At 45.3% G+C, this 144179-nt stretch overlaps 1 protein-coding gene, 1 long non-coding RNA gene and 1 pseudogene across 2 annotated transcripts; 1 reads left to right on the top strand and 2 right to left on the bottom strand.

Moving 5' to 3' along the window:
* Positions 1-30583: 30583 nt before the first annotated feature.
* PRR20G (proline rich 20G) lies at positions 30584-33832 on the bottom strand. The gene is made up of 2 exons (XM_039477135.2): positions 33781-33832; positions 30584-31152 (listed from the first exon to the last, which is right to left on the bottom strand). Exons 1-2 carry the CDS (start codon positions 33830-33832, stop codon positions 30584-30586), a joined length of 621 nt encoding a protein of 206 aa, XP_039333069.1.
* A 28482-nt stretch (positions 33833-62314) lies between these two features.
* On the bottom strand, positions 62315-128674 carry LOC104650267 (uncharacterized). Its single transcript, XR_743934.3, has 6 exons — positions 128584-128674; positions 96088-96120; positions 95728-95778; positions 68167-68172; positions 64461-64673; positions 62315-62710 (listed from the first exon to the last, which is right to left on the bottom strand). It is a non-coding gene; the product is annotated as an uncharacterized LOC104650267 (long non-coding RNA).
* Positions 107206-107337, top strand: LOC120367307 (U4 spliceosomal RNA; annotated as a pseudogene).
* Positions 128675-144179: the final 15505 nt, after the last annotated feature.

Below are 144179 nucleotides of genomic sequence, written 5' to 3'. Positions count from 1 at the left end.
ATTCACATAAAGACATTAGAAAATGAGAATCAAGGCAAACCTAAAGCAAGAAGGTAAGGGGCAGAAATCAGTGGAAGTGAGAACAGTGAGACCAGTGACACCAAAGCACAGTGAAATGGGAGAGGAAGAGAGAGTGGAAAAACATATACTAATGGGACAAAAGAGGGATTTGCTTTGGACAGTAGTAAAAGATTACAATAACTACTTGTGGATAAATCGGCAAGCCTAAATAATGTGGATGAAGTTCTAAGAAAATAGAAAATGCAAAAATTGGCACAAAAAGAAATAGAAAATTTGAATAAGCCAATGATTGCTAGATAAATTGCAATCTAATAATTCTCCTTCCAATGAGCCCCCTGTCTAGACAGTTTTGTGGGAGATTTGCAACCAACTCTTAAGGGGTTATTAAATCAGTGTCAAAAAAAGTAAAGATTGCTCAGCTCATATTAGGAAGCTGGTGTAACCTTGATCCCTAAACTAAATCTAAAAAGGAAAGAAGCTCATATTACTTACAAGTGTAAATGCAAAAGCTTAAGTAAAATATTAGCTAACATAATGTAAATGTATTAAAATATAAGTTGTAACCAGGTAGGGTTTATCTCAAGAATGCAAGGATGGTTCAAAATTAGAAAATATATTACCATTATTTATGATTTATTAAATAAGAAAATGTATATGATTATAGATACAGATAAATTATTGATAAAATTCACCTATTTACAGTGATAATAATTACAATGGCAGCAACAATAATAACTTTATAACAATCGAGGAATAAAAAAGAACTTCCTTATCTTTTGTAAAGATTACATGTCAAAACACTATAATAAAGAGGAAACTTCAGACACACCCTCTTAAAGAAGGGTCCCAAGGCAGGGATGTAGTTATCATTGCTAGGGTTTATCACAGTGCAGGACGGCTGGTGAATGCTAGGAGGAAAAAGGCAGATATAAGAAGAGTGAGGATTGTAAAGAGAAGACCTAAAATTGTATTTATAGCTGTGTAAATAAACATATGTCATTTTATTTAGAGACATTTTATTACATGTCATTTATGACATTATTTATATAAATCTATAAAAAACCAAAATCGTCAAAATACAAGCCTTGACACCTATTAAGAATTCAACAAGGCTGATGGATACAAAACTTAATAAAACTCAATGGCATTTCTCCATACCAGTTAGAAAATATAATAAATTAGATATTATTCATGACAGCAATAAAATATGTAGTGTCTAGGAATTGCCTTAGCAAAGAGTATATAAAATTCTAGGGGAAAATTTTAAGTGAGGCTTTCTTTTAAAGACCTAAAAAACAGAGACATTTAGTGTTCTTCAGTGTACGTAACTTAACAGTATAAGGAAGTCAAGTGTCCCCAAATTAATAATATAAATAAAATGCTATCTATAAATAAAAATGCTATCACTTTGTAGATGGTGGTAGTGTATGTACAGTTTCATTTTTCTCCATATTCACCATACACAGGGGTAGCTTCTAGAAGGATTAAAAACCTCAAAGTAAAAAATAAAACCATAAGTGAATGAAAAATGATGTGGGAGAATTATGGCTTAGAGGTAAGGAAGGACTTCGTAAAACCCAGAAAGTAAAAATCACCAGGCCAAAGGGATGAATTTGTTTACATCAAAATCAAGGATTTCTGCTTGACAAAGGACACTTGAGACAAACTTAAGAGGCAGGTAATGGACAGGAGCAAGATATATTCAATGTCTGAAATGGAAAAGGGACTGCTATCTAGTGTAATATACACAGATACCGATATATCTCTGTAAATTACCAAGCAGAAGACTACAACTGTTTTAGAAAAGCAGACAAAGGATGAAAATAGGCAAAAACAGAAAGAAACTCCAAGTGCTTCCAAACGTGAAGAGAATACATGATTTATTGGAAAATGCAAATTAACACAGATGTGGGTCACTTTAGCCCATCAGAATAACAAAACACTGGGTATGCCAAGTGTTGGCATTGCTTCTTGGCGCGGGTGCTGAGAGGCTGATATGTTGCAGCCACTGTCAACAAATGGGGGCCTCTATAAATTAAGTGCATGCACACACCCTGGACAAGCTCTCCTGCAGCCAGTGGGGGACACCATGCAGATGCTGCCCTCAGCACTGCTGTGTAAGGAGCTGAAAGCAGCCAGGGTCCATTCAAAAATGACTGAATCAGAGAACTGGGGAGTGCACACCATGGAATAGATCATTTACCCATCAGAAGCCATGCAAGATGAAAAGATCTTAAAAACAACACAGAGTGAAAAAAGTGAGAAGCAGAATGAGCTCTAGAGCTCATTACCTCAGATCAGGACCAGCAGCAACTACATCATCCAGGAGCCTCTTAGGGGCTCAGGATCACAAAGCCCACCCAGACCTGCCTGTCAGAATCTGCCTTTTAACAAGAGCCCAGGTCAGCAAAAATGTGAGAAGCACTTTTCTGACTAGATGTCACACCTTTCTAGAAAGCCACTGTAATCAGAACACAATGAGTTCAGCTTAGGAGTCAATTAATACCACAGTAGGTAGAGACCAGAGCACCTATGTTGGAACTCCTGTAAGTCAAAGCCCATGTGCATTCAGCAAAAAAAGGGATGTTGCTGGAAAACTGACTACCTATCAGAACAGGACCTTGGAAAGACATCTCCCACTGCATCCTACAGATATGTTGGATGTATTAAAAGTCACCTTTTCTTGCCTGGACCTGAGACATTTGTGTCTGCCATCCGTGGTGCATGGAACTCTAGTGCTGATTAAACGCCCTGCTGGGTGGAGGCAGGGAGTAGAGCCAAGAAAAGAGGGTCATTTCTCTTTGTTTATCACTGTCTTTCTCTTTCACTGGGGCAACGGATGCGTTCCTAATTGTGAGTGATCCCAAAAGTGGTTGGCCCTCTTTTCTGGACCCAGGCAACAGCTGAGTTCACCACACTTCTCCGTCCCAGGCACACCACCCACATGGAGCCTCTCATTTTAACGACTCCCTTTACCCTCCTATAACCGGCTCAAGTCTGGCTACTCACCACTCTGAAGTCGAAGCATGAGAAGTGAGGTGTGGTAGAAGGAAAGCGGCTTTTATTGGTCAAATGTTTGCAAATGTGAGAACAGCTGGGCTTACGCCTCAAAGGAGCCATCTCATCCTGCTGGGATGAGTGAGGGATTTAAGAAGAAAAACGTGTGAGAAACATGTGGGAGTGGTGAAAAGGAGAGCTACACCTCTCGTTCTAGAAGCTCTCTTGAGTAATCACCCGTCAAGAGATCCAGTTTGCAACATCCTGACTTTGGCCTCGTTGTAGTGAGCTCACTGTTTCTAACTCCCCTTGACTGGGAAGATTCCACACTGGGGTCTCTCTGCCTGATTTGTTTCAAAATTGGCCCCTGGAATTTTTAAGCAAGCACATAATTAGGTAAGTGAACAGTTGTTCACAGAAGTGCCTTGTGGAAAAGAGAGAAACAAAGAGTTTCAAATTATGTTTCAAGATGGAAGGCAAGAAAGAAAAAAAAGTTTTAAAATGCATTCGAGACTGGGATACTCAGTTAAAATTCCCCACTGTCAAATTCCATTCCATTTCTATGGAAAGTGGGGACACAGTCAATCTGTCCACTTCCCTATAGTAGGGGTATTAGAATGGAATTATTTTACCTGGCCTTGGAAATAGCCTCCAGCTACCAGACTCACAACAGGAACTTGCTGAGCATTATGCTGTGAGGATCTAGGAGCTTCTGAGAAAGTCTGCCCTGCATCCCCATGCGAAGTGCATAATAGTAATAAAGTCCACAGCAGCCAAAGAGGACAATGAGCAGAATACCAATTGTACTGTACGTGAAAGTCCTTCATGCATTAGGAAGTTGACTAAATCATGCTTTTATGGGGTCCCGGGAGAGAACATTAATAGTAGAAATATGATTGTCCAATGCATGCATAGCTTGTGTTGTGATGAGCATAATCTGGTATACACACACAACATTTACTCTCTTCAGTGCACAAGTGCTGCCTCGGGCTGCAGTCAGGATACCTAAGGCCATACAATTCTATAGGGCCACTTGTCTAATCTGTGAGGTTTCTTTTGTGAGAAGGGTGATGGCATGATGGGTGTTTATAAAGGCAGTTGTTACATGTTTAGCCAGGGCCTCTATTAATAATGCTATATATTTGGCTACTGCCTGGGAGGAAAAGATGGCTAATGAATAGAACCACTGGGAATGATCATTTTTTATGGCAGTGTCTAGTCTCTATGCTTTCCCAGTTGGCAGGGAGAGTCTAGATGGGACAGGATACATCCTGGTAGGTAAGAGTGCCTACAGGTGCATCTGCCAGTCTGGTTATAAGGTAAGGCCAACTATGAGGGCTTCAGGCCCACAGCCAAACCCAGGGGGAAGTACACATCCTGCTACAAAGAATACTCTGATTTTGCCATCCTAGCCACATATTATGTCAGTTGAAGAGTTTTGTCACCTTGTTGAAGAAGTAACCATCTCATATCATGGATTGTCTTGCTGTTGGGGGTTTTGATGCATAGAGGGACTTGACCCCATTATCTGGATTTGCATCACTGTCACCCATCCTATGCCATCGTGAGGTCCTATCCACTCCTTGGTTAGCTATTGGTCTGGCCCTTCATTTTCCCAGGAATTTAGCAGTATCTTATCTCCTGGGTGAAAAAGATGAAGGAGCTCACCCATGGGGTAGGAGGACCTGGAAAGAGCAAATCATTTGTAGACTTCCTGAGAGAAGAGTTCCTCCTTTACTTCCTTGGGGGTGAGTGACCAGTATCTGCAGCCACAGTGCCTGATCCAGTGAGACCTGCAAGCACAATTGCTGCTTCTCTGGAGGAGAAGTCACTTGAGCATTCAGCATGCAAAGCACATTTCATCGGAACAGACATTCCAGCATAGACAAAAAAGCTGTCTTAATTCCCAGTCCCCCAGACAACATTCCAAACATTCCAATGTTTTGCATTCCAAAGGCTGTAAGACAAAAACCAAAAAACAGCCTTTGCCTCTAATCTTCCTGTACCCCCCATCATAGGTACAATCATTTTAATATTTTGCTTTTGTGGGTGTCAAGGACCAAATAAGTAGTCCCAGTATCAACTAAGAAATCAATTATTTTGCTCCCCATTGTCAACAGTACCTGATGCTCCTGTAGGGATATGATGATAGGTTAACTAAACATGCATATTTAATAGGTCATAGGAGGAGCTATGAACATACATGCATATTGAATAAATATGAATGCAACATACGACTCTGCTTTGGTTTGGAAACAACACTTGCCTGGTATGGTCTTAGGTCTTGTTTATAATTTAGCATTTTATTGCCATAAAGAGTCTGTTCTGCCACTCTTATAATATCTGTTTTAATGTTAATGCTAGTAAGTTGTGCCTAAATTCCAAAGTGTATGTGTCAGGGGGAAGGTATAGTGAGGTGTGTCTGACTCCTGCTTCCTATGGCCTGCACTAGTGTTTTTGGGTATATTTGAAATCTCTTTGGCCAAGAGGGGGGAGTCCATCCATCCTGTTGGAGGGCTTAGGATTTTTTGTTTATATTCCCCCTTTTTTGTCAATGTATGCCAGAGGCAGCATAGATGACCCAGCTTTTATTTTGTCCTATATTAATGCTGGGGTGGTATGGTACCTGCCCCAGGTCTATCATGTCTCTTGATAGGATCCTTATGGCCAATGAACTTAGAGCCAAAAGACTTACAGCCAATTAAACAGTCTAGACCAGAGGAGAATGGAGGTGGGCAAGCACTCATTAACCTTAAAACCCCTCATAAGCAACGTAAGAGCCAAAAACAAAAAACTAAAAGGCAAGGTTACAAAATTGACTTATTCTATGCATTGAGATACTGTAATCTTGGCTTGTAGCAATCAACTATCCGAAACAAAAGCATTTTGTTCAACTATTTGAGCATCTGTGTGCTCATGTTTTATTTGGAGGGTCTGAACTTGTTTTATCCCTCAAAACTGGTCCTTACAATCTCATATGATAGTTTCTGGGCCTAGTTTCAAACTCTGGAGGTAAGACAAAACATAAATAATTAGCAATGTTTTAAATAAAAAGGTAATAAGCCCTGCGTACTTCTGAGAATGACAGTAAAGGAAGCTCATAGGTAACTAAATGTTTAAATTATTTAGTATCAAGACATACAATAAATTATGTTATTCCACATAGAGGCAAAATTATTTAATGAATCTTAATGTTTTGAATACATGTCTTATGAAAGTGGTTTACTTTGATTGTTGCCTTTGCCTGGGTCTAAAGATGAGATTCCGGTTAACTTGACTTTGGTGTCTGATGCTGGCAGGAGTCCGTGCCTTCTTTAGATGATGTATGTGCACCCAGAAGTCAAAGCCATGAAACTTAACAGCATAACAATCAGTTAACACACCTGATAAGGACTTTTTTAAGGGGTTGGCGGTGGTATTACGGGAGAACATAACCTTATTGGAAGCTCTAGAAAGATTTTTCAACTTTGTGGTGATTAATTTTTAGCTTTGATAAACCCCAGCAAGAGGAAAGAGACTTAATTTTGGATTTGATTTTGAGGACATTTGTCAAAGATGTTAAAAGACTGAAAACATTTTATCAAAACAGAATAATAGTTATTGTAAAATAATAGTTACTCATTTAATCAAAGTGATAATTAAAAGACTTTAAAGGCAAAACAGAAGGTTAAATGGATGTAAAAGCCTCAACCCTTTTAAATCTCAGTTTTTTAAGCAATCAAAAACCTAATAAAGACAGCATAGGAATTATCTCAATAAAAGGTAAAATCATGTTTCTTAAGCCAGTTACCAAAAAGGCGAAGAAAAACCTTCTGCAGTGTGACTGCTTCTACTTATGGGAAGCCCATTTAATACACTGGAAGTCAAACTTGATGAAAAGTGTACTTGAATTAAGTCAGGCACAAGAAGAGTGTGTTCAAGGTTATGAGTATAGCAAGGGAATATATGACTCTGAGTAACCGCATGAGAAATTTCCAGATTACATTGAAAATTTAGACATATCATAAAAAAGCCAGCCAGGATGGGTGTGGTGGCTCATGCTTGCAAACCCAACACTTTGGAAGGCCAAGACAGGTAGATTACCTGAGGTCAGGATCTGGAGATCAGCCTGGCCAACATGGTGAAATATCATCTCCACTAAAAATACAAAATTAGCCAGGCATGGTGACAGGTGCCTATAGTCTCAGCTACTTGGGAGGCTGAGGCAGGAGAATTGCTTGAACCCAGGAGGCAGAAGTTGCAGTGAGCTGAGATCGTGCCATTTCACTCCAACCTGGGAAACAGAGTGAGACTCTGTCTCCAAAAAAAAAGAAAAAAAGAGAGAGAAAGAAAAGCCAAGACTAGAGAATCAAGTTTTACTGAGGGAAAATATTGTTTTTATAGACCTACAGGATAATGCATTTCAGCATCAGTCCACAACAGTTAGAACTGTAGGGGAAATAATTACAGGAGCTGATGGAAAAAATTGAAGGAGAGTTACAATCTCAGGCCTTTTCAAAGGGAGAAAAAGCTGAAAGCAGCAAGACACAACAAAAGGTGAACTTTTGAGATATGAATCTGAGATGTTTTCAAAAGAAACAGGTTATAGAATTAAAAAGCAAAATATCTTGTGATTTCATTAAGAGGAAATCAGCACCTTTAGAAAACTTTGTTTTAACATAAGGAACCATTTTATATCAAATATCTTCTATCTGTTTCATTTCCCTGCATGGGGTGTACATGTGGAAGAGTGACAAGGACCCTTTTGAACAGGGCACCGGCTGGTGCACAGAACCAGCCCCACTCAGGGCTCCAGACTTTTACAAAGACTAGACCTGGGCTTTGAAGAGTTTGTCATGCACACCATTGTCTCATCTCCTGAACAAATATAGGAGGCACTGGTCTTTAGAGTGAGGAGGTAAAGCAGTTATTATTTGCCAGTGAATCATGGCAGACACAGCTAAATGTCTGCTGATATCCCTTTTCTCCTTCTTTCATAGTAATCAAATACTGTGTTTAGCATGGCCACCTGGAGGAAAATGACATTTCCTCCCTTACAGTTGTATGGCCGTGTGGCAGCTTCCAGAAGCCTTCCTAAAGTCACACTCCACTCTTCCCGCTCCTACTTCTCCTTGGTCCTGCACTTGCTTGATGGCTGCAGCTGCCCACCTTGCACTACACAGGCGCGGGCCACACCCTGGAAGGGAGGACGATGAGCTGGAGGGGAAGTGGCGACATTGTGGAGAGCCTGCCGTGCTGACCTTGGGTCACTCCTTTGGGCTTTTGTGTAAGTTGTTCACATTTTGGGCCTGTCTAGTTGCTGTGTAATCTAATTATTATACAGAGAATTAAGTGATAAGCTAATTATAATTAATTTGAAGGTCTTCAGTTAAGTGACTGAACACAATAGAAATATAGTCAAAATCAATAGTTTTCCTACAGAACACAGATCACCAGTTAGATGGCATCTTTGAAGAAGACCACATCTACATTTGCTATAAAAGTAGAACAAAAACAGGACGGATTCTGACAAGTGACATTACAAGCCATGGAGTCACTTCCCATCCTGCGTGATGGGCTGGGAACATGGCGCCATCTCCTCTCCCACACTGAATCTGCAAAGTGGCTTTTCAAAAATGTGAAAACAATCTAACAAATACACTCTCCAAAACAAGGACAGCCACATTTGGTGGGCCAGATAATGTGCAAATTCCTTGAAAATAAGACAAGAGTTGGGTCAAGTTAAAAAAGAAAACCACCCCCTGGATGGGCAGGGCCTGGGAAGTTTGCAGTGAAGATGCAGCCACTGAGAGGGCCACGGAAGAAAACGATGCATCAGACTAATAGAAGGGCTTTACCCAAAGAGCCAGCTTTAACAGAGCAAGCAGAGCAGGAATTACTTTATGAAATTGGAAATTGCCGTCCTCTGAGATAAGGAAGGATCTCACTGTCTAAATAATAATTAGCAGTTATATATAAAAGAACTAATTAGACATTTTGGAAATTTTAATATTTTAAAATTTGAAAAAAAAAGGGGGCGGCTCCCCTGTGGGCTGCACAGCAGCACGGAGGGCACAGGGGAGCAAAGCAGGCAGACACGTCATCCAGGGAAGGCCGGGCCAGCTGCCTCTACCCTGCCTTTGGTTTTGTGCTCCGGATCAGTCAGGGAATTTGTTGGCCTGCAACAGAAGGCAGCTCTGGCAGAGGGAGGCAGAACAGGGGTTTGGTGAAATTCTTGGAGTGGTGGCTGGGCCTGGGAAGAAGGCTTGTCCAGTCAGTGTCTCCCTGAGCTCTGGGAGGACAGGTCCTCACCCCATACTTTCTTACAGGGAGGTATTCCTCTTCTGGACAAAGCAATTCCTGCTGCCTCCCTCTCTCTGCCTAGGAGTCGGAGGAGTGAATAAACCCTCCTGCTCCCCCTGCTCTTGCTAGCTTCTTCTCAGTGATAGAAACGTGCCCAAGCCCTGCTCCGTGGAAACACCAGCCTGCCTCCGTCTCCTTCCCCTGTGACTTCCAGGGCTCCCTCTCCTCCTGGCAGCCATCAGCAGGAAGCATCAACTGTGCCTGTTGGGGATGCCAACGCCCTCTCAGACTGCTCTCTGACCTCCTTCTCCAGAGCTGGCCTTGCTGGCAGCTGAGAGTGTATTAGAAGCCCAGCCTAACCTGCTGTGGTGGCTCCTGGAGACCCACACAGAGGAAAATAGCCCCCATGGGTCCCAGAACCCACAGTGCTGACACGCCGCATGCTAAATCTGCCTCACTTAACAGACTATCTTGCCTACAAAAAAGGGACTGTCGGGGCACACTATGCAAGTTTTAATCTGACAGACTTGGCTTCCCCAAAGGTTATACTAACTGATGTTCACCACCTCAACACGAGTGTCTGCAGAGAGCAGTACCCACTCTTTTTACACTTTGCACACCAAGATGGTGAAAGTCTCAGGCCAACCTTTTTCCATCGGCCTTTTGTTATTAGTGCAGTGGAAAAGGCCATCATGTGTTTGGTGGTAATGTTTTCCTGTTATTCTGTGCATACAAGTTGAAGATTTTAATGTCTTCCCAGTGAATTGTTCCTTTTTTAACATGCATTGACAGTGGTTAATCCTAATAGGACTTTGTCGGCTCATAGTCCACTGTGCATGGCATAAACCCAGTTACACATGTGGCAGATTCTCTAGAACCTGCCTGCTCAGGTCCAGCTGCCCACCCCCCACCCAGCACACCTAGCATGAGCCCTCCAACTCCTGGCCTCTGGCTCTGCCCCAGGCCCCCAGACACAGCTGTCCGCCCTCCACAGCTGTCTGTCTCCAAGCCCTGCACCTCTCTGAGCCCTTTCTCCACCAGCAACACGAGGAGTGATCCCTTCAGCCTCACAAAATTATGCCAGAGCCAGAGTGTCTGGGGCTAGTTCTAGAGCAGCTCAGACCTTGTGGCTCTCAGAGCCCCTCCAAGTGGTTCCACAGTACATCCAGATAGAACCCGGGTACCTGCCGGCTGTGACCTCTGCTGCCAAGGTCGTTTGTTGCACTACCCGGTACCTTCTGTGTATAGCACTTGCCGCATGGATATGAGGCAGGAGAAATAGGAAAAGATGCACAGAGACCAGGCTAGGCCAGCCTGGGTCCCATCTTTTACCAGATCTTACAGCCAAGGAGCTGAAGCTACCCCCAGCCACTGAGAGGTGGCCCTCCCTAAGGACACTGCTAGGTGCTGGGCCCTCACAGTCTTTAAGTAAATGTGTGCTGATCCACAGGAAGGGCTCCATCCTTGTCTGCTTCCTCCTTCACCCCAATTCCAGCCACCCATGCTTCCCTCCCTGCTCTCCCCTCCTCAGTGCAAGCTTGGTTTCTGGGATGAACTCAGGTGGCCTTTCTTCAAGTGCCACACCATCCTGTCTGCGCGTCTCTGCTCAGTCCACCCTCCAATCAATCACTAGGATGCTCATATAATTGACAAATTATAGTGTCCACCCCTAATGTGCTCTGTACAGGACGGAGCATTTTGAAAGCATTGCTCATGTGAATTGTACCTTTGGAGATGAGTTTTATCCTTGCTTATAGATAAGGCAACTGAGACCCAAATGGTAAGTTGTCAAAGTCCCCGTATGCAGCTTGGAAAGGGACATCCCCTTCTGGGATTCAGGCTCAGGCCCCTCCAGGTCTGATATGACCTCCCCAACCCCTGCCTCTCAGCTGGTAGGCCCTCTCAAAAGGGGACCCCAGCAGAGGGGCACAGGAAACAACCGTGTGTGTGTGTGTGTGTGTGTGTGTGTGTGTGTGTGTGTGTTTACAGACCGTGCGGCTTCAACAACATGTTCATTTATCACAGTTCTGGAGGTTGGAAGTCCAAGATCAAGGTGCTGACAGGGACGGTGTCTGGTGAGGTCTCTCCCCTCTGCTTGCAGACGGCCACATTCTCACTGTGTGCTCACAGGGCATCTTTTTTGTGAATGTGTGGGGACAGCATGCTCCCTGGCAGCTCTTCATATGGGGACACTGATCTTCTCAGAAAAGGGCCCCACCCTCATGGCCTCATTTAACCTTCATTACTTCCTTAGAAGGTGCACTGGGGGTTAGGGCTCCAACAAGTGGATTAGGGGGACACCATTCTATGTGTGTGTTTGGAGTAGAAAGACCTGTTTGTCATTCCCAGGGTAACATCTAGCAGGTGGCCACAGCTGCCCAAACACCAAAGGAGTTCTTAGTTCCCATGACAACTGTAAGTTTCAGGCCCGGGTGACAGAGGCATTTAAACAGTGGCTGGGTGCCACCTGGGCAGGGCAGGCAGGACATGGGTCACCTGGTGTCAGGCCTTGGTCCTATGAGCCTAACATCCTTTGGCCTCTGCGAGCCCTGGGGGCTCTGGTGCCCACCTGCCCTAGGCTCCAGCCTCAGTGTCCCTGTCCAGCCTCTAGGTTGCAATGGCGAGCATGCGGCCGTGGCCCCATCTCCCACCTGGTCCAGGTGCAACGACCTGGAATCTCTGACCTGCTTAGGTACAGCTGTCCACTCCCCAACCCAGCACACCTGGCATGAGCCTCCACTCCCAGCCTCTGGCTTTGCCCCAGGTCCCCAGACACAGCTATGCTCCCTCCATACCTGTGTGTCTCCAAGCCCTGCATCTCTCCGAGCCCTGCTTTCTCCACCAGCAACACTGGCAGTGACCCCTTCAGCCCCACAGAATTATGCCAGAGCCAGAGTGCCTGGGGCTACACAGACCTTTGCTTCCTGTCCTTACCTGATGGGCTCCAACCCCAGGTCCCCCTCATCTCCTGTGAAGGTCCCCAGGGGCCACTGGGTTTGTGCTTCATGGCAGCAGCAGCACAGGTGGCTCTGGATGAGAGGAGGGTGCTTGCCAAGGAAGCAGGAGCAGGCTGGAGCAGGCGCTACCGAGGGAACTGATGACTCCAGCCAGGCAATTATTTTTAATGAGTCCAACTCTCCCACAGACTGTGAGGCCCAGGGAGGACAAGCCACGGCCACAGGAAACCAGACTCTCAGGGCTTCCCAGCAAACGGGCGGCACCCACTCCGACCTCTCATGGCATTTAAAAAGGACATTTTACAGGACTGTTATTCAGAGAGAAGCAACATCAAATGCCACCAGTGAAAAAGAGAAAGGAGCTCTAAAAACAATAGGAATACCATGACAACAAAGCCACACATGCAGGGTGGGCCTTGCCCAGGCAGTTCATGGGGCTGAAGTCTGGCTGCCTGGACTTGGAACTCTTAGGGCTGGGTTCCTCAGAGCAGCACCTCCATCTCACTGGCTCTCAGCCCACCCTTTCCTCTCTTTCTTTAGACAGAGTGACTCACAACTGTGAGGAAGGCAGGACCACACAGCGGTGGCCCTAAACTTTTCTCTGAGATGTGGCACAAAAGAACTTTCTCCTAAAGAGGGATGCACTGCTCCCTAATGCAGGCCTGTAACCTTGTCTCAAGTATCCTCAAGGCTCCAGTCCGCACAGATGAGACAGTGTGAGCAGCCCAGGAAGCCAATGTGGAGGGGAGTTAGGTGTGGGAGCTGGGCTTTGAGGAATGAAGAGGGTTTCCACATTGGGGCAGGGAAGTGCCCTGCTGGGGAGAGCAGCAGGGGCATAAGCGTAGGAGGGAAGAAGGGAAAGGCAGGCATTCTCGTTGGTGCCCCATGGAGGTCTCGGGCCCTGGCCATGTTGTATTCAGCAAGGGTGATGGGAGCTTTGGTTCCACGGGAAGGGCAACCACCCCAAGAACAGCCCCCATGGGTACAGCTGGAGCAGAGTGACTTGGTCCTGTCGGCCCCTGGAGAAGCCCTATAGATGGCAGGTACAGGGGTGAGGCTGGAGCTGCAGAGGGAGCAGCAGGGCTGGGGCACAGAGGGAGGGGCAGGATGGATGCCTTAGAGCCCCCTGTTCCTCCCACTCCAAGTCTTCCCTGCTCCAGGACCAGCCCTGGGGCTCCCTGGGCAGTCCTGCTGTGAGCCAGCTTCCCACCAGACTGGCCTTCAGTTCCTCACTCTATGCTCCTTCCTGCACTTTCCTTCACAAATGGGGCCACAGGGGAGGCTGGGTGGAGCCAATGGCCAGGAAAAAGGTCTAGGAGGAGTGCAGCTTCCTGAGGGTAATTGGCCACACCTATTTACTCTTGACCCCAGCTCCACATTGACCCTTGACTCAGCCACAGACTGACTCCTGAACCCAGGCATGTACTGACCCCTACTTCTGACTACACCTTGACTTTGACCCCAGCCATACACTGGCTTCTGGCAGCCATGGTCTTAACCCTTGACCTCAGCCCACGTTGACCTTTTAACTAACCATACTGACCCCTGGCACTAGGGAAGCCCCGATGGCCAACCCTGGCCCCAGACCAAGCCACACTCTGATCATTGCCTGAACTTGGCCTTGCCATAGCCTTGGGCTGATCCCAACTACATATGCCACAGCCATGGACCCTTCTCAGAGGGCCCAGGGTAGGCCCAGGGCCTGGTAGAAGGAGCAGGCACAGCAGGGTAAGGAGCCAGGGGACACGGCTCCCTGGGTGCAGTCTCCGGCACAGCGCCAGGCACAGTGAGAGGCACTTGGCAGCTTTCTCGGAAGCAGGAGTGGCTGTGCCCATTGCACAGAATGCTTCTCACTACCAAGTTGCCAGGTGACCTTGGGCCAGCAGCGTGTTCTCTCTGGAGTTCTATTTGCTCAAGAGTGAAAACCAGAGTATCATGAATTCTAAAGACTCTTACAAGAAAATGAGTGCTACGGCAGCTTGCGGGGCACGAAGCAATTGAGATGATGCATTTAAGGTGCTCAGCACTGAGCCAAGTACACCATAAGTGTTCAATAAATGTGGGTTATTAATGTTACTATTAATAATCCAGCCTGCCCACTTCACTGAGCAGACAGGGACAAGCAGCTTAAGAGTGCAGGAAGGGGCTGCCCGTGGGCAGGAGGATGTTTTAATGAGAGGAAGCGGTAACGGCAGCTGAGAGAAGGCAGGCGGGGCCCTGCGTAGGAACAGGGAAATAACACTGCCCTTCGAAGTGCCAGAAAAGACCTCCCTCCCCTGTGCGGGGGATGAGGCTTAAGACAAAGAGAGGGCTCCTCTTCTGCCCTAAAGGTGGCCCCATCACAGTAGCTGTCGGTGGGACAAGGAGGCTGAGCATGGCTGTGTTTAGCAATGCACTGACTGCATGACCAGCTCAGGGCAGGGCTGGGATGCAGACCCAGGTCTTTAGGACATTGAAGGCCATGCCCACGCCAGGACGATGTCGGCAGTTAGGGATGCCAGTGGGGGAGGAGAGAGACAGAGCACTGGGAGAGGGAGCAAGCTCTCCTGGCCCCTGTCCCTGAGTGGGTCAGCGAGGGGCCTGTAGCTGTCTCCCAGCCCCCTCCCCAGCCCCTTGTGGCAGGGAGAATGATGGCATTCCCACCTTCCCACATGTGAAATATCACTCCACAGTGGGAACCACCTGCCCCTGCCTGTTCCTGCTTCCCAGTTATCCCTGAAACCCAGTGGCCTCAGTTTAGACTGCTGAAAATAAAAAAGGGTAACCTCACTTGGGATTCTTGTGAGGAATGCTTGTGGCCACTATTTACAGATGCCAGGCAATGTGTTAAGCATCTTCTCCTGCCATTGGTGCCTTCTGTCAGTCTTTTCTGAGGAGTAGGAGAGCAGGTGAGTTCATGTTACATGGTCACAGGCCAGGGCTTAAGTAATAGACCAGAGCAGTAAGGTTGCAGGGTGCATGCCTCAGTGACAGCCCCTAGGGAGGGGTCCATGGAGAAAGAGGGGGCAGAGAAGCTAGCAGACGGCTTGAGAAGTTCCTTTGCAGACATTTCAAGAGGGGCAACAGCAATTAAAGGCTTTTGGGCAGGGGAGAGGTTTGCTATTCTATGTATTTTAGAAAGCATTCTTCAACCAAAAGGTGGGGAAGAAATTGGGAGAGGCAAAGTGATGGCAAGGAGACAAGTTGGAGGGATGTAGCTTTGACCCAGGAGGAAGCTGCTGGCATTTGATGCAGGGAAGGTATGGCGAATTCACAGTAGGAAGAGGGAGAAGTGGATATCTTTAAAATCTCTTTTCAGAGGTAGACTGTATGGGATGTTGGTGAGTAAAGAGAGGGAAGGAGGGCAATGGCAAGGTTTCTGGGTAGGTGGGGGATGTATTATAAATAAAAACCCTTTTTCTGCTCACAATACTTCTTACTTAAATATGTGGGCTTTTCACAGCAAGCAATTCTCCAGTTTTCTGCAGACATCAACTAGGTGTCTTATATTGTTTGGCTCTGTGTCACCATCCAAATCTCATATTGAATTATAATCTCCAGTGGTGGTGGAGGGACCTGGTGGGAGGTGATTGGATCATGGGGGCAGATTTTCCCATTACTGTTCTTGTGATAGTGAGTGAGTATCCACAGGATCTGGTTGTTTAAAAGTATGTAGCAGTTAGTCCTTCAAGTTCTCCTGGTCCACCATGGTTGGCATTCTTGCTTTCCCTTCACCTTCCACCATGATTGTAAGTTTCCTGAGTCCTCCCAACCATGCTTCCAGTACAGCTTGTGGAACTGTGCATGAATTAAACCTCTTTTCTTCATAAATTAACCAGTCTCAGGTAGTTCTTTATAGAAATGTGAGAACAGATTAATACAGTGTCATACAATGTAATTTCATTCTGATACTGACTACTGGAAGTTAGTGCAGACCCACCAGGTGAAGGGCTCAGTCCCGTAAGACTGCTTCTATTTCAGACATCCATTGCAAGTCACCCAACTGGGTTGCAAATTGGAGGTTCCCATGACTCCCTCCTCAGGTTCAACAATTTGCTAGGATGGCTCACAGAACTCTGAAACATTTTACTTACTATTATCTATAAAGGATAGAAATGAACATCTGGAGGAAGAGGTACATAGGGCTAGGCTGAGAAGAGTCCCAAGCACAGGAGCTTCTGTCCCCTTGGAGTCTGAGGTGCACCATGCTTCTGTCATGTGGATGCATTCACCCACCTGGAAGCTCTTTGAATTCCATTTAGGGTTTTTGTGGAGTTTCCATTACATGGATGTAATCGATTAAATTACTAGCCGTTCATGATTAAGTCAATCTCTAGCCTTCTCTCCTTGGAGATCTACAGATGAATCTGAAAGTTCCAACCTTCTAATCACAGGCTTGGTTCCCCTGGCAACCAGTCCCTCTACATCCTGAGGTGATTCATGTCAGCATAAACTCAAATAAGTTTGAAAGTGGCTTGCTATGAATAATGAGAGACACTCCTATCAACTCTATAACTTAGGAAACCCCAAGGTCCTAGAAGCTCTGTGGCAGGAACTGGGGACAAAAAAACAAAATGTTAATTTATTGTATCATGTTAGGAACTCAGTGTCAGAAACTGGGATCAAAGCCAAAATATTATATTTATCACACATCGACAGATACAGAGAATGCTGCAGGAACAGTAGTACTGTGGGAACAATAATGCACTTGTCTTTGAACATGGTGAATAATGTGATGTCCAAAGGGGGTCTTCAGTCATCCATAAGATACATGACTTGGGGCCATGGGGACCACTGGATGAAAGCAGCTTGAGGAGTCATCATTCTCATTATAAGGGTTCACATGAATGAGATCATCAGGGAAAATCCCACCAGGGGCGGCTGGAAAAGATAACTTTATTTATGGAGCCTCTTTAAAATCAAGCAAAGATAAGCATGCTCAATGCTGCCATTTTGACTCTGTATTATATTAGAGATCCTAGACAGTGAAATAAGATAAGAAAATTGAAGACATATGGATTGAAAAGGAAAACTAAAGCAGTTATCTTTTAGTTTTTTGCAGATTATATGATTTTCTTTTTTAGAAAATCATAAAGAATTTGGACACAAATTAATAGCAATATTAGGAGAGCTTAGAATGTAGCTGGATGTAAGATCCATATGCAAAAGTCAATTGCATTTCTGTACAGCATCAAGACACTGAGAGATATTGTACTATTTATGTAGCAACACAAATTACAAACATAACTGGAAATAAGTATGACAAAAATTGTAAAGGATTTTAAAAAGGAATTTGTAAAATTTCCCTGACATATCCCTTGTGTCCCATTTAAATATGCCCCATTTATTTTTACAGACCTAAATAAATGAAGAGGTATCCTATGTTTATGAACTGGAAGATTTGATATCATAATATAATCTCCTCCAATTTATGTAATGGTTTGACACCACTCCAATAAAAACTTAACAGACTCTTTTACAGAACTTGATAATTTCCTGCTAAAATTAAAATCGAAGAACAAAAGACCAAGAATATCTAAGATAATTCTAAAGAAGAAAGGTAAGCATACTCTGCCAGGTTTGATTTTTAGAGTTTTAGTAATTAATACTGTGTAGTATTAGCACAGGAGTAAACAAATTGGCCAGTGGAACAAATAGAGCATCCCCAAGCAGATCCATGCACTTATGTATGATGCAGTTTGTCAAAATGAATGACAAACCAGTGGGGAAAGAAGTGACTTTTCAATAAATGAACCTGGAATAATTGGTTACCCATACAGAAAAAGTTAAATTATGTTTCCATCTCACATTATACCTGCACACTGAAATCCATGCCAGATAGATTAAGAACTATGTCAAAGCAAATGTCAAAAGCAAAACTTAAAAATCTTTAGAAGAAAATATAGGTGAGAATTTCTGATCTCAAGATAGGAAAGGATTTCTTCAAGTACAAAAAGTACTAACATAAAAGAAAAAGACTGATATATTTGAAAACATTGTGATTAAGAACTTCCATAAATCGAAAGACAATTAAGATCAAGTAAAAAGGTAAGTCAAGGTGTGAGAATATACTTGAAAAACATATTGCTGACAAAGAATCTGTATTAAGATGAAACAGAAAACACCTCAAGTCAGTAAGAACAGAAAGGAAAAAACCAAATGGTTAAAAATTAAAACAGCTGCTGCACAGAACAGTCAATGCCTGCAGATCTCAAGTGCCAATAGTCATTCATATATGCAGGTACAAACTCCAGAATTCCACTTTATTACTCTACTGGCAAAAAAGATATCTGATGATACTGAGTATTTAAGGGAATATGCATCAACAGGATCTTTCAAACATGGCCAACAGATATGTAATTTGTTATCATCACTTTGATGTAATCTTACACATTTGAGCATTTGCAAGCCCTGAAACCCAGCAGTTTTACTTCGTGATATATACCAAGGAAAAAAATGCGCACATGTCCACCAGAAGTTATATACCAAAATGATTGTGGCAGCACTGTTTATAATGGAAAAGAAACTGGAAACATCCCAAGCCCATCTACAGGAGAATAGATAAGCAAATTGAGGAGTATTCAGATACTGGATATTATACAGCAGTGAAAATTAATGACCTATAGCTACTCTTGTAATCAATGAATCTTGAAAGCACACGAGTGCAGAAGCTGTCTTGGTGGTGGATCAGCAGTCCTAGCCACCTAGCTGGTGCTGCGTGAGTGCAGATGAACCACCCAGCAGAGCCTTCCCTCAGTTCCTGCCATACGGAACTGTGAGTGGAATAGAGTGCTGCTTCTGAGACACTAAGTTTTGGGGCAGTTGTTGCGCAGCACTAGGTAACGAGCACTTTATATGATTTTTGCCCTGTACACAAACATCCACTTATTTTTTTCCTCCTGCATTTGTATTCCATTCCTCCAATAAAGTAGTTTGGCACCCAGCCCCCACAAAATAAAGCCAGAGCCCTGAAATACTGGGAGCATACAGTCTATGCCTTAAGCAATAAGCATTAAAGATTAAGTGTGGACAAAAAGAAGTACTAAGCAGCACTTAGGAAGTTGAGTAAAACAGAACTATCCTCCACTCCACTTTTGAAATAAGAGTAGGTAATTTCTACTGAGTGCTCACTGTGTTCTAGGCATAATTCCAAATGCCTACATCTTATTAGCTCGTTGATGGTCCATGAGGTTGGCACCTTTTTACACCAGTGTCATCATTGGGAAGCTGAGACACAGAGAAGTGAAGGAAGTTGCATGTAGCTGCCCAGCTTGTAAGTGGTGGAGCCAGAATTGGAAGCCCAGTCTGGCCTCCAGAGGCTGCACCTTTAGCTCCTCTTCTATGCTGCCCATGCAGGACTGTGCAAAGAAAGAGAGGAACGTGGCTAAGTGGTCAGGGCAAGGAGGGAGGGCGGAGTGGGAGCATGGAGCCTCACACAGCATCTCTGGCTGGTTATGGACCCCACAGATCTAGAGGCTTGAGCTTTCCTGTCCATGCAAGAAAGGAGATAAGGCATTTGGCCCACAGGAGGTGAAGAGTTGAAACCAAGATGCCCCTGAGAAGCCAGGCCTCTGGGGGTCCTACAACCACAGTGGGGGCAAAGGAGCACATTTTAACCGCCCATCACCTTCCACCCAGGAGAAGAAGGTCTAATTCTGCTGTGAGTCTATGTGGAAGATGATCTTCAGTAAGAAACCAAAACCCTAGGCCTCCCCTCCTGGGGACCTGGAGTCTGGCTTTTACTTTGCCTCTTGGTGTGGGGACCATAAGCCAAGAAGCTCACACAAGATGGGTTCATGGGACACCCATCACATCCCCAGCAACTAGTATAAACTCAAATAAAGCCACAATGCAAGGGTGCTTTAACAACATAGCCACCATAAAATTCCCACAGTAAATACAAAGCTTGCGCACACACAGACACCTATAAAGAAACTATCCCATCAGGAGGGACATTTTGCTCATTTGGGAAAGATTTGTTGCCTGAAAACTTTAGTTAATTAAATAACCTGAGAGAAATTATTAAACAAGAATATTCAAAATGATTAAAGAAATGAAAGAAGGCTTACAAATTAGAAGTAAAGAGCAAATGACACCCTATGACAGTCTATTTAGAAAATAACAAAATAGATTACGTTAGAGCCCTTTACCCACAGGGGTTGCATTCTAAGACCTGCACTGTATTCCTGAAACTTTGGACAAGACTAAGCCTGTCTACAATGTGTTTTTTTCCTGTTCATGCATACCTATGATAAACTTTAATTTATAAATTAAGCACAGTAAGAAATTAGGAACAATACTCCTAATAAAATAGAACAATTTTGACAACATGCTATAATAAAAGTTATGCGCATGTGGTCTCTCAAAATATCTTACTGCACTGTGCCATGGGTAACTGAAACCATGTACATGAAACTGCAGGTGAGGAAGACTACTGTGTTAAGACTCTGAAATCTAAATTAAAGAGCTTATTGGGTAGTAGAAAACAAATATGAGAAAATTAACCAGAATAGAAGGCAGAACACAGAACAGATTGAAAGGATAAGATCCAAACATATCCATGAGGGCTCCAGAAGGGGAAAAGAGACAAAATGGAAGTGACGAGGGTTTCAAATTTTTCACTTTTTATTGCATGTATTTGTAGATAAAAGATTTTCAGTGAATCCAGAGAAGGATTTGAAAAACATCTACATATGGACTTCTCACAGAGAAATTTCAGAACACTAAAGACAAAAAGAAATTACAAAAGAACCCATAGAGGAACAAAAGTTTGCCTCCAAAGAACAAAGCTTGAACTATCAAGACGTTTCTGAACAGCAAAAACTGTGGCCTAAAACAACAGAAAAATATCTTCAAAGCACTGAAAGAAAACAGATGCCAAACTAGAACTTACATCCAGCTAAATAATTATTCAAGAATGACAGTGAAATAAAGACATTTTCAGACAGGCCGAAAGAGTTTACTGCTAAAAGTTCTTTGCTAAAAATCTCTAGAGTGTACTTCAGGAAGGAAGAAATTGAGCTCCAAACAAAAGAGTAATGCATGACAAGACAGCAAATGAATTGGTAGAACACAGACATATAGTGAAGTAAGTATTAACAGTAATGTCAATGGTATTAATAAGGATTATGTTGGTGATGAAGAAATAAAACTAAAATATTACATTATAATGCCATGTAAAATGGAAAAGATGGTGATCAGAGTAAACATATTCTGAGGTCCTTATAGCATTCAAGAGAAGAAAGAGATTCACTGACTCTTGACTTCATTGAGTCAAGTATGCATGTTAAAAAAAAGGATAATCATTAAAAGAATAGAAGTAATGGATTGAACCATGTGAAATTGCTAATATCTGACCAATTTTGACCAACATAATGGCAATGTTATATCGTTCTACCTAATATACTGGGGAACTCTGAAACCAGAAAAGCTGAAATGGAGAAAGAAAAAAATCTAATCATACCAGTGGAAGGCAGGAAAAGTAGTGGGAGAGGCACAAAGGAAAGCCATGGTAAAGCCTCAAAAGGAGAAGACAGAAGTAAATGCAAGTACTAAAGCCTCGAATTAAAGACAAACTCTCAGGGGAGATAAAGCTAAGTTTTTAAATGTGCTAATTATAAGAACCACACTCACAAAAAATTAGTCCGAACTTTAGTAGTAAAGGGATGAAAAAAATAAATTAAGTAACTGTTAATAAATTTCAAACATAGCTATAGCTATATTAATATGAATCAATTGTAAACTTGAAAAAGTATTTAGCACATAAGTTTAAATAAAGAATTTTTGAGAAGAAAAGATAGTGATTATATAAAGATTACAGGAAAACTTCCCTAGGAATTTACCAGAAAGATATAAAAACTGAACTTGTATGCCTCAACAATTAGCCTTTAAATTGCTAAAAAGTAAAAATTGGAAAAAAAAAAAACTAGAAAAAATAAACAAATTTCTACTCATAGTGGGAGATTATAGTATTTGTCTCTCAGAAATTGATAGATAAGAAAAATAAGAAGTAAGAAGTTAATTAAGGATATAGAACATATAAATAATGTAAATAAAACCTTGATATAATGTATGCATATCTGTGTCACAGTACAAACATACAGAATACTTAGCACCCATAGCAAGGGGCACAGACTCATTCCAAACACTTGACTTCATGGCCTCATTTAATCAATAGCACCTGCTAGGCAAATGATGTCATTATTGCCAATTTAAAATTGGTGACGTGGTAGCCTAAGTACAAGAGGGGAATTTCAGAAAGAACAAAAATGGACAAGAATCATTAGACAAGCTGCTCAATATCACTGCTCATCAGGGAAATGCAAAATCATGTATAAAGTTAGAAGCCTAGCTGTACCAAGCATTGACAAACAACAGGGATATGTAAACTGTTGCTAGCTGGGGTCAGTGGGCATGGCCCATCTGGAAGGGTAGTTGGGAGGTACTTAGAAAAGTTGAAGATGCACTTGTGTTGCTATCCAGAAACTCAAGTTTTAGGTACTCACTCTAGAGAGATTCCCATTCATGTGCACCCAGTGAATCCGTGAATTGGCCATGTTTATCATAACTATGATCAAATCATGAAACGACTGAGAGTGATCTTGAAATGGCTAGAAAATCATTTCCCACACTGCTGTGTAAGGTAGGCCATCTGTGTGGCAGATATAGCCCTCTGGCCCTCAGGTGGCAGGAGCAGAGCCCAGGCCAGGAGCCGAAAAATGAACCCAGGGGGCAGGGCCAAAGGGAGGGGTTTGCTATGAGCTGAGGCTGGGCACACAAGCAGGCCACAGACAGCCCAAGCCATGCCAAAAGAAGAAGGTTGGAATGGGAAACATACCCATAGCACTTATACATTTCTGACATGTGTTCATACCAATTGATACACAAAAGATATAAAATCCAACAATGAAAGTGTAAAAAAGATATATTAGCAATTAAGAGAGAAAGATACAAAAGCGGCCAATAAATGCATACAAAGATACTAAGTCTTATAAGTAAAGAAAATTCAAATTAGAATGATAATAAAATAACATATTTTATCCAAGAGATTGGCAAAAGTTAGAGTCCCGACATTTATTTCTGGGAAGATAGTCATGGGAAGAGGTGCCCTTATCACTGCTGGTTGGAATTGGCATTGATGCGACCTAATTTGAATACAATTTCTTGGTATCTATTAAAATAAAATATGGTTCAATCCAGCAATTTCATTACTGGTATATACCCAAAGGGATATAAATTGTTCTGTTATAAAAACATGCATTTGTGTTTTCATTGCAGCACTATTCACAATAGCAAAGACATGGAATCAATTTAAATGCCCATAAATGATAGACTGAATAAAGGAAATGTGGTACATAGGCACCACGGAATACTATGAAGCCATGACAAAAAAAAATAAGATCATGTCCTTTGCTAGGACACAGATGGAGCTGGAGGCCATTATCCTTGGCAAACTAACACAGGAACAGAAAACCAAATACCCCATGTTCTCACTTATAAGTGGGAGCTAACTGATGAGAACACATGGACACATAGAAGGGAACAACATACACGGGATCTAATTTAACTTGAAAGTCAAACTAAAAAATAAATAAATACAATAAAATATGGCCATACTGATTGGTATAGGAATCTCACTTTTATAATTTATTTTACAAAGTTAAAAAGTGCAAGACCAGGTGCAGTGGCTCACACCTGTAATCCCAGCACTTCAGGAGGCTGACATGGGTGGATTGCTTGAGTTGGTGATTTCAAGACCAGTCTGCACAGGACAAAACCCTGTCCCTACAAAAAATATAAATTACCCAGGCATGGTGGTGCAGTCCTGTGGTCCCAGCTACTGAGGAGGCTGAGGTGGAAGGATCACCTGAGCCCGAGAGGTGGAGGCTGTGGTGAATCATGATTGCACCACTGCATTTCAGCCTTGGCAACAGAATGAGACCCTGTCTTACACCATGTACAAATATTTAGTGAGGTATTTTGGTGGCAGAAACACCTTGAAAGCATCCTATTAGCAGACCATTGCCTGCACAACCTAAAGCCTGTGTATCTTGCAGACAGATATCCAGCATGGAGATAGTGGCACATTAGCGTAGGATGACTGGGAGGGTGCTTGTTGGCTTATGCATGACAGACCCCAATGGCAAGCCAAGAAGCAGCTCCCCCTGTAGAATGCTCAATGAGGTTCATGCTGTGCTTCAATACTAAGTCGCCTCTGCCCACTTTAGAGGGGGCGGGGCTCAAGAAAGGCGCTGGTCCCAACCACACCTGGGTTACCTGCCTGGACCCTGTAGTCACTTCAGCATGACCCCTAGTGGATGGCATGATGGGTGTTTGTAAAATCAAACCACAAATGATGTTTTTAATATACACATTTGCTTGTATAGACTTGTGCGATTATGGGGAAAGATACAATAGGAATGAAGAATAGAGATAGCAGACATTCTTTTTCTACCTTTTGTCTTTTTTTCTGGTTTCGGTAAAGACATTTTATATTCATAATTTGTGAAATTTTAGTAAAAGAGGTATAGTACAAAAAAGTCAAAGAGGAGTGTTTATTTAAGAGGACTGAATAAACAGGACAAAAATTTTTTATGGAAAAAATTTTCTTCATTTTATTGGGCATTTTCTTTTACAAGTGACTCAAAATCAGCCAATCAAAGCCTACTTAATAAAATACAAAGTCCAATTTGTAATACACCTTTCTATCAAACTAAAAAGATGGTAACTACCTCAACTTGATCAAACATCTATGAGATACCTACAGTAAATATCTTGCTTAATGATGAAACATTTAAAATATTCCCACTGAAGCCAGGAGGAAGCCAAGGACAAAGCATTAAATTACTGGTTCCTTATTTAGTACTGTAAGTATGTCACACTCTCTCCTTGTTTCTATTAACCCCCGTGCCTTTTGTTTGATTCAGCAGATTTTCCTTGATCCCCTTTTTTTCTTAATCTGTTTGAAATTTTACATTCTATTCCAATTCATGTCGTAGTTCCCAGTGGGTACCTACACTTCAACTTATAAATGTGTCAGAGTCGAGAATTTCATTATTCTCTTATATTCAGCCTCTATTATCATCTGCAGGAACTAGATAAGAACTTGAGTAACATCTAGCTCCTTTTGAACTCCCCCATGTCCCAAATGTCTATGTCAACATCTTCTGGAATTTTAATTCTAGGTCATCCATCTTTCCTCCACAATCATACTTACCTAGACTTAATAATATAGCTTAATAATTTCCTGGCTTACTGATTCTTCTTGCATCTCACTTCTAGGTTTTTGTCTGTTTTTCTCCCTGGCTGAAAAACATTATTTGTACTTTCACTGTAGATAACAGCTGAATTCAAACCGCCTTGAACAGAAAGAGGGTTTAGTAGCTTGCACATTGTAAGTTGTGTACTCTAGGTTCAGGGAAAGCTCAGGCTTCAGGCCCAGTCTGAGTGGGAGTCTGGCTTTTTTTCCTTTTTCTGTAGGCCCTTTCTCTCTTCATGTGGCCTTGCCCTTGAGCTTAACACTTCTTGCCTCTTCCTCTCCCCAAACATTTTTTTTGATTGATCATAGAATTATATATTCAGAGTCACTTCCCCCTTGAAGTTCTAAGGATGTTGCACCATTGCTTTCCACAGTCATTGATGCTGCCATGCAAAGTCTACTGTCAGCCTAATTCTGCTTTCCATGCAGGTCTCAGCTCTCAGGGAGCTTTTGGAATGATCTCCCTACCATACTTCATACTCCCAGTGGGTGTTATTATTGTAGCCTTCTCAGGATTCACATCTTTTTTTCATTGGGAGAATTCATTAGCCATAATTTCCTCATATTTTTCTGTCACCCAAATATTCTGGCTCTCCAGGAAGAGCTCCATGTTAGATGACCCTTGGATCCTCCAGATGATGGATCCTGTGAATCCTCAGAATGACAGATCCTGGGAGAGCTTCATGTCACATGATGTGTGAATCCTCGAGATGACGGATCCTGGGGGAGGATCATCCATGTTAGATGACCACTGGATCCTCAGGATAACGGATCCCAGAAGAACTCCACATTAGATGTCCACTGATCCTCAGGACAACAGATCGTGAGGGAGCTCCATGTCACATGACGTGTGGATCCTCAGGATAATGAATCCCAGTGGAGTTCCATACTAGATGATCTCTGGATACTCAGGATGATGGATCCCGAGAGAGCTCCATGTTAGGTGACCTCTGATCCTCAGGATGACAGATCGTGAGGGAGCTTCACATCACATGACAAGTGGATCCTCAGGACGACGAATCCCAGGGGAGCTTCATGTTGGATGACCTCTGGATACTCAGGATGATGGATTCTGGGGGAGCTCCACGTTAGGTGACCTCTGATCCTCAGGATGATGGTTCCCAGGGGAGCTCCATATTAGATGACCTCTCATCCTCAAGACGACGGATCCTGTGGGATCTCCATGTTAGATGACCTGTGGATACTCAGGATGACAGATCCTGGGAGAGCTCCACATTAGATGACCTGTGGATCCTCAAGAAGAAAGATTCTGGGGGAGCTTCACATTATGTGATCTGTGGATCCTCAGGACAACAGATCCCAGGAGAGCTCCAAGTTAGATGACCTGTGGATCCTCAGGAAGACCAGCCCATGTTACATGACTTCCGATCCTCAGGATGATGGATCCTGGGAGAAGTCCAAGTTAGGTGACCTCTGATCCTCAGGATCCCAGAGCAGCTCCACATTAGATCCTCAGGATGACAAATACCAGGGGAACTCCAAGTTACACAACCTGTGTATCCACAGGATGAGGAATCTCAGGGGAGCTCCATATTAGATGACCTCTGGATCCTCAGGACCAGGTATCTAGGGGAAACTTCATGTTAAATGAATTCCAATCCTCAGGATGACGGATGCCGGGGCGCCTTCACATTAGATGACCTCTGATCCTCAGGACAATGGATCCTGGGGGAACTCCATGTTACATGACCTGTGGAACCTCAGGACATCAGATTCCAGGGCAACTCCACATTAGATGACCTCTGATCCTCATGATGACATATCCCAAGGGAACTCTGCATTAGATAACCTCTCATCATCAGAACAACAAATTCTGGGGGCACTCCATGCTAGATGACCTCTGGATCCTAAGTACAATAGATCCCAGGGTAGCTCTACATTAGATGAGGACGATGAATTCCAGGGAAGTTCCCATGTTAGATGACCTGTAGGTCCTCAGGATGGTGGATTCCTGGGGAGTTCCATGTTAGATGACCTCTGATTCTCTGAATGACAGATCCTGGGGGAGCTCCATGTTACATGATCTGTGGATCCACAGAATGACAGATCCTGGGGAAGCTCCACATTAGATGACCTCTGATCCTCAAGATGAGGGATTTTGGAGGAGTTCCACATTAGATAACCTCTGATACTCCAGATGGTGGATCCTAGGGTAGCTCATTAGATGACCTCTGATCATCAGGATGACAGATCCTGGGGGAGCTCCACATTACATGATCTCTGGATCCGCAGGATGATGGATCCCAGGGGAGGTCCACATTAGATGACCTTTGGATCCTCAACATGACTGATTCTGGGAGAGCCCATGTTAGATGACCTGTGGATCCTCAAAATGAAAAATCCCATTAGAGCTTCACAATAGATGACCTCCAATCCTCAGGATGATGTATCCCAGGAGAGCTCCATGTTAGATGACCTGTAGATTCTCAGGATGACAGATCCCAGGAGAGCTCCATGATAGATGACCTCTGATCCTCAGGGCAACGGATCTTGGTGGAGCTCCACATTAGATGACCTCTGGATACTTAGGATGACAGATTCCACAAAAGCTCCATCTTAGATGACCTGTGGATCCTCAGAACAACAGATCTTGGGGGAGCTCCATATTAGATGATCTGTGGAACTTCAGGACAATGATCCCGGGGCAGCTCCATATTAGATCCTCTGGATCCACAGTATCATGGATCCCAGGGCAGCTCCATGATTGATGAGCTGTGGATCCTCAGGATGATGTATCCCAGGTGAGCTCCAGCTTAGATGACCTGTGGATCCTCAGGACAGTGAATCCTGGGGGAGCTCCAAGTTAGGTGACCTGTGGATCCTCACAATGATGGATTACAGGAGAGCTCCATGTTACATAATCTGAAGAGCCTCAAAATGATAGATCCTGGGGGAGCATCACATTGGATGACCTCTGGATGCCATAATAATGGATCCCAGGGCAGCTCCATGTTGTATGACCTCTGGATCCTCAGGATAATGGATCCTGGGAGAGCTCCAAGTTAGATGACCTGTGGATCCTCAGGACGACTGATCTCAGGAGAATTCTATATTAGATGACCTCTAGATCCTCAGGAAAAGGGATCTGGTGGTAGCTCCACGATAGATGACTTCTAATCCTCAGGACCATGGATATGAGGGCAGCTCCCTGAGAGATGGCTTCTGATCATCAGATGACAGATCCTAGGGCAGCTCTGCATTAGATGACCTCTCACCCTCAGAACAACAGATCCCAGGGGAGCTTCACGTTAGAGGACCTCTCATCCTCAGGACAATGGATCCCAGGGGGAGCACCACCTAAGATGACCTCTGGATCCTCAGGATTATGGATCCTGAGGGAACTCCACATTAGATGACCTCTTATTCTCAAGATGACAGATCCTGGGAGAGCTTTACATTAGAGGACCTCTGGATCCTCAGGATGATGGATCCTGGTAGAACTCCATGTTAGATAACCTGTGGGTCTTCAGGACGATGGATCCTGGGGGAGCCCCAGATTAAATGACCTCTGGATTTTCAGGGCAATGGATCCTGGGGAGCTCCACGTTAGATGACCTTTGATCCTCAGGATGATGCATCCTGGGGCAAATCCACCTTTCATTCTCAAGAGGACAGATCCCAGGGGAGCTCCATGTTGCATGACCTGTGGATCCTCTGAATGACAGATCCTGGGGGAGCACCATGTTAGATTACCTCTGATCCTCAGGACAATGGATCCCAGGGGAGCTCCATGTTAGATGATCCACATCTGATCCCCAGGACAACAGATCCCAGAAGAGTTCCATGTTAGATCATCTCTGGATCCTTGGGACAACAGATCCTGGCAGAGCTCCATGTTAGACCACCTCTGGATGATGGATCTCAGGGAAGCTCCACATCAAATGACCTCTGATCCTCAGGATGACAGATCCCAGGGAGCTCCATGTTAGATGACCTGTGCATCCTCAGGACAACAGATTGCAGGGAAGCTCCACATCACGTGACCTGTGGATCCTCAGGATGAAGGATCCCTGGGAGCTCCACATTACATGACCAGTGGATCCTCAGGATGATGGATCCTGGGAGAGCTCCACATTAGATAACCTGTGGATCCTCAGGACAACAGATCCTTGGGAAGCTGCAGATTAGATGACCTCTGATCCTCAGGACAATGGGTCCCAGGGGAGCTCCATGTCAGATGACCTCTGATCTTTAGGACAACAGATCTTGGGGAAGCTCCATGTTAGATTACCTGTGGATCCTCAAGAGGATGGATCCTGGAGGAACTCCATGGTAGATGACCTGTGGATCCTCAGGATGATAGATCCTGGGTGAGCTCCAAATTAGATGACCTGTGGATCCTTAGGACAATGGATTGCAGGAGAGCTCCATTTTTGATGACCTGTGGATCCTCAGGATGATAGATCCCAGGAGAACTCCATGATCTGTGGATCCTCAGAACAATGGATCCTGGAAGAGCTCCACATTACATGACCTGTGGATCCTCAGGACAATGGATCCCAGGAGAAGTCCATGTTATATGACCTCTGATCCTCAGGACAATGGATCCCTGGGGAACTCCATGTTAGCTAACCTGTGGATCCTAAGGAAGGCAGATCCCAGGAGAGCTCCACAGACGACTGTTCTGTCACACTATCCATCTCTCTTTTGCCCAAATATCTAGTTTTTACTGATTTATTCCTCATTCCTACCCATTCTATCATTTAAACCATCAACATAACAGAATTCCAACAACCCTGTTTTTTATTCCAAGTATCTTTAATTGGCTTTTAATATAAGAACATTAAAAGGACTTGGGGAGCTGCTTGTTTATTTGAACAAGCATTGAGGAACTTCATGCATGCATATCTTTGACAGAACATACAAAGCAAAGGCAAGAGGGGCATTGGAAGCAGATGGACTACTGTCAAGATCCTGGGAGGAGGGCTTGGAGGCTCCTGACAACACAAAGTGAGGGCTCTGGCTGGGATGGGTGGGGAGGAATGGAACAGAAATGGGGATGGAGTTTGGGGCTGGGGAAAGTCCAGGTGGAAGAAAGGGAGGCTGGCAGCAATATGGGTGACAGAGGTCAGCGTGTAACATGGGCAAGGAACACCGGGACCCCATGCACATAGGTGCCACTGGAGGTCTGCATGACACGCAAAAGACCAGAGCCACCCAGAGGCCTGAACCCAATACAGGGACAGAGGGCCAACATGGGCTGCCTGGCCACAGCTGCAGGCCCAGGGGCAGGAGGTGGCTCCTGAAGCCCCACCTCAGGCTGAGCTGCCTGAGAGCCAGGGCCTTCCTGCACAGTTCCAGGCATAGGAGCTGCTTCGATAAAAGAAAGGGATAGGGTCTGCCTGACTTCTGGTTCCCCCTGGTGGCCTGGGTCTCCACGGTAGTTTAGCTGGATGTACACATCTGGCCCCCCTCTCTGGCGGGGGACCCTGCGGAGCCCGACCCCAGTGCCATGGCCTCGACCTGCCTGCCAGCTTCCTCCCCTGCGCCGGCCTCTTCCTGCAGGCTCTGTGCGAGCTGGGGGCTCCCGTCTCATAGGTATCACATAAGCAATGGGTTTTGCAGGTTGGACTGGCTCGGGAGCATCTTCACGGTCCACGCCAGAGCAGCCTGGCTCCATAAGAGGCCCACCTGAAGCTAAAAGAGAAGCAGAGTGTGAGGAGATGGGGCAGGGGCTTCCCAGGAAGCCTTCGGGAAGGGAGACCAGGAGAGGGGTTCAAGGAGCGCCCAGGGGACCCCTGGCAACGAGTGAGGGTCAGGAGATGCCTGCAGGGTGAGCCCTCAGGAGCTCTGTCTGTCTAAGGGCCTAGCCTGGGCTCAGCACCTTCCAAAAGCTTCTCAAGTCCTTGCAATGACCTTGTAAGTTGGATATTATAATCATCATTTTATTAATAAGTAAATGAGTCTACAGTTCCCTAGAAAGGCTGAGTTTGAATAAAAATGACAGGCTGCCTGAGCTTAAACTTCAGTAGGAGAGACAAACAAAACACCTAAAATTGAATGATGCTAATGAGTGACCAGCTGGGAGGTGAAAGGTATCATGAGGGAGGTGCCACTGGATCCAGAATGCTGGGGCTGTTTTCCCAGGCAGTTTCACTTATCTGGGCATCAGTTCCCCTTTTCATGAATTGGTATAACATACCAACTCCTGGGTCCTTACAAGAACTGAGTTACTACAAGAGAAATGTTTAGATTAGTGTCTGGCTCAAGTAAGCATTTTAACATGTATTGGGAAGGAGATGATCAGAAAGTCTTGCTGGAGAAGTTAACATAAGCCGGGGACATCAAGGATGGGTGGGATTTAGCAAGGTATAGACGGGAGAGGATTAGTAGGAAGTAGAGGATTCTAGGTGACAGAGGGGCCTGGGGTGGTTGCATGGCTTCCAGGGGTGGAAAAAAGCCTGGGGGGGCTATAGGCTAGCTTGGCAGGGAAGGGAAGTGTTCACACAGATAAATGATTGAGCAATGAAACAGAACAGGAAGCCCAGGACTAGACAAAACATCTACAGAAATTTTATCAATGACAGAGCAGGCACTGAAGATCATCTGAAGCCTCTTCACTAGGAAACCTGTGTAGCCTAAGAAAATGTCCCAAGAAACTGACATCTAGGGTTGCCCACTTTCATAGCTCAACAATATATATTCTGTGGAACCCAATCAACAAGCCCCATCCATGGGCTTGGAGCTCCCATCAGCTTATTCTGGGTCCCATTTTAAAAACATAAGCAATAATCGGAGATTACCAAACATCAGAGGAAAGGCTCTAACATGAGACAAAACAATAACACAAGAAAAGCCAACTTGGAGGAAACAGTTTATGCCACAGATGAGACTTTCTAAAAACATCTATAATTAATATTCTCGAAGAGATAGAAGAAATTATGCCCATGAATCAATTATAGGGTACTTTTTAAAAGAAATATTCAGAAAAACTACAGCTTTTTGAAATTAAAATATGAGCACAGAAATGAAAATCTCCATGGAAACTTTGGAAAATAAAGTTGAGAAGATCTCCCAGAAAAGAGAGCAAAAATCCAAAATGATGGAAAAGAAGGAAGATAACATATAAGAAAATTAGAAGCATATGGTCACTGAGACATATCCCCATAAAATTCCAGAGTGCTGGTGACGAAGATCCTAAAAGCTTCCAGAGAGGGAGAAAGAGAAAGAGAGGAAAGGCCTTATAGAAAGGGTCAGGATTCAGCATGTCTCAAAAATCAGACAGCTGGAAACCAGCAATTAAATAGGGAAGATAACATAAAATGTCTTCAAAATGTTAAGGGAAATGGGCTTCCCACCCAAAATTTGATATCCAACCAAAGTATCCCTTACGAATCAAAATGAAGATGTTTGCAGACAAGCAAGATCTTCAATAACTTCCCTTTAACCCATGCTTTATTGTAATGTGTCTATCAAACTAGACAAGATTAAAAGATTTAGAAGGGAAATGTTTTAGAGAATAATTTGGCAACAGCCATCAAGTTGTAATAACTCCAGGAAAGAACAAGGTGAGAGTACCTGGTTTATCATACATAAATCAAGCAGTGTGAGGACTCCCTTTTCCAAAGAGAAAAAGTAAAATAAGAAAGAAAAAGACACCAGATATAGGAAATGGGATAAACTTCAATAGAGGAAAAGATATTTCCCAGATTATATGGAAGGGAGATCCCGGGGTGGCAGTTGGGAGCAGACTCAGAACAGTCAGTCTCAGCTGGAGCAGGCTAGGAGAAGGTGAAACGGAGAGAAAGCTTGATTGAGTTTGAATTTAAGCAATTAGGGAAGAATTGGGGAATGGACTTGTGATAAGTAAAGACATAATAACCCAAGAGAAGTATTAAGTCCTGGAAAACTTAAGTTATGAAAGAGGCGGAAAGTAATCCTCGTGTCCTCCTGGTTCCTGGGCAATGGGGGAGGGGCAGAGGGCCTGTGTCCTGGGATGGGTGTGGCTGGGTGAGTGGTAGGAATGTGTGAACTACAGCTAAAAAACTCCTCTATCTTAAAGAGAAGACCATAAACAAAGTCCAAACGGAAAAAGAAATAGCAGTAAGGTACATACGTTATTTAAAGAACGAGAGGGAGTGCTGGAAGAAATGGCTACCCAGATGGACATGGCGGTCCCAAAGGTGTGGGAGACTGAGAAGGAGCAGAGGCTGCTGCATTTCATAACATGTCACATTTGCATATCTAAGTTCTATAAGTCAATGCCAAAGGTAAAGTACAAATCTGGAAAAAACTAAAAGGAGAGTGGCAGGCATTTGACGGTACCTTGGTTAAGGGCGGTGGAGCGAAGTCGTTTGGAACGCCTTGGTTCCTCCATGAGGAATCTGCGGGAGGGGGTGAGGAGAAAAATGCATCAGCGGGGTGGCGGGGGGCGGGGGCGTTAAACCACAGCCTCATTTCCCAAGCACCACCCAGCAATGCGGATCCTACCTCACCCCGTCTTCCCGGGCCATTGCCGCTTGCGGGCCTCAGAACATTTGCACCAAGCCCGCGGGGCGCCGCGCAAGGGGATCACGTGAAGGTGTGGGCAGGGATGGGGGTTGGGGTGGGGGGGAGACTTCGACGCTGTAAGGGATTTCCAAGGAGGAGCCAGTAGCTAGCAGGGATTGGCCTAGAGGCGGCCTGACTAGCTTATCCCAGTTTCTTCAGACAGAGCTGGGACTGGGGAGACTAACAGGCCTCCTGGAGAAATGATCCCTACTTAGCGGAAGACGGAAAGAAAATGGAGGATGGGGAACAGAGCTGCGAAGAAGGCAAGGCTGACAAGGGAGGTGGCCTCGGCCTTTCTAGGGCACTGAGGATTCTGTCCCCACCTATACCCGCACAAACTCTACCCACCCCTCAAGGACACCCAGACACACACCTGATCTCCCTTCGGTTGGCTGTCTTCTACTAACAGAGGCCCGAGGAGCTGGAGGCGTCCACGGGGTCACGGCTGTGGCTCCGACGTCGCCTTCAAATGCGCCCCCTACCAGGCAGGCAGGCGGGAGGGAGCACGCAGCGACCCCGCCTCAGAGCCCGGCAGAAAGCAGAATGCTCACCGCCCGCGCGCGCTTTCTTATAAGGCGGTGAGGCTGTCACGTGACGGGTGTGGTCAGGGGCGGGGCCATCTGGGGCAGGCCTGACTAGACTTGGAACGTCATTGGCCCAGCCCTTTGTCTGTCAAATGGGCCCGCCAAGATGCCCCCCTCCCCCCGTTCATAGAAGTCAGTGGTTGATTGATCAATCTAATCATTGAGAAAACATGAACTATTACAATAAGTGCCAGCAAAAGGGAGGCGTAGTGCCGTGAGAGTAGTGAATATCAAGGTTTAATCTGATTAGATATGAGCATGGTGAAGGAAAGCATTGCGGGGAATATTTGGACTGAAATATGGAATTTGGAATTTGAATTAATCGATGTGGCTGGGAGGGGAAGCGAGGGAGGCAGGCGAGTGAAGAACAGTGCTGAGGCCCAGACTGGAAGGGAGCTGGGCCCATTCCGAGAATGGAGGGGGAGGTCAGGCCCAGGTCCCGGGTGTGTGGAGTGGGGGCGGGGGCCTCAGGAGCTGGTCTTGTTCCAGGAAACCACAGAACAGTGTGTTGAGTGGGTGAACATTTCAAAAACGGTCAGGCTGGCTTCGAAGGAGGGAACCCAGGGTGCCAGGTTAACTCAGGAGCGGCAAGAGGGCTACGCAGCCCTAGGGGCTGGGCGCAGGGTCGTGTTAGGCTAGGACTGTGGGCGGCAGAGGCAGAGAACGAGACCTGGCAGGAGAGAAGTCTGCCAGGGACAGTGAGCCGAGTGCAGACGGCCCTTGGAGGGAAGGAGCCTGCAGCCTTGGCGGCCTGTTCCTTCAGACAGGGTCAGGACACTGCGCTGAGTGAAAGACGGGGAGCTTGGGCTCTGTCCGTTGGGTCGAAGGAGATTTTGAGCCGCCAAGTGAGGCCGTCAAGTGGACTTTGGTGAAAAGGTTCTGGAGCTCAGACAGATAGCAGTGGGGCTGGAAATACGCATAAGACACACGCCACGGGCGTTTACTGCTGTGGGTACACACACGGGAGGAGAAAGAGAGCAGGAAACACACCAGGACACACGAGAGCGCCCGCAGCGGGTTGGTTGGTTGGTTGGTTTGCTTGTTTGTTTCTTAAAGAGCCAGCGTCTCCCTCTGTCGCCCAGGCTGGAGTGCAGTGGTGCCATCTTGGCTCACCGCAATCTCCGCCTCCCGGATTGAAGTGATTCTCCTGTCTCAGCCTCCAGAGTAGCTGGGACGACAGGTGCGCACCACCGTGCCTGGCTAATTTTTGTATTTTTTGTAGAAATGAAGTTTCGCCATATGACCGACGTGGTCTTGAACGCCTAAGTTCAAGCCATCCTTTTACCTCAGCCTCCTGAGTAGCTGAGACCACAGGCTAACGCCACCACGCCTGGCTAATTGGGTGGTGGTGTTGTCGAGACAAGGTTTTCTGCTATGTTGCCTCGGCGAATCTCCAACTCCTGGCCTCAAACAGTCCTCCCGCCTAGGCCTCCCAAATCACTGATGCTACAGGCATAAGCCACCACACTCTGTTCCCATAACGTTGTTTTAAAAATTCTGGCCAGCCACGGTGGCTCATGCCTGTAATCCCAGAACTTGGGGAAATGGAGAGGATTACTTGAGTGCAGGAGTTTGAGACCAGCCTGGGCAACATAGCAAGGCCCCATCTCTACCAAAAAAATAAAACAATAATTACCCATGTCTGGTGGTGCCTGCCTGCCTGCCTGTGGTCCCAGCCACTAGGAAAGCTGAGATGAGAGGATTGCTTGAGCCTGGGAAGTCAAGGCTACAGTGAGCCAAGATGGTGCCACTGCATTTTGCCTGAGACAGAGTGAGACCCTGTCTCAAAAAAGAGGGGGGGGTATAAATAATGCAATACCTATTAGACTCTCAATATTATTTTTTGTTGCTTTTGTTTTTAAAAAATCAACTTTATTGAGGTACAATTTACACACAGTAAAATCCATCCATTTCAAATACCCAATTTGATGAGTTGTGATAAACTTGTAGACTTGAGTAACTACCTCCACAATTAAAATACAGAATAATTTAATCACTGGGCGAGCTCCCTTTTGTCCCTTTGCAGTCAGTTCCTTTCCCCCATCCTCTGCCCCAGCAACCACTGATCTGCTTTTTATCTCTACAGATTATTTTTGCCTGTTCTAGAATTTCACATAAATGGAAGCATACAGTACATCTTGCTTAATATAATGTTGTTGATGCACCTGTGTTGTAGAATACATGAGTCATTCATTCCTTTTCATTGCTGAGTGGTGTCTCATTGCATGAATAGACTACGGTTTGTTTATCCAGTCACTAGTAGCTGACAGACATTGATTGGGTTGTTTCCAGTTTGGTTCTATAATGAATAGAACACTCATATACAAGATTTTGGTTTGACATATGCTTTCATTTTACTTAGGTAAATATCTACACGTGAAATTTCTGGGTCAAGTGCAAATGGTTTTTTTTAGATTTATAAAAAATTATCAAATTGTTTTCTGAATTGGTTGTGGAATTTTACATTGCCTCCCAAAGTGTATGAGGGTTTTAGGCACTGCACTTCCCTCCCAACATTTGGTGTTGCTGATCCTTGTCTTTTATGCCACTCAAGTGCCTATGAAGTGGTGTCTCATTGTGGATCTAGCTTACATTCCCTTGATGACTAATAATATGCTTAATGAATTTTATAAAATAAACATTTTTATTTTAGTATAGTTTTAGACTCACAGAAAAGTTGGAAAAAATACAAAGAGCTCTCATACAACCCACACAAAATTTATTGTTTCTAGCATCTTACATTAGCATGGTATATTTGTCATAATTAATTGTTATGGCAATAACAATTATTGACACATTAACCAATACTGATACATCGTTATTAACTAAAGTCTATGTTTGGTGTATCCTCGGCTTTGACCTAAAATACCTTTTTTGTCTCAAAACCCCATCCAGGGTGCTACATTACAATTAGTCATGGCTCTTCTTGGTTGCGACAGTTTCTCAGGCTTGCCTTGTTTTTGATGGCATTGACATTTTGATTACTGGTCAGGTATATTGTAAGATGTCCTCTCCTGAAATTCATCTGATGTGTTCCTCATGATCCTGCTGGAATGGTATGTTTTTGTAAGGAAGATTGCAGAGGGAAAGTGCTATTCCCATCCCATCCTGACTGGGGTACATACTATCAACACAGCTTATCACTGATGGTATTAGTCCTGGCCACCTGGCTGGGGCAGTGCTGGTTAGGCTTCTCCACCATAAAGTGATTTTCCCCTCTCTTTCTCTGTTGTATTTTTTGGAAGTCACCATCTGTAGGCTACACTTTAAAAAAGGAAGGCATGCTTTATCTCCTTGCAGGAGAATGGCTACCTAAATTATTTGGAGATCTCCTGTGAGGGGAATTTGTCTATTTTTCCCCATGTATTTATTTATATAATCATTTATTTATATCAGTATGGACTCATGGATATCTGTTGCATACTTTGGATTATAATCCAATCTTCATGGGATTATTTAATAATTTAGCTAATTATGTGTTAAATATTTTCATTACATAACTAATTATTAATTATTTAGTTATTTTGTTACTCAAAGTTTCCAGCTTTGGCCATTGGGAGCTCTTTCGTTGGCTTCTGGGTCCTTTCGTCACCCCCTGATATCGTTTGGCCATTTCCCCATCTAAATCTCATCTTGATTGTAGCTCCCATAATTCCCACACGTTGTGGGAGGGACCCTGTGGGAGATAATTGAATCACAGGGGCTGTCTCTCCCATACTGTTCTCATGGTAGTAAATAAGTCTCATGAGATCTAATGATTTCATTGGAGTTTCCCCTTTCACTTGGTTTTTATTCTCTCTTGTTTGCCTCCATGTAAGACGTGCCTTTTGCCTTCTGCCATGATTGTAAGGCCTCCCCAGCCTCATGGAACTGTGAGTCCATTAAACCTCTTTTTCTTTATAAATTACCCAGTCTTGGGTATGTCTTTATCAGCAGCATGAGAACTGACTAACACAAGACCTCCGTTTCACTCTCACTGTCATTTCATTGGTCAGCTCCAGGTACCTGGCCTCAATCTAAGTTCAGGTGAGGCTGGGAGTGCAGAGGAGCACCTGGATACCGGGTGTGGGCCAACTTTCTATCCTACAGGAGATTTGTACTAGAAGACTGTTCTGGAGCATTTAGCCACTTCAATAAAATACAGAAAAATGTATTTTTTTTTTCCACAACAAATGTATGATAATCATTTAGGGAGAAGCCATGGAGTAGGCATTAACTCTGCAGACTCAGAGTGGCTGTACCCGAGCTGCAAACCCCATATCCTACTCACTGGACATGACCTTGGGCAAGTCACCTGACAGCTCCAAGCCTTCAGTCCTCCACCTGCAGAGTGGAGACTCGTAATGGCACAGAGATTTATCTGAGGATAATTTGAAATAATAGGTGAAATAATGAAACAATGATGGATAATATTGTTTATAGGCAAACAATAATTTTTTTTTTTTTTTTGAGACAGAGTTTCGCTCTTGTTACCCAGGCTGGAGTGCAATGGCACGATCTTGGTTCACCGCAACCTCCACCTCCTGGGTTCAGGCAATTCTCCTGCCTCAGCCTCCTGAGTAGCTGGGATTATAGGCACACACCACCATGCTCAGCTAATTTTTTTGTATTTTTAGTAGAGACGGAGTTTCACTATGTTGACCAGGATGGTCTCGATCTCTTGACCCCGTGATCCACCCGCCTCGGCCTCCCAAAGTGCTGGGATTACAGGCTTGAGCCACCGCACCCGGCAACAATAAATTTTTATTATTTTTATAAACACATTAAAGTGATGTTGTCTATCTGAGAAATTCAAGGATAGGGCAATTAAGAAAGTTCTTGATTACAAATTTAAATGCAAAAAGCTAAGTTATTTCCTATATACAATAAAAAACCAACAGCATGGCAGAACTCAGACTACAAACACATACATAAAAATGCTGGAAAATGTATGAATATAGAACTGACCTTGAAAGACAAAAATAACTGATATCATGGTGACCTCATAAACATTGGCTCAGAACAGAGATTTCCCTTGTACACTCACTTTTGAGAGCCAGAAGTAAGACTTCAATTACAAACTGGGACCCTGAAAAAACTGCCTGCTGGTGAAAAAGGGAATTAAATTGAATCTGCCCAGCAGCCCAGAGAAGCAACAAAGAGGCTGAGGTTTACTTAAGCTCTGGGTAAAAGAATCCTAAGTTCTTAAGCAGGGTGTGGAATCCCAATTTATACTAACCATATGTGCCAAAATCTCAAAGACAAGATATCAATTTTTAAATATCTTATCCAGCATCTGTTAAATTTATGAAGATAAGTAGCTGAGGAAAACAAAAAATTTCTCTCTACCAATACTTTCACAACACAGAACACAAGAATTTCCAAAAGAAAAAGTCCTCAGTGAAGATGAGTTCATCAGTAAAAACTACAAATCCCAAAACCAATATTGCTTTATCTAAACCCCACCCGCTACCTCAACACCCAATCCTTTTGAAGCAAACCCTAGGCATTATGCCATTTCAATAATAAATATTTTAATACACATCTCCAAAAGACGAGGATTTCCATATGAACGATAACAAAGTGAGTCTCTGAGTGGAAGAGTCAGCTAAAAAAGGAAGAGAAGGATTAGCATATCAAGAAATTTAAATAACAAGTATAAAACTAATATGCTTAAAATTATTAACACAATAAAATAAGGAATAAAATTCATAAGCAAAAACAAGAAAATACAAAAACAAAATACGTAGATTTTGAAATGAAGCAAATACAATTTCTTGAGGTAAATATAAACATCAAAATCTAAATTTTAAGTGGGCTAGCACTTTGGAAGGCCGGGGTGGCAGAATCATTTGAGTCTAGGAGTTTGAGACCAGCCTGGGAAACATAGTGAGACCCCATCTCTATTTTTAAAAAATAAAATTATTTGGGCATGGTGGCACATGCCTGTAGTCTCAGCTACCTGGGAGGCTGAGGTGGGAGAATTGCTTGAGCCCAGGAGTTTGAGTCTGCAGTGAGCTATGATTGTGCCATTGCACTCCAGCCTGGGCAACAGAACAAGACCCCGTCTTTAAAAATATTTTAATTAAACTAAATTAATATAACATAACTTAAAGGTAAATAATTCAAACATAGTGCAGATGGATAGACAATGAGATGAAAAGTATGAAAGAGAGGTTAGGAGACAAACATGGGGAAGGTTCTAAAAGCATTTAGCATACACTTAAGAGGATGGAGAAGAGAGGGCGTAGCTGAACATGCTCTGGAATTGACCTAAGAGTTGAATGCTAAGATGGAAGAGTAAAAAATTGCAAGCAGGCTAAGAATAAATAACTTGACACCCAAACATTGTGTGAGTGCAACTGCCAAAAACAAAAGGCAAAGAGAGAAAGCATAAAAGCAACTGGACAAAAAAAAAAAGACATTATCTAAAACACCTATCAGCCTCGCAGAGCCCTCTCACTGGCAGCCCTTAAGGAAAGAAGGCAATGGAACAATGCCCTCAGAGTGGGAGAGCCCATCAAGGCAGAATTCCATACTCAGCCAAACCGTCAGTACAGAAGATTAAAAAAAAAAGATTTCCTAAAACCTGTGCAGAAAATGTATAACTCCATCCAGACTCCTGCTAAAAGAACTAAAGAAAGCTGTTGTGTAGGGAAAAAGGAATACCAAAGAAAGCATGAGATACAAAAAGCAATTGTGAATAAACAACTGATAAACGTGAAAAATCCCAAGCAAGCCTTCAGGACAAAAAAATAAATAAGTAGCCGCTATTGGAGTGGGACACTCACAAATCAGATGGAATGAAACCAAACAACACTGTGGTGTGAGACGTGTTGGGGAAAGGAACTTTCACTCTCAAAAGCCAAGATTCTTCAACCTTGCTGCACGTTAGAATCACTTGAGCAGCATTAGAAATCCCAGTGCCCAGGCTGTATCCCATAGCAGTTAAATCGGAACCTCTGGGAGTGGGAGTCGGGAAGCAGGATCCTCTCGTGCAGTACAATGTGCAGCTGGGTTTAAAAACCAGTCGTCTAGGTTGGCACTGGCTTTCAACCTTGGCTGTCCTTGAAGTCACCTGAAGAGTTTTTAAAAACAAGGATGCCTGGGCCCCACCCCTGGAGATTATTCTGATAGAGTATGGCCATAGAAAAAAAACTCACAAGGAAAACACCAGCTCTGCCTCCTTTTATAGATTTCTTCACAAAAATAATGAACCACAGGCCATCCAGCACACAAGAGCTACAGTTTTCGTTATTCCTGAACCATTCAGATTTCAGTCTTTTGCTCCCACAACCCGTGGTGCAGAAGCGCTCGAGCTATTGCCATGACCCTGCCTTCTGTTTAACGCTTCAGGCCTTGTGCGAGGTCTGCCACCAACCAAGAAAATGATAAGGACTTGGAGAAAACAAGAAGAGCAGCTTTCAACCACTAGATGTGACAAACACAATAATCATATGTTTTTCCTTAAAAACCCCACTTTAATATACTTTCAATTTACAATGTGAAAAGTACTTAAATGTTTTGCTCCTAAATCTTTTTCCCTGTAGAACTGGTGTGTGGCACACTGTCTTCTGGCTCTAGGTAAAATGTCAAATTAGCACTGGGTCACTGTTCCCAAAGATAGTCTCAGAGATACACCAACGCCAGAGGAAGGTCGATGGATTTATCAAACCAACACTAAAAGCAGTAAGACTCCCGGGACCACCAGCTGTGGCTGGTGCTTGGAGAACTGGCAGGAGATGGAGCACTGGCACTTTTGAGTAGAAGAGAGGGCAGGGCCCTTTCCACAGGACATAGGTGAAGAAGGTGTAATTTGGTGGTAACTCTGATTTCCCCCTGTTGCCTTGAGGAAGCCATAGACTGCTGATCTCCACAGTAAACCAGAGAGACAGCCATCAGCCAGAGGGGCGAATCTGGAATATACCAAGGACTCATACAAATCAATGAGAAAAAGGCAAGACATTTGTTGTTTATAAGTGGGAGCTAAATAACATGTACACATGGGCATAGTGAGTGAAGTAATAGACACTGGAGACTCAGAAAAGTGAGAGGGTGAACTGGGGGTGGAGGTGAAAAACTGTCCAGTGGATACAATGTGATCGTTCAGGTGATGGCTACACTCAAAGTCCACCTGCACTCTATGCAATATAGCTATGTAACAAACTATACTTGTGCCCTCTAAATCTATAAAAAATAAATAAATAAGATAATATAACATGATGGCCAAAAAAGGCAGGAAATTCAATAGAACAATAAGCAAAATATATCAATAGGCTGTCCGTTGAAGAAGCTGGACTAGAGAAGTAGAGGAGCAGTGCTCAGCCTCTTCAGTAAATGAAAACATTGCATCCACAGGATGCAACATATTCCTGTTAGATGAGCAAAATTAGGAAATTGGGTAATATACATGTTGTGAAGAATGTAGGTCGTGGAAGCCCTGTGCACAGCTGGCTGTAATGTGCACTGTGCATTTATTTTGAAGAGCAGGCTGGTAGCACTCAGGAAATTAAGTATGAGTGGCACTATGACTCAGCACCCACCCTTCTGAGTCAATCCTGGTGAAAGTCGCACATACACGAGAAACGTGAACCAGAAAGTTCTTTCATCGTAATGTCATGCGTGTTACTGGAAAGGGCGAGGCAACCTCCGTGCTGGGTGCTAGAAGAAGGGAGGGATCCACATGGCGGGCGAATTCTATGTGACACCGTGCAGCGGCCCAAAGCCTTACACTAGAGCACATGCAGCAACGTGGCTCCATCTGAAGATATGTATTGGGCTAAAAAGGGAAGAAATACTATTAGACCTACTGGATATTACCATTTATGTAAGCTGAACATATATACATAAAACAATACTACCATTTTCAGAATTACTTGCTTTTCTAAAGACATGAACCAGACACACTGGATTGGGTGTTGCTGAGGAGGTAAGGTCAGGATGAAGGATAAAGGGGAAACAAAAAAGAACCAGAACGAGTCTTGCATGGAGTGAGGATGAGAGCCGACCATGATCTGAGGAGTGCGACCAACAGCCTGCTGCACCTCAGGTCACATTTAAAAATAAAACGAGATGCTTTTTGGATGAGCCTATGCCTGATACATCTGCAAATATGGCAATTCCTTCTTTTTATAGTCCTTTTTTCACCAGAGCAGCTACCTTTATAAAGGCAAGCTGTCAAGCCTGCAAGCTTTCAAGCCTGTTTCGGGGTCAAGCATCCTGTTTCCTTGCTCTGCTTTTGCATCAGAACTACATTGCTGTAAGGCTGCCACTTTATGTGTTTTAAAATCACTTATAGAAATTCACCCCACAGCTTTGCTAATGCAATATTTATTTAGCTATTCTTCCTCTTTTGAAAATAATCTGCATTATTTTGTGATCTATTTTCCATTTTAGAAAAAAATTTACTGGGGATTTTGAATTACATTAAAATTAGTAAATTGGCTAAGAGAGTTGACATATAATTTTAAGTAACTTTTAAACTTAATAATAGTTTCACATTTACAGAAAAATTATAGAGATGTTAAAGATGTTCCCATACACTCAGCACCCAGTTTCCCATTACTAACATCTGACGTTAGTTACGGTTACCTTATATGTGTTACAATTAATGAACCAATGTTGATATTGTTATTGGCTACAGCCCATACTCCATTCAGATTGTCTTCGTTTTTATATGATGGCTTTCTTGCTGTCTCAGGATCCTATCAGGGTGCCACATTACAACAAGTCATCACGCCTCCTCTGGCTCCTCGCGGCTGTGACAGTTTTTCAGATGCGCTTTGCTTGTGATGACCTTAACAGTTTTGAGGTGTGCTGGTCAGATACTTTGCAGGATGTCCTGCTATTGAGATTTGTCTGGTGTTTTTCTCATGATTAGACTGAGATGAGGTGTGCTGGGGAGGAAGATCAAAGAGGTAAAGTGCCCTTCTCAACATGTCTATGAAGGTCACCTGCTCTCAACATGACTAAACCACTACTAACAGTGACTGTGGTCACCTGGCTGAGGTAGAGTTTGTCAGGTTTCTCCACTGAAATTTCTCCTTTTTCCCCATTTCTACCGTAATCTTTAGAAGGAAGTCACTATGTGTAGCCCACACTTAAGGGGTGGGGATTATGTCCTACCTCCCTGAGGGCAGAGTATTTAAATTATTTGGAATTCTTCTCTATAGATTTGTCTTTTTCCCTTCCCCAAACCCACTAATTTCTTTATTCAATCATTTGTCTATATCAGTATGAACTTATGGGCGTTTATTTTGCAACCCATTGCAGGTGGGCGGTTTATAACTTGATGCTACACTATTTTGCTGTTCAACTTCTTCACGTAGTACCTGCATCCTTTAGATATTCCCATCATCATAGGTGTTTTGGTTTTAGATTAGGTTTTAGCACTTCTGTACTTCCCAGCATTACATGATCTAAACTCATCTTCTATAGTTCCTGTCCTAGTCCTAAAACCAGTCATTTTTTCAAGGAGCTTTGGTTCCTTTCATTGGAGAGTATTAGAAACCAATACCTGGGCCCCAGCTGTACTTGTTGCTGCTGGAGTGTCATTGCTTCGAGGTTTGCTCAGCTGACAGAACAAGGAAATAGGTGTGTATACAAATCACACACATATATCTATCGATCTATTAACCATCTATCTACATGTGTGTATCTCTCTATATAACCAACTACATCTATATTAAGCTAAACCTAAATTCATACTGATGTCTCCAATTATAATCCATTACCACATGGGTCATTCTAACCTACTCCCTTGCTTAACTGGAACTTCCCACTCCAACAGTGAGAAACTTGGTTCCCATCATCCAATCCATTAACTTGGAATTGTTATACAGAACACTAATGGGAAACGACTTTATCAACAGTCCTATGATGTTGTAAAGTTTCTTTTGCCTATAACCAATTACAGAAATCCACCTCCCAGCTTTGCTGATCCAATATTTACTTAGCTATTCCTCCTCTTTTAAAAATAATCTGCATTATCTTTGTGATCAGTTTTTCATTTGGAAAAAACAGTTTTACTGGGGACTTTGAATTACATTAAATCAGTAAATTGGCTAAAGTTGATATATATTTTTAATGACATATATTTATTATATTTTCAATTTCCACTCACTTCTAAAGTTACTTAGGTCAGCACCATTTTCTTCCATCCCATTCTGAGAGGTGGTTTCATATGTTTGTAATAGTTAGATTGTTTTGTCATATCCTGCATTCTACATTGGGATCCTTCCACCTCCTAAATGACTGTTTCTTTAATTTGAATAAATTAAGGTTCATTCTTTGTGCTGTAAAGTTCTATGGGCTTCAACAATGCATAGCGTCACACTTACCACTACAGTATCATGCAGAATAGTTTCACCACAACGAAAAATCTCCTGAGCTCCCCCTACTCAACCAAACCCCAACCCCTTATATTTTAATTGTCTCTATAGTTTTTCCTTTTCTAGAATGTCATAGAATTGGAATTATACAATATGTAGATTTTTCAGACTGGCTTATTTCAGTTAGCAATAAATATTTATTTATGCTTTTTAGTAGCTGGATTTTTTATTTTAATTAATAGCTTTTATTTTTTTAGAGCTGTTTTAGGTTTACAGAAAAATTAAACAGAAAGTATAGAGTTCTCTTATACCTGCCTCCCCAGTTTCCTCTATTGTTAATACCTTGCACTAGTGGGGTACACTTCTTACAATTGATGAATGAACATTCGTATTTTATGATTACCTACCCTTTACATTAGGGTTCACTCTTGTGGAGTACATTTTGTGGGTTTTGACAAATATATAATATCATGTATCCACCATTAAACTGTCAGGCAAAATAGCTTCATCGTCCTAAATATTTTCTGTGTTCTATGTATTTATCCTTCCCTTTCTGTGACCCAATGGCAACCACTCATCGTTTTATTGTCCTCATAGTTTTACCTTTTTCCAGGATATCATATAGTTGGAATTATACAGTGTGTAGCCTTTTCAGACTGGCTTCTTTCACTTCATAATATGTATTTAAGCCCTTAAGACATTTCTCCATATTTTCTCATGGTGTGATAGCTCACTTATTTTTATGGCTGAATAGCATTTCATTGTATGGATGTACCACCATTTATCCATTCGCCTATTGAAGGACACCTTGGTTGCTTCCAAGATTTGACAATTATGCATGAAGCTGCTATCAACATTCATGTGCAATTTTTTGTGGGCCTAAGTTTTTAAATAATTTGAGTAAATACCTAAGAGTCCAAAATTGCTAAATTATATAGTAACACTATGTTTAGCTTTGTCAGAAACAGCCAAAGTATCTTCCAAGGTATCTTCCAATGGCTGTACCATTTTGCATTCCCATCAGCAATGAATGAGAGTCCCTTCTGCCTCACTTTTTCACCAGAATTTGGTGTTGTAGTGTTCTGGATTTTGGCCATTCTAATAGGTGTACAGTGGTATCTCATTATTTCAATTTGAATTTCCCTGGTGGCATATGATGATGAAAATTTTATAAATATGCTTCGTTGCCACAACATATTTGAAAATATATTAAGTGTTCTTATACAGAAATATAGTTCTACATTGATTTTCTTTACAGCAAAATATAGTAAATTTTTTTATAGCAGTCTTAAAATGTTTTGGTAAATGTAACTTTCAAACACTTAAATACTTTGTCCCTATGTAAATGATCTCTTTTTCAGTGGTACTGGTTACTTATGTTATACAGAAAACCCACTCACTTGAGTAAAGTTGTATTTAGACTGAAGCCTCTTAATTAATTCCAGTTATTTTTTCTTTGATACTCTTGGGAAGCATAGATATATAAACATATCATTTGCAAATAATTATAGTTTTGTTTCTTCACATAAGAATTCTACCTCTTATTTATGGTTCACACGTAATTGAAGTAGCTAGAAACTGCAGGAAAATGTTAAATAAAAATAATAGAAACCAATATCCACATTTTAGCCCTAATTTCTATTAGACTTTAGTGTGATGGCTGATGTGAAATTGAGTTTCTAGGCTGAATAAAAATGACCCTTCCAAATACCCAATTTCTTTTAGGGAATTAAATAAATTAGTCAATTAGGCACTGACAATGAAGCTATAGAAGTTTATCTACATGGAAAAACGCTCACAATACATTGTTGGGTTAAATGCAAGATCCCAAACACTATTATTCCTTTATTGTATAAGGAAAAGTCACATGACGCCCAGAAGTATGCGGACCTGCACCCTCCTGGGTAGGTACAGTGCACACAGCTCGGCCCCGCCCTCTCTCTAGTACAATACACACAGCTCTGCCCCACCCCCTCCCGGGTACAATACACACAGCTCTGCCCCACCCCCTCCCGGGTACAATACACACAGCTCTGCCCCACCCCCTCCCGGGTACAGTACACGCAGCTCTGCCCCACCCCCTCCCGGGTACAGTACACACAGCTCTGCCCCACCCCCTCCCGGGTACAGTACACACAGCTCTACCCCACCCCCTACCGGGTACAATACACACAGCTCTGCCCCACCCCCTCCCGGGTACAATACAGACAGCTCTGCCCCACCCCCTCGCGAGTACAGTACACACAGCTCTGCCCCACCCCCTCCCGGGTACAGTACACACAGCTCTGCCCCACCCCCTCCCGGGTACAGTACACACTGCTCTGCCCCACCCCCTCCTGGGTACAATACACACAGCTCTGCCCCACCCCCTCCCGGGTACAGTACACACAGCTCTGCCCCACCCCCTCCCCGGTACGGTACACACAGCTCTGCCCCACCCCCTACCGGGTACAGTACACACAGCTCTGCCCCACCCCCTCCGGGGTACAATACACACAGCTCTGCCCCACCCCCTTCCGGGTACAATACACACAGCTCTGCCCCACCCCCTCCCGGGTACAATACAGACAGCTCTGCCCCACCCCCTCCCGAGTACAGTACACACAGCTCTGCCCCACCCCCTCCCGAGTACAGTACACACAGCTCTGCCCCACCCCCTCCCGGGTACAGTACACACAGCTCTGCCCCACCCTCTCTCTCGTGCAGTACACACAGCTCTGCCCCACTCCCTGGCTAGTATATTACACACAGCTCAGTGCTGCCCCCTCCTGGGTACAATACACATAGCTCTGTTCCGCCCCCTCCTGGGTACAGTACACACAGCTCTGCCCTGTTAGGTACAGTGGCACACAGGTCTGTCCACCCCCTCCCATGTACAGTACACACAGCTCTGCTCCACCTCTTCCCAGGTACAATACATACAGCTCTACCCCGACCCCCTCCTTGGTACAACACACACAACTCTGCCTGCCCCCTCCTGGGCACAATACATACAGCCCTGCGGTCTCTCAGATACAATGGCATACAGCTCCAACTCCTCCCAGGTACAGTGGCACACAGTGCTGTTCCCCTCCCATCATGGCCTTCCAGATGACCCTCAGGTCTCCGTTCCCCAGGCCTGGGCATGGTGCTTGGCCCAGGACCAGTGCAGGGCAGAGAGAGGACACAGTCTGCACTTCTGCCCTCTGTGCTCTGGATCCTCTAGACTATGAGGAAAAGGAGCAAAGGGCTTTCCATTTTTGGGTGCTATGGGTCTAGAGCCACGCCCCAGGGACCTCCACTGTGCCATGCCCTGACCCCACAACGAGCACTCCTCTCCTCACCTCTGCTCTCTGCTCCTTTCCCCCAGGGGAATGTCTGAATTCCCTTTGGCAGGGGACACATCTGCCTGGCAGGCAGGCTTTGGGCTGGGATCCTTCTGGGGTGACTCATGACCAGACCTCCACCCTAGTGTCCACTGACATGAAGACATCAAATGTCCTTGCCCTGACTGGCGGTTCCTGCAGGAAGCTTTCCTGCTTTCTGTTTCTGGTTTTCCTGGAGAGCACTGCCACCAGTCTCCTGGAAGAGTCGAGCTCCTGTCCTCATGCTCATAAGCCGCTAATCCCCTAGGGACACAAGTTTCTTCCAAGAACCAAACGATACTTCCATCCAAGCATAGCACAAGCAGCTCCTCCAGCCATGGGCTCCTCTATTGCATGCCACCCTAAATTTTATAGTGACTCTCTTGGGGCACCCTCACATCTGACCCAAAGGAGGAACACACTCTCCTTGACTACAGGTATTGAAAGGACAATCAATGGCCAAGCCGTCTACGTCTGAAAGTTTCTTGCAAATAATCTTTTCCTCTGCTGAGCAACTCACCTCTTGTCGAAGCTACAGGCAGTGGGTGATGAAGATGGATCCTGTTGGCTATTGTTAAATCCTGCAGGGATGTGTCTAGCATGAGTTTTTCAGAGACACTTCTCTGAGACAACAGAAAGTGCCATTGCTGTCCAGTTATCAAATTTGAAAGACCAGACACAAAAATGTTATCTGTGAGAAGCAGAATACAGTCGACTTTTATTTTACTCTTTTTGTGTGTCTGTTATCTAATGGTGTGCCAAAATTGGGAATGCCTTCCTTCTCTGACAGCAAAGTGCTTTGATTCCTTTGCTTCCAACGAAATAGAAACCGCAGGACACCAAGAGGCAGCCACCAGCTAGAGGAGTTCACCCCCCTTTCGTTCCCCTTTAAATTTCCAGGCATGCCACTAAACAAGCGTGGCTCGGAAAGGGGCAGGTAGAAAGCAGCCTCCGTCTTTGACACCACCGCCTTTTCTCCCGGTGGTGTTAAATCTTTCTTCCCCACCTCAGTGAAATCTCGGGCAGGCTTCACAGCATTTCTGATCCCTGACAAAGAAGAGAAAGTCTGGTCTGGTCCGATATCAAAACTCCAGGCTTTTATCTCATTAAAAACTTTTGCTCCTCCAGCCCTTATCTCAATGAGGCCTTCAGCTGGGAAAGGAAGAGTGGTTACTTTCTCTTCTCCTTGTCCCCCACTCCTCCTCTGCCTCGCAGACCCTTGGCATCAGGCAGCCTTCCATTTCATGGTGTTGCCGAGACTCCCATGTTTCGAACCCAGATGCTGCCTCCTATGGAGTGAATGTTGTTGCCCCTCAATCCACATGTTGAAATTGTAGCCCCTAACAGGATGGTATTAGGAGTGAGGCTGTTGTGTGTGGCATTAATGATCGGGTCATGAGGATGGGGGCCCCACGGATGGGATAAGGGCCCTTATGAAAGAGGCCCCAGAGAGCTCCCGCCTCTCTCCACTGTGTGAGGACAGCAAGAAGGGCCAGCTGCAGCCTGCAAGGGAGCAGCCCCGAGCCCAGCCCTGCAGACACCCACCTCAGACTCCAGCCTGCAGCCCAGTGAGGAGTAAATGTCTGCCGCCTCCAAGCCGCTGACTGAGGGCTCCATCACAGCAGCCACAGGTCCCTCCGATGCTGGCTTGTCCCTTCCATGGGACTCCCAGCTTCTTGACTTAGGAGTAGGACTGAGACTGTCTGCAGGGTCACACCCTCGTTCCTCTGTCCCTGTCCCTCCACCCCGAGCAGACTTCTAGGCCACCCCTCTGCAGGCGCCTTTTAGGAGCAGACTCTCATTGAAGGTGGCCCAGTCTGCCTTCTCTTTATGGGACCCACATGGAGCCTGCAGGACAGCTGTGGTGGGAGCAGGGTCAGTGCCAAGGAGCCAGCAGCCCAGCAGTCGTCCCCCTCACCCCGCCGTCCCAGTTTCTCTCTTGGAGGTGGCTCAGGGGAGTCAGAAGCTTGGGAAGGGGTGCTTGCCAGTCTCAGAGTTGGCCCCCAAGGCCCTTCACCTGGCGAAGGGGAGAAAGCAGTAGAGTATGCCAGCAACCCTCCCCTCCAGTCTCCCTCCCACGATTCTCAGCCCTCCCTTCTACGGCCTTTGCAAATCCAGCACCAGGTCACATTTCAGTGTCCAAGCCAGGAATTGTGCTTAGCTATACTTGCAGAGCTTCCCAAAGAGTGGCCTGAGTGCACCACAGAGACGAAACCTGGAGGTGGGGTTCACACTGGTATGAGGCCGTGCCCTGAGGGTCTCATTCTGCCTTTCACAACAGCTGAGCCACTGTTGAGTCCTCAGGATGGTTGCAGAACTCTCGTTTTCCTCTTTGTATTTCAAGCAGGAAAACGGGGAAAGAAGAGGGACAGGCTCCAGGGGTCAGCCCTCCTTCCTCTCCCTTATGTTTTGAGGTATCACAGGACCGAACTCCACGGAAAACCAGGGAAGAAAAGAGAATGGTTATCGGGAAGGGCAGGAGTCTCTACCACAGATAAGCCGGCATCTGGCCCCAGGATGTGAAAGCCCACACTGGGGTCTCAGGGTTGGGGCCTCAGCCAAACTCCAGATGTCAGTGAAAGTCCCATTTTCACATCCCGTTTTCCCAGCATGCCAGATATTTTCATGCACTCCTCTAGACCTGCTTTCTGAAAGGTGGAATTCTTCAAAGATCTGAACCCATGCAACTCACTTGGGTGAGTAAGAAACATCAGATATCTGAGGTTCCACAACTGTAGCCAAGGCTTCCTAAGCTCCACCAAGGGGCTGAGGGGCCGACATCTTCCGGGAAAGGGGAACAGGGTTGGTGTGTTCTATTCCTTTTTATGTGGGTTTTCTCTTGAGGCATAAAATGAGGACCCAAGCTAACGTGCAATCAAAATATTTGTTTTACCTTAGCTAGAATACCTATTTAAAAAATCCCATAATTTTTATATGCATCAAAAGGAAATGCAAACAAAATAAGATAAAGACAATTTTGATATAGTATAATTACAAAATGAGGACATAAACTCTGCAAAAAGGACCTTTGATCTCTGCAGGAAGCCATGAAGATCTCGACTGACCCTGTTAAAGAATGTGGCTCTCACCCATTAATTCTACCGACTGCCCATGAGGAGGAAAATGTCTTGGAATAAAGAAGATTGCCTCCAGGGACTTTCTTTCTTTCTTTTCACCCACTGAAAAAAAAAATCAAGCTTTATTTTGATTTTTAGGCACATATCTTTTACATTTCCGAAGTAAAAACACTTTTTTATTTAAAATAAAGTTATTTCCTTGAGTACAAGTATTCAATAAGGGATTTATTTTTAAAGCCTTCATGAACTTTAATATTCTTTTTTTGTCATGGTAAGAACACTTCACACGAAATCTACCCTCTTAAATTTTTAAGTGTACAATACAGTATTGTTAACTATAAGTACAGTGTTGTACAGCAGAGCTCTGGAACCAGGGACTTAGGCAATAGGTGTTTTCATCCTGATTTTCCTCATAATGATAACACATTCCTGGTTTATTTACACGTTTTAAAAGAAACTGATTCCTAAGGATTTTCTTATGAAATGCCTGCACTTGAGCTGGGGCGGGAGTACTTGTCAGTCTCTTCTCCAGGGAAACATGGGGCCTCAACAGAGAGAAGTAACCAGCCAAGAAGAAAATCAATACGGTGTGAACAACAAAAGATAATAAATCCAGACTAAACGAGGAAAGAAGTAACTCCTGTAGCTATCCTCAGTGAGGGATATCACAAAACTTTTGTATAGTCAGGAATTTACCCATTCCCTCAAAGGTTGAAAAAAAAAATCCTACCAAGCAAAACAGTGCAATCATTGAAAGTCATTTTTGCTTTTGCATACCTTTATTCTTTCATAGTTCCTGATATATCCCCTTTCTACCTTTTCTTGAATCAATTTTGATTATTTTCATTTTTTTTTCAAGGTTTCAAAATGATCAGCACAGAGCTGTCTTCTGCTGTAAACACAGTATCTTCCTCATTTTTACATTGTAAAACGTTTTCTTCCTATGGCTAAATTTTCTATACTGCTGACAGGCTGTGGTCAATAAATTAGGGTGCTCCATGTTTATTGTATCGATCACTTGCCTGTAAAGGAAAAAACAGGGTTTTTTCTCCTACTGTATTATCACCCGACACCCTCAATACTTCACTTCTGACATCAGATGTGTGTGGGTTTTCCCCACACACTAAACAATCCTCTAGGGGACACCAGCTGGGTGTCTCACAATTTAACTCAATTTCGACACCACCTACCTGGAGATTCTGTTAGACCCCGCAGGTTGAGGGCTCAGCACCACAAGTCTGCTCCCACTTCAGATGCCAGTCACCAGCCCCACGTTTTTCCTGTGCTTCCAACTGACCTGCTGTGAATCAGGGTTCCCATGACCTTGCTCCTCATATTTAATAATTTGCCAGGACAAATCAAAGAACTCAGAGAAACAGTTTACTTAACTATTGCCAATTTATTACAAAAAGACCTAAGTATTTATTACAAAAGGTAAGACATAAAAAGGATAAAAGCAATGGGATGAAAAGATATACCATGAAAATATTAACTGAAAGCTGCAGACAAACACAGGCACCACAAGAGATAAAAGGAAATATTATGCGTGGAAAAAGGGATATTGCACAATGATGAAAGAGTCAATTCTGCAAGAAGACATTAATAATCCTAAACATATATGCACCTAGCAACAGAGTTTTAAAACACATGGAGCAGAAACTGACAGGTCTGAAAGAAGAAACAGACAAATCCATTAATACATCTAGAGACTAAATAAGTGGACCTTGGATTTATTCATGAGTTCTTCTAATTTTCTTGTTTTCAAAATTCTGCTTGTAAGGCTATCATTTCCTTTCTCTTGCTTTCTTTAGCTCTGCTTTTAAAAATTAAAAGACTTTAAAAATTGAATTCTTAGTTTATTTTCAGGTTTTTTTTATGTACAATTGAAAGTACTTAAGGCTTTGAATAATTCTCTGAATATAGTTTTAGTTGTCCCCATTTGTTTAAATATGTAGTGTTTTCACAATTGTTGCTTTTTAAACCAATTTTAATTGAAGTCTTATTTTCCTTCAGCCAAGAACATTTTTTCTCCAAGAAGACTGCAGGTACTAGTCAAAGGAAAAAAAATTAGGTAATAATAGACATTAAAGAAGTCTGTTAGATCCACGTCCCTGAATGGAAAACCTAAATAGTTCCAATATGTTATTTCTTTCTAAATAATTGTGATGTCTAATTCAAACTTCACAGGGTAGTTCCAAAGATAACGTGAAAGAATACACTTAGAAAAATGATGGGCATGATCTTATGTTACTAGATAATAATATTATTAAAAGGCATAATATGATGGTGTGATCCTGGCACTAGAATAGCTGAGCAGATAAATGGAAACTGACCTTGTATGTAAGACAAACTTACATGTGATAGAGGTAACACAGAATGCAGGAGCAAGGAAAATAGGAAGAAAGTCTAAGACATCAGAAGAAGAGTCTAGATTGTGCAGTAAATGCTACTGGGATGTTGGCTAACTACTCTAAAAAAAACATAGATGATCACCTTACACCAAAGTTAATTACAGATGGATTAAAGGTTTCCAAGTAAGAAGTGAACCAATAAAATAAATAAAAGAAAATAAATGTGATTACATGAATATAGAAAAGGACTTCTAAGATAAATTTTATTGTTTTTTTCCAAGTAATACATATTCTATGTAAAATCGTAATGTGGCTATTACTAAAATAAAAATTACCCTCAATTCCATAACCCAAAGAGTTCTCTACTAACATTTTAATATAAATCTTTCCAGAGATTATGTATGATTATGTATATAATGCTGTTATAGAGCCTGTCTTAGTCCATTTATATTGCTATAAAGAAATACCTGAGGCTGGGTAATTTATAAAGAAGTGATGTTTATTTGGCGCATGGTTCTGCAGGCTGTATAGCAGGTGTGACTCCAGCACTTGCTCTTGGCGAGGCCTCAGGAAGCTTCCACTCATGATGGAGGTGGGGGGAAGCTGGCATGTCACTTGGTGATAGCATGAGCAAGAAAGAGAGAGAGGAGAGGGAGGTGCCAGGCTCTTCTGAATGATCAGTTCTCATGGAATTCATAGAGCAAGAACTCATTTATTTCCTTGAAGAGAGCACCAAGCCCTTCATGAGGGACTCCTCCCATGACCCAAACCCTCCCACCAGGCCCTCCTTTGCCTCCCTGCATGGCCAGGTGTGGAATCCTGAGGAAGGCTAGGCCGCAGAGGAGCCTTGGACCACTCACTGTCTTCCAGTGCCCTACAGGGCAGCAGGCATTAGAGTTTCTCCCATCCAGATTCCCAAACCCATCTGAGATTCTACCCATCCTGCCTCAGAGGCCTCAGCCCTGAAGCTTCCCCAACCCCACCCAGGCTGCAAATGCCATGCCAGCCATGCAGGAGGTGGAGATCTAACTTCATTCTGATTTTTCTTTCTCCATTCCTTGTTCTTCCCTGCCTGGGCAGACCCCATAACTTCTCTGGTCCTGTAGATGGCAGGGGCAGTGATAGTTACAGTCATCATGGTGCCAATACAGCGTACCAGGGCCACATTAAATCACTAGCCTCTGTTTCAATTCAGTGATCCAGACATCCTCATGCAGGAAGCAATCAGACAGGATTTAGAGCCAGGTCTCCTTCCCCTGCCCTGGGGCCTGCTGCAGACCAGGAAGAACTGAGCGCTCAGCTTCTTTCACTCCTCCATCATGCTAAACTACATTACCTGCTGTGGGGAGCAGGGGACAGAAAGGATTTTCCTTGACTGGGACCATGGTCGTTCTCTGGTTTCTGGAATGTTCCAGGTATTTTGAGCTGACACTTCCTCTTACAGGGCCTTCCGGGGGCTGTTCATCCTAGGGCATGCCTCATATTAACAGCCCCCTTGCTATGACCACTCCCAATTCCTTCTGCAGCCTCGGATCTCTGTGTCTCCTCAAGTTCGGGGCAGCCAGGAGGCTCCCTCAGGCATGTGTCTACCTCCAGTTCAGGGGACATGCTCACTGAATCCTTAGCCCAGCAAATCTTGGAAGCAGAGTGATTTTCCAAACCAGAGCCTTTTCGCTTCGTCTCTACAGGTCACTCAGCCAGCCCTCACCCTCTGTACTTTAATGTGTGATTCAGACAGCGTGCCATGGCATTCCCCAGACTGCAAGGGCAGACGGCAAGCTCTCAGCAGTTTCTTTGATACGATGACAAGATCACACCCCTGCCACACCCCTTGGGCAAGGTGGAAATCACAGCACAGCTCTCTCCGAAGTAATCCTATTCCATATATTTCTCAAAGGTCGATTACTGGTCCTCTTATATCATCAATATGGATGAGAGGTTAAGAGCTGTATAAATGGTTTTTATGACTTTTATTATTTTTCATATAAATTCCTCACACTTTAATGTGTATTTAAGCCACCTGAAGACCTTGCAAAGGTGCAGACTCTGAGGGGGCAGGTCTGAGGTGGGACCAAGATTCCACAGTTTAACAGCCCCTAGATGGTATCTATTGATTGGACCACACATGCACAGCAGAAGACCAGTAGCACTGGCTGCTGCACACTGGAATCGTCTGGAGAGATATAAAAAGCACTGAAGCCTGGAGCCATCCATGGAATCTGATGTCCTTCAACTGGGGCATGGCCCGGTTTCAGGAGTTTGGAAGGCTCCCAGGGGATGGTGCCATGCAGCTGGGGAGAAGTACAGACCCAGGCAGGTACCAGGGACCTGCACTCTGCTGTCTTCGGGCATCAGGCCCCCACTCCTTTTGACTTGCTGTTGCACAGCTTTATTCTACCTGGGCTGATAGGAAAACTGACTGTGGTTGGTGGTATTGACTTCGTGTCCTGAGGCTTTTCGGGTTTTGCTTTGGAAAAACAGAAAAAAATGAACTTTAAATGCCAATCTAGAAAAGAGGAAAAAGGAGAGAAGCAGAAATGATCTGATTTTAAATCTCAAGTGACTGACTTTACCTGGAAATGACCAGATCAGAGTTGCCGCTGTCTGAAGAAAGGGTGTGAGGTGAAATTGAGTACAGATGTAGACAAGGGCAACATGCTGCAAATGTTTGTTATCTGAGGACAAGACTCAAAAATATCACATCTACCAGAATTACATCACTGGAATTATATAAGCATGTTGCACCCATAAGATAAAATGCTTTGTAGGCATAAAAAGGTGCTTTCAAAGAATATGTAATGAGATGAGAAAATGTTAAGTAAAAATTATATATTAAGAACTTCATATACAATATAATTTCAAGTTTTTTAAATAATGTATGTATGTTTATTTGCAGAAAGAAAACGTAAAGGAAATATTCCAAAATATGGACAACAGCGATAAACTTATTAATGATTTTAGCTTTGTTTTTTTCCATTTTTCTGCATGTTTAGGGATTTTCATCTTTTTTTAAAAAAAATGAACATATGTTAATGTTGTAATCAGATAATAGTATAATTAAAAAACAAAATAAGCCAAAGAGGTGAAGGAAGCACCAAGACTGCTGGGGCTGCCTCAAAGCTGAGATCCAAAACTCACGGCGCACAGATGAGAGAAGTTCTCATAAAGAAGATGGGAAGGAGATGCAGAGGGGGGCCAACGAGAAATGATCACCACCAGGACCATTGTATTGGTAGCAGTACTTGCCAGGAGAGGCAGCCATGACCAGCTTGCTCAGCCCCTGCTCAGTCTCATGAGGTTGTGCCTGGAGCCATCCCTTCCCTGGAAATAATGAGCTCAAAAAACACAGCCTGTGTTGGACTCACCACCATGCTTGAGAACACCTTCCTCTGTGGTTTCCTTTTATGTACTTCTTTGGTCTGCTTCAGCGTGTCCGTCATATGGCACCTGGCCAATCTTACTGCCATATCTGTTGCCAGGAGGAAGGAAATGAGGTTATTCACCTGCAGCCTGAGAGGGGCACGTGCAGACCACCTCCCTGCATCGGCTGCAGGACAAGACACCCTGGTCATGGGGAACCAGCACTCCCTAGTGAAATTTCTCAATGTAAGTATTGTTCCATCCAGTGCCTGTGTGAGTTGTGTCTTTCTTGGAGACCCTGACACCTACAAACTGTGCAGTGGGTTGACATCCTGTTCCTGGTGGTAGGCAGCAGGTGTCACCTGTTTTAAATACTAATGGCTATGTGAGCACTTCCTTGGTGCCAGATGCAGTGCTTGGTATCTAACCATCTCTGTGCCATGATGAGGCTGTACTCTTGTTTATCCCTCCCTATTTCACAGTTGGGAAAATTGAGGCAGTAAGCATTGAGTGACCTGGCCGAGGCCATACAGTTCATAGTGCAATGCTGAGACTCAATCTCAAATCTGTCTAGCTTTAGATCCCCAAGCAGGAGAATCTCGAACGGTCTTGCTGCCTCTCCCTCCCTCAAGAGAAAATGGAAATCTCCAGGGTCAACTGAACAAACTCCTCCTTCACATTGTCCAAGTTTGGGCTGAGTTGCACACTGAGCAGCCTCTGGGGCCAGGTAAGGCTGTGTAAGCTTTTGCTTTAATCAGCTCCCAATAGATTGCCTCCCTCGTGCCCCTTCAGTGCTAGTGATTTGTCTCTTGAATTTAAATGGTTTGCTCTCCTAGGAAGCCTCATTCATTCATTCATTCATTGCTTTGTTCATCAATTCATCAAACAACAAGTAAGTCTTATTTTGTGCTGAGTATTGTGAAGGTTCACAATCTACATTATTACCTAACTAGTTAACAAGCCAGGAGTAAAAAATGGAACTTGTAGGTCAAATGACAGAGCAGGAACATATAAAATCCCCCCCAACGTGTACCCCAAAAGTGTGGAGTTACTTGCTATGGTCTAAAGAGTTGTGTCCCCCACCAGAATTCATATGTTGAAACCTAATCTAGTGCAATAGTGTTGAGAGGTGAGACATCTGGGAGGCAATTAGATCATAAGGGCAGAGCCCTCATGAATGGATTAGTGCCCTTATAAAAGAGGCCAGGGAGAACTTTTTTGTTCCTTCTGCCATGTGAAGACACAAAAAAGGCATCAGCTATGAGGAATGGGCCTCCAGCAGACACTGAACCTGCTGGTGTCTTGATCTCGGACTTCCCAGACTCCAGCACTCCAAGAATACGTTTATATTGCTTGTAAACTACTCAATCTGAGGTGTTTTGTTACAGCAGCCCAAATGAACTGAAACAGCATCTAGCTACCTACTTAAGTTTTAAGACCTTAGCTAAGCTCAAAAGCAATAACTGAAATTTCCAGGTGGCAGACACAAACTCAGTACAAGTGAATAAAATTAGAAACACATGACACACAGGCCAGATGCAGTGGCTCATACCTGTAATCCCAGTACTTTGGGAGGCTAAGGTGGGTGGATCACTCGAGGTCTGGGGTTCCAATCCATTCTGGTCAACATGGTGAAACCCTGTCTCCACTAAAAATACAAAAATTAATTGGGCATGGTGGTGGGCATGTGCCTGTAATCTCAGCTACTCAGGAGGCTAAGGCACGAGAATTGCTTGAATGCAGTAGGCAGAGGTTGCATTAAGCAGAGATCACACCATTGCACTCCAGCCTGGGTAACAAAGCAAGACTCCATCTCAAAAAAAAATGAAAAACAACAACTAAAAACACATGACGCACAGGAGCAAGGGCTCCAAGGAAGGGCGCTTAGTGCACCAGCAGAGTCAGAGAGAGGCAGCAGCCCCAGGATGGGGCAGGTTCAGATATGTGATTTCTTGGAGCCTGGAGCCAGATACACCTGACCCTCTGTGGACAAAGATTATGCTTTGGGTTTTAAAGTTAGTATGTTAGAGTAATTTTGTTGTACTTGCAGATATATTTTACATGAAAATGTGCATCTTACTATATTTCTAATATTAAGGAACTCAGCACTTATACAGCTTGGGTTGGTTGTATCTTGCTGGATTAGTGAGGGAAATAGCGGGTTATCAAGGTAAATAAACAACTTTGCATGAACACTTGCCTACTACAAATATTTTAACAAATGTGTTTTCTTATAATAAACATTTTTAATCTCAATGTTACAAGTCAACACTTTTTGAAACTGTTATGACAAAAATTTTAATATTACAGGAAAATGAATATTCTTAGCAAACAGATGTACATAGAAACTCAACTTTCTTAAGGCAAGTCATAAAATAAGTATAGATTGAACTCAAATTTTATGGTAATTGGTATGCAAATATTCCTCAGTATTCTCCTAATCCATCTAACAAGACGTAATGGCTAGCTTATTGCTTGTCTTTTCAAAGCATCTGTGTCCACAGACTCCCATTTTTTTTCCAGGTTCTTCATTAGCTGTTAGGCAAAGCCCATGGCTTCTGCTTCAGTAATATTTCCTAGCCGAGGCTGAACATGGCCTTATTTATTTCTGTTTCTACAACGGGGATCCGAATGTTTTTGCCCAGGAGCTATGGGGAGGCACCAGAACCTACGGGAGCTCTCCGTGGTGCTGGCCATGACTGTAGCTGTGGGCCAAGCTGCCCTTCCTCTAGCCTTGATCTCATCTTGGATACCCTTCATGATTCTAAGGCCAGCATTGATAGTAACTCAGATTCTGGCTTAATCGTCATGGCCTTGACTCCTATCCTGGCATTTGCTCTGTCCTGAACGCTTCCTGTCCTTCTTTACTCTGAAGAACACTGATTGCCACTGTGCTCCTCCTGGACCCATTTAGCCAGTACCTCCCTTTCTGCTCACTCTTGTAGCCCCTCCCTGAAGGTTCACCAGAATTTTCAGGGCTCCTCTATGGCAAGTTCCCTCCAAGGGCTATTTTCTTTCCTTCTTTTTCAGACCTTTCCATCTTTTCATATCGCATCAGCAAGTCGCTCCATTCTTCCATGTCCTAGACCAGAGCCAAAGGCTGAGCTAATATTGTTCTGTGTCAGTTCTGAGTCCCATATCTGAGTCTCACCTCTCCAAATAAACTGGGTTTTTGGGACAGGGCACCTCTCCTCCCCACATCCTCTTGCTGTGGTTGGCACAGAGCTGGACACACTGGGGGCTCTGGCTGCACAGACTGATTAGATCGTTGATAACTAATTGCTAATGGCTAATTCTAACCTGGCATGAGGGGCTGAGCAGAGGCTGCAGTCTTCTCCACCTCCCTCCACCTGCAGGAGTCTCTGTCTGTCTTGGGCATGGATACTGTGCTGCCCAAGTGTGTAAATTAAGCAATAATAGAGCTACAGAAGCATAAGCCCTCAATGATGGGGAATGTGTTTGTCTGCTAAGAAGCAATTTCAGCGAAAATTAACTCCATTTCAACGGAAAGAGTGAGGCTTGGCATAAGCTGGCCAGTCCCAGAGGACAATAAAATTACTTTGTCAAAGCTCTGCTTGCTTAAATTAACCAAGCAAGCACTCCAGGATCCTGGCTAGATACAGCAAGTAACTAGGTTTTAATGAACAAAAATAGCTTCTTGGATAAATGAGAAAAATAAACCACAGCCTACCTCCAGCACAAGTACACACGGTGGCTGTCTCAAGGACACTCCCCCAAGGTTATGCATGGCCACAGCATAGCATCCTGTGCAGTGTAGTACCATCTACACTGTTGGCATTGGCTGTGCATCCTTGGGACTTGTTCTTGGTCAGTGATGTCCTATCTGCTCTATCTATGCTGGCTTTGCCCTTGAGGAATACATTGGCCATAGTGTCCTGGGCAGCGAATCCTTTTTGGTTTTAGCCTCATGACTATGGACTGGCCACCCAAGTCCTGGGAAACACTGGCCATTTCCCCCGTGACTGTCTTTTTGGACAGCTACATCCAGAACAGTTGCCCATCTTCATCTTATCTTCTATACTGTGTCCTTAATCCAGCTTGCCCGGTCAGCTGTGTTCTGAACAACTTCTGTACTGATCATGCCATCTAGATCTATGACACTAGCTGGCTGTGCTTTGGCCTTAGATGTCTAGGTCCACCTGATTAGGCTATTGATGACTGTGTTCTGACTGACCACATATTGGAAAGTTGTCTATATAGATTAGTAAAACATCTGGTCAAGCCCCTCTCCATGTTAAATTTTTTCTGATTACTCATCATGTACATCTATATGAGTCAGAGTTCCATAGAGAAGTAGAATTAGTAAGATGTGTATGTGTGAGAGAGAGAGAGAGAAAGAGAGAGAGAGAGAAAGAGAGAGAGAGAGAGAGAGAGAGAGAGATTTATTAGTACTAGGATATATTATTTATATGTATATTATTAAAGGATCATTAACTAGGAAATTTATTGTGAGGAATTGGCTTATATGGCTATGAGGACTGCTGGCAAATCTGGAATCCACAGGGCAGGCCCTCAGGAAGGGCCAGCTGGAAACTGCAGCAAGCACTGAAGCTGCTGTCCACAGGTAGACTTTTCCTGTTCCTCAGAGAAACTTTGGCTCTGTTCTCAAAGTTTTCCACTGATTTGATGAGGCCTATGCAGCTCATTCAGGATTATCTCCTGTACATAAAGTCAACAGATTGCAGACGTTAACCACATCTACAAAAGGCCTCCCAGCAGCACTGGGGCCTGCGTGTGACTGAATTACTGGGCATTTCATGCTACCGCTGGTCCCCTTGTTACAAAGATGGGTCTCCTTATTGTTCAACTGGATAAGGTAGAGTCTTCTGATGCTTGATAAGGACAATTTTGTCAGCCATGGATGGAGGAGGGACCTGGGGTTTTGATCAGCCCCTCTCCCTCCCTGACACACCCACTAAGCATTGTCCATATGTATATGACTTTAGGGATGTTTGGTGTCATTGTTGGTGAGCACCCTGGTCTCCAAGTCGAATTTTCTGTCTGAACTTTCCTTCCAGGTATATCATGTGGCTGTGTCCTGCCCACACTTCTGGGAACAATTTAGAAAGAAGGTGGACTATGTTCTTAGCACACCTCTGACACAGAGAGCCAAGCTTGCCTTCACAGCATGGCGACGTTTGTATTTGTGGCTCTGGTGCAGTGAATACCACAGCCATAGAGGAATCTGAGTCTGTCCACTGCCTGCAGTTCCCTCCTCTCCTCCACCTCCATTCACTCATTTATTTGTTCATTCACTCATACAGTGAACACTGTCATGTGGCCACCACAAGCCAGGCCCTGCTCTAAGCCCTGGAGACCCAGCAGTGAACAGAGTACAGAAACGCCTGCCCTCAGGCTTCCATTCTCCCAGGGAAAGGGAGTTCATGAATGAATGAGATCTGCCTGGAGGTGAGAAATGCTGTGGAAAATCGTAAAGCACCATTTGAAGGACAGAGGATACCTGTGGAATGATCCCCCCATTAAGCAGGGTGGTTAGAGTATGTCTCTTGAGAAAGGAACATTTCAACAAGAAGGGGAAGACAAGAACCAAGCCATGCTGTTATGAGGTAGGCTGGGGACATTCCAGCCAGAGTCTAAGGCTGGTGAATGTTTGGCACAGTTCAGGGACAGTGGGGCTGGGCCAGTTTAGACTGCATGAAGGAGAGAGAGAGGGACAGCTGGGGAAGAGGAGGTCAGAGAGACAGAGCAGACAGGGTTTGACAGCCACTGTGAGCCTGGCTCTGCTCTGAAGGAGACGGGAGCTATAAGAGTGTGCAGACACTGGGATGTGTTCCCTTCGGACAGAGCTGCTTAGTACCTGGTCAGGATTGTTGTCTGCCAAGAACCCCAGCCAATCTGTCCCCAGGCATCACACTCTGCTGAAAGGAGCTGCCTCTGCCAAGGCTCCCTATCCCCTGGAAAGTGCAGGGCTGAAAGGCTCAGCCCCTTCCCCTCAATATGGGACATGTTCTAAGCCCACTCCAGCCCCAGAGCTTGGTGAGTCTCTCAGAGGCCTTCAGTGAAACCACACTGCAACCAGCCTCCTCTGCCCAGTTCTCTGGCCTCCTGAGGAGGCTCCCCTACTCCCTGTGCTGCCTTCCATACCAGGGGCACAGCACCCTGTGCTCTTAGGAATGCATTGATTTGGTCTTTAGTGTTTCCTGCACACCACTCCACCTGCACTCTGTTCAGCACACATCTCTGAGTGACAGTGTGTGATTACTCCTTTTCTTAGGGTAAGGACCAACAGTGATCTCCCTGCTACGGTGTATTTCTGGGTGTTCATGCTGGATTTCCCCACTCACAGAAGCAGACTCTTACTGTAAGGGAATTGGGATAACTCCCCCACAGAGATTCCATTTAACAGGTGGTATTGAGAACAGGAAATGACTGTACCACAAGGACTTACCACCTCTCCCACCTTCACTATGACCATAGCTTGCATGCTACCCACTTCTTGGTGGAGAAAGTGCAGCTGGCAATAAAAAAAAAAAAAGAAAAGAAAAAAGAAAGAGGCAGGTTCTGATTAGAGACATGCCTGCAGCCCCACACAGCCACTCCTGTGAACTGTCCTGGCAGGCCTCCAATATGCTGCTCCCACAGAGAAGTCTATCCTGAAGTGCTTACAATATACAAACAATAGATCACATTAATAAGAAAAGATAAGCAATCAAATAGGAAAATGGCCAAAGGATATGAATTTCCTGAAGAGGCAGTAGATAGGCCAACTGCCATAAGAAAAGATGCTCAACCTTACGAGTAACCAAATTAAATGCAAAATTAAATTAACCACAAGATTTTTTTTTAGTTTATTTATTTTACTTTAGGTGCGTACTCTATCTGGCATTTCTCCCCATGTTATTCTTCCCCAGCCTCCTCTCCCTCCCTACCCTCCGCTGTCTCTTAATTCATCTATGTAACTGGCAAAAAATAGTTTGATAATCTCATTGCTGTCAAGGTGAAAGGAAATGGTTTGTTCTTGTGCCCTGCGAAAATGCATGTGTCTCAGGGCCCAGCAACTTATGTTCTTAACATCTTATGCTCATGCAATAGACTATTGTATAATTTAAAAATTGAACTTAAATCTACATCTAACCATATCAACATGGAAGAATGTTTTTGAGGTCTGGAAGGACACCATCAACTTCATAAGAGTAATTGCTTTGAGGAATGCACGAGAGTAAGCGTTGGTCAAAGAGAATTTGGGATTTATCTGGAATCTTTTGATTGCCTTAAAAGAACATCTGATGTATTTCTTGTATAATAAGAAGGTAACATTTGAAGTCTGTCTTGGGCATACGTTTTCCTCCCCCACTGTCTTGTCTTCTGACCTCAAGCAGGAAGCTTCTCTGCATTCAGCACCAGTTAAGGTACAGTATCCTCATACCCACCATCTATTTTATGAGACACTCAAGGCTCTTCAGATCATGCCCATTTTTGCCCTGCCAACCACCCCACAGACCAGCATGGAGCACATCTAAAAATACTTCAGACCATGCCACTAGCTATTGCTGGGGAACAAACTGCCCCAAAACTTCATGACTTAAAACAATCACCAATTATTTTTGCCACACACACTGGGGATTTGTCTGGGAAATGCTTGTGGTTTGGGCCAGGTCTGTCTGAACCTGGCTGACTCTCTCTGTGCCTGTAGTCAGTGAGTGGGGGACCAGGCAGCTGGCTGGCTTGCAGTGGCCTCACTTCCATCAGCTGGAGCAGCAGGAGTAGCAGGCCCTGGCTGGCTCACTCTCTGGTGGGCTGGCCCAGGGTTGTCCAAGCGACAGGCACAGGCATCCAAGAGCAAGTGGAGTGAGTATAGCCTCTTGAAACCTAGCTCAGAGGTGGCACTCTATAGTTCCCATCACATTATGTTGGCCAAGTCTTGGCTCACAGGATAGGAAAATAGACTCACCTCTTCATGGGAGGTGCTGCAAAGTCACAAGCAAAAGGCAAGGCTTCAGGCAGGAGTGAAGAGTAGTAACCATTTGTTTCAACCAACACTAAGAAGGCCACGCTCCTTGACCATGTTGTTGGCCCGCATCCCTCATGACCTCCCAGTGAGCACACACCCATGCATTTATTAATCTAGAATACACCCTGTGACAGCTGCTATGGCTTCCACCCCTGCAGTGTCCTGGGCTGGTAGGCCTAAAGGTGTTAAAAAACCACTTAAGAAAGACCAACCAGGACATTCTCAAGGGGAGCAAGAAAAATGTAATATTTTTTTGCAGACCTCACACCAGGTCGTTGCAGCAGATGTCAGGAGCCTCCATCCTGCTCACCCTACCTCCCCATACACAAACCTTCTCAGGAGAAGCAAGAGAGCTCTCCAGAGTGGATGGAGGGACTCTCCTTTAATGCCATGGCATATGACCTCTGCACTCCCTCTACCATCTGTGTGCACCCTGTCTCCTACTCTTGCTGTACCTGGCTGCCCTCTATCCAGGAGCCAAGTGGGGAAGCTGCATGTGCTTTCCTAGCAGGCCTGTCACATCACCTTGGCCAGCGGCTGCTCCAGAAGGACCTCGACTGAATTGCAGCTAGCTAGGGTAACCCCCAACCAGCCTTGAAGTTCATCCCAGTTCTCAGGGCCGGCCAGCAGAGAAGCCCATACTGCAGATCCAGGGAAGGCAGCCCCCAAAGGAGTCCATGCCCAGTTCCAGTCTTATTGCTCTGGGCAGCCCCTCCTGCCATACATTTCAATTGACTGTTCTCTGCCATTTACAGATCAATTTCTCCCCACTTGGCCCACTCAGTGCTGCCATGGAATTGACTAGGATGGCTAAAAGTACACCTTAGTGAGAAACACCAAATGCTACCCTCCAGCCTTTCTAGAACAAGTTCCTTCAGTCACTCCATGGTTAAGATTTGACCTTATGAGTCAGATTTGAAAGGAACTCGCAAGGCCCTCTGGACTGGCCAGGGAGGATGCCTGGATCTAGAAGCCCTGCCTGCCGTTATCTCTGCCACCCATTCCTCATGTGTCCTGAGTTGACGCTTGCACATGGGAGGCACTTTGGGCCTTGCATGGACCTTCCACTCATGGCCCAGGAAGCAATCTTGGGTGTAAAAGACTGGAGTCATGTGCCAAAAACCAGGACTTGGGTTCAAATCCCAGCTCTACTGCTTATTTGCTGTGTGACCTGTAACAACTGTCTTTATCTCTCTGGGTAAAAAATTGGTGTGAGAGGAAAGTGCCCAATAAGTATTTGTGACCTCTAGATATAACTGTAAAGTCTCCATCTGCCATGAATTTCCTTTAAATCAAGGTTCCATGACTTCCAAAAGTTTGGGAATCCCTGGTGTAAACCCACAGTTTCTTTTTATAAGTTTTTATAACAGCAAGTCCTGCTTGCTGTTCAAAACATGAATTGCAGAAAGGAAAGGTGAAAAGAGAAATAGCCCAGAGGGAAAAAAAATCTGCAGCATTAGGGCAAATTGCTGGGTGACAGCTTTGAAATGAAGCCACAGGGCTGTTAATTGCATTCACTTTGCCCCAGGGCCTGTGCTCTTCTCTCTTCTCTGGTTTGGGATCAATGTGAGGGATGGCGAATGGGATTAAGGAAGGCAGACTTTGATTAGGCCATCAGACAGGTAAAAAGGTATTGAGCTGACTCCAAGTGACTTGTCACTAGATACAATTAACTAGTGCAATTCTGTATGTGTGTGTGCATGGGTGTGTATGCGTGTGTTCTTTGCTTATTTGTCTCTCTCCTCTCTCCCTCTTTCTTTTGGCTTCTACTTTATACCATTTGATAAAGCACGTGAATTCACACAAAAAACTTACTAGGGACTACCTCTCAGAATCCAATGTTGAACATGTAACCAAATTTCCATAATGGTGGACTTTGGGGCCTCTGTTCTTTCATATATGTTTACTGAAAATCTACTCTGTGCTGAGCAAATCTTACAGATGATAGAGATAGAGCAGGGAACAAAACAGATGGTGCTGCTGTCCTTATGGTGCTTCTGTACCCTGAGACCCAAACAGGCAATTGACAAAGAGTAAACATCTCACATCAAGTAGTCATGAGCAATATGAAGAAAGTATTTAGGGCAAGAGGATGGAGAGTGAAAGGGAAACTATTCCAGATAAGGTGGTCATGGTAGCTCACAGTGCACTCAGTCAGTGAGCATTTCCCAAGCACCTACAGCGTGTTTATCTCTGGATGGGAGCTCTGGGGAATTCTAGAGAAGAGACACGAGCCCTACTCTACAGCTTTGTTGGGGAAGCAAAGCTCGTGTACCCAAGAGTGAGAGAAGTCTGAGAGAGAACACCTGGTCAGACTGTGTGGGTTAAATGTAAGACTACACACAGGAGAGGAAAGCCAACAGTGCATTTTTTAAGTTTGGAAATTGGAGGAAAGAGGGTAACACTGATGAAACAGAGCAGCTGGAAAAAGAGAGTCCTTTTTTTCTCCTGTACAGAGGGTAAAGGAGAACTTAGATTTAAATGTATTGAGCCAGAAGTGAAGGTGGTTAGCAATTGCTGACATAGCCCTAGCTATGGATGAGCAGCTGCAATTCTGGCACAGACTTAGAGATTTATAAGCATCTTATCATGTTAGGGTTGCTCAAGTTTGTGAGAAAACTGGGATTAAATCAAGCAATAATTATTGGCAAACAATCTAAGTTAATGAATGATGCACATAAGTGTGCCTGAGGGTTTCATTTCTTTAAATCTTGTTCTAAATGGTGATTTTGATATGGGCCAAGCCCTGCATCAGGCACTTCACATGCATAATCTCTTAATCCCTGTTACAAAAGCTGAAGTAGTACTATTATTATTCTTATTTTGTAGAGAAAGAATTTGAGGTTTGGAGCGATGACGTAACTTGCCAATGCTCTTTTCCTTAATTGAGTAAGAACCCATTGAATACTTAACAGACACAGTTAGCAAAACACAGGACCAGGATTCAGACCTAGCTCTGTCTGATTCTAAAAACATTGTTCTGATCCATTGCACTAAACCTGTTTTTCATTAATAAGCTTCATTTAAAAAAATACAGTAAACACTTATGCTGAGCTAAACTCACATAATTCTGCTTTGTTTTGTAACAAGCAAGAATTATAGAAGAATGTCCTATAATTCAGGGTGAATGTGGCATGGTGATCTATTGCCCCCAGTAGCAGGCCTGGTGCTGGTAAAGAAACTGCAGCTTCTGGATTTTTTACTTTTAAGATGCAAAGCTGAAGCGTGATAGCAGATATACCTCTGCTTTGCTTGAGATAGGCACCTTTCTCATAGAGTTTGTGACAAAGTGGCTTGCTCAGGAAGGAGGGCTACAGAGGCTGGCCAAGTGGAAATTTGGGTAAATACAATAAAATGTAGCAGGATCACAGAATCTCCTACCCCAATACCTAGTGAAACAAATTAAAATAGTAAAAACAAAAGGGAAAAATCTATTTAAAAAGTAAAAATTGATTAGCAGAAAATACAGAAACCATGTCATGAAATCACTTTTACTTGCCCATGCCCTTGTAGGTAGACTCACCAAGCCCAGTGTCACTGCAGATCTTGAAACAATCTTGTAACGGCTCCAGTTCCTCTCCACTGTTGTCTCAAAGCACTGTTCATCAGCCCAAGGGCCAGAGGGAGACCTGCTTGTCTGTACCACCAGAGACAAGCCCACAGACCTTAATCTCAGCTGTGGACTCTTAAACATGTTTATAACTCAGTTCCAGCCCTTCTCAGCCATGACCTGAGGCCAGTACTGCCTGCAGACTCCACTGCAGACCCAACAGCATCCACATGACTCAGGTGAAATCCCACTTGGCGACAACCCTAGAAGCAGTCTCATGAGGTCAGGGACCCAGTGGGAGGTCTTCATCTGCCAACACTAGTCTATAAAGACTAAAGAGGTGTTTCCTCTTTCAAATTCCTAGACACCAACACAAGGCTACACAGATGACAAAGAATGAAGCAAGTATGACACCACCAAAGAAACTAATAAAGCTTTAGTAGTTGGCCCCAAAGAAATGAACATCTATAAACTGCCTGAAAAATAATTCAAAATAAACATCTTACAGAAGCTCAGTGAAAGGCAAGACAATACAGACAACTAAATGAAATAAGAAAAACAATGCATAAACAAAATGAGAAGTTTAATAAAGAAATAGGAGTCATTAAAAAGAACCAAACAGAAATACTGGTGCTAAAGAATATAATGAAAGAACTAAAAAATACCAGAGAGTTTCAACACCAGACTCAATCATGCAGAATAAATAATTTGTGAACCCAAAGACAGGTCATTTGAAAATAGCCAACAAGAGAAACAGAAAGAAAAATGAAGAAAAAAGAGTGAAGCATAAGAGTCCTATGGGACACTATCAAAAGGATAAATATACAAATTATGGGAATTTCAGGAAAAGAGAGAGAGAAAGGGACAGAAAGCTTATTTAAATAAATACTGGCTTTAAAAGAAAAAAATTTCCAAATCTTGAGAGAGACATCCAGATCCATGAAGCTCAAAGAATCCCAACAAAAATCAACCCAAAGAAGAATATCCCAAGGTACATTCTAATCAAATTGTCAAAAGACAAAGAGAATCCCAAAAGCAGCATAAGAAAAGAGATTAATCAATTACAAGGAAACCTGCATAAGGCTGTCAGTGGACTCCTCAGCAGAAAACTTGGAAGCTAGCTGGGAATTAGATAATATCCTTAAAGTATTGAAGAAAAAAACCTGCCAACCAAGAACACTACACTCAGCAAAGCTTTCATTTCTGAAGAATAGAGTCCCTCTATTCTTTCAATGTTCATATCTAAAGGATAAAGTCCCTCAGATTTTATTTGTCTGAGACAATTTGGTTTGCCCCAGATGAATAAGGGACTTTATCTCCATGAGATTTGCCTTATAAGAAGTACTATAAGGCAAAAAAAAAAAAAGAAAGTATAATACTTACTAGTAAAAATAAATATGTAGTCAAATTCAGAATATTCTAATGCTATAATGATGACATATAAGTCACTTTTAACTCTACTGTAAAAGTTAAAAACAAGACTATTTGAAAACCCATAGATTTAGTAATTGGTTAATGGATACACAATATGAAAAGATGTAAAGTATGACATCCATAGCATAAAACAAGGGTGAGCAGTGAAAAGGTAAAATGTAGTGTTTATATGCAATTAAAATTGTTATAAGATCAAAATAGATATTATAACTATATGATATTTTAGGTAAGCTTCATGGAAACCACAATGAGAAGACCTGTAGTAGATACATAAAAAATAAAGAGAAAAGAATGAAATCATATGGATAAAAAAAAAATCAACAGATCACAAAGGATGACAGCAAGAGAGAAAGGAGCAAAAGAACTACAAAACAGTTCAAACACAATAAACAGAATGGCAATAGTAAGTCTTTCCATATCAATAATTACTTTAAATATAAATGAGTTAAATTTTCTAATCAAAAGACACAGTATGGCTAAATGAATTTTAAAAACAACAATTAATATCAAACAACATTCTGACCACAAGAGACTCATTTTAGCTTTAAGAACACATAGAGACTGAAAGTGAAGGGATGGAATAGATATTCCATGCCAATGATAACCAAAAGAAAGCAGAAGTGCCTCTACTAATACAAGACAAAATAGACCTTCAGTCAAAACCTGTCGCAAGTGACAAAAAAGGTCACTATATAATGATAAGGCTGTCAATTCATGAAGAGGATACACCAATTGTAAATATTTGTGCACTCCACATTGGAGGCTCTAAATATATGAAGCAAATATTAATAGAGTTGAAGGGAGAAATGGACAATATAGAAATACTAGGGGACTTCAATACTTTACTTTTAACAATAAATAGATCATCCAGACAGAAAATTAATAAGAAAACAGTGGCCTTAAATAACATGTAAACTTAATGGACCTAACAGACATTTATAGAGCATTCCACACAACAGCAGTGAAATATATTTCATTCCCAAGAACACATGGAACATTCTCTGGGATAGATCATATGTTGGGCCACAAAATTAAACAACACGCTACTGAACAACCAATAATTGGAGAAGAAATAAAAAGGGAACTCAAAAAGCATCTTGAGACAAATAAAAATGGAAACACAACATACCAAAACTTATGGTATGCAGCAAAAACATTTTTATGAAGCCATCATTTTTTTTAATTGCATTTTAAGTTTGGGGGTACATGTGAAGAACATGCAAGATTGTTGCATAGGTAGACACATGGCAGTGTGATTTGCTGCCTTCCTTCCCCTCACCTATATCTGTCATTTCTCCCCATGCTATCTCTCCCCACCTCCCTGCCCCCGTCCCTCCCCTATTTCCCCCCAATGGACCCCAGTGTGTAGTGCTCCCCTTCCTATGTCCATGTGTTCTCATTGTTCAACACCTGCCTAGAGTAAATGCCTATTTTTTAAAAAAAAATCTCAAGTAAACACCCTAACTTTACACCTCTAGGAACTAGAAAAAGAAGAAAAACTAAAACCCAAAGTCAACAGCAGGAAGGAAATAAAGATTAGAGATGAAATAGAAAATATAATGACAATAGAAAAGATCAATAAGACTAAGAGATGCTTTCTGGGAAAAATAAAGTTGAAAATGTAGCTAGACTAATCAAAAAGAGAGAGAGAGGAGTCAAATAAACAAAGTTTTAAATGAGACTGGAGATATTACAACTGATGCCACAAAAATACAAAGATGCTAAGAGACAACTATGAACAATTATGTACCAACAAATTTGATAACTTAAAAAAATTAATAAATTTCTAGACACATGCATTCAACTGAGACTGAATCGAGAAGAAATAGAAAAGCTGAACAGACCAACAACATGTAAGGAAATTGAATCAGTAATGTAAAACCTCCCAACAAAGAAAATTCCAGGACCAGATGGCTTTATAGGCAAATTCTACTAAGCATTTAAAAAAGAATTAATGCCAACCTTTCTCAAACTCTTCCAAAAAACTGAAAATAAGGGAATACTTCCAAATCCATTTTATGAGGCCACCAGTACCATTATACCAAAGCCAGCTAAGAACACAACAATAAAATAAAATTACGGGCCAATAACCCTGATGAACATAGATGCAAAAATCCTTAACAAAATACTCACAAACAGAATTCAACAACATGTTAAAGATATCATTCATCATGAGTAAGTGGGATTTATCTGTGGGATACAAGGATGGTTCAATTTATACAAATCAATAAATGTGATACACCACATTAATCATATGAACATCTCAATGAATGCATAAAAAGTGTTCAACAAGGCCAGGCATGGTGGCTCATACCTGTAACCTCAGCACTTTTGGAGGCTGAGGCAGGTGGATCATCTGAGGTCAGCAGTTCAAGACCATCTTGGCCAACATAGTGAAACCCTGTCTCTACTAATAATACAAAAATTAGCTGGGCATCCATCATTGTGCACACCTGCAATCCCAACTACTCAGGAGGCTGAGGTGGGAGAATCACTTGAACCCAGGAGGCAGAGGTTGTAGTAAGCTGTGATTGTGCCATTGCACTCCAGCCTAGGTGACAAGAGTGTTCAAAAAAAATTAACATTCTTTCATGATTTAAAAAAAAAAAACACCTCTCAACAAATTAGGTTTAGAAAGAATGTATCTTGACATAATAAAGGCCATATATGACAAGCCCAAATTAATATCACATTTAAGGGTGAAAAGCTGAAAGCTTTTCCTCTAAGAATAGGAACAATACAAGGATGCCCACCCTTGCCACTTCTATTCCACATGGTACTGAAAGTCCTAACCAAAGCAATAAGGCAAGAAAAAGTAATAAAAGGCATCCAAATCAGAATGAAAAAAGTTAAATTGTCTGTTCCAGTTGGCATGATTTCAGATGGCATGATCTTACATATAGAAAACCTTAAATGACTCCACCCCAAAACTGTTAGAATAAATTTAGAAAACTTGTAGAATACAAAATCAAAATACAAAAATCAGTTGTATTTCTATATATCAACAATAAATTGTCTAAAAAATAAGAAGAAAGCAATCTGATTTACAATGACATCACAAATAATAAAATACTTAGGAATGAATTTAATCAAAAAAAATTGAAAAATCTCTACACTGAAAAGTGTAATACATTGAGGAAATAAATTGAAGAAGACATGAATAAATGGAAAGATAGTTGGTACATGCTTTGGAAAAATTAATATTGTTAAAATGTTCAAACTACCCAAGCAATCTACAGATTCAATTCAATACCTGCAAGGATCCCAGTGTCATTTTTCACAGAAAGGGAAAGAAAACTCTTAAAATTTGTATGGAACCACAAAGACCCCAAAGAGCCAAAACAATCCTGAGGGAATAAAAACAAAGCTGGAAGCATCACAGCACCTGATTTCAAAATATACGAAAAAGCTATAGTAATCAAAACAGCATGTAAGTGGCATAAAAAGAGATACAGATGCCAACGGAAAGAATAGAGATCCCAGACATAACTTCATGCATTTGTGGTCAATTGATCTTTGACAATGTTGCCAAGAACATAAAATAGAGAATGAACAGTTTCTTCAGTAAATGGTGCTGTGAAATCCACATGCAAAACAATAAAATTAGATCCTCATCTCATACCACATACAAAAATCAACTTAAAATGAATTAAAAACTTAAATGTAAGATCTGAAACTGTAAAACTGCTAGAAGAAAACAGGGGGAAAGCTCCAAGATCCTGGTCTGGAAAATGATGTTTTTTGGATATGGCCCCAATGGCACAGGAAACAAAAGTAAAATAGATCAAAGAAATTGCATTGAACTTAAAAGCTTCTGCACAGCAAAGGAAACAATCAACAGAGTGAAGAGACAAGCTATGGAATAGGAGAAAATATTTGCAAACCATATATCTGATAAATGGGTTAATATCCAAAATACATAAGGAATTCAAATAACTCTATAGCAAGAAAACTAATAGCTTGATTTAAAAATGGCTGAAGGACCTGAATAGACATTTCTCAAAAGGGACATAAAAATTGTCAAGAGGTGTATGAAAAGTACTCAACATCACTAATCATCAGGAAAATGCAAATGACAACTACCATGAGATATCATCTCACACCGTTAGAATGGCTATTATAAAAAAGACAAAAGATAACAGGTGCTAGCAATGATATGGAGAAAAGGGAACCCTTGTACACTGTTGATGGAATGTAAATTAGTACAGCCATTATTGAAAATAGTTTAGAGTTTTCTCAAAAAACTAAGAATAGAACTACCATTTGATCCAACAATCTCATTTCTAGGTATATACCCAAAGGAAGTGAAATCAGTATGTTGAAGAGATATCTACCCTCATTCATTGTAGCACTGTTCACAATAGCCAAGATATGAAATCAACCTAAGTATCCATCAACAGATGAATAGATAAAGAAAACATGGAAAATAGACACATGGTACAATGCAGCCCTTAAAAAAAAGAAAAGCCTGCCATTTGTGACAACATAGATGAACCTGGAGGACATTGTGCTAAGTGAAATAAGTCAGTAACAGAAAAACACATACTACATGACCTCACTTATATGTGGAATCTAAAAAGTTGACCATATAGAAGCAGAGAGAAAAATGGTGATTGCTAGGGACTAGGGGATGAGGAGGATAGGGAGACATTGGTCAAAGAGACAGGATAAATAAGTTCTGGAGATCTATTTTACAGAATGGTATATAAGGTGCATTATTAGTTAATAATAATGTATGTACACTTGAAAATTACTGAAAGTAGATCCTGAATGCACTCAGTCCCACCCCCCCCCCCCCCGCCAAAATGATAAGTATGTGAAGTGATCAATAAGTTAACTGGCTCAATTTAATCCTTTCAAAATGCATACTTATATCAAAACATCACTTTGTACACTACATAGTCCCATGAAAAATAAAATCAGGTCTCAGGCCATCCTGAGCTGGTCCCCTGCCATTCAAGTCCATGCAGTCCTGAGCCTCCTTGGCAGCCTCTGATCTAGACGTGGTCAGGTTGACAGGCCTCAGGTGGTGTCTGGAACAGATGAGCTTGTGGCTGGACCAGGCCCTGTGTAGCTGCACTGGATGAAGTGAGTAGAGTGTGGTGGGGCTGAGGGGCTTCCAAGCCTTGCTGCATGCAGGAGAAGCTGGAGTCCAGCAGTCACTGGGGGGCACACTCAGCTGAGGAGTGACTCCCATCTCACATTTCATGGACTCTCAGAAGAGGGAATAGACCAAAGAAGCTTCCCACAGCCACATTCAGGCCCTCAGCCTGCAGAAAGTAGGATAGAAGAAAATACCAGGCTTTTCAGAGGGAAAAGAGGTGAGTTGCAGGAAGACAAGGAGAGTTGAGACAGAGAGGCTGGGTATTGGCTTGTCACCCTCCGTCTGTGTGTCAGTTGGGCTAAATTTTTGGCTGCAAGCAGCCGAAAACCCAATTTAATGTGGCTTAGCTAAGAGAGTTTATCACCCTCCCCAGTAGGATGATAGGAGAAGCCACAGGTCCCAGAGCCTTCCACCTTTCTCCTTTGTCTTTCTCAGCACGTTTCCTTCAGCCTGACATTTCTCATGATCCCAAGATGGCTGCCAAAATTCCAGGCATTACAGAGGCAACTTCAGGTCTGGAATCAGGGCATCTGCTTCTTTCTAAGCCCACCTATAGGGAAATGAAATTATTATCATTGGCTTCAGCTAGTTAAGACCCACACCTCCCAAGGTTACATGGAGGACAGTGGAACCCAGACAGGGCTGGGGCTCTAGCCATGCAATGGAAGCAATGGAAAGGGGTGGATATGAGTGAGTAACCAACAAGGTTCGCACTACCCTGGTTAGATCAGCTGTCCCAGTACCTTTGTCTAAGCACCCAAAAGAGTCCTGCCAAACCTGGGCGTGAGGAAAGACAGGCACAGCAGGGGTAGTTGGGAAAGAGTCTCTGTTTAGGAATATGACAGGCACTTCTCCGTAACTGTCAAGATTCAGACTGAGGGGTGTGCTGGGAAAGAGCTGGCCAGTGTGCTGGGACCATAGCAAGCACCCTGGGGCTCAGAGAAGATAGACAATTTCCCCTGAGTTGGGCCTGGGCTCACCCAACCCCAGCCCCTGGCAGATGGATGTCCTGTCAATCAACTTTCTCATGGGTGCAGCTCAGCCACCCCAGAAACCAGTCATGTCTTGACCCTCCAGCAGAGGTGTGTCCACACTCAGGGATATGGTGGCAAAGGAAGGGCTGAGTTAAGAAACCTTGACAAGAGGACTCAGCAGGCCTTTGGCACCTCAAGCGTGGTCCTGGATGCCCACTTCCCTCCTGCCTGTGTGAGGTGGCAGCATGCTGACCCACTGTCACCCACACCCTCCTGATTCTGCACAGCTGCCTGCAAAACACCTCTTCAGCTACCCTCTTCCCTCCTTTTCCTTCCTTCAGACTTTCTCAAATTATGCTTTCTCAAATATTCATTATGTCTTCATTTATACCTCAATTTTCTTTGATTTTTTGCATTTTTAAAATTTACATTAGTGTATACCTAACAGAACACGTTATGTCTCTTCACAAATGGAACTGAGCCTCATTTTCCATAATGCAACTACAAGAAAGCACAATGAAGTCACAATAAAGTTATTAAGCCCTAATTTGATACTGCAGCCTGGCAGGACTCTAAGCCCCAGGCCTACTCTCTCTTTGTTACAGCAAAGAGATTAGCAAGTATTATAAAGGTGTTAAACATGCTAGCACCAAATCCAGACGTTCCCCTGGAAGTCATTAGGAGACGGGAAGGATAATTTGTAGGGAAGCAACTTCCGCCGCAGAGTCTGATCCCGGTGGGCGCTGGGCTCGGGCCTTTCAGTGCACCTGCTGAGCCGCCTCCCGTGGGAGGTGTCAAGGAGGGCACGTGTCCACCAGGCGGATAAGGGAAGGGAGGAGCTGCGGGGAGGCGCATGCGGAAGGGGAGGTGACCTCTGGAGACGAGCGGGAGCCGCGCTTGGGATGCCTGTCCTCGCCCTCTTCTCAGTGTAGCGGATCCTACGCCCTTGCGCAGAGTCGGCGAGGCTGAGGCACAGTGGGCGCACATGGCCGTTACCTGAGACTGGAGGGGCACGCGAGGCACGGACACGCAGGTTCCGGAGGAGGCACAGAGGATGAGCTCCGATTTGGGAGCGACTCCCCGCCCTGGTCAGGGCAGGGGCGCGACTCAGGCCCAGGGCGGAGGCACGAACGCAGGTGAGGGGTCCGGGGAGGGAGGGGACGCCGTGAACAGGCGCGGAGCAACCAGAGCCTTCTTTCAGCCTCAGGACTGTGCCCCACAGCGCCACAGAGCAGGCAGGCAGGGAGAGCGCCTCAGGCTTGGAGCACCGGCTCCTCAGGCAGGGCGCTTGGGAAACCTAGGCACAAAGAAGACTCCACGTTCTCCATCCTCTGTCCACGGGCTTCCAGGCACGTGGGGGACTCTCTTCCCAGCGATTTCCTGTGAACCAGTGTACATCTCTCTCTGATGTTTTCACAAATAGTATGAACACACACACATGTATACGCATATGCAGGCATACACATATATACACACTACATACACATATAGGCACATGCACACACTACACACACAGGCACACATACACATGCTAAACACATATATACACATAGTAAACACACATGCCACACACTACACACACAGACACACATACAAATGCTACACACACTACATATGTATACATACATGTGCACACACTACACATATAGGCACACACATGCTACACATATATACACATGCAGCCTACACATGTATACACACATGCACACATACACTGTACACATATATACACATAGGTACACACATGCTACACAGAGACACATATACATGCTACACACACATCTATACACATACAGTATACACATACACACGACACATACATAGACACACACCATACACACTATACACACACGTATGTGCACACATGCACACATAGGCACACATACACATGCTACACACAGACACACACGTGCTACACACATCTATACACAGATACGCTACACACATACACACTACACATAAACACCACACACACTACATGCACATACATATATATGCACACACACTACACACACATAAGCAGATATACACACACTACACACACATACCTACACATGCTAAACACATGCACATATATACACACATGCACAATATATACACATGCACACATACATCCTCAGTCTCAATGTAAAGTTCTTATTTCTGTGGGTCACAAAGAGGTGGAAAAACATTGCTCCAAGCCATGCTCACTAGAATCACATGAAATGCTGAAAAGAGCATTGATTTTGGAGTCAAACAGACCTCGATTCTAGACTGGCCCTAACACCTACCAGCTCTAGGATCTAAAAGAGCAGGGGACCTCTCCTCTCACTTCATCTGTGATATAGGGTGGAAATCCACCCTCCCTCAACCCCAGTTAACGTAAAGTGACAGTGAAATGGCAGATCAGCCAAAGTGATTTCTAAACAGTTAAGTCCTGTGCAAACGCATGATATTAAGATTGTTAATATTAGGCCCCAGCCAAGAACCCGTCTTAAGCCATGGTCCAGAAAATCAAATCTTGTTCTTCAATTGCATCTACTTAGCCAGCTGTTCAGTTCCCATATGTTCCTTTCTCTTCCAAAGCCTTAGCCGCCAATTGGAATACAAGATAAAAAACACCATCTGTGCCCCCAGTCCTTCAGTTCCCTGCCCAGGACGTCTCGAGGCCGGGAGATGATTTCCCAGTTTCTTCTGGCATTGCTGTTTTCCCCTGGCTGGCTGAGCTAGAGCAGGGCTGAGCCTGGGCAGCCTCTCTGCCTTGCTGTGGACTATTCTCCACTGCCCACCAGACAGTGGGCAGCCTGTCCACCTTACCGTGGACGGTGAATCCCAGCCCTGGCCCTGGTGTGGCTGGCTGCAGGGCTGCTGCACATGGACCCTTCGATTCTGGGGCTCTTTTGCAGTGTTCACCATATCAATCCTGCCCCAGCCTGGGGAGACATGTGCCTCTCACACTGGAGACTACATTAAGGGAGAAACCCATAGGAGGGAGAGCAGCAATGACCTCTGCTGGAAGTCTTCCCAGGAGCCTCTAGTTACAGGATGTAAGATGTAATAGACTGATGCGAACATGGTCCCAATTCTGCAACCGTCCCTATGCCCTTGCAGTATGGCTGTGTAGTTCTTCCCATCGAGATGTGGGGTCCATTCTCCTGCCCCTTCAGTCTGGCCTGGCCCGTGAATTGCTTTATCAGTAGAAAGGGGTGGAAGTGAAAGTAACACTGTACCAGTTCACCTGCAATGTGAACAAGTTCAGGTGAACCAATTGGTGAACCCAGAAGAGAGCTTGTAGGCTATCTTAGACCAGCCTCGACCCAGCAAACCCTCAAATGGGTGACAGACCGCAGCCTAAAGTAACAGAGCTGTCTTGCCGACTTTCACTGGCTCCAGATGCATGAACGAGCCCACCTGAGATGACCAGAATTGCCCCGCCAAACTGTAGACTTGTCATAATGTTTGTGGTTTCAGGCCCCACTGGGTTAAGGGGTAATTGTTACACAGCAACAGCTAAGTGATACATATGAGCATGCCCCTCTTCCATAAAGGCACCGGGTGGGAAGGTATGGACTCTGTTGTTATTCCAAGGATATCCTCCCACCACAATCAGCCTTTGGACAGAGCCTGAGAACCCAGAGGATGAGGTGTGAATCTAGCCCCATATCCTGAAGCTAGGTGGCAGAAAATGAAGGGGGAAGTGTACATACCATGACAGCAAATAGGTTGATACTAATCACCAGACATTCCCGTCCCTGCTCAGAACCCCCCGGCCCCTCTCACCCACCCCAGCTTCTCTCTATCCTAGGTCCCCTACCACTCACTCCTCCATGGTCTGCTGAAGAAGTCTTGGCAAGCTTCTTGCTGAATTGTGCTGAGCGATTTCTCTCTCCCTCTCCAAGCCAACCAGGTCAAGTCCTGGGTTTGCTTTTACACAAAGGCTCGCCTTGGTTCCCTGCTAGCCTAGTGGTTCCCAAAGGATGGTGCAGTTACCACTGGGGATGCAGACAATGATTGTAGGTAGTACAGGGTCAAACATTTTAAATGCTAATTCTCTTATTTTGATTGTAACATTATTCCAGTATAGCCATCCCTTGGTATGTGTAGGGATTGGTCCTGAGGAGACCAAAATCTGTGGATGCTCAAGTCCCCAATATGAAATAGTGATGCATTTATATATACACATACATCCTCTTTACATACCTACGTACATCCTCTTGTATACTTTAAATCATCTCTGGATTACTTATAATGCCTAATACAATGTAATGTGATTTAAATAGTCATCATGGTGTATTGTTTTATTTGTATTATTTTATTGTATGATTTTATTGAATTTAAAAATATATATATCTTTGATCTTTGGTTGGGTGAATCCATGATTCAGAGCCCTTGGACATGGTGTACCAACTGCATATTTATCCATTACCCTTCAAGCTACTATGACAAACAACAGAAATTTATCTCGCACCTGGGAAGTTCAAGGTCAAGGTGCTGGCAGATTCAGTGTCTGCTGAGGGCCCACTCTCTAGTTCTTAGATGGTGCCTTCTTACCGTGTCCCCGTACCATGGGAGAGGGGAAACGGGGTGTCTCTGGGGCCTCTTGTATACAGGCACTAATGCAACCATGAGAGCTCCACCCTCACAACCTTGTCACCTCCCAAAGGCACTACCTCCTCACACTATCACATGGGGGATTCTGTTTCAACACTTATTTTGAGGGGACACAAACATTCAATCTATAGAAATTATAGGTAGCCCTAGCAATCTTTGATGTACAGTTCCCATGTAAAGTAAATTTGTTTAAACGCAACTGGATGCTCAACTGGGAATTTCCATGGAAATGTCCAAATCCAACAGATGCCACACCTCAAGGTGCAACTGCCCAATTGCCCCCAAATTTCCTTCATCTATTGTCTTTTGATCCAAGATCTAATCAAGGATTTTGTACTGCATTAGACTGATTTTTTTTTTTTTTTTGGTCTCCTTTAATCTAGAACAGTTCTCCTGATTTTCTGTTGTCGTTCATGACATCAAGATTTTGATTTGGGAGGCTGAGGCGGGTGGATCACGAGGTCAAAAGATTGAGACCGTCCTGGTCAACATGGTGAAACCCCGTCTCTAAAAATACAAAAACATTAGCTGGGCATGGTGGTGTGTGCCTGTAATCCCAGCTACTCAGGAGGCTGAGGCAGGAGATTTGCCTGAACCCAGGAGGCGGAGGTTGTGGTGAGCTGAGACTGTACCATTGCACTCCAGCCTGGGTAACAAGAGTGAAATTCCATCTCAAAAAAAAAAAAAAAAAAAAAAAAAGATTTTGAGGAGTACAGATCTTATGGACAGCCCCTATATTTGGCCAATTGTGTGCTCGTCCTCAGACCCAGGTTAGACACTCGGGCAGGAACTTTCCACAGGTGGCAGGGGTTCCTCCTACTGTTTTGCCTCGGGAGTCCATCCCAATACTGGGGGTGTTAAGTGTTATCACTTTGTGAAGGTGGTGTCCCTTAGACTCCATCATACAAAGATGCTTTTCCCCAGTTTTTAAATTGACAACTAGTCTTCAGGGTAATGCTTTAAGACTCTGCAACTACCAAAGCAGGAGAATCGCTTCAGACCAGGAGTTCAAGACCAGCCTGGGCAACACAATGAGACCCTGTCTCTGAATGGTCTCAATATGACTGCAGTCTTATATTAAACCTAATGTGGCCAGGTGCAGTGGCTCACGCCTGTAATCCCAGCACTTTGGGAGACTGAGGTGGGTGGATCACCTGAGGTCAGGAGTTTAAGACCAGTTTGGCCAACATGGCAAAACCCCAACTCTACTAAAAATACAAAAATTAGCCAGGCCTGGTGGTAGGCACGTGTAATCTTGGCTACTAGGGCAGCTGAGGCAGGAGAATGGGCTTGCATCTGGGAGACAGTGAGCTGAGATCACGCCATTACACTCCAGCCTGACAGAGCGAGACTCTGTCTCAAAAGAAAGAAAAAGAAAGAAAGAAAGAAAAGAAAAACCTAATGTGCTCCTTAAGGTTAGTAACCGCTCCATGTTGTGGCTGGTCTATCCCAGCAATGAACTTTTCAGTCCTTAAAACTCTCATTCTGCGAAGGTAAGTGCAAAGAATCTATTAAGATGGTAACACTGGCAGCCTGGGCAACATGGCAAGACCTCATCTCTACAAAAATTAGCCAGGCATGGTGGTGCATGCCTGTAGTCACAGCTACTCAGGAGACTCGAGCCCAGGAGTTCAAGACTGCAGTGAGCTATGATGGTGCCACTGTACTACAGCCTGTGCAATAGAGTGAGACCCCTCTCTCTCTAAAAAAAAAAAAAAAAAAAAAAAAAAGTTTTTAAGATAATCTGTAGACTTGCTACAGCAAATATTAAGGGCATAAGTATGTCTTAAACTTTCTAGAAGCTAATGTGAAAGAGAAATGTTATCAGTTACACAATCCGACCTTGAGACGGGCTGCCAACAATGAATGTGGGGTGGGCGTCATTATGAAAGGACAGGTCTCCTCCTCTCACCCATGGGGACCTTAGAACTCAATGCTGAGCTCTGCTTAAATGTAACTGACCAAAAATGGATATTAACCTCTGCTCCAGCCTGAATTCCCACTAACATGGCAATAAGAGGATGTTAAAAGGAGGGGTAGCCTACGCTTATAAGGACAAAGAGAACAGAAGAGGAGAAAATAGCAACAAATGTTAGAGTCAGGAAGGGAGAAGGGTGAGGGATAACTGAATTCGCTGATTTTAGAAAGCTGACTCCCAAGGCGGCTGTGGGAAGCCTAATAAACAGCAGCTCAGAAAGTCCTGAGAACAGAAAGCATGAGGTGCCTCTGCAGCAGGGGTGAAGGCAGTAATAGAAACCAAGAGTGGACTGAAAACATTTTCATAAGCAGCCAGATACCCAGAGCCTCTCCATCAGACTGCACAACCTCATTCCAGCAGAAGGCTAATTTCTAGAAACCACAATAGGGGTCTCTGAACTGGGCACAGTTAAAATCAGAAGAAACAGGGGAAATGAATGAACTTGACACACTCAGTGCTGAACACTCTAGCCCTGTTCCTCACCAGCAGCCAGAACACTGGTACCCAGGCTTCTCTTTTCAGGCCTCAGATACTTAGGGGAATCCAAATGATCAGGAAGAAATATCTGAGGGCTTCCCAATGAAACAGCCCAAGCAGATCATCCTACAATGAAGTTCACAATTGACAAGCCACTATTTCCCATAACACACACACACACATACACACACACACACACACACACACACGCATACACACAAAACTTTCCACCAGTGTTTTAGTGCTATACTTTTAAATATGAACAATCAAAAGGATTGTCAGATATCTGAGTAAACCTCTGATATGAGAGACAGAGGTCAGAACAAACACAAATTTTAAAAAAGCAACTTAAAGGAAACAAAGGTTACTTGCAGGGGAAGAAAACTTCAAAATCATTATCTTGAATACAAGCAGAGAGCTAAGAAGTGATATTCCGACCATGAAACAAGAACAGAGTATTCACTGATCCAAGATGGCTGATCACTAGCTGCTCAGGATTGTAGCTCCCAGTGAAAACGCAAAGAACGAGAGGACGCCACACCTTCACATGAATTCTTGTTGCTCACGCACCAGGAGATTCCCAGCAGAGGAGCCGCACGGGTCGCCAGCGCGACTCTAGTGACCGGTGAGGCGGTTTTGTCGGCGCCTCGGAGCGTCGGTTCTTGGTGCAGAGTCAGAAAAGCACCATCAATCTTAACGCCGCTGATTTAGTCAGTGCAGTGGGTTGCTCAGATTTCGGTGCTGAGAATCAATAAGTTGGACGTCCACTCAGAAACCCAATTACAAAGGTGGTAATTATAAAGACCACAGATGGATAAATCTAAAACGAAGGGAAGAAAACAGTCAAAAAAGGCTGAGAATACCCAAGATCAGAACGCCTCCTCCTCAGCAGGGGATCACAGTTCCTCATCAGCAACGGAACAAGGCTTGATGGAGAACGAGTGTGTTCCAATTACAGAAGCAGGCTTCAAAATGTGGATAATAAGAAACTTCTGTGAATTAAAAGAACTTGTTCTAACACAATCTAAAGAAACTAAGAACTTTGAAAAAAAGGTTTGACGAAATGTCAGCAAGAATACAAAATTTAGAGAGGAAAATAAGTGAATTGATGGAGCTGAAAAACACAATACGAGAACTACGTGAAGTATGCACAAGTTTTAACAGCCGAATCGATCAAGCAGAAGAAAGGATATCAGAGGTCGAAGACCAACTCAATGAAATAAAACTAGAAGACAAGATTAGAGAAAAATGGATAAAAAGGAGCGAGCAAAGTCTCCAAGAAATATGGGACTATGTGAAAAGTCCTAATCTACACTTGATAGGTGTACCTGAATGTGATGAAGAGAATGAATCCAAGCTGGAAAATACGCTTCAGGATATTATTCAGGAAAATTTTCCCAACTTCGTAAGGCAGGATAATATTCAACTCCAGGTAATACAGAGAACACCACAAAGATATTCCTCAAGAAGAGCAACTCCAAGGCACATAATCGTCAGATTCACCAGGGTTGAAGTGAAGGAGAAAATACTAAGGGCAGCCAGAGAGAAAGGTCGGGTTACCCACAAAGGGAAGCCTATCAGACTTACAGCAGATCTCTCAGCAGAAACCCTACAAGCTAGAAGAGAGTGGGGACCAATATTCAACATCCTTAAAGAAAAGAACTTTCAACCAAGAATTTCACATCCAGCCAAACTAAGCTTCATTAAGTGAAGAAAAAATAAAGTTTTTTGTGAACAAGCAAGCACTCAGAGAATTCATCATCAGCAGGCCTGCTTTACAAGAGCTTCTGAAAGAACCACTACACATAGAAAGGAACAAACAGTATCAGCCTTTCTAAGAAATACCAAAAAGTAAAGAACATCAATATAATGAAGAATTTACATCAACTAATGGGCAAAATAGCCAGCTAATATTAAATGGCAGTATTAAACTCACATATATCATTATTAATTCTAAATTTAAATTGACTAAATTCCCCAATTCAGAGACAGGCAATTTGGACAAAAAACTAAAACCCATCAGTATGCTGCATCCAGACCCATCTCACATTCAAGGATACACAAAGACTCAAAACAAGGGATGGAGAAAGATTTACCAACCAAACAGAGAGCAAAAATAAATAAAAAGCAGAAGTTACCATTTTTGCTTCTGATAAAATAGTCTTTAAATCAACAAAGATCAAAAGAAGCAAAGAAGGACATTATATAATGATAAAAGAATCAACGCAACAACAAGAAGAGTTAAAGATCCTAAATATATACACACCCAATACAGGAATACCCAGACATACAAGACTTATAAAGAGACTTAGACTCCCACACAATAATAGTGGGAGACTTCAACATTAATATTAGACAGATCAATGAGACAGAAAATTAACAACGATATCCAGGACTTGAACTCAGATCTGGAACAAGTAAAGGTAATTAACATTTATAGAACTCTCCACTTTACACAAAATATACACTCTTATCAGTACCACATCATATCAACTTAGAAGTTTAAATGAAATGTTGGTTGGCTCCTTGTTTGTTATTCTCTTCCCTCATTTTCTTTCATGTCTCCATTATTAAGGACAATTATAGGCATACCCATATTTAGACTGCATTCTAGCCCGGGCAACAAAGCAATACCCCCATTCTCTCTCCCTCTTCCTCTTTCTTTCTTCCTCTTCTTTATTCTTTCTCTTATTATTCTTTTTTTTCTTTCTAAAAATAAAATTAAAAAAAAAGAACAGAGTATCGTTAAACAAATGGAACATAGGAAAAGCTGTTGGAAACTTAACATATGATAGTAGAAATGGCAAATGTAAAAGAAGAGTTTGGATGATACAGTTGAAGAAAGCCATAAGATGGAGCAGAGAAATAGAAAAAGGAGAGCAAGGATCAGAAAGTTAAAGGACCAGTTCAGGAAGTCAAGCATTTGGGTAATAGGAGTTCCGAAAAAAAGAGAGAACACAGAAAAGAGAGGAGAGGAAATTACCAAGGGGAAAAAAAATCCATGAAAGTGTCCCAGAATAGTTCTGGAGATTCTAGGTCAGAAGGGCGAGTGAAATGGAGGGGTGTGGACCTACATCAAGATACGTGTGTGAAACTTCAGGGCGCTGAGGACAAAGAGATGGCCCAAAAGTCTTCCAGGGAGAGAGAATAAAATAAAACAAAACAAATTTTACAACTGTGCAAAGTCAAAGATGGCACTGGCGCCAGCTTCGCAATAGCAGCCTGGAAGCTGGAAGACAACAAAGCACCGTCTTCAACGTTCCTGGGAAACTGGTTTCTAACTAGATTTCTATATCCAGCCAAGAGTGAGAGGAGAATAAAAATACATTCACACATGCAATGCCTCAAAAAACAAGGAACGACCAAGGAGGAGGGAGATGTGGAACCCAGGAAATGGGTGCTTTAGCCTGATGGAAGGGAAAGTTGTCCAGGATGGGGCAAAGAAGTGCTGCCCATGAGGAACGGAGCGGGTGCAGAAGGCTCTGGGAAAGGCTCCTTAGAAGATGGCATAGATAGGCCGGGCATGGTGGCTCATGCCTGTAATCCTAGCAGTGTGGGAGGCCAAAGTGGGCAGACCACTTCAGGCCAGGAGTTCAAGGCCAGCCTGGCCAACATGGCAAGACCCCATCTCTACAACAAAAATACAAAAATTAGTCAGGCATGGTGGCCTGCACCTGATATCCTAGCTACTCAGGAGTCTGAGACACGAAAATCCCTTGAGCCCAGCAATGGGAGGTTGCAATGAGCTGAGATCTTGCCATCACACTCCAGCCTGGGCAACAGAGGGAGACTCTGTCTCAAAAAAAAAAAAAAAAAAAAAAAAAAAAGGGATAAGTAGAGTCACTGATGCTTTGAAGACAGTGCAGGAGACTGGCTTAATTAGAGGCTGTTTGAACAGGAATTCATAACAAAAAATAGAAAATTAATAGAACATTATTAAAAGGATAAATTATAGAAAATTAAACAGACAGAAACTCTAGGAAATACCAAAGTTGTGCAATAAAGGAAAATAACCGTAGATTGCTGCATGGTTTAGCACCAAAAAAATATATAAACTCTAAATATGAATCATAACCAAATTGCAAATTTACCATACTGCAAGAACTGTGATAGGATGAACGCCTACATCACAGGGGGAGGGGACAAGTTTCGCAAGAGTGCTAAACTCTCATTTCCCCAGTGGGAAGTCAACACACATTGCTTGAAATGAACTATAAAATCAACAAATAACAATATAAGCATGTTCTGTAGAAGTGAGGTGATAAATCCAAAAAGGATCCGCTAAAAAAGCTGAGAGTGTTTTTCTTCAGGACCTAGGTAATGAGGAGCAATGGAAGGAGGAATACCATTTTTCATGGCAAGCCTTGCAAAAATTTTCTGTGACTCTGTAAACTCTCCACACTTATCACTTTGATTTACATAATTATGAGTAAATTTTTAAAAATAAGTCAATGTCCAGCCAAATTGTTGTTCATGTGTGTGAGACCAACAGAAAGATCATCTCAGATATCCATGAGTTCATAGATTACAACCTTCTGGAAAAATCAGTAGAAAAAAATATTCCACCTAATTAAAATTCAGGGATGGGAAAGGTAAGTTAGAAAAAAAAGATGATCGGTATTGACACTTATTTTCTGAAAAGAAGATGCATACTAATAAAATAAATGAACAAATTAAAAATGAAAGTTGCATCTAAAATCCTAGATTATACCTACAAAATGCTGTGGAAAAGGGGGAGATAGTTTTTACACAAAGAGGAATCAATAGTTCCCACTTTATTCTTGATATTCATTTTTACAACGTAGGTCCACTTAAAAATAAAAGTAAACAAGCAAAATTAAATATAAGTCTACTTCCCAGTCACGAGAGGGAAATCAGAGTCAGTGAAATTAAAAAGCAAAAAGAGGTAGAGCAAAGAAATGAAGTGAGAAAGCAGAAAACACCAGAAGTGAGACCAAATAGTTATGGCATTTAAATAAATAGGCTAAACTGCCTCATTAAAATACATAAGGGTTTTTTGAAAAATCCAAAACTACTGCTATTTTTAAGCAAAAACTCCTAAAACAAAGCGGCAGGGAAAGTTTCAGAGTGAGCGGATGATAGTGCAGTTCAGTTCGACCAAAGAGACATCATGGAATGAAAAATAAAAGCCAAGTCGTCGGAGTGTGGGGAGAGTGAAGGGAGGCTTTGCTCTGAGCAGGGAGCGTGAGCTGAGAGCCTTGGGCCCCTGTGACACTTTTTGCTGGTAAGGGACAAAACCGTCTGTGAGGCAGAGACCATCACTGTGCCCACTTTAGCGATGAGGAAATAGAAGCACAGAGAGATGCTAAGGCTGGCACCAGGCAGTGGCAGGACTGGGAAAGGAGACTGGGTCTGGCCAACCCCAAAGCTCTATTTCCTTTCATCCTGACAGGAGTGTGGCGCTCATTACAGAGGAAGTTCCTAACAAAAGCAGCCTCATTTGTCAGGGGTTGGGGGTTCCCTGCTCGGGCCTCTCACAAATGGCATCCCTCTGGAGAGGTGGACAACCCTAGGCAGCAGGGGTCTCCTGCAGGCCATGTGTGTGAAGTCCAAGTCTGTCCTACCTACCTCTGGGCACAGGCCTTGGCAATGGCCTCCCTCTTGGACGTGGGGCTCCCCTCCCCCCACAGTGGGTGCCCTCTCTCCCAGCCCACACCTCTGGGCCTTGCTCAACCTCTTCACGCCCTAGCCAGGATTGTCAGCCTCTCTACTGTTGTACCCCACCGCCCCATCCCCGATGCTGCTGGGCAGGCTAGGGCAGGTCCCCCGGAGGGTGGCCTCAGAACCCCTACAGATCAAGAGGATGTCCTCTGCTCCTATTGCCTGCCCCGCCCAGGCACAGAGGTGCTTGGGTCTCCCACCTCTGAGCCATGGAAAGACCCACGGGGGAGCCCACAGGGAAGGCCTTAGAGAAGCTCAGCCACCCCACTTGTTCCTTTGGAGAAAGCAGGGGGCTCCAAGGAGAGGCAGCGCCGGACCTGGCTGCAGGGTGAAAGGTCCTGACCCTCACTGTCTCTGCCCAGGGCTTTTCTGTCAAATACCAAGGGCTCCTGCTGGCCACGCATCTGTGCAGGTGTGTTTGTGCAGGGCTGCAGTGACTCCCTGCCCTCCCTGAGCCATGGTCGTCTTGTCCCTAGAAATATCTCCTGTTAGGATTCTCACGTGGCACTTTTTCCCACCTGGGTTTTCAGCACAAAAGAGAAGGAGTCCGCAGGGCCCTGCAGGCCCCAGCTTCTGTGGGCTCATCTGCCCAGGGGCATGATCAGCGGTGAGCTCCCCATCGTGAGGCTCTGCAAACCCACACTCCCAGAGCTCCTCCAGCAAACACTGGATGCCTGCTCAGAAGTGCAGGGAACACAGGTGCCACCAGATCAGAACCCCACGCCCCTTCTGGCTGCTCCTCCCCTTCTCCCCTCCATGAAAGCCCTGTCTGGTCCCCGTGACCCATCTAGCCTCACCACCTACTTCTCTCCTTGCTATTTCCTGAAGGAGCCAGGAATGCCCTGCCTCCGTACCTGCTGTTCCTGTCTCGAGTGGGTGCTGTCACCCACACACCCACAGGCCGCCCCCCACCTCCTCTGCATCATTCACTGCCTTTGCGGTGAGGCCACCCTGACCACCATATTTAAAGTTGCACTCCCACTTCCTATGTGCCCTTTCCTATGTGCGGACGGCTGGATGGATGTGTTGTCCCTGCCCAGGGTGAGTGGCTGGCTCCGTGCTCCTTGAGGCCTTTGCCCGCCCCCTCCCCAGCACACGAATGATCTCCACCTGATCTACTCCCAGTCTCAGCTTCTCTGTGATTACCTAGCCTTTTCCTCCTCACCGCCACCCCCATCAAGGCCAGAGTCTCTGTCAGGGGCACAGTGCTGAGCAGCAGAGAGGGCCTTGCCTAGGAAGCCAGGCTGCCTCCTCTCCCGCCCTCCCTGCGGAGCCCCCCTTCCCGGGGTGGCTGAGCCGGAGAGGCTGAGACACAAATACTGAAGGAAGCTGCAGAGAGGAGTATTAGCCTCAACAAAACTTAGAGTCTTGGCAGCTAAATTCAAATCAAATGTGATTTTGATACCAATTCAAACAGCCTAGGCAGAAGAGCTAAGGGATTTTCTTCTTGAAAGCATAAAAGGAATGGAGAAGACGTCTGAATTCTAACAGCTGAGAATTACTGAGATGAGGAGAGATTTGGGGAATCAGAAAAAGTCTACTTGGAGCAGCCTCCCTTCCCGGATGGCAAAGGGAGTGCCAATCACGGCTGCCATGGCAACAGGTAGGCGCCAAATGCCAGCACAGAGAGGAGCCGAGAGCGTGCCTTCCCACAAAAATGCCACAGTTATTGTTCTAGCAGGAAGGATGGAAGTCATGTCCACACATCACCCCACATCCCCAGGGTCACCCCCCAAGGCCCAAAAGTGCTCTCTATGACCAGAAGCATTGGAAAGAACTGACACACAGCTCACTCAACACACACCCCCCCACACACACACATACACACACCCATTTCCCTTCTGCTCCAATTCCTGAAATTTAGTGGCTTAAAACAACAAACATCAATTTATTATCCTCATTCTTTTGTGGGTCAGGAATGCAGGAGGGTCTTGGCCAGGTGGTCGGGTGGGGGGCCTCTGCTGCTGTTGTGGCTGATGGCTGGAGCAGGTGGCTGCCAGGTGTAGCCCTTCACATAAGCTTGGGGCCTGCTGAGGTGTGTGCTGACACAGACACAAGTGCCTGCCTGAGGCAGAAGCTGCACGTGGCCTCTTCAGACCTGGTCCCGCACCATGTAGTGTCACTCTGCCACCGGCTACAGGTTATTTGAGGGAGTGGCAAGAGGAGGGAAATTAGACCCCTTACTTGACCAGGCAGTTGCAAAATTCTGAAGGGACAGTGAAAGAGGAGATGCCATGTGGCCACCCTGCCCTCATCCTTGGAGAGGAGCGTGGAACTGGGAATGCGGTGAGGGAACACAGTGCCAGAAGGAAGAGAAAGCAACTTGTCAGCACTTTCTGGTTTGATAGCAAGGGTGAGAGCATTACAGGGGGAAACAAGAAGAATACATGGAATGGAGTTTTAAGAGCTCTAAGAACCCTCCCCACAACCTAGAAAATGAATCTGAAAGCCTGGAGGCAGTATGAGTGCTCACCAAGGAGGGAGGGTGCTGTGTGGGGGTGGAGATGCCTGAGTACAGTAGCACTACCCAGGAAAAGATTCTGCCATAACAGAAATGTCCCACATCTGCCTTGTTGGGTACAGAAGCCACGAGCCACATGTGGTTCTGAGCCCTTGAAATGTGGCTAATGCAACTGACGAATTGCATTTTAACTTTTATTTCATTGTAATTAAATGTAAACTTAGCCATGTTTGGCTAATAGCTATCATATCCAACAGTGTGGGTCTGGAATTAAGTATCTCAGTCAACAAACCAAAACCCAAAACTGTGGCTGAAAGGAGAGAAAAGTATAGAGAGTGGCCCACCTGAAGCCCACCTCCCCACTGGCAAGACAGCTCTCGGGTTTGCCTCTACACACCTTTCAGGAGAAAGAAGAGAGAAGTTCAACAATAAGGGCTGATTCAAGGTGACAGTCTCATAGGGCAAACAATGACTTATTGCAACATTCTCCTGGAAGAGTTTGCCAATGCAATTAAATACGTGGCCAGGCGCAGTGGCTCCCACCTGTGATCCCAGCACTTTGGGAAGCCCAAGGATCACTTGAGCCCAGGAGTTTGAGACCAGTCTAGGCAACAAAGTGAGATCCTGTGTTTACGAAAAATCTTTGAAAATCAGCCAAGCATGGTGGTATACCCCTGTGGTCCCAGCAACATTGGAGGCTGGGTTGGAGGATTGCTTAAACTTAGGAGTTCAAGACTTCAGTGAGCTATGATTGCACCACTGCACTCCAGCCTGGGCAACAGAGCAAGACTGTCTCAATAAAAAACATACATACAAATTGGAAAGGAGGAGACAAATTTATCATTAAAAATAATGGTATGGTATCACTGGGTAAAGATTTTTAAAATACTGGAAACAAGCAAATTTATTAAGGTAGTTAGCTAAAAAATTAGCATATAAAAATCAATATCTTTCTTTTATATAAAACACAAGCAGCTAAAAATATAATAAAAGGAAAGAGCTCATTCTCAATAGCAACTGAAAATATAAAATGCCTAAGGAGAAAAAACTTAAGAGATGTGAAGGCCTTACATGCAAAAACTATAAAGCTCAACTAAGACATAAAATAAGATAGAATAATTGGAAAGTCATATCTTCTTATTGAATAGAAAGACTTAAAGTTGTAAAGATGTCAATCCTCTCTAAATCAAAATTCTAATTGAATTTTTTGACAAAAAAAACTCAATTGAACTTGACAAAGTATTCAAAATATGAACAGATACATCAATGGAGGAGAATAGAGTATCCAGAAATAGGCCCATGAATATGTGAGTGTTTAAACTCTGATAAAAATGGCATGAAAATTGAAGAAATGATGGATTGTTTAATAAATGGTATTGGGATAGATGTGTAAGCATTTGGAAAAAAATAAAGCTGAATCTCTACTTTCTTATACTAAAAAGAAAAAAATCCAAAAGTATCAAAATTCCAATGTCAAAAATGAATCTAAAAATGTAATAGAAGAAAACGTGGGTGAATTTTTTTATCCTGGTGTGAGAAAAAGTCTTTCTAAGCATGACAAAAAGCCCAGAAGCCAGAATGGAAAAGACTGATTGATTTGACTGTGTAAAAGTGTAAGACTTCACTTCAGCAAAATACCCATTTAAAAACATAATAGACACACTGGGAAAAATTAGTTGCCATCCAGAAGCTAGACAAAGGTCAAATTTCCTTAAAATACAAATTACTCTCATAAGTCATATGGAAAAATTATAACACAATAGAAAAATGGGTGAAGTAGATGGGCAAGTAATTTATCAAAGAAGAAAATCAAATGCTACCCTCCAAAAACAGACATATGGAAAAAAACTCAGTTTCACTACTAATAAGAGAAACACAAATTAAATTAGAATATATTATATCATCACTTCTATGGGAAACAATGAAAAAGACTAGATACCCATTGCTGGTAAGGAGCTCAGGGAAGGTGGGTATACAAACAAAGACAGCTTTTCTGGAGGGTCGTTGGTGACAACTAATATAATTGTAATTTTCAAAACTTTATCTGGCAATTCAAATTCTAGGAATTTATCTTACATCCATACTTACTCAAAGATGCATGGGCAAGACTGCAGCTTTGCTTGTTATCATAGAATTTGCAAAGCAAAACAACAAACATCAAATGTCTAGAGGGAATTAGATTCTCCACTACAGCAAGCCCATCCCTGGTACAAAATAACATGTGGCCAATATGCATTTGCTCGGGAAAATGCACAACACACACTGATAAGAGAGACAAGGTTGGAAGCAATATGGTCCAGGGTTGGAGTTGTTCAGTACAGCACCCTGCCACCTGCAGGGACCACTCCAGCCTCCCCTTGCTCTGTTCTCTTCCTTTCTCTATTTTGTGTAGGTCCCAATTACCTCCTGAAGACCTTCAGAGCACCCAGCTCTGAGCACCTCAGGTGCCAGCTGCCCAGCCTATGTGTGGCCTGCTTTGCCTCTAGCCCTGCACGTGGACTTTTCTTTAGTAGCAACTCCTCCAGGCTACCTTCCCTGACCACAGCTCCTCACCCATCCCTCGCTCTCTCCCACTACACCTTGAATATTTTCTTGATAACATCAATACAAGGCAAGCAAGCCTCAAAATTGGGACTTAGTTGGGAAGGGTTCTTGGCTTCACCCAGGAAGGAACTCAAGGGCAAGTCAGTGATGTTAGACAGCAACTTTTATTAAAGCAGCAATGCACAGTGGCAGCAGAGATACTGCTTCTTGTGAAGTGGAGCAAGGCCACCTCATAGGCAGTATGCCAGAGCAGCAGCTCAGAGGCAGCCCGGCAGTCATGTTTATATCCCCTTTTAATTACATGCAAATTAAGGGGTGGATTATGCAGACATTTCCAGAAAAAAGGTAATAACTTCTGGGTTATTGGGTAGTTGCTATGGAAAGGGGCAGTAACTTCCAGGTGTTGCCATGGAAACAGTAAACTGACATGTCACACTGGTGGACATGTCTTATGGATGGCTTTTCTCACCTGTCCTTGTTTCAGCTAGTCCTCATTTTGTCCTGGCACCTAGGTCCCACCTCCAGAATCAAGTCCCATCTCCTACCTTAGTATATGTCACTATTTAAACTTTCATTTATTTGCTTGTTTGGTTGTTCACAGTCACTTTCTCCCTAATGCAGTCTCCACGAGGGCTGGAACCATACCTGGCTTATCATCTCCAAAGATCACCCTCATGCTTAGAATTAGAACAGCCCAAGCCCGTAGGGCTGGCTCCCTGTCTGCCCTCACCCTGCCCCTCTACTGCCACCCTCCCCATCCCTGGCTTCACTCCAATCATGCTGGCTATATTAGTCTGTTCTCCTCCTGCTATGAAGAAATACCTGAGATTGGGTAATTTATTTAAAAAAAAAAAAAAAGAAGAAGAAGAAGTTTAATTGATTCACAGTTCCAAGGACTCAGGGAACTTACAGTCACGGTGGGAGGCACCTCTTCTCAGGGTGGCAGCAGAGAGAATGAGAGCTGAGCAAAGGAGAAAGCCCCTTATAAAACCAGCAGATCTCATGAGAATTACTATCATGAGAACAGCATGGGGGAAACTGCTCCCATGATTCAATTATCTCTACTTGATCCTGCCCTTGACAAATGGGTATTACTATAATTCAAGGTAAGATTCGGGTGGGACACAGAGCCAAACCGTATCATTCTACCCATGGTTCCTCCCAAATCTCATGTCCTCACATTTCAAAACAAAATCATGCCCTTCCAACAGTCCCCCAAAGTCTTAACTCATTCTAGCATTAACTCAAAAGTGTAAGTCCAAAGCCACACCTGAGACAAGGCAAGTCTGTTCCTCCTATGAGCCTGTAAAATCAAAAGCAAGTTAGTGACTTCTTATATACAGTGGAGGTACAGGCATTGGGTAAATACGCCCATTCCAAATTGGCTAAAACAAAGGGGCTACAGGCCCTATGCACATTTGAAATCCTATAGGGCAGTCATTATACATTAAAGTTCCAAAATTATCTCCTTTGACTCCTTGTCTCACATCCAGGTGGCACTGATGCAAGATGTGGGCTCCCATGGCCTGGGGCAGCTATGCCTCTGTGGCTTTGCAGTGTACAGCCCCCAGCCTGGCTGCTTTCACAGGCTGTACACTGGTGAGTGTCTGTGGATTTTCCATGTTAATGGTGCAAGCTGTTGGTGGATCTACCATTCTAGGGGCTGGAAGACAGTGGCCCTCTTCTCACAACTCCACTAGGCAGTGCCCCAGGAGGGACTCTGTGTGGGGGATCCAACCCCATATTTTCCTTCTGCACTGACCTAGCAGAGGTTTTCCATGATGGCTATGTCCCTGCAGCAAACTTCTGCCTGGACATCCAGGCATTTCCATACATCCTCTGAAATCTAGAAAGAGGTTCCCCAACTTCAATTCTTGACTTCTGTGCACCTACAGGCCCAATATCATGTGTAAGCTGTCAAGGCTTGGGGCTTGCACACTCTTGCACCCTTGTCATGGCCCAAGCTGTATCTTGGCCCCTTTTAGCCACAGATAGAGCTGAAGCAGCTGGAATACAGGGCACCCACCATGTCCTGAAGCTGCAAAGAGCAGGGTGTCCCTGTGCTCAGCCAATGAAACCATTTTTCCCTCCTAAGCCTCCAGGCCTGTGATGCCAGGGGCTGCCATGAAGCTCTCTGACATGCCCTGGAGACTTTTCCCCCATTGTCTTGATTAACATTTGGCTCCTTGTTACTTATGCAAACATCTGCAGCCACCTTGAATTTCTGCCCAGAAAATTGGCTTTTCTTTTTTCTTTTCTTTTTTCTTTTCTTTTTTTTTTTTTTTTTTTTTTTGAGACAGAGTTTCACTCTTGTTACCCAGGCTGGAGTGCAATGGCACCATCTCGGCTCACCGCAACCTCCGCCTCCTGGGTTCAGGCAATTCTCCTGCCTCAGCCTCCTGAGTAGCTGGGACTACAGGCACGCGCCACCATGCCCAGCTAATTTTTTGTATTTTTAGTAGAGACAGGGTTTCACCATGTTGACCAGGATGGTCTCGATCTCTTGTCCTCGTGATCCACCCGCCTCGGCCTCCCAAAGTGCTGGGATTACAGGCTTGAGCCACCGCACCTGGCTGGCTTTTCTTTTCTATGCCATCATCAGGCTACAAAATTTCCAAAGTTTTATGCTCTGCTTCCTCTTGAATCTTTACTGCTTAGAAATTTCTTCCACCAGATACCCTAAATCATTTCTTTCAAGTTCAAAGTTCCACAGATCTCTAGAACTGGAGCAAAATGTCACCAGTCTCTTTGCTTAAGCAAAGCAAGAGTCACCTTTATTCCAGTTCCCAACAAATTCCTCATCTCCATCTGAGACCACCTCAGCCTGGACTTCATCATCCATACCATTAGCATTTTGGTCAAAGCCATTCAACAAGTCTCTAAGAAGCTCCAAACTTTCCCACATCTTCCTGTCTTCTTCTGAGCCCTCCAATCTGTTCCAACCTCTGCTTGTTACCCAGTTCCAAAGTCACTTCCATGTTTTGGGATATCCTTATAGCACCACCCCACTCTCTGTGGTACCAATTTACTATATTGGTCTGTTCTCATGCTATGAAGAAATACCTGAGACTGGGTAATTTATAAAGAAAAGAGGTTTAATTAACTCACAGTCCCACATGGCTTGGAAGGCCTCAGGAAACTTACAATCATAGTGGAAGTCACCTCTTCTCAGGGTGGCAGGAGAGAGAATGAGAGCTGACCCAAGGGTGAAGCTTCTTATAAAATCATCAGACCTTGTAAGAACTCACTATCATGAGAACAGCATGGGGAAAACTGCCCCCATGATCTGATTACCTCCATCTGGTCCTGCCCTTGACGCGTGGTAATTATTCAAGGTGAGATTTGGGTGGAGACCCAGAGCCAAACAATATCACTGGCTTTCTTCTTCCTCAGCCACACAGAGACCCTATTTCTGAGCCATCCACCTGAGCACCAGCCCCCTCCTGAAAACACTTACATGCCTCTTTCCTCACTCTGCCTGAGGCATATCTAAAATAGCAGCTGTTGCCTCCAGGCCCTGGTTTGCCTGTCTCCCCACACTCCTCACACCTTTTCTTTCCCCTGCGGGTTTGACCCCTGTTCATCTGCTGGCACTGAGCACCATGAGGGGGATCTTGGTTCTGTTGCTGTTATGTCCTGTGCCTTGAACAGTGCTAGGCACAAACCCACTCATTTGGGCCTCACAACCAGTTTAAATTCAGCTTCTTTTTTTTTTTTTTTTTTTTTTTTTTCCCAAACAGTGACCTAATTGTCCTGATAACTTTTTTCTTTAATCCACCTTTCCCCTTTGGTTGGAAAAGCCACTTCCATCCATATTGAATCCATATGGGTCTGGGCCTATGTGTGGCTTTCTGTTCTGTCCCACCAATGTGCCTTTCTCTGCTAAGCTGTCTCCATTCTTCCTCTCTACTATCCCTTACTGACAACCAGTACTCACCAGGCACTGGCTCAGATGACACAGCAAAGAATGGGACAGATGTGTGCCAGCTCTCCAGGAACTTGCATGGGTCCCTAAAATACAGAGGGTGCCCTGGACACCCTGGGACGAGGGTGGAGGTGATGCATAAAGATGGAGATGCATGTGGGGAACAACCTGGAGCCACAGCAGCCTCTGAGAGGGAAGTGGCTACTCCACGTTGTCAGAGGCCTCCTAGCAGGAGTGTGGAGCACAGACAGGAGTGGGGGCACTGCAGGCAGATGCAGTGAGAGGGTGCACAGGGAAAGAGCCTCAGTGAGAATTGAGTGGTGACACTGGCTAGAAGGTGGGAGTAGGAGGATTGAGAGACATCTGGAAGTAGAATTGCTGAGACTTCATGATTGTGTCTGTTAAAGAAGCAGGCTGGTGTGATGGCTCATGCCTGTAATGGGAGGCTGAGGTGGGCAGAACACCTGAGGTCACAAGTTTGAGACCAGCCTGGCCAACATGGTGAAACCCCATCTCTACTAAAAATACAAAATGAAAGGGGTGTGGTCACACATCACTGTAGTCCCAGCTACTCAGGAGGCTGAGGCAGGAGAATCACTTGAACCCAGGAAGTGGATGTTATAGTGATTCGAGATCACCCACTGCCCTCCAATCTGGGTGACAGAAACTGTGCCTCAAAGAAAAAAAAAAAAAAAAAAAAAAGAAGGGAGTATGGAATCCACACACTGAGGTGGAAGCCCAGGACCCTGCCTGAGAAACTGGATGGGCAGGAGCCGTTCCCAGGGACAGCCAGAGGGTCACATGTGTGCGAAGCCTGAGAGGCCTATACGACACAGCAGGCACTTAGAAAAGGTGTCTGGTGCTCAGGGGTGAGAGCCTGGCTGGAGCTTGGGGATTGGGAGCTCACAGCCCCTGCATGGATGGGAAACAGTCAGCTAAGGGCAGTGTGCAGAATGAGAAGAGAACGACGGGGGGATCTGAGGCAGAGCCCTGCAGACACCCCAGAACGCCAGGGGCTGGCAGAAGTGTTGCACCATCAAAGAGGCAAATAAGGGCTAGGTGGGTTGATGTCATTCAAGCCAAAAGTATGGGAGTGGCCATAAGGGGAAAAGCTGCATGTCTGAGATGCAGAAGCTGCACTATGGAGGGAGTCAGTTTGTGCAGACATTGGAGCTGCTGCGTCAGGCCTGGACTGCATGCATAGGCAGTAGAGAGAACTCAACCATCATGTCACCCCTATATTATTTTGGATTTCACTGAAGCTTCTGAGAAGTCAGCTAATACAAGAACTTAGGAGCCACTCACGTTAGTAGCATATAGTTGCTACTAACTGTATGCTATATGGTGGCCCTAAGACAGGAGAATTTTAGGGGGTGAGGTGAGACAAACCCTAATGGAGGATGAAATGAGTTGAAGAATGAGGAATAGAGACCGTGAGTGTAAAAGCTCTTTCTAGAAGTTTGTCGTGATGGCACCAAGATTTGAGAGTGCTTTAGCTCCCTCTCCCATAGTCTCCAACATCCCACAACAGACTCCCCAAGTAAACATACAAGCTGAATAAAAAGCAAGCGTCATATGTCCCTGCTTCCTGCCACCCTGAAGCTCCTCCAAGATTTTTTGAAGATCCCCCAGCTGTGACAGGCGCAGAGGAGGAAACACAATATGGTAGGAGGTGGAGAGGGGGGTGTTCAGTGTAGGGGTGGTCGTTCGAGAGCCCTACCTGGGCTTGGGCTGGGGCGACAGAGTGCAGAGTTGAGGTGCTGAGCCCCAGAGCCAACTGTGGCCCCCCTAAGGGGTGTCCCTCAGCTTTTCCCCGACTGCTGCATTCAGTGCATGGGGGCACAGTTGTGTGGCAGTCCCCAGTGATGCTGTGGAGGCTGTGCCTGGCCTGGCCTGTTTCCCAACCTCGGGATTCTCCCCATAACCCAAGCTCCATGCCTTCCCCATGGTCCCCACCGTATCAGCCTGACCATCCAGTTCATGCAGTGAGAAGACACCCATCAGCTCTTTCTCTGGGCTAGGTCATGCTCCAGACTGGAGACCAAGAGAGCAGCCAGACATTGAGGGCCCTCAGGGCTACAGTCTCATCCACCATCAACACAGCACAGAAAATGCCAGCTAGAGCCGTGCAAGGAGTTCTGCCAGCATGGAGTGGCCTGGAGCTTCAGCAGGCAGCTGGAGGGCTTCCAGGACATGGTGGCCTTCAAGCTGTCCCTTGGCTAATGGGAGTTGAATGAATTCAGATCTGGGTGTGTTAACATCTGTTTTTGAAAGAACTTGAGGGTCTTCTCCCAGGTCCATTCACCCTTCCCTTGGTTAGGAAAACAACACACTTAATTTCCTTCTGGGGCCCACCCTGATCACCCATTCTCAGGCCACATGGCCCCTTGAGAGCCGGGGTCATCTGGACTTCTGGGAAGAATGCAGTGGTGTGAGGGCGTGGGCACTGAAGCTGCTGCAGAAGGGGGAGTCCTAGAGGGTAGAGGAGCCAAGGAGGTCCCGGACTCTTGGGACTGTTGCTTGATGAATGGATACAGTCTCAGTGGAGGCACCCACTAGTTTCCTGAGTGCCTGGGCTGCCCTCCTCTGCCACTGACGGTGATTTGCACGGGGTTTTCTGTCACTTGTGTCATAAAAAGGACTGGTAGCACGAGCCACTCAAGGTGGTGGTGTGGGCTGGCTATGCACAGTGCCTGGACCACAGGGGTGTTTGGGGTTGCTTTGTGGAGGGGGTGATGTTTGAGCCAAGGCTCGAAGCTGGTTCAAACACAGGAAGAGCCTCATAGAGTTTCTGCAAACCTTCTCAACTATCAGTTTCTACTAAGACAAAAATCATTTCGTTCATTGACTTTATTAAGAAAAGATCATGTAATTAAAAAAAAAAAAAAAAAAAGACAGTCCGGGTGCATTAGCTCATCCCTGTAATCCTAGCACTTTGGGAGGCCAAGCCTAGCAGATCACTGGGGCTCAGGAGTTTGAGCCAGTCTGGGAAACATGGTGAAATCCCATCTCTACTAAAAATAAAAAATTCACTGAGTGTGGTGGTGCATACCTGTGGTCCAGCTACTCAGGAGGCAGAGGTGGGAAGATTACTTGAGCCCAGGAGTCTGAGGTTGCAGTGAGCCCTGTCTGTGCCACCACACTCCAGCCTGGGCAATAGAGTGACACCTTGTGTCTAAAAATAAAAAAAAATTAAAAATTTTTAAGAAGGACAATAAAAGACCTAAATATTGGATCTGGCACATCCTAATGTTGTAGGATGTTCTGTAAGAGGGGAATTAATGCTAAGAAAACAGGACAATGGTGAAAGCCACAGTTAAACTGAGAAGTCAAGACACTGACAGATTCCCAGTGCCCACTCCACACCAGGAAAGCCCAGCCCTGGGGACCCAAGACAAAGGGACAAATTCGACCTGGAATCTTTTTCTGATTGTTAAAATCTCAGAGGCAGCCCGCCAAGATCACACCATCCTTGTAAGGACTGAGAATATGGCTGAAAGCCCTGGACAGGGTGAGCTCCCTGCTGCCTCTGTGTCCTCATCATTGCTTCTCACCCAGAGCAAGAGCCTTCCGAGTTCCACACCTTAGAGATTGGTATGCTGGAGTCTGCATCATGTCACCCAGGCCTCTCCAGGGCTTCCTCATCAGCTCTCTGCAGTGCTGGGGCCAGAGAGGCCTTGGCAGAGGTTGCCCCAGATGTATATGTCATTGCTCCAGGGAGAACCCATGTCCCATCACTGCCCCACATAGGCATGGCCCCGCGACATCCCAGACTCAGAACAGCTCTGGGATTCCTACAAGGGTAACGGAGGCTGTCACTGCACCTGCACTGCAGCTCAGTGTGCCCCTCTGCCCCTTCCTGCTTCCTCCCTCCCTGCCACAGGACTGGCCCCTGAACCTGCCTACTGAGCTCTGTCTCAAGGTCCCCTTCCTGGAGACTCAGGTGAGCAAGTGCCTTGCCCAAGTCATTATTGAGGGTATGGCAAATGCAGGGTTCCCCAACTCCAAGTTTGTGGAGGGACCATCAGAAGAGCTCCTCCCAGTCTGCCTGCCTTGTCCCCTGACCACTGATGGACCAGCATTATCCTTCCTACAGCTCCAGCCAATCATGTCTCAGCTCAGGATGTGAGGAAACCCTGGGCCACAGCAGACAGTGCCTACTGGGCTGGCAGGCATGTCAGGGTGGCTCCCCCACCCAGCCCCAGAAGGTGCAAGCAGATTTCTCACCGTCTGCCACTGCTCATTGTTGAAGGAAAACTCCACATCCCAAACATTTTGTTTGGAGGAAATTAGATCATCACCTCCCCACTAATGAAGGCAGGCTGTGCACACACAGGGAAGGGAAATGGCAGGTTGTCTGTCTCTTGGGGCTGCAGCCCAGAAACTGGCACCCCAGGTGTCTCCGAGCCTCCGCGCACATGTGGTGAGAGCAACCTACTACGCCAGGCTGGCTTGAAACTTCTGCAGGTGATGTTTGCCTGGGTGCATGGGGACCTGGGCCCTGAGCCGAAGACTGCCACTGCTTTCCAGGACCACAGATGGCCCCTGTCACCTTCAGAAGGCAACACATACCTGTCCTCCCCAGGTTGAGGAGCTGCCTCTGCCTCTTCCCACGTGGGTCCCACTGCGCCATGGACGCCTCTGATGGGGAAGAAGGCACAAGTTCTTGGATGGAACAGCCTCCCTCCTCAGCTTTCAGTCTGGAGCCTCTCCAGGCACAAGGTCCTTTTAAACAACTTTTTAATTGAGATATAAGTCACATAAGATAAACGATTTAAAAACTACTTCTGTGGTTCTGGGATATTCACTATGTTGTACCAGCACCACCACTATCCAATTCCAGAACATGTTAATCATGGCCCAAGAAATCCATTCCCTTAACACCATGCCCCATTTCTGCCTTCCCTCAGCCCCTAGGAGTCACTCATCTGCTTTCTGTCTCCATGGATTTGCCTCTTCGGGATGTTTCATATGGAATCACAGGCTATGTGGTCTTTTGTGACTGGCTTCTTCCACTTAGTACAATGTCTCCAAGGTTCTGTACTTGGAACAGCAAGTTCTTCATTCCTTTTTATGGCTGAATAATATTTCATTGTATGGATATGCCACATTTGGATGGGTTGCACTTTTGGCTACTATGAATAATGTTGCTCTGAATATTCATATACAAGTTTTTGTGTGAACATAAGTTTTTTACCCAGGAGTAGAATTGCTGGGTCACATGGTAGTTCTATGTTTATACTTTTTGAGGGTCTACCAAGCTATTTTCCACAATGGCTGCATCATTGTACATTTCAATCAGCAATACACCAGCATTCTAATTTCTTTACATCCTCAAACACATTTGCTATTTTCCCTTTTTAAAAACTTGTAGCCATCCTAGCAGGTGTGAAATCATTATCTTATTGTGGGTTTGATTTCCATTTCCCTAATGACGAGTGATATTCAGAGTATCTTTTCATGTCTTACTGACCATTTATACATCTTCTTTGGAGAAATGTCTACTCAGATCCTTTGTCTGTTTTTTTAACTGTGGTCTTCATCCTTTTATTTTTGAGTCATGGGAGGTCTTTAAGTGTTCTGAATACTAGACTCCTATCAGATTTGTGATTTGAACCTATTTTCTCCCATTCTGTGAGTTGTCTTTTCACTTTTTTGATAATGTCCTTTGATGCACTAGTTTTGCAATCTACTTTATCTATTTTTTCTTTCATTGCTTGTGCTTTGGGGATGATATCTAAGAAATTGCTGCCTAATTCAAGGTCACACACCTTTTCCCCTATCTTTCCTTCCAACAGTTTTCAGTTTTAACTCTTACAGTTTTAGGTCTTTCATTCATTTTGAGTTAATCTTTTGTATATGGTGTGAGGTAGGGGCCCAAATTTATTTGTGTGTTTGTAGATAGTTTCTTCAGCACTGTTGTTCAAAAGACCATTCTTTCTGCATTGCATACTCTTTTGGCGCCCTTGCCAAAAATCAGTTGAACATAAATGACCATAAATTACTGCTAGACTCTCAATTCTATCCATTGGTCTATATGTCTGTTCTTAAGTAGTACCACACTGTAGCTTTGTAATAAGTTTTGAAATTGGGATGTGTAGTCCTCCAAACCTGTTCTTTTCCAAGATTGTTCTAGTCATTCTGTGTCTTTTTAAATTCCATGATGTACATGGATTTTAACAAGGGCCACAAATTCAAATACATCCAGGACTAAACAGATTTTGTAAGTTAGCAAAGCCAGCAGTTTCAAAATAGTATCTTGGGTCATGTTCTTTTGACATGCACAATTTGCTTGCATCTTAAACACAGGAAAGTTCTTCTTCACACAAAAGCATGCTTTCTCCACTTTCTTCTTGCAACATGCCAGGATATCTTCTCCCCTGGCCACCCGTGTATTCAAAAATGGCTATGAGTACAGTCCTAGTTCTAACTATGAAACATAGAGCAGTCTGCTGGGGGAGCTTCTGGGAGAGAATCACATGATAAGAGAAAGGCAGGGGAAGCCCCAGCTCTGTGCTAGGGCTGGGCCTAGTGTGAGGCAAGAGATGTGCCCAGGGTTCCAGATTTAAAAAGGTGCTCACCATCAGGGCCATGCACGATGACCATTGCCTCCTTCAGTGAGCCACCCTGGGTCCCTGGCTGGCCCCACACTGGCCTCGCCCTGCTCTCTCTGCAATTGCTCTTCTTCTTGCTCTGAACCATGGCTGTGATGCCCAGAGCTGGGCAGCCATCCAGTAACTCGAGGCAATGAGACTGAGGGCAAACATCACCATGCTGCTAAAGGTGGGGCTGAGAGGTGGGAAGGTCTGGCCCTTGATGACATTACCAGGGCTGCCTTTTCAAGGTTTCCTGTTCTATGGGATAATCACATGTTTATTGGGATAACTCCCAAAGGCCTTGAAAGTTGAGTTTCCTGTAACTTTCTACCAAAAGCATTTCTAACTTATGAATTTATGGCAAGTACTATGGGTTTTCCATGTAAAGCTGTAAAACAACATGTTTAAGTTTTAAAAGTAAGTCAAAGACTTCATCAAACTTAAATACCCTTGCTCTTTGAAAGACATGTTAACAAGTTGGGTGTGGTGACTCACACCTGTAATCTCAATGCTTTGGGAGGCTGAGGCAGGCAGATCACTTATGTCCATTTGTTCAAGATCAGCCTGGGCAACAGGCTCATCTCTACAAAAAAATCTCATCTCTACAAAAAATACAAAAATTAGCTAGGTGTGGTGGTGCCCACCCGTGGTCTCAGCTACTCAGGAAGCTGAGGTGGGAGAATCTCTAGAGTCCAGGAGGTTGAGGCTGCAGTGAGCTAAGATTGCATCACTGCACTCCAGCCTGGGCAACAGAGCAAGACCCTGTTTCAGAAAAAATAAAAATAAAACAGAAAGAAAAAAGACACTGTTAAGAGAATATAAAAGCACTCAAGGACTGGGGAAAAAATATTCGTCATACATATATCTGACCAAAGGCTGATGTCTAGAAGACAAAGTGAACTCTTACAACTCCATAAAAAAAAGACGAACCACCCAATCAAAATGGACAAAGGAGTTAAAGAAATACATCACCCAAGAAGAGATACAGGAAATGAGCCTCCGAAAAGATGCTTGACATCATTAGTGTCCTTAGTCATTAGGGAGATACAAGTTAAAACCACGGTGAGCTACCACTTCACACCTACTCAAGCTGCTAAAATGTAAAACCTCATAGCTGAGTGCTGACAGATACAGAATGGCTGGAACTCTCGCACACTGCTGGTGGGAAGGAAAAGCATGAAGCCTGGTTGGAAGATAGTTGGGCCATGTCTTATAAAACTATGCATACATTTCCAGTACAACCCTGCAATTCTGTGCGAGGTGAGGTGAATGAACACATGTGGCCAAAGACCTGTGTACAAATATTAACAGCAGCTTTATTCATAACGAGCCCACACCAGAAACAACCCAAGTGTCCACTGGCTGGTGAACGGACTAAGGGATAGCCACACATTGGTACGATAAAATAGTACTCAGTCATGAAAAGGAAACGAATATTAACGCATGAAGGACTATGGAGGAATCTCAAAAACATGCTCAGTGACAGACACCAAACTCGAAAGTCCACATCTATTCCACTCACATGAAACTCTGGCAAAAGTAATCCTATGGGAGGGATGTCAGCTCAGTGGCTGCAGGGAATGGGTTTGGAGAGGAGGAAGTGATTGATGGCAAAGGGAGATCCCAGACGTTTTGGGATGATGGCACTGTCTGTACCTTGCTTGTGGTGGTGGATACATGACTGTATGCATTTGTCACACTAAGAAGGGAGAATTCTACTGCCTAGAAATATTCCAAAATAAAAGGCAGGCTATGGGTTTGTTGAATTACTCCATGTAAACACAGCATTTAGAAACAAGAATGTTGAACAATAGAATGAATACATTGTGGTTTTGGTTTTAGCTTGATTTTTAAAAAGAAAAGGTGTAGCTTTGTGCAGTGGCAGTATCATAGCCAATGAGGTTTATCCTCATTGTTAATTGAAAACTTTTCCCAATACCCCGCCATGACAACTTGAAATATAGTTAGCAGTGGCAATTTTTGACAGTCTCTATGGAGACTGAATAAATAAATAAATAATTTTAAAAAAAGAAAAGGTGTGCCGTGCACAGCGGCTCAAACCTGTAATCTCAGCACTTTGGGAGGCCGAGGCAGGCAGATCACCTGAGGTCAGGAGTTTGAGACCAGCCTGATCAACATTGCGAAACCCTGTTTTTACTAAAAATACAAAATTAGCCAGGCATGGTGTTGCATGCCTGTAATCCCAGCTACTCGAGAGACTGAGGCAGGAGAATCACTTGAAGCTGGGAGGAAGAGGTTGGTTGCAGTGAGCCGAGATTGTGCCATTGCACTCCAGCCTGGGCAACAGAGAGAGACTCTACCTCAAAAAAAAAAAAAAAAAAAAAAAAAAGCAACGTAGGGGTGGCAGCATCTCGCTAAGTGAAAGGAGTGAGACATGAAAGCCACACACTGTATGACCCCATTCACAAGAAGTTCTGGAAAAGGCAGAACTGTGAGGAACCCTGGGAACAGGAATCAGAGCGGGTGGCCCAGGGCCTCAGGTGGCAGATGGGTCTGACTACGGAGAGACACCAGGGCAGCATGGGAGCAGTGCCAGTCTGGGTCTCGGTGGTGGTGGTCGTCACATGACTGTGTGCATTTGTTAAAACTCACTGAACTGCACGCTTCACAGGGGTAAATTCTACTGTATGTAAATTATATCTCCAATTATGTAAATTACATACACCTGACTGTTTCAAAAAGTAAGCTGAGTGAAAGGAAATTATTAGATAAATAATCATGCAGGTGGTGTGCAGATATGGCAAAAATTGTGGAGGTGGTAAAAGAATGAACACATTTTGGGAAACACTTAGCCCCAATTATCTCTCTAAAAAAAGGAAAAAAGCAACTGAAGAAGGTGAATGGGTATACCTATTTTCTCCCATCTGATCCATATAATTTAGCATTTTGAGGATTTGTCCTGGAATAGTTTAACTGAAGTATCAATGAGAAAACTCTCTTAAGATGAAAGATAGCTTCCCAGGCTAATGCTTCAGGATCGCCCCCACCCCTTGCCCAGCCCAGCCCTGCCACTGTCATCCCTGTCATCAGGGCTGGGAGGAGATCAGAACTCACGCCAGTGGAAAAATAAAGGAGCATTTCACTCAGGACCATTTACACAGAGCGATCAGGGCTCAGGGAAATGGTGATGGTGAAGCACGTGGGGCCAGCGACAGCAGGAAGCTCTTGCCATGCCAAGACCTGCAAGGTGAGAAGAGAAAGTGAATCCCAGAACCCAGAGAAAGAACTTCTACAGGAGCAGGTCACCCAAGAAGAGCTGTGGCCACTGCAGAGGAACTGAGATCCCACGCCCTGCAGGGAGGGGCGTGTGGCTAATCCCCCCAACCTCACTCTCCGCCTGCCCTTAGGCTTCTGGCTGGTGTCTCCAAAGCTATGGAAGCTGGAAGCCCAGAGCCTGCAGATGTCATCCTCCCCAAGGACAGGCTTCCAGGGCCCTGAGCAGAGGAAAAAGGCAGTGGGCCTGCAGGGACACGTGGAGGGGCCTGGCACACACCCTAGGAGGCTGTGTTAAATGCTCAGTGTGGTGAGGCCAGCAGAGAATGGGCCAACTGCCATTGGAAAGAGGGCTGGTTACTCACAGATCCTGAGGAACAGGAGTGGGTGCACCACGCAGGGCCCCGCAGAGAAGCAGAGGGTCGGTAGCAGGCAGAGGGAGAGGGGACGTGGGCAGGAGTCTCCATTACAGAATATGCAAGAAGAAACTGTGAGCTGGGTGAGCAGGTGTCGGGTTAATTCATTTGAATAATTTGGGAGCTCTGAGGCACAGGGTTGTCCCTGGTGTCTGATCCTGACCCTAGGGTCTAGGGCAGGGGGATAGTGTCACCCCACTGTCACACACAGGGCAGTGTCATACACAAGACAGTGTCACGCCACTGTCCTGAGTGTGAGAAGTGCTGGCTGGATGTGGGTTCTGGACTAGGTGGTTTGCATATAAAAGGCACACTGGCAGGGAGACATCGATCTCTAGGAACTGGAACCGATAGTCCCTCTAAAGTCAGCAAAGCCCAAAACATCAGAATACAAAAACTAAAGAGTACCTCTCTAAAACTCAGGCTCCTACCTAGTACTGGGTAGCCCGTGAGAAGGGAAGACCAATTGCCAAAAGAAGTCACTGAGGGTGTCAGTCAGTCCTAATTCGATTATCATGCACTGAGGTGCAGGTACGGGCTGCTAGAGAGCCCCAGGAGGTGCTCAGTCCCTTTCTCTCCACCTTTCCAAGGCCTTCTCACCAGCCAAGGCCCATGGCACCTCTTCACTGCAGCTCTCCTGACACCGGGGCCCACACTGTCCTCCCATCATGCCCCGCTGCAGGTGCAGCCTCCGCAGAGAGCTTAGCCCCCGTGTGCGTCCTTCTCCCAGTCTTGTCTCCAATCCTGGCTCCCTCCTACCCAATGGTGGAGGCTGCAGGACCATGATTCCCGCAGATTGTGAGAAACACAGCTCAGAAGCCCTGGGCAGCATCGGCTGGCACTTGGAATTGCTTGGACCTGGGCTTGACAAAAGGGGAGAAACCTCCACTTTAAGGAGAGACCACCGAGTCACACGCAGGCTCCAGGACACAGCTGTGGCACTGTCCCCACCACCTAGCCCCACCCTCACCAGGCATCCCTTTGAAAGATGTAGGACAACTAATGGGGTCAGATGGGGTCAAAGCAAGTGGGGACACAGGGACAGAGGACAGGATTCAGGCTGACTGGGGAGGACGAGGGGCCGGTGGGTGAAGGAAGAAGACCTATGCTCCTGGGGGGATTCATGTTGAACGGAGCTGGCTCCCTGCAGCCTGGTCCTGCAGAATCAATGGCTGGGCAGGGCTGGAAATCACCAGGGTGGTGACAGCCTTGTTCCTCAACTCAGTTCTTCACTGGAGGCTGGGGGTGGGGAAGATGATATAGGTGCTCAACACTCCTGCAAGGGGCCTTCACTCTATTCCAGGTCCTTCCTAATCTTCCCAGGTGGGCCTCACACTCACCTCTACACCTGTCTGCTATCCATGCATGCTGCCCTCCAAACCCACCCTCACACAATGCACCCAGTAGTCACCCACACAACCTGCCAGACCCTGCTCAGACCTCGTCTGCTTCTTTGATCCCCTGACTTCCTGCATTTCCCCCAATCATAGCACTTTCGTTTCTGTATCACAGTTGCCGAATTCCTCAATTTTCTCATCTGCAAAATGGGAACAATAATAGTCCCTATGTCGAAGATTTACTATACGGGTTAAATGGATAAGGGCTCATTGACAGTTTAGAAAAGGACACAAGAAAACAAATCCATTAATAATTCCTACTTGTTATATAGCTAATAAGTAACCATTATTGTTGCACAAACCCACATCCTACTCACAAGAGACTCTGGCGTACAAGTGAGTAAATGCTGGTGAAACCATGGCCATGCCAGAGGCAGATGACTTCAGTCCAGTCCAAGCTCACAAGGTTCTCTTGGACAGCAGAGGACGGTGTGTGGGCGGCGAGGCCACTGTGGCACTGTGCTGCGTGCTGTGCAGGGATCATCTCTGTTAATCCCATGATGACCAAATTAGGGCTGGGCAGAGAGCAAGGATGCTTTTGCAAAACTGCCTTGGAAAACTAGAATGTGTGCCTGGTCTGAGAATGGCCAGAGCCCGGCCTCTTCTGCCCACCTCTTGTCCCAGCCCTGGTCCCCACCTCTGGCTAAAAGGCCAGCAGTAGGTCCAATGCACCCCCCACCTCCATATGTGGCCACAAAACCTCATCTCACATCCAGCTGTGACACTCCAGGCTTAGGGGTTCTGAAATTGTGCTCAGAGCTGAGCAGGGGGAGTCAGCTATGGGTCATGCCAGTCCCGTGTGCCAGGCAAAGTGGCTTCCAGGCCCTCTAATCGCCCCACTCCCAGAATCTAGCCATTAACTCCCTCCAGTCACAGGAGGGGGAACTGCCACTCTCCCTGCCTGGCTTTTAGTCCAATACAATTAGGAGCCATTATTTCTGTCGTGTTGATTCTTGAAAAATCATTTTAAATTGTCGCCCTTTTTTATGCTTTGGAAAAGGAAAGCGCCAAAGAAGATGAAAACAGAAAAGCATACCCACACCCCCCGCCTGGCTCCCGATACCCCCCTCAGTCCCCCCATTTCTCCTGACCTGTTCCCTTGGCAACCGTCAACTCGCTGCTGCAATATTCAAAGGGAATCTCACAACTGCACATCAAATGGGACGCAGGGGGTATTTTCAGTTGCCTGAGAGCCGGTGGATGGACAGACAGACAGACACACACACACCCTCAGGGAAGACAGAGACACAGAGAGGCAGAGACAAGAGAGACAGAGAGAGAAGAGCAAAAAGACCTGGCACAAAGAGACAAAGACCCCCAAGGAGAGAGCGATGTGAAGACCCACAGATGCCAGAGTGGATGGGCAGAATGAGACAGAGACAGAGCAAGAAAGAGACGGACATGCAGAGCGACAGACAGACAGACACGGATGCAGAAAGAGACCGACCCAGAGAGACAGAAAAGACAGACACGGCGCAATGGAGAGGAGACAGATGGGGCCGGGCAGACAGAATGGACGGAGGGAGAAGAGGGGCACGGGCAGGAGGGGACGGACTGAGGGTGGCAAAGAGGAGGGAGGAGGAGGCAGCGGGAGCTACAGTACCTGGCCTGGTCACTGCGGGCTCTGAGGGCCCCTCGAGGCCAGCCTGTGTTTCCTCCTCCTCTTTCCCCGCCCCAGCAGGCTTCTCCCCTGACCAGACCTCACCCCTGCCAAAGCGCCCTGCTGGTTCCCGCACACGCTCTGCCTCTCTTGCCTTTGCCGTACTCCTCCACAGCCGACCTGAGCTGAGGTTGTTGTGTTGAGGATGTCCCTCTGGATCGCCACTCTGCTCCTTCCCAGACTTCTTACTCCTTCCTAAAAGTGAGAAGGACTTTGCTAAAGATGACAGTAGTGTAATTTCAGCTGCCCTGGCAGACAATAGGGAAGAGAGGCTCCCCTCAAAGCACGTGGAGGAGGATCAGGAGGGCCCTGAGGTTCCAGCTTAGGGCTGAGGGTCGGGGCAGGGCATGGGCACCTGCAGCTGCCCCCCATTCAGTGGCAGCCAAGCAGAGGGTGGAGGGAGGGGCCTGGTGGGCAGGTCAGCTTTAGGGCCTTCTCTTGGGCCCTTGGCTCTGTGCCTGAGCCCCAACCCCACCCAGGCCCAAAACTCTTGGGCTCTCAGCATCTGGCATGATTCTAACTGCAGGAGGCTATTAGGCTAGAGGCTGGGAGAAGGGGTCAGAGGAGTAAAAAGACTTAGGTCAGAAGTCAGAGGCCAGAGGACATGGGCAAAGCTCAGGTCCTCCTCAGAGGTAGCATGCCAAGCAAACTTAGATTGCAGCATCTGCCTGCCACTGACCACTATAGAGAGTCACATAGCCACTCTGGGCCTCAGCTTTCCCATACATAAAATGGGCAAATAGGCCCTGCCCAGAGTAATTGCTGAAGTGAGGCTCTGAGCGTGCATGTGTGCAGTGAGTGAGGTGCGAGGCTCTGACGGTGCATGCATGTGTGCAGGGAGTGACAGCTCTAAGGACGAACAGTGACCATGATGACAACGAGAACAATCACAACTTCTTGGCAGACGAAGAGCTGGACGTCTGGCCAGGGTTGGAACCTCAAAGTCTTTGGGCCAGCAGCAGGAATAAGCAATGTGAGACTCCACTGGGGTGGGGCTGCAGAGCCCGAGCCCCCCACCCCCGACCTGGGCTCAGGTACATTGGGGGCCCAGGGAGGCAAACTCTGCCAAGTTTTCAAAAGGAGCTGGAAATAAGAATTTTTAATGCTGAATTTTTGAGTTTTAAATATTGGTAACCAATTCCTTTTTCAAAGCATGTTGCAGGCCAAATAAAATATCCCAGGGCTAGATGGGCATGTCGGCCAGTTTGGAGCCTCACTTCCTCTCACAGTGAACCGTCGGCTCAGGGCTCCATCAACCCACAGGGCTCACCCTTGCCAGGGCTTCAGGGGCCCAGCAACTCAAAAAGGTTGTGCAGGAGCAACCAGGTCCAAAACTGCCTGTTCCTCGGGGGCAGGTGCTGCACACCGGGCCCCATTTCCCAGGCACTGTGGCTCCTGGAGGATTCTGGACCTTATCCAGGCAGTGAGAGAGCCTCAGTTCTGCTGCAGCTCCTTCCCCACCACACCTACCCCTGATGCTGCCCAGCACCTTGGACATACAGAGGCACAGAGAGAGGGCCAGTGCTCGGGGCTCAGGACAGGGCACTGTGAAGGTGGGGGGGGGGGTGGGTCAAATATGATGGTTCGCAAACAATCCTGGGCAGGTGGTGGGGATTGTGACTGCCACCCTGAGGAGCTTGGTTAAAATGCAGCTTCCTTGGGCACAGCCCTGCAGTCTGATTCCATGGGGCCTGGGAGTGTGCATTTTAAGAAGCACCCTGGGAGACTCTGATAGGTGTGCTGCAGACCCACTGGAAGACAGGGAGGAGGAGGATGCTAGTGTCCTGACCCTCTGGCCCAGCCCCTAGGGCCCCCAGGACTTGCTGTCTCCCCATCTAACGCCCAGGCTCCTGCCATGGCTGCCCCCATGCCACTGAATCTAAGGGAAGCACAGACTCCCCCTTGTTGCTTTGTGACTCTCAGGAGGAAGCCATGTGGCATCTCCACCCACAAGTCCTTCTGGCTAGTGCATGCCCCTCCTGGCCCTTTAACAACCAGGCCTGCAGCAAGCAGTGGGGGCTTCTCCTGTACCACCCTTGAGAGCAATTTGGAGGTGTTTGTCTCAGGCTCCAATCTTCAACCATGGCTCTGCCCTCTAGGGTGAGTCCCCAGTCTGGCTGTGCATCCCTGGTCCCTAGAAGCTTTGGAAAACTAGGACTCCCTGGTTTCTGCTTGAGAGAGAGGCAGCTGGCTCCAGTGCCTAGCTCCAGGAATGCCTCCTCCAGAACCGCCCCAGTGCATGAGGCTGCAGAGCCCTCCACACGCTCTGTGCCCCTACACTGGCCCCAATCAGTCACAGAACTCAGCCCCCCTGGTAGCACTTCTAGGGCACACCCAGGTCGGGACAATCTGAGTCCTCCCAGGGATTTTTCTTGCAGAAACCCCATGGAGAGAGGGATAACTCCTTCTGGGGTGGGAGCTGCTCCCCAGTGCACTCCAGAGCTGAAGGACCAGAGAAGTGGGCAGCCCCGAAGGCATCGGGGTTCTTGGCCAGCTGCCAGTGTGCCCCAGCCTCCTCACAGTTCCAGGAGAGGGCCCTGTGCCCTCATAGTCAATTCCCTTCTTGCCTAAGCTAGTTGGCGTTATGTCACTTGCAACCAAATATATCACCCCAAACCTACTGACTCAGAAGTTCTGTATTTTTAACAAGTTCCCCAGGTGATTCTCGGCCGAACTGTGCTTGAGAAGCACTGATGTACAGCGCTGCCAATTAGGCTGCTGGTGTTCTCAGGACTCGGGCCGTCTTCACGCTGGAATCTGTCAGTTCTGATTCATATCAGCCCTCCCCCTCCCCCCAGCATCTGCACATCAAACCCTGTGATATAATCCCTGTGCAGCCGTCGGGAAGGAGAGGGGTCTGAACATCGGGGCCCAATCCCTGAGCAGCTGGAAGCATGAAGCTCCTGGAAGGAAAACCCCAGATGCCTCCGGAGAGAATAAAAGGCATGGAATGTGGAGGAAGGGGCTCTATCCCAAAGGCTTGATCAGAGGAGAGCAAAGGGAGAAATCCAAGACTAGTTTTTCTACCTGTTTAGCAAATACTTCCTGAGATTTTACTGACTGTGTCCCAGACACTGTGCCAGGCTTGGGGGACCCCTGTGAGCAGGTGGGGGCTCCCTGCCCACTAGGCCCCAACTTAGTCGAGGGGAAATATGAAATAACCTGGCCAGTGCTACATGAACATATGATTACAGATCCTGCAGGAAAGAAGCAGGCACACACAGGGTCTGGGCGCACACACAGGGTCTGGGCGCACACACTCATCTCCCAGTATCTGTTCTCTCCTCCCTTGCAGCTGGGTCCAGCCATCATGCACACTTCCCAGCCTCTTCTGCAGCTGGGTGTGGCCACGAGAGAGTTCCTGCCAAAGGAATTTGTTCCTCATGGATGGAGCCTGCTACATGTCCCTTTGTGGTGGAAAGGGTGGACATGCTCCCTCAGGCCTCTTTTATAAGGGCACTAATTCCATTTGTGAGGGTCCCACTCTCATAACTTAAAACACCACACCTCTTCACACTATTACACTGGGGATTAGGTTCCAATATATGAATTTTGGAGGGACATAAACAGACCATACTTCCTTAGAAGTATTTTATGGTTGGAGAGGTGAGCCTCTCCTTCCTTTTCCTCCCTCCTTCCCATCGGAAGGGAGATGCGATGGCTGGAGCTGGAGCAGCCTTCTGGGTCTATGGGGGGTACATCACATGTTGAGAGTCATGGAGCAAGGGAGGAGCCTGGGTTCCTGAGGCTGACAGAGGTGCCTCGGGAGTCTGGCACTGCTAACCTCCAGACTTTGCTTACAAACAGAGAAAGAAACTTTTCTCTAGCTCTGCCATAGCTGTCCTGACACAAAGCTGCTCTGAGAAATTGTAATGGGATTCATTTCAACAGGGAAAAGACCTCTTTGAGGAAATCTCTTTGACTTGGGTACTAAAAGACAGATAGAAGTTGGCCAAGGAGCGAGAAGGGGGATATGCTCTTAACTGGGGAGGAAGAAGTCCAAAAGGAGACTACTGGGGCTACAGTAGAGAAAAGGAGCTTCAAGGGGGAGCCACACGCAGCCTGTGGGCCACGTCAGGGGCTAGGGGCACTGGGAAACCCCAATAGCATCTTAAAGCAGGCAAGCAACAGAAACTGACTTTTGTGGCCGCGCATGGTGGCTCATGTCTGTAATCCCACCACTTTGGGAGGCCGAGGTGGGTGGATCACCTGAGGTCAGGGGTTCGAGACCAGCCTGGCCAAAATGGAGAAACCCCACGTCTACTAAAAATACAAAAAATTAGCTGGGTATGGTGGTGCATGCCTGTAATCCCAGCTACTCAAGAGGCTGAGGCAGGAGAATCACTTGAACCTAGAAGGTGGAGGTTGCAGTCAGCCAAGACGGCGCCACTGCACTCCAGCCTGAACAACAGAACAAGACTCTGTCTCAAAAAAAAAAAACAAAACTGATTCTTATTTTAAAAAATCCCTACCCCTCAAACAGGGACCCATTCCAGCTCCCCTAAGTCTGGTAAGCACCTGCCATCCTCATTAGAGGATGAAGAATCAGAGAGGTTAAGTGGCATGCTCAGAGTAACTCAGCTTGCATGAGTCACAACAGGGGCCTGAGCCCAGACTCAGCTGACTCTCACACCCTGAGCTCTCCCTGCACTTTGCTCCAGGCCACTCCCATCCCAAGCCCTTACCCCCTGGTGACCAGGCTTCTGGTGTCCAGCCAGACCCATCTGAAGGAGAGGCAAGCTCACCCTGGCTCCAAGCACTGGAAGTTTCCAGACTGCTCAAGGGCCTTAGAGAGCACTGATCTCCCAAACACACAGCACACAGATGGAGGACTGAGGCCCTGGAGAAGCAGGGTCTCCCAAGACTGTAGGATGCAGACCAGAAATGAGGTGCAGGACTTGGAGCTTCTCAGGGCAGGCTCACAGGGGCTGGGGAGCTAGTCTGAAAAGCTGCTCCACGTTCAAACCCAGCAGGCCAGCCCCTGGCTTCCAACAGACAAACCTCCACATCCGCTGTCCCTTCTTCCCTGTCCCTGGTCATCCCAGAATCCAGTGATCTGGGCCAAAGAATCTGGGCCCAACTCATAAGTACAAAAGGTGCCACTGCAGGCCAGAGAGCGAGAGGGGCTGAACCCTCTCCCTCCCTCTTGCTGGACTAACAGGGCTCATTAGCATTAATTATCAAGTGCTTGGAATCCAGAGCCTCTCAGGGGGAGCACAGAGTGCAGCTGCTTAGCCTCTCCTTGCCCAAGCTCCACACAGCATGGAAAGGACATGGGCAGAAGAGGCAGAAAGTGGCTCAAGCCTCACCCCCGCGCCTTCCAGAAGACGGTGAACTTCCCTGAGACTCCTTTCCTCAGACCCACCTGGTTGAGATGAAAGGACTTTACAAATTAGAAAATGTTATGCTACTATGGAGACTGGTTATAATCAGGTACGAAAGAGTTGTTGCCTTCATGGTGTTTTAAATGTTCATAGTTTTCTTAGTTCCCCAAGTATCTTATTCGGCCAGAATTCACACAATTATGGAGTCATCCCTCCAGTGACAGGACTGCCCACTTCAGATCCCTTCTGGGAAATGCAAAACCCTGCTAGGAACAACACAACATTGTCTAGTCCTTTATACTTTAGTATAAATGAATTGGTACTGATCTTTTCTCAGAGGAGAGCCTCAAGCAGGAATGGGAATTTTATTAGGGAAAGATTGATGGGAAGGGATGATTACGGAGCCAGGAACAGAGACTTGCTGGAGGGGTCCCTTCCAGAAGTTGGGGTCAGCCTGGGAACAACTGAGACCACAGGGCTTGGAAGGCCTGGGTGTAAAGGGGGACTCAGGGGTATCAGGGGAAGGAGTTGGCTGCCTCCTGGGGCCCTAGCTTTTCTTTACCTTTAATCCCTCTCTCCTGTGGGCACAGCCTGCAAACATGTTCCAGATTCTCCCACCCAGAAAAGTCCCACTTTCAGTCCCCTGCACATCTCAGCAGAGAGGATGTGGGCTTTGGAGTCAGATGATCCTGAGATCCTTGCTTTACTCTACCACTTAAGCCCAAAATGGCTTCAAAGAACCACTGTTTTACTAATCTTTGTACCTCCAGACCCAAGCCCAGAGCCTGGCACAACACACCACACACACACACACACACACACACACACACACACACACACACACATAAACAGGCTCCAAAAACATTGTTGAAATGGATTCTCTGAGCTTCAGTGTCCTCATCTGCAAAATGTTACACCAAAAAAAAGCAGAGCAAAAATATTTGTTTATATTAAAGTATGAATGGCTGATGAGACTTTTTGGAGATTTTAAAGAGGAGTATCCCTAGACTCAAAGGGACAACAAAGTAAGCCCTTCCCTTCCTCATGGGGCAGTGGTAAGGACTAAATGCAATTATTTATTCATTCATTTAATAAATCTATAGCAAGCAACTATGTGTGCCACACACTGTTCTAGGCACTGGGGTTAAATCAGTGAACAATAAAAAATTTCTGCCCTTGCGGAGCTGACAATTAGTGTAGAGGACAGGTAGTAAACTAACACAAAAATAATAACTAATATATAACATAAAGTCAAAGGATGTTCAGTTCACTGAAGAAGATTAAAGTGGAGTGAGGGGTGGCATGTGACGGTGGGAACCCTGGTTTAGATGGGATGGTCTAGGAAAATCGTTGTGAGGAGGTGACATTTGAACAGAGACCTAAATGAATGCACCGTGCAAATATCTTGGGGAAAAGAGGACTTAGGAGAATAACCCTATGACCTTGGGGTTAGCAAAGATGGCTTGGATGATACACAGAAAACCTTCAGCCATAAGGAATATAATTGGCAAGTCGGACTACACTGAAGACTTTCCAGCCATCAGAAGGCACCATCAGGAGACTGAAAATGCAAGCCACGGAGTGGGAGAGGATATTCAGAACATGTACATCTGTCAAAGGACTCATACCCAGAATAGAAACATTTTCTACAAAGCAATAAAAAAAGATACAACTCAATAGAAAGATGAGCAGGACTTGGACCTTCATGAAACGGGATAGCCCAACAGCCAGTAAATGCAGGAGAAGGTGCCTGACTTCAATGATCATCAGAGGAATGCAAATTAAAACACCAATGAGCTACTGCTGCACACCTTCAGAATGGTTATAATGAAAATGACAGAAAAAGGCCATGTGCTGGAAATTCTGGAACACTCTTAGGCTGCTAGTGGGGGAGTACATTGGTACAATCTCTGTGGAAGAGAGATTTGTAGCATCTATTAAAGCTGACATATGTCCACCCTATGACCAAGCACTTCCACTCCTAGCCCTACATCCAATTGAATGGCATACGTACATTCATTAAAAGAAGGGTATGAGAAGGTTCATGGCAGCATTATTTGTGAAAACCAAGAACGAGAAGCTACCCAAATGCCCAGTAATGAAGAGGTGGATGTGAAGTGTGGGGCACTGGGACAAGCCGGAAACCACAAAGGCACACTGGCGCCATGTTGGTCTCTTGGGCGCCAGCCCCAGCCTCTGACTTTATTGATGGAGTGAGCTGGCCCAGGAGTTGAAAAAAACTGAAAAACACTGGCTGGGCCAGACATGGTGGCTCATGCCTGTAATCCCAGCACTTTGGGAGGCCGAGGTGGGTGGATCACAAGGTCAGGAATTCAAGACCAGCCTGGCTGAGATCGTGAAGCCCTGTCTCTACTAAAAATACAAGAATTAGCCAGACGTGGTGGCATGTGCCGGTAATCCCAGCTACTCAGGAAGCTGAGGCAGAGAATTGCTTGAACCTGGGAGGGGGAGGTTAGCCAAGATCATGCCACTGCACTCTAGCCTGGGCAACATTTCTGTCTCAGAGAAAAAAAAAAAAAAGAAAGAAAGAAACAAAAGAAAAAGAAACACTGGATGATGACACATCTAATGCAGAGGGAGAAGGATTTAAAATCAAAAGTGTAGATAGCCACCTCTGCTTTCCAAGTTGTGTGGCACAGTACCAAACAGCAGAGAAATTGGGATTTTTGTGTGCTGTCCCTTTAAAGGAGAAAATCGTAAAAGGAGGAGATGGCCCTGGTTGGCACAACACAAATGTAAGGGGTTTCTGGCCATGCAAAAGTAGAGCTGTGCTGAGAACAGAGGATAGTGAAATCAGTCCTCCTGAGTAGAGGAATAAAATTGGGGGAGCCAAAAGCTGGGGGTCCCAGAAAACAGAGACCTGGCCATTCCTTGGGGGAGAGAAAGTGTGTGAGTGTGCGGGGCCCTTCCTATGGAGGCCAAAGGAGCCTTGAGGACAGGGGATGTCTTTTGTTTACCTTGGGGCTATCTGCTGGGAGATCCTGTGACATAGCCCTCCTCAATCTCAAATCTTCAGACAGTTTTGCAAGACACCCACCTGCCTGGCGTAAGGAAAAGGGAATGTATCATACATTAGGAGCAACCGAAGGCAGAACAGAAACAGCCCATATGGCTCAGAAAGACAATCCAAAAATGGAACCACCTCAGTTTCAACAGAAGCTCAGAGCTAAGGGGGAAGTGGGAAAATGTACACCTCCTCCAAAATACCCAGAGAACCTGGGAGAGAACTGGACCTCTCCAAGGACAAGACGACATCTCAGCTGACATCCAGATTAACACCCATGTAACCTAAACGAGCTGAGAGTATACAGATAGAGGAAACTTTTCTAACGCCATTTCATAAAGCTTAACAAAACATACACACTAAACTAATTTTTACTTATAAAAAGATGCAGAACTTCTGAATAAAATATTAGAGACTGAATCCAGTTGTAGTAACAGAATAATATGCTAATACAATGCAGGACTATAGGAATGCAAGGCCGGTTTAATATTAGCACAGCGGTTGGTGTGTTGGTGTCATTCACATTAACAGGCTAAAAAGGAGGGCTTGGACTATATTCATGGCTGCTAAAAAGGAATTTGATAAAATCAAACATCCATTACTGATTTTTTAAAAAAAGCTTTCAGTAAAATGCAAGTAAAAAAGAAACTTTCTTACCTTTGATAGAGTATTTAACAGAAATCAAATAGGAAACATCAGATTTCATTATGAATGACACAGGCTATCATTGGCATGATTTCTTCCAGGAAGACCTCATATTCTCCAGGGTGCAGCTGCATCCAGTTTCCCCACTATATACTTTCACTTTTCCATCCTTGTTTCTCCTCAAAACTTCCAGATAGACTTTGTCTATCTTTTTCACATCTGTATTTCCAGGACCTAGAGCAATCTCTGCCACACGGCTAATGTTAAATCAATGGTGAGTGAGTGAATAAACAGAAACAAACCAAATATGCCCACGATTACCATTCTACTCAACATTATCTTAAGGATTATAGATGAGGCAAAAAAGAGGAAAAAGATACGAAGGGTAAACATTGGAAAGAAAAGAATAAAACTACGAACCTTTGTAGCTAATGTAAATATCTATCTGGAAAATTCAAGAAAAGACTTCAGAAAGATATTCAGATATAATATTCATATGCAAACACAACACTATTTTCAAAGATTTCATATAAGTCATGATAATACTGGTCACAAGGGCACCCACCTGAAAATGGTTAAAAGCAAGAAAGTTTGGGGTTTTGTGTTTGGGTTTGGTGGGAGGTCAGTCAGCTCCTTAACAAGACAGGCTGTGGATGTTTCCATCTTAAGCACAGCTAGCTTGAGGGCCTCCAATGATATCAAAACAGCTTTTTAATTTTTCTGTTTGTTTTTAATCTCTGCCTATATCTGGCTCCATTTTTCAGACAGAAATTTTACAAGCATCAGAGGAAACAGCCACTAGCAGCCCCTGACATACAATCCCAAGAGAAACAGTGCTTCTCCCTCATCACATTTAAAGAATATTTTCAGAAAGGATTGTTGGTCTGCCTTGGGTCACATTCCAACTGCCCCAAGCAAAGAGGATATCATTAGTAGTCCAATCAGGACCTGTGGCTATCCTGGTGACTCCGAGAGAGAGAGAGAGAGAGAGAGAGAGAGAGGGGGGGGGGCTGTGGGGGGGAGGGGTGGACCTTAATTAGTAGGTTTAACAGGACCACATGGAATGGGGCAAGAGTTCCCTCAAGACAGGAGATGCTATTACCACTGGCAAAGGAAGGTGATAGGTATTCTGAGAGCACACAACATAGCAGCAGCAGCCGACGACAATCCACCCCTTGGCTGCTCAGAAGAGAAACACACACTCTCGTCATGCATAAAATCTCAGAACCCTTCCTTGCTTAAATTATGCTTTCTTCCCACATATATCGAAAATACGTGGAGACAACCCAAATCACATCGAGATAACGTCAGCAGCTCCTAGTCCCGGATCTCTGAGTGATGCACCTTCCTACATGTTCTCGCTATGACCCTTTGTCTGACAAGCTGTACCTTAGTCATGGATCTGAACCCTTCCATACACCCTATATAGAATGTCCACCAGTGCACTTAGAAAATGTAAGCTCATACAGCACTTTTCTCTCATTCTCTCCACCTCTTCAGTGCTGTACCAGGAGAGTTCCTCATTCCGCAGACACGTTCACTAAGCCACCTTCAGAGGTGACCACTCATTGTTCAGCCTGCCACTGAACCCTGACTTTAATGGCTTTATTCCTGAGAACTGTAACTGGCTCTTTTCCATACAGTTACTGTCTTATCCCTGGCCCTCTGAAGATGTTAATTCTAATTCTTTTCTCTTTGTGCTGCTAGCTGCATCTCCCTGGGTGTCAGTTCCCTAGTTGTTGAATGCTGTATTTCAGTCTGGTGATTTGGGATGGATGCTCATGTTTATAGATGAAATTCTGGTTTCCCCGGTTGCCTCTGTTTACTGTGGCAGAGGTGGCAGGGAAAGGGGTCCCCCCTGGAAATCCCCATTTCTTTCAGATCCCCCATCACCAGAGGATTCTTCAGCGGCCACACCACTGCTCCAGCTTGGAGGTAGACCTCCTCCTGCCTCCCTCTTGACAGGTGCCAGGGGAGGGAGCCTGTCAATTACCCAGACTCTGGCTCTGCACCCAGACACCTGAGCAACTGTCCCCAAGCCTTCTGCTCCTTGTCTGTGAGCCTTGCCTTTAGGACACCACGGGCAGCTCCTGCCTGGGATTCTTCAGCCAGCCAGTCCCTCTGTGTTGGAACTCTCTGGAATTCCTCAGCATCTCTGCCTTGTTTACGGCACTTCTTTGGTCATTGTTTTCTAGAGCTATTCTGGATTCATGGGAGGGGGAGAGAATGAGAGAGGCAAAGAGACAGAAAGATACTTTCTGTCATTTCCAGGGATGTGGAGCAGGAGGAGGAGGTGGGGGAGGGGTGTATGCTTAATCTGCCATCTGTATCTTTTCCTTTTTTATCCCCATATAAAAGTATATTACAACAGCTGATAATAAAAGGATATGCATAGGATAAAATTAAAATAGAAATAGAAGATCAGAACTGACAAAAGGAAGAAGGGCAAATATTTCAATTATGAGGGTTACAGATTGCAGCCATAAACTTCCCAGTGGCCAGAGTAAAGAGTGGAACTAGACTGCGAGCTCCCGGAGGTCACAGACAGTGTCCTGGCCACCTCAGTGTTCTCAGTCCTGGACTGATTCCAACCCAAGCAGTTTTTCAATAAACGTTTGGTCAATGAACACATGTAACCACTTGATTCTTCATCAAGCGATCCCACCCTTGTTAACTGGTAAGAAGAAGGCATCAGATTTCATCAGTGGTGATATTGTTTTTCCTGCCAGTAAATCAAAAGCCATTTATTATGTGTAACATCATGGATACTGCCTTTGACTGCTGCTGAGAAGAGGCAGGAAATATTGTTGTGACCAGTTTTCAAATGATCTTCGATGAAACTGGAGAGCGGAACAGCCAGACCCTAGGGAGGCTGCTCTCGACCTCTGCTGTCCAGTGGCCCCTCCTCAGGGCTGCCCTGCCCAGTTTGCTCTGGCCAGGGGAGTGGAGCAGGAGGTGATGACCCCCACCACATTCTCCCTCCTTGCAGCGCTCAGCTCTGAAGAGGGACAGCTCTTTCTGTACTGTTCATGACCTAAGGCACTCGACCTCATTCAGCTGAGCCAGGTCTCAACGAAGCTGCTTATATCAGCTCCCTGGTGCTTGGGCTGGAAGATAAAGGCCCTGAGTTCCTGGGCACTCCATGGACTCTCAAAGCTACTGTTTCGCTCCTGATTTCATTCTCTCGCAGGAAGGTTGTGTAGCCCTTCCTTGGAGCCAGGCCTTGTGCGGGCATGAGACACAGGGAGCCCATTGAGACCCTGCCCCTCAAGAGCCACGGTGTGATGGAGAACGTCACTTGTATCAAAGGCTCCACTTCCTCCCTTGTAGAACAGGGATGACGATTTTTGTGTCCTGGACCCGTCAGGTGGTGGTGATAGGCACAAGTCTGATCTCAGCTTCCCAAGGCTCTGGGAAGTCAGGGATTATATACACGCCCAGCTCTCCTCCCTCAGAGCTGCCTCACTGCCTGCCTGGGGCCATTCAGATAAGGTAGTGCATTGGGAAAGTGGATTCCAGTACCCTAGGGGAAGACTCCAGTAAGTTTCACTTTCTATGCTAAACACTCTATATTACCTGTAGTTAAGTTAAATCTCTTTGAAGATTAAATAGTGGTTTCCTCCCTTTGTGAGGCATGTGGAGAAGAGCAGAGGGATGCTAATGGGCTGATGCTCCTTCAAGGCCAAGGGTCCTTTTCCTGGCCCTGCTACTAGAGGCTGTCGGGCTGTGCAGGAGGCAGCCTTGAGCAGGGGAAGCCTCCAGGGCAATCCTGAAGTGCATCTTCATCCAGCCTCTTGCTACCTCTGGACTTGTCTTCATCTCAGTTTTCCCATCTGTAAAATGGGCAGTAATATTATCTTGCCTTAAGTATGCAGAAGTGTGAATATGGCTCCCCGAACAAAGCACCCACCTGTGGGAGGAGGTGTTCCCCTGAACACCTGAAGTGGGCGTGTCTCCTCACTGGTCCTCCTAGCTACTTTTCACAAAGAAGCAGCCAGGGAGCACAGCACGTTGGCAACTGTGACCCAGACCCACACAAGGTTAAAATGGCACAGTCCCTTAGTGACACATCCTGGTGGCCCTGTAGCAACAGTTGTGCAAGAAGCTGTGCATTTGTGTTACATAGGGAACTTGTAGAAAAATTTTACAAAGTAGATGTTATACACATAATATAGATTTTCTAGTGTTTCAAAATTGAAGCATGAGGGGAAAATGCTTAGGCAAAGATTTATTAAAACACTTGCACAGACATAAAAGTGGAAACAGTAGAAACCACTCAAATGTCCATCAACTGCCAAAGGGATGGGTGCAACATGGCACATACACAGGGTGGAATATTACTCAGCCCTTAAAGAATCAAGGAATGAAGTGCTGTAGCATGGCGTTGGGAGCCCTGAAGACCCTAAGGCTGGTGGAGGAAGCCGGGCGTGGGGCCACACTGCCTTCAAGACAAATTCCATCTATTTAAAACGTCCAGAATAGTGCATCCCTGCAGACAGGAAGTAGGTTGGTGGTTTCCAGGCCGTGGGGATAAGCCATGGGGCATGGCTGTGGTTTCTTTTTGGGAGTGACATGTTCTGCAATTGGATACTGGTGACAACTGCAAACAAACAAACAAACAAAAATCTACCGAATTATTTATTTTTAAAAGGTGAATTTTAAGAAATGGGAATTCCGTATCAATTAAAGTGTTATTTAAAACGTTTGTGTCCTCAAATTAGTAAAAGTTGCACATAAAGACAGAGAAGCTAACTTCATCTCTGATAGAAAACATCTCAGAATGGCATCCTCTGTTATGGAAACAGATCACTAGGACTATTTAATTGTTTAAATCTCCAGCAGCATATCTAAACATTTGTCACTGTGTAACAAAAAGATGCCCCTGGCCAAGCCCTGCTCTAGGCTATCAAGAGTCCCTCACCCAGCACTGTCCATCCCCGGGGTGGCATCCATCCCCCTACCAGTGTAATCCACCCAGCAGTGTCATCTCCCCCTGAGGTGTCATCCCCCCGCCAATGTCACTCACCTGCCAATGGCATCCCCCCAGGAGTGTCACCATCTGACGGTGTCACCCACCCACCGGTATCACCCACCCAGCGGTATCACCCACCCAGCCGTGTCACCCACCCAGCAGCGTCACCCATCTGCCAGCGTCACCCACCCAGCAGCGTCACCCACCTGCCAGCGTCACCCACCCAGCAGCGTCACCCACCCAGCAGCGTCACCCACCCGCCAGTATCACCCACCCAGCAGTGTCACCCCCCTGCCAGTATCACCCTCCCAGCTGGCACTTGCATTGTAGTTGGTTTTGGACCCCTGCTTGGGCTTCCCCTGCTCAAGATTGCTGCCCCTTGAGTGCCAAGGCCCTGGGGACCTGAGAGTGTCCCATTTTGCATCATCGTTTTTCCTCCCTGGAATCTCCTGGGCTGTCTGCTGGCCCTCTTGTCTCCAGGCCTAGGTCCCCAGATGGCTCTGTGTCCTGCTCACCCCACCCCGGGGTCCAGCAGAAATACCCACTGTGTCCATTCCCTGGTGTTCTGTACCCTATCCACCCTGCCTTGTCTGCCACTCCGTAGTCATGCTGTCTTCCAGAAAATGCTACAAAGACAGCCATCTCTCTGGATCTCCCAACTTTTTCCCTGGCTTCTACCATCCCTGCTCCCCAGCTCTGCCCAGAATACACTAGCAGGGCATAGAGTGTTCTCAGGACACAGGTCTGTCTCACTCAAATCCTTCTCCTCTTCCTGTGGTAAGCTGCAAATAAAAAAGGTCACAAATGTCTTTACTTCCCTATGCTTACCCCCTCACAAGGTGACTCTATGCTCTGCCCCTCTCAGCAGGAGAGTAGGGGCTCCTTCCCTCTACCTCCACCCCCACCCCGCCTAGGCCTGGCCAAGATGACGCTGGCAAATGAAACAAGAAGAGACTGGAGAAGAGCCTGGCTGTCCAGCCCTCTGAGACTGCCTGGGAAGAAGCCTGGGTGGGGTTCCTTCAGGAGAGGAGGGGGGCATCCTCCACCGGACCTCTCGGTGGCCGCCCAGACATGTGAGCGAGGCTTCCGCAACGATCCAGCCCCAGCTGAGCCCACCAAAACCAGAACTGCCTGGACAACCCACAGAACGGTGAGAAATTAGTCAGTCGTGCTGCCTTCAGCCCCTGGGTTTTGGGAAGTCTTGCTATGTGGTAAAAGCTAACCAACGCACCCCTTCCTGCTTCTCCAGCCCCGGAGACTTTTCCTCTGAGAGGGAGAAGCTCTCACTAGCTCCACACCTGCACCTTCATGTCTATGCGAAGCATTGAGACCCTCAGGGCATTTGATAGGTACACACCAGGCTCTTGCAAATTAAAAGATTTGACTCCCGAAATGGAAAAACTAAGAATCTAACTCTTGTTCACCTGCAATCACTTTCCTCCGCAAGGTGACTGGATGTCTCAAGGTCAAGTTTTAATAGGGGAAGAGCTACTGGTCAAAGAGGAATTAGGATGGACAAAAAAATAATTTTTAACACACCAAAATACAATCTCATCACATACTTATTGAGTGCCTGCTAGACTCAGGATGCCTGGTAGGTGCCAAGGACACAGTGATAGCAAGGAGACCCTGGCCCTGCTCTCCTGGGCTCTCTAGCCTGGGATCCAGCTAGCCCCTCAGGTCACCACATGAATGGTGACTGATTCATCCATTCATTCTTCCACTCACGTGACAAGTATTTCCTGAGTCCCTGCAGTGTGCCAGGAACTCTGAGAGTCACAGGGCACACCACCACAAGAGAACCAAGATGTGCGAGCTTCTCAGGACAGGGGACAGGGCAGGCTCATCCCCTCTGGGTCCAGGGAGAGCTTCCTGAGCCAGCGAAGATGACGCGCAAAGCCAAAGCATATGATGCTGTTAATTGGGCAAAGACTTGGTGGTAGGGAGCACGGAAGTTGAGGAGAACATTCTAGAAGTGCTAAGGCCCAGCAATGGCTGGGAGGACCTGAGAGAAGACCAGAGTGTCTGCAGAACACAGGTGTGGGGGAGCCCTGGTGGGAGGCTGGAGGGATGGGCAGGGCCGGCTTGAAGGGTGTCCTCAGACCCTGAGTGAGGATTCTGAGGGCTTTTGTGGGGATGGCACCAGGTGTGCATTAGCCCCGTCAGACCACTCCCACCTGCTCCACCTGCTCCCAGGTATCAGAGCCACCTTGTCAGCAGGAGCAGGGGCCCCAGCAGCAGCCACCCCAGCAGCAGCTCACCTCCCACCCCCATGGCTCACCCCCAGCCCAGGCATTCTGAACACAGCACCTGCAGAGAGGCTCCCACAGCTCTGTACCCCCAGCTCAGCCCACCCTTCTGGTCCTCTCCTTGTCAAAAGATTCACCCTAAAGAGGCAGCTCAGACTCCACCTCCTCCAGGAAGGCTTCTCTGATGCTGTGTACCCCCAAGCTGAATGTGGCTGATGGTCTATGCCGGCAGAGCTGCCTCTATGCCCCTCGATTCTATTCCTAGCTCACTGTGATGGTCCCACAAAGCAGTGGCACCCCCAGGTCAGGGGCTCTGCACTCACCTGGGATGCTCGGCCCTGCACGGGTCACAGTGTCAGCTCCAGAACAGCTAAGTAGGATGGGGACTAAATCCAGGCAGGCCAGGTGTCACTACACTGGCACAGAGTAAGCGTTCTGGGAATGTGTAATGCTGCCGTGGGGACTTGGGCCGCCTTGGGTGTGGCTGTGTAAGGTGGGTCCAGAAAGGTAGAGCGTGGTGGCTGCAGGGAGTTTGGGCAGTCACTGAAAATCCGGGTGCTGAAAGACGCAGCCATCTCCAAGCAAGCACGGGCTGAAGGGCGCAGGAAGTTGGACTATCCTGGAGGTTGAGGGTGTTCCTCAGAGGTGCTTGTGCTGGGTGCAGGCCAGGGGCAAAGGAGGAAGTCCAGTCCAGAGTTCATCCATGCCAGACCCCAGAGTCAGGCTCCCGGCGAGCTGGGCTGACCCTGGCAGGAAACACAGGGGTCAGAGCACCACATCCTGGGTCCCACACCTTCACCTCTTCATCCATAATAAATACGGTAGGACTCACTTGCCAGCGGTGAGGAGGAGCCAGAGAAGCTGCGTAAAGCTCCCAGCACAGGATCCTAGGCTCCACAGTATAGGTGTCCTTTCCTGCAGAACAGAGACTCAGACATGGACAACCGAAAGTTATCAGAATTGAGGTGCTTTCTAGGGACTAGATCCTATTCAGCCAGCCAAACAGTAACTAAGCACCGCTATGCGACAAGCGCTTTGTCTACTTAGAGATGAAGCACTTACCTCTGTGGGGGATGCAGGGATGTGCCTCAGACTTGCTTCACAGAAGGATGCAGTGTCCACCTGCTAGGGGCTTGTCAGGAGACATGCCCAGCATCACCCCAGCTGCAGACACACACCACCTCCTGCCATCCTCCCCAAGCCCCATGTCCTGTGACTGAGCCACACAGGCCTAGCCACACCCCTGCTCAGGACAGCTCTGGTCCACTCCAACCCTGGCCCTGGGGGGAGTCCTGGCTGTCCTTGTGCTCTCAGTGAAGCTCGGTGTCCCCTGTGCCTGCTCCTGCTCCTCCCTCCCTGCCCCAGGCCTGGGCCAGGCCCTCCCTTGAGCCCCTGCAGCTGGTCCCTGGCACTGAAGCCAGGCTTCCATGGGACCGACAACCAGCAGGTGAGGTGACAAAACACCAAGTGGTGGCGGGCGGTGGGGGAAGCTTTTCAGGCTCTGGCGCAGGAGCTGTGCAGGCCCTGTCCCTCAAAGATAGACACTCACATGAAGCCCCGGAGGCTGCGGAGGAGACAGCCCTCCTGTAACACCCAGGAAACAGTATCCCAAGCCATGGGAACAGCAAAGGCTAAAGCCGAATGCCGGGGGTGGGGGGTGGCTGGAGAGTGGAGGGCAGGCTAAGCACTGCCTTGGGAACAAAATGGCTGAGTACCTGGAGAGCACCTGGATGGTTACCCCTAGGTCACTGTGGAACTGATCTGCCTGCCTCCTCCCTCCTGTATCTGGGGCTGGCCAAGGCATGCTGGGGCTGGAGCGGGAGCTGGGGCTGCAGCTGGGGCTGGGGCTGGGGCTGGGGCTGGGGCTGGGGCTGGCAGGCCATGGTTCCCACCCTGCAGGCACCAGAGATGAGTTGGTAAGAAAAGGGCACCCTCTAGCTGCACCGATTCCGCTGAGGGCGCAGAGGCTCATCTCCCTGGGGGCAGCCCCGGGCGCAGCTGCTCTAAAATTACCCACTCAGCCGTTTCACAGGCAGAAATCCTCTGCTTCAGGCATTTGCATCCAAAGCGGTCCGAAGCCTACTTCCCACCGTGGCCGGGTTTAATCTGCTGGCACTGGGGCTGTGGGGATGGGACAATTAATTAAAGATCCCAGGGAGCAGCCAGCTCTTATTAAGTCCTGCATCAGGTGGGAGGGGTGCTGGGGGAGAACACTCTTGCCGTGACTGCACTTTTGCCCCAGCCAAGCATTTTCTCATCTATTATCTCCATCGATCCTGGCTGCGGCTCTGAGAAGAGGGGATTATTATCTCCATTTTGCAAGTGCAGAAATGGAGACTCGGGTTAAGTTGTGTGTCAGGGTCTCCCAGCTCCAAAACAGTGGGGCTGAGATCCACACCAGGATCTCCCTGGATGTAGGAAGAGCAACGCTGGAGTGATGCTCAGGAGACCACACAGGCTCCACTCCCCAGGGCTGCAGAGAACGGGTCCCAGAGGGAGTTAGGGAGGACGAATTGGGTTCCTAGAAGGCACCTTTGACCCTCAGATGCTATGGGGAGTTTTAAACTTTCTTCACTGAGGCAGAACTTGCAATTTCCTCCAACGTGAGGAAGGGACAGAGAATTCCCTGGGCATGGCAGGGCTGACTCTGTGCTGGCCACTCCTGGGGACACAGAATGGGTCTTCCTCCCTCCTGACCTGTGCAGAGGAGCTGTTCAAAGATGACCATGACAAGATCTCCTATGCCACCTGCTCTTCTTACAAATGACTGGGATTGGTGGGGTTTGCAGCTGTTTAAACCAACAGATATGGCAGAAGTGATGCTCCGTGACTTCCAAGGCCGGATCATAAAAAGTGCCATGGTGTCTGCTCCCTGGAGGACAAGCCCTTGAAGCCCTGAGCCACCATGCTGGCAGCCCAGCTGCCTGAAGCCACCGTGCTGAGAGGAAGCTCAACTAGCCCAGGCTGAGAGACACACAGAGGGGCCCTAAGACCATGCAGAGACACAGCCAGCCCAGCTGCCCCCAAGCAGCAACCACACAGGAGACGCTGAGCCAGCCCGGCTCAGCACTACTCACAGAGACAACAACATGACTGCTGTTGTCTTAAGGCACTGTTTTGTTGGTGCTTCGTCACCCACAAGAAGCACTGGGAACAGCACCTGTTGGAAATAGATGCTCAGTGCCTCAAAGAAAAATCAGGACTGAGACAAATGATCTTTTAGCAACACAATTTTTACTTCCTGGTCTGCAGGAATGGTACTTCTGGTAGCCATCGTGCCACAAGAGTGCAATGAACAGAAGAAAACACACAAATTTATTTCTTACAGATTTGGGTTCTTATTGCTGTGTCTGATCTCCATTGGCTGGAGACAGACCTCACAATCTAAACTAAAACCCGATTGGCTAACAACTTAAAACTTTTCTACACAGGTAAAAGCAATGGAGAGCTGGGACATGCCTGTGAGCATGTCCAGCACAGATATCTTGGTTAAAATACAAGGACATGGAATGTGCTATACGCCTGTAAGCATGGCATGTCTAACAGCTACATAGGATAGGGCTTAACAAAGTTGTTGGCACACTTACAGTTTAATTTTTAACAGGAAAGAAACTTTAAAAAGGAACTTTTCTACTTCCCACAGCATCGCTGAGGGAGAGGGAAGGACAGACCAGGGAAGTGTGGTTGCAGAGTGATATAGAAGCCGATGCCCTGCAAGACAGAAGGAGGCCGGGGGGATAGGAGTGGGGTCTGAAAGAGGGGGTGCTCTTGCCAGGGCCCACAGGGGAAGTCCCAGAGTCAGATGGGGCCTAACTGGCCGATACGCTAGTGGCCGGCATCCCAGGGTGAATTCAGAACAGAGGTGGATATTCAGTCACCAGAAGCCTTGAAAGCAGGCCTAGGAGCTGGCCTGTGGCCACGCAGCAGAGACATCCACCACAGAGGCTCCAGCCTGGAGTGAAGTCAGGCCAAGCTTTAGAAAGTGAATGCTGACCACTGTGGAAGGGACAGAGAGGAAGAACTGAAGGTGGTAGGGAAGATTTTTTCCAAAACTTCCACTGGAAGCAGAGTCTTCAGGGAGCTGCAGGACCTCTTGGCATCTCCAGCCCTGTGCTGGTGTGAATGTGCTTCAGGCTGTGACAGAAAAAGCTGGAGAATGCAAGGACCACAATAGGTGGAGTGGTCTTAAAGTGGAGCCTCCGTATGTCCATACCACCCCCAGTGATAACCGAGGGGTACCTTCCATGTGATAACCAGGGTCTCTCTATCCTGCCTCACCTCTCATTGTTCTGGAAAGGCCCCTAATCTCAAAGCCTAGGAGAGAGGACACTGAGGAGGGGGCCGGAAGGCAAGGCATGTTCCAGGGCCCAAGTCCATAGTGCCCATCTGAGGGCCCCACCCACCAGTGCTCTGATGCCCACAACAACCTGGGAAGCAGATGCCACCCCTGGGTGCATTAAGGAGGAGCAGAGCACCGAAAATGGATCCAGTGAGTGGGACAGAGGTTGAGTAATTGTCACGGAGACAATGGCAGGTGGCTGTGTGGCAACAGAATCTGTCTGTCACCCTCCATGCTGGGGGACAGATGGGGCCCACCACGGTGCTGTCAGAGGCAGGCACCTGATCCAGGCCTGGCCAATCAGTGTTTGACTTTAGGATATTGAACTAAACTGGGCCAATAAGAATTCACTCTGGGAGTTTGGTGAGAACTCTTGGGAAGCAGACATGTTCTTTTTGCTGAGATAACCAATCTTGTGAAATGAAAACAAAGAGTTGATAATGACCATTTTTGCCACCTCTTCAGGAGGTTTTTCCTGAGTACCGCAGAGGAAAGCAGAGCAGAGACAAGGAGAAAAAAGAGAGAGCCAATGACATCATTGAAGCAACTGCATCCAACCACACCTGAAGTCCACCTCAGACTTTTTAGTTCTATGAGCCAGTAAATTTATTTTCTTGCTTAAGCTAGTCTGTGTGTGTTTCTATGGCTTGCAAACAAAGGAAGCAAAGAGCAATTACACCTGTAATGAGATGGTAAATCTTTTCATCCCCAGAATTCCTCTTGGGGACAGCACTGTCTCTATTTGCAGAAAATATTTTTAAGAACTCTGGTGCTTGAAGGTAAGAGTCCAAGGGACCTGGTTGTGAGATAAATACAAGAAAAAGAAGAGATGTTTTCCCCAACTTCACCAAGAGAGAGGCAGGGGGAAGCGGGTCTTGGTATGAATTCCCTGGGGCCTGACTCTACCCTACCCTTTGGAGCAAATGCTCCTGTCTGTCACTGGAGACAGATGGCACTAAAGCAGAAGGACAGTCAACGCTCCAAGATGGCGGGATGACAGCACTGAGTGGATGAAGCAGGTGGAGAAAGACATCCTCTGCCACGCTCCTCACAGTGCAGAAGCTGAAGCATGGGTCCGGCATTTCCCAGGCTCCCTCACAGCCCTGTTTCCAAGTGGGATTTCTGCTCCAGCTACTCACATGCACTGGCTGAGATTCAAAACGCAGAAGACAGCAAGAGGCCTGGCCACTGCTTTTGCTGCAGCCGAAACCCACTGTCTCCATGACAAGCCTCCCAGTGAAAGCAGGTTCTGTGGGGCCTCCCTCCTGCCGTCCATATCACATCTTGCCTGGGTGCACCTGGTCACAGCTCCAAGGGTTGAGAGGGAGTGATGGGACTTCCAAGGGCTTCTGGTGTGGTTCCAGCAGGAACATCCAGGCCTTCAGATTCCCTGGCTTCCTAGCGATGGCAGGAGGGCAGGCCTGCTGTGGGGTCATCCTGGAGATCAGGCTGAGAGCTGCTCCCCCTACCCACCTGGGCTAAATCCTTCCTGTTTAAACAGTGAAAGTGGCTGGCAGACCGGGAGGCCAGTTCTAGCTCTAAGATACAAGGGAGTGCTTGGCCTCAAACTGCGTCATCTGAAAGACTTAGTCAATTACTAGCCCTTGGGTAACCCATGCCCTGAGCACCTGGCTCCCCTAGGCAGACTCGGCTAGTCCATCCCCTGCTGGCCTGATCACTCTCCACAGGGGTCAGGACCACAGCTGCTGGTGTCCTAAAAGGAAAGGCCCAGTAGCCATCTTCCTGTGCTGTGCAAGGCAGGAGAAGCCTCTGCTGAGCACCCCTCTGAGAACCTCTGACTCAGAGACTGTTTTCCTTTCTGCCTGCAGGAAGCAGGACTCAGTTGCCCTGAGAACATCTAGCTGTCCTGATGATCCTGCCAGCCATTCTCTGTCATCAGCTTCCCCAAAACCTGCCTGAGGTGTTGACAAACAGTCACTTTTGGGCTCAAAGGGCGGGAGGTACAGGGAGCTTGCTGAAGCTGCAGCCACAAACCAGGCACTGGTGTCACTGCAGAAGCCGCCCTTGTGGAGGATGCAGGACCAGCTCTGATTGCCCTGCTGGGAACACAGAGAGGCAGAAGATGGCCACAGGCTCCCCGTGAGGCCCAAACTTGTAATAAAGTCTACAAACCATGCCCCTACACCCCATGATGGAAGCAGACAGTTCCAACATAGATCAGTGCTTACTATGTGTTCAGTGCTTCACATACGTTGAATTTGTTTAACTCTTACAACAGTGCAAGAAGGTAGGCACAACTTTGATCACCATTTACAGAGGAAGAAATGGAGGCACAGGGAGATAACGTAATTTGCCCAGGTCACACAGGCAGAGGTTAGGGCAGGAGGCAGGAGCAGGATTTGAACACAGTGCATGGGCGACCTGGAGCAATAGAGCCAGCCTCTGAGGATGGTGGGGCAGACAGGCAAAAGGTTTGAGGGCTGAACTGTCACAGGAGAGGGACAGAGTTTGAAACAGGTTTGGGCAAATCTGGAGGGATGCAGAAGGGGCAGGACTGGGGAGAAGCAGGCAGCTGATTATGGAGCTTGGAGGAAGCCCCCTGCAGTGTGGCGGGGCGCAGGGCGATTTCTCCCTTTCATAGAGCCAGATAAACACGTGAGATATGTGCTAACTCTCCGCTCGACACCCAACATGCATCTACATACTGCCAAAATAAATACAGATGGTCTCTGACTTAGGATAGTTCAACTTAGAATTTTTCAACTTTATGATGGTGTGAAACCATCACAATTTTGACATACTTTGAATTTGAATTTTGATCTTTTCCCGGGCTAGCCATATGCAGTATATGAGCTATTCAACACTATTAAAAAATACGCTTTGTGTTAGACGATTTTACCCAATTGCAGGCTGATCTAAGTGTTCTGAGCATGTTCAAGGCAGGCGAAGCTAAGCTTTGATGTTTAGTAGGTTAGGTGGATTAAATGCATTTTCAACTTAACAATATTTTTGATTTACTGCGGTTTTATCAGGACGTAGCCCCATCGCAACTCCAGGAGCATCTGTTTTACAAAACTGGAACCGTACCTGTAGTCCTGGCTACTCAGGAAGCTGGGGGAGAAGGACTGGAGCCCAGGAGTTCCACCAGGAAGCAATGATTGCACCACTGTACTCTGGCCTGGGTGACAGAGCAAGGCTCCATCTCTAAAAAAACAAACAAAAAAAACTGGAGCAAGTACTGTCCTACTTTGCTAGTGAGAGTATAAATTGGCATAGCTTTTTTCAAAGTAATTTGGCAATACCCTTAAAATAGTTATTTTAACTCCTACAATTTCACTGGGAGGAATCTGTCTCAGAGAACTAATCTGACATATGAGCACTCTCTGCACAAAGATGTCCATGACAGAATCACTCATAACAAACAAAGCTAGAAACAACCCACATGCTCTGGGATAAGGAAGAGTGGAAAAAATTATGGCACGTCCATATGATGGAACATTGTGCAGTCACTAAAATGATGGTTAGAAAGAGTTTCCGATCACATGAAAAAATGCAGATGGTAAAATGCAGAAGGGGAAAAGACAGGTTACAGAGTTGAGATCACAGGTTGCATGTTCTCAACCAAAAATGAGAAAATGTGCCTGAAAGAAAGACTGGAAGGAAATAAACAAAACGGTTGATGGAAACACTTGTGGCCCAGGGGGATCAATTTATTTACTTCTGCTTTTTGTACTTTTGGTGATTTCCAAGTTTTACACAAGTGTTACCAGAAAGAGGTCCCAATCCAGATCCCAAGAGATGGTTATTGGATCCCACACAAGAAAGAATTCAGGACAGGGTTCGTAGAGCAAAGTGAAAGCAAGTTTACTAGGAAAGTAAAGGAATAAAAGAATGGCTACTCCATAGGCAGAGCAGCCCTGAGGGCTGTTGGTCACCTATTTTTATGGTTATTTCTTGATTATATGCTAAACAAGGAGTGGATTATTTATGCTGCCCCTTTTTAGACCACACAGGGTAACTTCCTGATGTTGCCAGGGCATTTGTAAAGTGTCATGGCACTGGTGGGAGTGTAACAATGAGGACAACCAGAGGTCACTCTTGTCACTATCTTGATCTTGCTGGATTTGTGCTGGTTTCTTTACTGCAAGCTGTTTTATCAGTAGGGTCTTTATGACCTGTATCTTGTGCCAACCTCCTATCTCATCCTGTGACTTAGAATGACTAACCACATGGGAATGCAGCCCAGTAGGTCTCAGCCTCATTTCACCCAGCCCCTATTCAAGATAGAGTTTCTCTGGTTCAAAGTCCTCTGACATTTTCCCCCTCCATTTTATAAGAGAACCCTTAATCCTAAGGGTTGCAGAAGGATGAAGATCCATCTTCCATAACTTTTTCAGGCCAAATAGGGGCAATGATATTCCTGTCTAACTATTGGGTCTCTTATATTCAGGGTAGAGAGAAGCTCAGTCAGAAAGCATTGGTATGCTGAGGGCCATTCATAACTCTTGAGTTCCAATAAAAGGTGATATCTGGAAGATTAACACGTGTTTAATCTAAGAAAACGTTGTTTAAGCTTGTCCTGCATTCCTACACACACAGAGTACAACAGCAACATATTCCAAAACAGTAAAGCAAAATAATTAAATATTATTCCAAGTAGACTAAATAAGAAGACTTTTCATAAAAGGGGCCACTGTTGGAACCAAGCTGATACGGGGTTTCTAGCTGATTCCAATGTGCCCAGAATTACAATACTGATGCAGATTTTTACATTACTCATGCTTTTTGTTTCTTTTGAGCAGCAGCCAAAGATCACGGGTTGGTTTACAGGAATAAGCAGGGTCAGCCTAAATTGCTGGAAAAAACTCAAAAGCAACTGATGAGACTAGAATCTAATAACAAGTGTGCCATAGTTCTTGAAACATAATTTTCTCTCTCCAGTTTCCCATTTTTACTAAAGACAAATCATGGTTAAAACTGATTTGCTTTAGTATACTTGGCCTAATTATTTATATAAAGTGCAGTAGGAATAATTGTTTTTCATATAGACTTTTTAATTGGCTTTGATGGAACTCTGTTCCATAAGGAAACTCAGATAAGACTTTTTAAAAGATGACCCCAGCCACGAGTTTGTACCATTAAATATCTAAGAGCTGAGTAAATTCCTCTCCTCTTGAGATTCCAAGATAACTTGGGTCTCCTCTTGAGGTTCCATGATTACTTGGGGCTCCTGGGCCTGTTAGAAAGTGACATTCTTTACTTACCACAGGTCAGGAACCCTGTACAGGGACTGTGTAGACAAGGCATGAGGCCATTTTTCCCAAGGGTCTTTTATCAGCTCTATAAGGCAAGTTTAATTCCTTAAAGGAAAACACACCATTCCAGTCAAAGCCTTGGTAAAATAGCCAATTTCTCCAATTGTGTCCTGTTACAAAAGAAAACAGATTCTTATTACACTTAGGCAAATACCTATATTGCCACAAGTTAAGATACTCATAGATAGTTTCCAAATATTGGAGAAATCAGGTAGAGAGAAACAAATATACTCAAATTTTGTTCACAGGAATATACTTCACTCAATTGTTAAAAGCTGTAAATAGCTCAAAAGAAAAGTTTTCTTTCCTCCAAAAAAACAAAACAAAGGATTAGCAACGTTTTAAGCAAAAAGTCAAAAAAATTACTTTAATCTTCTGGTTAAAGTTCAGTCCATGCAGTTAACTCCTGTTCTGTTGGATAGTCATGAACATTTCAGCTCTCCATGAGCGTCCTGAAAGTTTTTTCCTCTATTCTAATATCACAGTTTCCAAAGTGATCAGAAACCTGCATTTAAGAACAGCTATTAGAGTTTATAGCTGATTATAAACCACCTTCTAAAGAGGATTAAAACAAGGCAACAATTGTCCGTGGATGACAAACATTTTAGGACAGCCCCAGGCAAAAATATGATTGACAAGGAAATTTGGTTACTTCTGTGGCACACAACAATTTTATGTAACAATTATAATTATTAATAACCTACACTAAGCTGTATCAGAATTACAGGAGTTTCCCATTATTTTGGAACACATACCAATAACATATTTATACAAATATAGCCCAAAGAAAGCCAAATACTATTTTATATATGACAGTGCTTCCTGTATAATTTTTATACCAAATAAGACAAATTTCACTTTTACTTTAGTGTACTATTAATGTTAAACCCAATTCTTAATAAAAATTTATAAATAAATCTATCCAATTTTATGTTTGACCATAAGATTCTCATAAATCTTCATTAACACTTTACAATTTTTCATTAAAGAGCAGATTAGTGCTCTAAGAAAAACCTGTTGTGCTTTTATTCAATGTTCAGTTTATAGAAAAGCCTTTAATTTTAGCCAATGTCCAAACACAGAATTTCTTCTACAATTTTTTCTACAAATCTTCCACAACTTGCTTAAACCTTCAGCTTTATCTTACCTGATTCAAAACAATTCTTTAACCCTTTAATTTAGGCAAGAAAAATCCACATTCCCATGACTTCTTATAATCTTTTACCAAAAACACATTTCACTTTCTTACACACCTTGCATGTAAAATAGTTTCTTCAGTATTCTTTTTTTTTTTTTTTTTTGAGACGGAGTTTCGCACTTGTTACCCAGGCTGGAGTGCAATGGCGCGATCTCGGCTCACTGCAACCTCCGCCTCCTGGGCTCAGGCAATTCTCCTGCCTCAGCCTCCTGAGTAGCTGGGATTACAGGCATGCACCACCGTGCCCAGCTAATTTTTTGTATTTTTAGTAGAGACGGGGTTTCACCATGTTGACCAGGATGGTCTCGATCTCTTGACCTCGTGATCCACCCACCTCGGCCTCCCAAAGTGCTGGGATTACAGGCTTGAGCCACCGCGCCCGGCCTCTTCAGTATTCTCAAACACATGTTACACTGTTACCTCTTAGTGGCTTTTGCTTTCAGTATAAACCTTGTTAAGTATGCAACTTTAATTATATACTAGGTGTGGAGCCTAAGACACTAGGTAAGGTCTTTTTTCAGCACAGCTGGGGGCATGGATAACACCACAGGCCTTATCTAAATCTAATGCTTCAAAATAAATTGAACAATTTTTAAAATTCAAAGAAGCAGTTTATGACCTTAAAGCATTTAGCAAACTTAAGATCTGACCTGCCTAATTTAGACCAAATGTCTTTATTTTACCAATAATCTTTAAAGCTGTTTTATTTCCCAAAGATTACTAAAGTCATGTGAACTAAAAGGCATTACAATTTTTTCTTTTAAATTATTTTATTTAAGCTCTTATTATTTTTAAACCAATTAAGTAAAGCTCTTTTAGATATAAACGTCACACACACAACAAACAGAAGATCGTGTAGTTGTAAGGTTTTTTTATTCACCAGATTTTCAGTTTCTCTTTAAAGTGTGCAGTTTTTAGGACCTAACAGGCAGGCAGAGCTGGAGCTCAAAACAGATCCCCAAAAATTAAGGGTCCCATTTTTATACCTGATCCTGCATCCCAAAAAGAGGGAATCAGCCCATCCCCCCACAGAGTCTTATTTCTCAGTATGGATGAGGACATCTCCACACTTCCTAGGTGGCCAAGAGCATGCTTCTCTGATCCCAATGTGCAAAAAGCCAAGTATCCCCCATAACTGCTATTAGAAATCCCTAAAAGTATATTTCCTACCTCGTTATTACACACCAGAGTTCTCTCATAATGCAAAGTAACTTCTGATCCCACCAAAAGTAAAAAAAGTCAGAAAAGGCAATACAAAGCAAAACAAAACCTTAGATTTTGAAAGGCATCGATTCACTTTCGATTCCTGAAGTTTCATGAGGAAAAATGAGGCTTTTCCTAAAACGGGGGTCTGTAGTGCCTTTTCTGCTTTTCCTAAGGAATCGCTAGGGCTGTTAAAACTTGAATATCTGCTTTTAATTAAGCTGAAATTTGCTATAGCACTCTTTTGAAAAGTCCTTTTAAATTTCTTATTACCCAACATTAGCCAGGCCAAACAGCTGATATTTCTGGTTTTTAAACTTTACCAAAAGCAACCTCACACGGGCTCTGAGAAAAAAAAATTAAGATGGTTTGTGGAGGGAAAGAGAATTTAAAAATTGCAAAGGTCACCCAAATATCAATCAGAAAGGCTCATCCCTTAAGCTAGGGATCGAACCCTGAACCCAGGCCTCCATCATGAAAAGAGAAAGCACGGCCACATGTTTACAAGGTCAAGTTTCCAAGGACCTACAAAACAAGAAGGAAATCACATCAGTTTTTTTTTAGGGACTAGCAGCAAAGTTTGTAACTGACCAGTTTACTAGGCCGTCTTGAACAGTGGGCTTACAGGTGTCCTAGGCCCACATTCTAACCTGAGGTATTATTCCTCTCCATGACAGAACCATACAGAGAGACCCGCAAAGCACACCAGATTCCCTACAGCTTAAGACTAGTCTCACAAATCCTTTTTTCCATTAATCAAAACTTCGCAGAGGAGATAAACAGCGATTTTACCATTCATTCAACCAGTTTGCACAGAGAGAGAGAGAGAGAGAGAGAGAGAGAGAAAGAGAGAGAGAGAGAGAGAGAGAAGCACTGCCTGAGGCAGGTGGAAAGGCAAGGTGCTCAAGGAGACCAGAGAAAGACTCGCCCATTGCAGCAACACTGCAAAGTTCAGGCAGCCGCTTCTCAGTCCTGAAGGGATCTTTTCCAGTCCCATTGGCTCTCAAGTTCCCCTTTTAGGGAGAAAAATGCTCCCTGTTGGAAATAGATGTTTGGTGCCACAATGAAAATTAGCACTGAGACAAAGGATCTTTCAGCAATGAAATTTTTACTTCCTGGGCTGCAGGACGGGTACCCTCACTAGTCATCTTGCCACAAGAGTACAATGAACAAAGGAGAAGCAGACAAATTTATCCCTTACGCATCTGGGGTTGTCCTTACTGCTGTGTCTGATCTCTGTTGGCTGGAGCCAGACCTCACAATCTAAACTAAAACCCAATTGGCTAATAACTTAAAACTTTTTTAAACAGGTAAAGGCAATGGAGAGCTAGGACATGCCTGTGAGCACATCCAGCACAGATATTTTGGTTAAAGTACAAGGACATAGAATGTACTACGTGCCTATAAGCATGCCATATTTAACAGCTACATAGGATAGGGCTTAACAAAGTTATTAGCACACTTATTCTTTAACAAGAAAGGAAATTTTAAAAAGGAGCTTTTCCACTTCCCACACTCCCCATGGCCCATGATCCTGTACATGCCTAACCTTGTCACCCACTGCCATCAGCAAAGAGTGCAAGACAGATTAATCGAAGAGAATAGCAGTTAACATCCCGTGACACCAAACCTGTTCTTAGCCAAGAGGGACTTTACTGAAAAGGGCCTCCAACCCCCTAAGTCTCAGGAAGACTCTAACCCTCCTAAGTTGGGCTTCAAAGCCCAGTTTGGTCAAGTGTCCTTGCCTTTTATTGAGAAGAGCCTTTAACCCTCTGTCTTAGGAAAGACTCTGACTCCCCTAAATTGGGCCTCTAACCCAATCCCACCCTTTACCTGGGTACCTCACCACTTGGCCAGCCAAGCAGTGCTGCAGTCTATTTCCTTCAGATGGTTGTGGGAGTGGGAGGGGGGACGTAGGGTTTGTTCTTCAGTATCGTCTCTTCTGTGTTTCACCAGAAAGGTATTACCGGATCCTACCACTTACCCAAAGTTAGCCTTTGGGTCAGGGGTTTCTGCACTATAGTCCCTCAGTGGTCGCAAGAAAGATGTTACCCGAAAGGGGCCCCGATTCAGACCCCAAGAGGGGGTTCCTGAATCCCACACAAGAAAGAATTCAGCGTGAGTAAAGTGCAAGCAAGTTTATTAGGAAAGAAAAGAAATAACAGAATGGCTACTGCATAGGCAGAGCAGCCCCGGGGACTGCTGGTGGCCCACTTTGGTGGTTATTTCTTGCTGATATGCTAAAAAGCGGTGGATTTTGCATGCTATCCCTTTTTAGATCATATAGGGTAACTTCCTGACGTTGCCATGGCATTTGTAAACTGTCATGGCACTGCTGGGAGTGCAGCAGTGAGAACGACTAGAGATCACTCGTGTCGCCATCTTGGTTTTGATGGGTTTTGGCCGGCTTCTTTACTGCAAGCTGTTTTATCAACAAGATCTTTATGATCTATATCTTATGTCATCCTCCTGTCTCATCCCATGACTTAGAATGACTAACCGGTCTGGGAATGCAGCCCATTAGGTCTCGGCCTCATTTTACCCAGCCCCATTCAAGTTGAAGTTGCCCTGGTTCAAATGCCTCTGACACAGGTACCATTAAAAGCTCTTCCTATCGTAACGCCTGCAAGCTTCTCTTTACTTAGCTCCCAAGAGAACCTGGAGGTGAGAGACAAGCAGGCTTATCTCCAAGAATAGTTTTGAGTAGCAGTTTCAGGAGGCCACATCTACTCAACTCCACTGAGTGACCAGACAAATGGGCTGGGACAAACAAGAATGGATATAAACTCCTCATTTGGACCACAAAATTCAATTGTGTAAATATAGGTTGGGGAAGACCCAGACTGAAAAAAAAAATTATAAAAACAGTTCAGCAACTTTAGACAACCACAAGCTGAACTTAAGACCCATACTAGGACAGAGTATCTTGGGTTGCATCACAAGAAGTATAGTGACCACAATGAAGGAGGTGACAATTATAGGCAGACCACATCTGGAATTCAGATTACAGTTTGTGGGTCCCTCAAGACTCTCAGTTAACTTATCCCTTCCCCATCCTGGGGACCAAAGCCAGGTTCTCAGAGGATCTGGGAGGTTCCTTTCTTGCCCCTTTCCATCTGATACCAGGGAAAAGGAAGAAGGTAATGAGAAGCAAGAAGAAGAGCTGGCCAGAAGCCAGGAAACTTGTTCTCCACCACATCAAGTGTGTAATTGGGCTAATTCTGCAGTATTTGTGCTTCTGGGCCTTTGTTTCCCTTTGTCTGTATAACTCTTGATTGGAACATTTGCTGTTCCTTTTGTGTGGTCCTAAACCGAATCCTCTCTGCTAATGTTCATGAATGTGTTCTGATGGATGTTTTCCAGAGCCCTTTGTTGCCTCAATTAAGGGATAATGAACAAGAATTGTTTCTATTTGTAAAACAGCCCAGCCATTTCTGCTTCCCAATTGGTGGGACAATGTGTCTTAATTAAGCACAAAGACTTGTCACTTCATCTACTGTCACGATCTCCAAAGAGGCAGTGATGGGGTGCAAGGGAAAGAAAAAGAAGCCTCAGAGGCCTGGGGTGGGGGGGTGGGGCGCCCTCTGACGTCTGGTTGGGCCCAGAGGGGCCGGGAAAGCGCAGTGGACAGCTCCTGCGTATCAGGAGCTATGCCAGATCAGCTGTGGCTTCGGAATGCCTGGGCAGGACACCCTGGCCTTTTTCTCTGCTGCTGTGCCAGGCCTTTGTCATCAAGAGCACAATCTCTGGAAGCAGACTGCCTGGGTTTGGTCCCTGCTCCATACTCACTAGCTGTGTGACTCTCACCCAGAGCATGAGAATAAGTAAATGATGACAGCCCCCACCCCACCAAGTGTGGGCACCTTGAATTGGATAGCACAGGGGAAGTGCTAAGAACAGCAC

The sequence above is a fragment of the Saimiri boliviensis genome, chromosome 8, assembly GCF_048565385.1.
Source record: "Saimiri boliviensis isolate mSaiBol1 chromosome 8, mSaiBol1.pri, whole genome shotgun sequence".
Classification (NCBI taxonomy): Eukaryota; Metazoa; Chordata; class Mammalia; order Primates; family Cebidae; genus Saimiri; species Saimiri boliviensis.
This window is presented reverse-complemented; position numbering and strand designations above follow the sequence as displayed.

Bases quoted from the DNA above. Each gene is read 5' to 3' on its own strand.
- PRR20G (XM_039477135.2), bottom strand. From the start codon at position 33,832: ATGGAGGAACCAAGGCGTTCCAAACGACTTCGCTCCACCGCCCTTAAC. The intron at 31,153-33,780 runs GTACCGTCAAAT...CTTCTCTTTTAG, and splicing joins CTCCACCGCCCTTAACCAAG to CTTCAGGTGGGCCTCTTATG.